The 144179-nt window shown below is 43.9% G+C and overlaps 2 protein-coding genes across 3 annotated transcripts; one reads left to right on the top strand and one right to left on the bottom strand.

The window, feature by feature from the left end:
* Positions 1 to 25725: 25725 nt before the first annotated feature.
* Positions 25726 to 95484, bottom strand: hsf1 (heat shock transcription factor 1). Of its 2 annotated transcripts, XM_062979845.1 has the most exons (14): positions 95164 to 95484; positions 76598 to 76706; positions 73924 to 74060; positions 71406 to 71530; positions 49395 to 49470; positions 46295 to 46356; positions 44310 to 44406; positions 42491 to 42636; positions 37667 to 37912; positions 35949 to 36035; positions 33412 to 33517; positions 33225 to 33290; positions 28905 to 28974; positions 25726 to 26667 (listed from the first exon to the last, which is right to left on the bottom strand). In XM_062979845.1, the coding sequence occupies exons 1-14, from the start codon at positions 95281 to 95283 to the stop codon at positions 26453 to 26455; spliced, it is 1662 nt and encodes a 553-aa protein (XP_062835915.1). In that variant the 5' UTR covers positions 95284 to 95484; the 3' UTR covers positions 25726 to 26452. The 2 variants fall into 2 exon arrangements, with proteins under 2 accessions (XP_062835915.1, XP_062835916.1); XM_062979846.1 differs by lacking the exon at positions 35949 to 36035.
* A 689-nt stretch (positions 95485 to 96173) lies between these two features.
* Positions 96174 to 132120, top strand: LOC103281364 (BOP1 ribosomal biogenesis factor). Its single transcript, XM_062979844.1, has 4 exons — positions 96174 to 96333; positions 100697 to 100885; positions 118561 to 118677; positions 131484 to 132120. Exons 1-4 carry the CDS (start codon positions 96286 to 96288, stop codon positions 131661 to 131663), a joined length of 534 nt encoding a protein of 177 aa, XP_062835914.1. The 5' UTR covers positions 96174 to 96285; the 3' UTR covers positions 131664 to 132120.
* The last annotated feature ends 12059 nt before the right edge of the window (positions 132121 to 144179 follow it).

Genomic DNA, 144179 nt, shown 5'->3' with positions numbered 1-144179 from the left:
CATCCGCAAGATCAAACATGGAGCATGTCCGTCTCTCTCAAAGTCTGTTCTCTCTACACACTGAAGCACCTTCTCTGCATTCCACAGCCTGTGATGTATCTTCCTGTCACATAGCACAAATGGAAGTCTTTGTCATTTGCCCTTCCAGTACTCAATCAGGGCTCGATGCAATCAACCTCTTGACTGCTGGAATGCTTGCCAGAACGAAACACATACAATTTCACAGCAACAATAGATTAAACATTTCACTACATATCACAAAACACTAACACACCATCCATCCACCTTGCCCTTGGTTGGCCCCTCTTCCTTTTCCCTTCCATTTTCCCCAGCATCATAATCTTTCCCAAGCTCTCCTGACTTCTCATGATGTGGTCTTTGCCTCCAATATCCTTCCCTCCAGTGAGCAGCCGGGCTTTCTTTCCTGGAGGATGGACTGGTTGGATCTTCTTGCAGTCCAAAGGACTCTCAGGATTTTCCTCCAGCACCAGAGTTCAAAAGCGCCTCTCTTCCTTCGCTCAGCCTTCCTTATGATCCAGCTCTCACATCCATAGGTGACTATGGGAAATACCATTGCTTTCACTATGCGGACCTTCGTTGCCAGTGTGAGGTCTCTGCTTTTCACTATTGTCGTCAAGGTTGGCCATTGCTCTCCTCCCAAGAAATAAACGTCTTCTGATTTCCTGGCTGTAGGAATCTTTGTGCCTAGAAATACAAAGCCTGTCCCTGCCTCCACGTTTTCTCCCTCTATTTGCCAGTCATCAGTCTGTCTGGTTGCCATACTCTTGCTTCTCTTGATGTTTAACTGCAACCCAGCTGTTTGTCGCACCTCAGGTTAACTTCACCTTGCTAAATACACCAGACTGCACACAGGCTGAAGTCTTTTGTAGTTTATTAGAAAATAGGGGATAAAAAGTTCTTTAAAAGCAAAAGTAAAGTTCCAAAAGATTGTTATAAAACAAAGCCTTAGAAAATAATCCAAGAAGTCACAAGGAATAAAACTAAGTCCCATTAGAGCATGACAAAGTCCCAAGAACATGAACACAAAGGCTGCAAGATAATCCAGGAAAACGAGAGCTTGTTTCTTGGTTAAACGAAAGTTGCTTTGACAAAGGTTTGTCTCCAAACACATTGCTTTAATACCCTTTGCAAAGCATGAAAGCATTTATTTGGCCTCTGACCTCCCTCTTGTTTGCTATTCTCATACTCCTTTGAACCCTGAATTCCAAACGGTCAGCTCGATCTAGAGATTCCGTTCCATCAAGGTCAGCCTGCTCGTTAGAGTCAATCTGCTTGCTATCAGACTGAGAACTGTCCTCCTTTTCTGAGACAATTTGCACCTGGCTAGTTTCAGTATCATCAACATCATTCCTTGCTGTGGGAAAAACTCCGTTCCTCATCTTCTACAACAGGGACACTCTGAACCTGATTTTGAACCTGAATCCCATAATCCCCATCAGAGTCACTCTGAGGTTCCAGCTGAGTCACAACACTGTTGCCCTTTCTTCTTTCTTTCACCTTGGTGAGAAGGCTCCTCAGCTCCTCCTCACTTTCAGCTTTCATCGGAGTAGGATCATCTGCATACATAAAGTTGTTAATGTTTCTTCCAACAATTTTAACTCCGGCCTTGGATTCCTCAAGCCCCGCACGTGCATCGCATGATATTATTGCACCCTGCTATAGCACATTTGGCTCTTGTTTTTCCATGAATATCTCACCATTGAATCTCAATCTAGTTTGTGACACAAAAATGAAGTTTCTGGAGTAGAACAGAATAACACTTTCAAAGCAGAAAGAGAACATTTTTCAAAATTTGTTATATCATGTAGTAACAACAAGAAGAACGTGATGCCCATGTTTAAGTATTTGAAAAGAGGTCCCATTGAGTCCCCTTTCAGGAGAAAAAGTAAAAGGTCAAGGTTTTCTCCTGACATTAATTAAGTCCAGTTGTGTCCGACTCTGGGGTTGGTGCTTGTCTCCCTTTCTAAGCCCAAGAGCCGGCGTGGTCCTTAGACACCTCCAAAATTATGTGGCCGGCATGACTGCATGGAGCGCCTATGTTACCTTCCTGCTGGAGCAGTACCTATTGATCTACTCACACGCTGGGGGTTGGTGCTCATCTCAATTTCTAAGCCAAAGAGCCAGCATGGTCCATAGACACCTCCAAAATTATGTGGCCGGCATGACTGCATGGAGCGCCTATGTTACCTTCCTGCTGGAGCAGTACCTATTGATCTACTCACACGCTGGGGGTTGGTGCTCATCTCAATTTCTAAGCCAAAGAGCCAGCATGGTCCATAGACACCTCCAAAATTATGTGGCCGGCATGACTGCATGGAGCGCCGATGTTACCTTCCTGCTGGAGCAGTACCTATTGATCTACTCACACTCTGGGGGTTGGTGCTCATCTCCATTTCTAAGCCGAAGAGCCGGCGTTGTCCATAGACACCTCCAAGGTCATGTGACCACTGGCACGACTGCATGCAGTGCCGATGTTACCTTCCCGCAGAAGCGATACCTATTGATCCTACTCACGTTTGCATGTTTTTGAACTGCTAGGTTGATAGAAGCTGGGGCTAACAGCAGGAGCTCACCCGCTCCCCAGATTCTGACAACTGACCTTTGGGTCAGCAAGCTCAGCGGTTTAACCTGATGCACCATGGGGGGGGGGGGGGGAAGCGGTGTTTAAATAAATAAATAAAGAAAGAAAGAAAGAAGTAGAAGAAGAAGAAATAGAAGAATAAGCAGCAGCACTGGAAAGCCTTAGTTTGGGCAGAGCATCAACCCATATGCTGCAGAAGGCCACGAAAGCCATTTAAAGGCACATAATGAGCGCCATGTGCCTCGATCTTCCCCTGAGACAATGCGCCTTTGCAGGTGGATCTGGGCCCCGTCCCGCCCTCCGTCCCATGACTGGCGGAGCCTTTAATCCAGGTAATCCAGGTGAGACGAAAGGAGGGAGGGAGGCCTGAACAAAAAGCCCATTGAGAGGCTCCAAGCCCACAAAGCTGCCTTTGTCTCCGGTGGGCCCAGGAACAAGGGGAGTGGGGTGCCAATGGGCATTTGCTGGGACATGACCCCAAGGCCAGAACTGCCGCATCCAGGAATCATTGACTCCTCGAGTTAGAAGAGGCCCCTAAACGCCACCCAGTCCAACCTCCTTTGGTCTGGCAGGAGGACACCATCAAAGCCCTCCCGACCGATGCCCATCCAGCCTCTGCTTGAAAATCTCCAGAGGAAACTTAAGTCAATGGATGCGTCTACATTTCAGAATTAATGCCGATTGACCCCGCTTTAACTGCCGTCACTCAATGCTATGGAGTCGTGTGAGCTGTAGTTTTACAAGGTCTTTACCCTTCTCTGCCACTGTTGCGCCACCAAACTACAACTCCCAGGATGCCATAGCATTGAAGTAGGGTCAAGCTGCATTCATTTGAGTGCCCTTTGGGGAGATAAAGCAGGGTATTTAATAGTAATAATAATAATAATAATAATAATAATAATAATAATAATAATATACAGCAGAAAAAGAGTCAGTACAAGAAAACCGCACTACAAACTAGAGCTGACAGCTGGCACAACAAAACACTGCATGGAAAGTTCCTTGACAAAATTGAAGGAAAAGCTGATAAGGAGAAGACCTGGCTGTGGCTCACGAATGGGACCCTGAAGAAGGAGACAGAAGGCCTGATCCTTGCAGCCCAGGAACAAGACATCAGGACAAAGGCAATTAATAATAATAATAATAATAATAATAATAATAATAATAATAATAATGAAGAAGGAGACAGAAGGCCTGGTCCTTGCAGCCCAGGAGCAAGACATCAGGACAAAGGCAATTAATAATAATAATAATAATAATAATAATAATAATAATAATAATAATAACAACAACAACAACAACAATAATAAGACCTGGCTCTGGCTCACGAATGGGACCCTGAAGAAGGAGACAGAAGGCCTGGTCCTTGCAGCCCAGGAGCAAGACATCAGGACAAAGGCCATTCAGGCCAAGATCGAAAAATCAGCTGATGACCCAAAATACAGACTGTGCAAGGAAACCGACGAAACCATGGATCATATCCTCAGCTGCTGTAAGAAAATTGCACAGACAGACTACAAACAGAGGCACAACTATGTGGCCCAAATGATTCATTGGAACTTATGCCTCAAGTCCCACCTCCCAGCAGCAAAGAACTGGCGGGATCACAAACCTGCAAAAGTATTGGAAAATGAGCACGCAAAGATACTGTGGGACTTCCGAATCCAGACTGACAAAGTTCTGGAACACAACACACCAGACATCACAGTTGTGGAAAAGAAAAAGGTTTGGATCATTGATGTTGCCATCCCAGGTGACAGTCACATTGACGAAAAACAACAGGAAAAACTCAGCCGCTCTCAGGACCTCAAGATGGAACTTCAAAGACTCTGGCAGAAACCAGTGCAGGTGGTCCCGGTGGTGATGGGCACACTGGGTGCCGTGCCAAAAGATCTTAGCCGGCATTTGGAAACAATAGACATTGACAAAATTACGATCTGCCAACTGCAAAAGGCCACCCGACTGGGATCTGCACGCATCATCCGAAAATACGTCACACAGTCCTAGACACTTGGGAAGTGTTTGACTTGTGATTTTGTGATACGAAATCCAGCATATCTATCTTGTTTGCTGTGTCATACAATAATAATAATAATAATAATAATAATAATAATAATAATAATAATAGGAGCAAGCCATCAGAACAAAGGCAATTAAGTCCAAGATCGAAAAATCAGCTGATGACCCAAAATGCAGACTGTGCAAGGAAACCGACGAAACCATTGATCATATCCTCAACTGCTGTAAGAAAATTGCACAGACAGACTACAAACAGAGGCACAACTATGTGGCCCAAATGATTCATTGAAACTTATGCCTCAAGTACTACCTCCCAGCAGCAAAGTGTCATACAATAAAATAATAATTTGGTGGAGTTCTTAGTCTAGGAACCCAAGAGGCCATCTAGTCCAACCCACTCCCCATGGAGGATGCCCACCCCAGGCAGATGCCTATCCAACCTCTATTTTAAAAGCTCCAGGGAATGGAAATCTCTGGATCTTGTTGCATGGAGCCAATGCATTTAAAGGAGGTTTAAACCACATTCGTTCTATAGTGCAGGTGCACGCCAAACGTGATGTTAAACTGCATTAATTGCAGAGTGTGGATGCACCCCAGAGTTGACGCAATAGCAAATGATAATGCAAATGGAGGAGTTGGTCTTCATCTTTTGGGAAAATACAAGGAAAAGGATTATCTAGTGAGTTTGGAGGGATCTGAGGGTTGCATCAAAGGCTGGATCTGCCCCATTGGCCCCACTTGAACCCCCCTCTCCCAAATGGTGCCAGGTGGAGGCCAGGAGGGGCCAGAACGCCAGGTGAGCCCTTACCTGGGAGCAAAGAGGCTTCTCAGGTGTGCCTCTCCCTGATCCCGCCTCACGAGCCCACCAATTGGTTGCTGTCCCTCCCAAACGTGTGGGTCCGGACCCCTCCCTGGACAGAGTGGCCCATATAAGGGGTCCCTTTGTCCCGTCGGTTTCTCTGCACACAGAAGCCGTCCAGTCGCTGCGTCCCGAATTCGCCTTCTGCTTTGGTCCGAACCATTATTTGCTATCATGCAGGTGCAACACAGGTGAGTGACCGGTCATCTGGGGGCAATGGGGGGCTGCAAGGAAAGAGGCCTGGGGGTCAAATTGTTCCTCTTTGGCCACTGAGGCGATAGTGTGAACTGGAGAGGTCAGCATTAGGGGTCAAGCTGTCCCTTGGCGGTCATCTCATGGCTGGAAAGGACAGTGAGACATGTCTTTGCTCCGCGATGCACCTTGACCATTGCATGCGCAGGATTTGCACCATGAACATGAGCATCTCCCTTTTGTCTTTCCTAAGGTGACCAAAAGAGAGCCAGGGGCCAAATGGACGCAAAGGCCAGAGAATTTGGAAAAGGGCAAGTCCAGTTGAAAAGCATCAACACCGAACCGCAGTCCTAAGCCTGGCGAAAGAGTTTCTCTCCAGAGAAGCTGAACTAGGCTTCCGAATATTGCCATTTCTGGCGTCTTTCCATCCACTGAGACACACCTAGCTTAATAATAATAATAATAATAATAATAATAATAATAATAATAATAATCACCATCTGCCAACTGCAAAAGGCCACCCTACTGGGATCTGCACACATCATCAGAAAATACATCACACAGTCCTAGACACTTGGGAAGTGTTCGACTTGTGGTTTTGCGAAACGAAATCCAGCATATCTATCTTGTTTGCTGTGCCATACAACGTCGTTGTGTTGATAATAATAATAATAATAATAATAATAATAAATTTATTTTTGTATGCCGCCTCCATCTCCCCAGCAGGGACACACCTGGTTTTATAATAATAATAATAATAATAATAATAATAATAATAATAATAATAATAATAATAATAATTTGGAAACAATAGACATTGACAAAATCACGATCTGCCAACTGCAAAAGGCCACCCTACTGGGATCTGTGCACATCATCTGAAAATACATCACACAGTCCTAGACACTTGGGAAGGGTTCGACTTGTGATTCTGTGATACGAAATCCAGTATATCTATCTTGTTTGCTGTGTCATAATAAAATAATAATAATACAGTAGAATCTCACTTATCCAACACTCGCTTATCCAACATTCTGGATTATCCAACACATTTTTGTAGTCAATATTTTCAATATATCATGATATTTTGGTGCTAAATTCATAAATACAGTAATTACTACATAGCATTACCGTATATTGAACTACTTTTTCTGTCAAATTTGTTGTATAACATGATGTTCTGGTGCTTAATTTGTAAAATCATAACCTAATTTGATGTTTAATAGGCTTTTCCTTAATCTCTCCTTATTATCCAACATATTCGCTTATCCAACGTTCTGTCAGCCCGTTTACGTTGGATAAGTGAGACTCTACTGTAATAATAATAATAATAATAATAATAATAATAATAATAATAATAATAAAATTATTTTTGTATGCTGCCTCCATCTCCCCAGCAGGGACACACCTGGTTTTATTATAATAATAATAATAAAAAATAATAATAAATAAATAATAATAATACTCCTCTGACTCGCTGCCAGAGACACCTGGAACTTGTTGATGTTCTAAATCCTGTGAAAGGTCGGCCTCATCATTAGTTTCTGTTTCCTCGCTAGCCTGTGGCCTCTCTGACAATTCAGAGCCAGAGCCTTCAATCTTTCCAGCATCAGAGCCTCTGAGATTTCTTCTTCAGCCTGCATAAACCCAAATCCCCTTTCATCATCAGACTGAACCACAACACGGAGGGCTTCAACTGTGCCTTCCTGCTTGGAAGAAGGGGCTTGCATTGGAGGGTCCTTAGGGTCTCTATAGAACTTGAGTTCTATAGTTTCCTCAAGTCAACCAGACTCAGAACCGACAACACTGACATCTCTTTTGTCTCGCAGGGTCCTAGCGCTCGCAGGTGCGGTGGTCCTACTCCTGGCCATTGTGGCGGCTGATCGTAAGTCACACACCTAAATAGAAGGAAGGAAGGGGAGCGGGGCCAAAATTGGGGGGTCCTGAGCTAGTGAAAGAGGGGAGCTGAGCATCACTAGTTGCAATGGAAAGAAGCCATGGGTTGTGCAATGACTTGAATGCAAAGGGATCTTGTAGACCAAGCATGGTCCAACTTAGGTCCTTCAGATGTTTTGGACTGCAACTCCCACCATTCCTCACAGCCTCAGGCCCCTGTGAGGAATGGTGGGAGTTGCAGTCCAAAACACCTGCAGGGAAGGCCCAAGTTGGACCATGCCTGGTCTAGACTGTGGAATGAATGGAGTGGAGACATGTCCAGCTACTTTGGCCTTTCACAAGGTGCAAGTACTCCTTGATGGCTGTGGGGGGTTGACCCATGGCTTGTGAGGATCCCATAATACCAATAATGATGACAATAGCCCTCTCTCTTTTCCCCACAGAACCCCTGACTTCTTCGGACCCTACCACTCCAGCAGGTAGCCAGACAACAGGTAGGGCAAGGAATTGTAGAGTTTTCTTTCTCGACTTAAGTGGGGCTGGATAGTTGTTGTTGTGTGCCTTTAAACTCCTGGGAGTTGTGGTTTTGGTGGGCAGAAAAGGCAGAAGACCTTGTGAACCTCCAGCTCTCAGGATTCCATAGCATTAAGCCACAGCAGTTGAAGCACCGCCAAAATGCATTAATGTTGCAGTGTAGATGCCCTCTGGGACAGTTGGAGGGTGATGGGACATAGTTGCTCAAGGAGAGGGAGAAAATTCCTCAAACTCAATCCCTCTGTCATTCTATCCATCCACCATCTGTCTGTCTGTCTGTCTGTCCGTCCATCCATCCATCATCTGTCTATCCATCCATCCACCCACTGCCTGTCTGTCCATCCATCTATCCATCCATCCATCCAAACATCCACCATCTGTCTATCCACTTACCCAGCCACCGTCTGTCTGTCTATCCACCCACCCACCCACCCATCCAGTCTGTCTGTCTGTCTAACCATCCATCCATCCATCCATCCATCCATCTATCCATCCACCGTCTGTCTGTCTGTCTGTCTGTCTATCCACCCATCCACCCACCCACCATCTATCTATCTATCCAACCACCCACCCATTCATCTGTCTGTCTAACCACCCACCCACCTAGTCTGTCTATTTGTCTGTCTATCCATCCACTCACCATCATCTGTCTGTCTATCCATCTACCCAGTCTGTTTGTCTATCCATCCACCTACCCACCCATCCAGTCTCTCTGTCTGTCTATCAATCCATCCACCCACCCACCCAATTGTCTATCACCCACCCAGTTATCTGTCCATCCATCCATCCATCCATCCAGTCACCTGTCTGTCTCTCTGTCTGTCTGTCTGCCTGTCCGTCCATCCACCCACCCATCCACCCATCCAGTCACCTGTCAATCTGTCTGCCCATCCATCCAGTCACCTCTGTGTGTCTGTCTGTCCGTCCGTCCATCCACTCATCCAGTCACCTGTCTGTCTATCAATCCACCCACCCACCCACCCACCCAATTGTCTATCACCCACCCACCCAGTTGTCTGTCCATCCATCCAGCCAGCCAGCCAGTCACCTGTCTGTCTCTCTGTCTGTCCATCTGTCCGTCCATCCACCCACCCATCCAGTCACCTGTCTGTCTGTCTGTCTGCCCATCCATCCATCCATCCATCCATCCATCCATCCATCCATCCATCCATCCAGTACACCTCTTTGTCTGTCTATTTATCCATCCACCCATTTGTCTATTTGTCTATCTATTCATCCACCCATTTGTCTGTCTGTTTGTCTGTCTATCATTGATCTATCTATCTATCTATCTATCTATCTATCTATCTATCTATCTATCTATCTATCTATCTATCTATCTATCTATCTATCCAGCCATCCATCTAGTTTTTCTCCTATCTATCTGTTTGTCTAATTATTCATCTATCTATCTATCTATCTATCTATCTATCTATCTATCTATCTATCTATCTATCTATCATCTATCTATCCATTCGTCTAGCTAGTTAGTAGCTAGCTAGCTATCCACCCACCCGCCCATTTGTCTGTCTGTGTCTGTCTGTCAGTTTGAAGCTGCGAGTTGGGCTGAGCTCCCAACTTTCACCGCTAGCTTCTGTCAACCCAGCAGATCTATGTGAGTAGATCAATAGGTACTGCTTCGGCAGGAAGGTAAAAAGGCGCCCCATGTAGACATGCCAGCAAAACACTATTGATGTCTACGGACATGCTCCTCGGCATGGAAAAATGAAACAAGAGCACCTCTCCGTGGCCAGAATTGAGCATCGCCTCCAGACACTGTGTATTGTATTGTATGTCATTGTGTAAAAAGGCATTGTATGTTTGCTTTATATATGTACTGTACTGTAATCCATTCTGAGTGCCTCTGGGAAGACAAAGCAGAATAAAAATGAAGTGTATTATTATTATTATTATTATTATTATTATTATTATTATTATTATTAATTCTATCATCCACCCACCCATTCATCTATTTATCTAATCTATTTATCCATCGCATTGACCTGTGATGCCTTCTCTGCCTCTCTTCCAGAGCCGATGGTCAACTCAGAGCCTGTCATCTCTGGCAAATCCGAGGCTTCGGGAGAAAGTGAGTGACATCCCAGAGATGGGAGAGGGAGGCAGAACCTGGGGTCCCACCTGTTTGTGTGCAGGCCGTTGACACCTGTCTTTCTGCCCCCAGGTGAGATCGGGAGCCCCATGGAACAGGTGACGGCAGGTAAGTGTACAAGCCTCCTTCCTCATTTTTTTTTAGTGCAGGTATGGGCCAACTTGGGCCTTTCCTCCAGGTGTTTTGGACTTCAACTCCCACCATTCCTAACAGCCGGTAGGCTGTTAGGAATGGTGGGAGTTGAAGTCCAAAACACCTGGAGGAAAGGCCCAAGTTGGCCCATGCCTGCATTACATTACTATGTCATATTATAATTATATTATTACTAGCTGTGCCCGGTCACGCGTTGCTGTGGCTTATGGGAATGCTTTGTCGGCTAGGTGGAATAGCAGTGAATAGCCTTGCAGCCTCAAAAGCCGGAACCCTGGCTGTACTCCGGTGCCATTGTCACCAAAGAATTTGCTAGGAGATGAAGTGGGCGGGGCCTAAAGGGGGCAGGGCCTACCCTTCTGACTAACAACCAGGGTTGAAAACAGCTCTTCCTCGTTCTCTAATTTTACAGATTTTTGTTAGAAAGACATAGATGGGATGACATTGTCTTTTGTGGCCAAATTTGGTGTGATTTGGTTCAGTGGTTTTGTTGTTTACTCCGTCCTACAAACGTACATTACATTTTTATATAGATAGATTATATTATTATATTATATTATATTATACTATTATTACCGGCTGTTAGGAATGGTGGGAGTTGAAGTCCAAAACACCTGGAGGATCCAAGTTGGCCCATGCCTGCATTACATTACTATGTCATATTATATTATTACTAGCTGTGCCCGGTCACGTGTTGCTGTGGCTTATGGGAACGCTTTGTCGGTCAGGTGGAATAGCAGTGAATAGCCTTGCAGCCTCAAAAGCCTGAACCCTAGCTGTACTCCGGTGCCATTGTCGCCAAAGAATTTGCTAGGAGATGAAGTGGGCGGGGCCTAAAGGGGGCAGGGCCTACCCTTCTGACCAGCATCCAGGGTTGAAAACGGCTCTTCCTCGTTCTCTAATTTTACAGATTTTTGTTAGAAAGACATAGATGGGATGACATTGTCTTTTGTGGCCAAATTTGGTGTGATTTGGTTCAGTGGTTTTGTTGTTTACTCCGTCCTACAAACGTACATTACATTTTTATATAGATAGATTATATTATTATATTATATTATATTATACTATTATTACCGGCTGTTAGGAATGGTGGGAGTTGAAGTCCAAAACACCTGGAGGATCCAAGTTGGCCCATGCCTGCATTACATTACTATGTCATATTATATTATTACTAGCTGTGCCCGGTCACGTGTTGCTGTGGCTTATGGGAACGCTTTGTCGGTCAGGTGGAATAGCAGTGAATAGCCTTGCAGCCTCAAAAGCCTGAACCCTAGCTGTACTCCGGTGCCATTGTCGCCAAAGAATTTGCTAGGAGATGAAGTGGGCGGGGCCTAAAGGGGGCAGGGCCTACCCTTCTGACCAGCATCCAGGGTTGAAAACGGCTCTTCCTCGTTCTCTAATTTGGACTTTATTTTCCAGGTATTTTGTTTGAAAGACATACCCTGTTTCCCTGAAAATAAGACATCCCCAGAAAATAAGACCTAGTAGAGGTTTTGCTGAATTGCTAAATATAAGGCCTCTTCTGAAAGTAAGACCTAGTAAAGTTTTTGTTTGGAAGCATGCAGGATCGATAAATGTACATACCATAGATTGTTGTACATGGAAATAAAGGTAGTAACAAGAAATAATAATAATAATATTATAATAACTTTATTCTTGTATCCCACCTCCATCTCCCAGAAGGGACTCAGGGCAGCTTGCACAGGGACAAGCCCAACAACGACATAAATTTACATACAGACAGAAATTTAAAACAGTAATGTAAAAACAGTATAGCAATGAAATATAATATAGAAATTCTTGAAAAGATTCACAGTTTGGTAATGCTAGTTTGTGATGACAACTACTGTACAATAGATAATAATTTTTCATTTTTTAAAAAATTCAGCGATAAATGTGAATATTCTTCTTTGTGGAAAAATAAAACATCCCCTGAAAATAAGACCTAGCGCATCTTTGGGAGCAAAAATTAATATAAGACACTGTCTTATTTTCGGGGAAACAGGGTAGATTGGATGACTATGTCTTTTGTGGCCAAATTTGGTGTGATTTGGTTCAGTGGTTTTGTTGTTTACTCAGTCCTACCCAGGGCCGGTCCAACAATGAGGCGAATTAAGCGGTTGCTTCGGGCGCAAAACATACGGGGGCGCAGTCGAGACTGCTATTTCTGTTGATTTCTTGTAAAACATGATGTTTTAGTGCTTAATTTGTAAAATCTTGATGTAATTTGATGTTTAATAGGCTTTTCCTTAATCCCTCCTTATTAGCCAACATTTTCGCTTATTCAATGCTTTTATTTTTCATTGATTGGTTTTTTTTGGGGGGTGCCAAAATTCTGTTCGCCTACACTTGAAAAATACCTAGGGCCGGCTCTGGTCCTAGCCAAGTTGGCCCATGCCTGCCTTAAGGCTCTAGGACAAGGATGATTTTCAAGGCAAGACCCCCTCCTTTGCTGAGACCCCTTCTCTGTCTGGACAGGAGCGGATCCCATCAGCATTGCGGCCGCTGACCGGTCCCAACTGGGCGAAGGGGAGCTGCTCCTCGACGGCGAGGCCTCCAACCTGGGATCCTTCCACCTGGACCCTCTGCCCGGAGACGCACAGAGCGGTAGGCCGTCCTCATTCGGGCCCCAAAGATGGGGATTATTATAGGGTCAGGCGGTGGTAGGGGTCTTCTTTCCTCTATCAAATCCAAAGCCAAGCCAGGCCGTTCCATGGAGCCCACCTCTAGCAGTTGGGGTCTCCTTTCCCATGGCCAAGTGGTCATCTGCTGGGAGGGCTTTTGTTGTGGCTTCCTGGCTAGCAAAAGATTAGTTGGACCCAATGGGTTTTGGAGAGCTCTTCTATAATAATAATAATAATAATAATAATAATAATAATAATAATAATAATACAACAACAACTTTATTTTTATATCAAGCTCTAATGGAATAAGCTAAGAGTCTGGTGGAGTCTCCTTCTCTGGAAGCAATGGCTGGATGACCATCTTTTGGGAGGGCTTGGATGGTGTCCAATAATAATAATAATAATAATAATAATAATAATAATAATAATAATAATAATAATAATAATAATAAAAATAATAATAATAACTTTTTTTTATATCAAGCTCTAATGGAATAAGCTGAGAGTCTGGTGGAGTCTCCTTCTCTGGAAGCAATGGCTGGATGGCCATCACTTGGGAGGGCTTGGATGGTGTCTAATAATAATAATAATAATAATAATAATAACTTTATTTTTATATCAAGCTCTAATGGAATTAGCTGAGAGTCTGGTGAAGTCTCCTTTGGAAGCAATGGCTGGATGGCCATCTTTTGGGAGGGCTTGGATGGTGTCCAATAATAATAATAACAACAACAACAACAACAACAACTTTATTTTTATATCAAGCTCTAATGGAATAAGCTGAGAGTCTGGTGGAGTCTCCTTCTCTGGAAGCAACGGCTGGATGACCATCTCTTGGGAGGGCTTGGATGGTGTCCAATAATAATAATAATAAATAACAACAACTTTATTTTTATATCAAGCTCTAATGGAATAAGCTGAGAGTCTGGCAGAGTTTCCTTCTTTGGAAGCAATGGCTGGATGGCCATCTCTTGGGAGGGCTTGGATGGTGTCCAATAATAATAATAATAACAACAACAACAATAATAATAATAAATAACAACAACTTTATTTTTATATCAAGCTCTAATGGAATAAGCTGAGAGTCTGGCAGTTTCCTTCTCTGGAAGCAATGGCTGGATGGTCATCTCTTGGGAGGGCTTGGATGGTGTCCTTCTGCCTTGCAGAAGAAGTCCAGTCTACATGGAAACTAGGAATCCCTTCCAAGGTTGCTGTTGTGTTTTCCAGGCTGTCTGGCCATGTTCCAGAAGCATTCTCTCCTGACGTTTCACCCACATCTATTGTAGGTTGTGAGGTATACTGGAAACTAGGCAATGGAGTTTATATATCTGTGGAAGGTCTAGGATGGGAGAAAAAACTCTTGTCTGTTGGAAGCAAGCATGAATGTTGAAATTAATCACCTTGATTAGCACTGCTTCAAGACCTGGCTGATTCCTGCCTGGGGGAATCCTTTGTTGGGAGGTGTTCGCTGGCCCCGATTGTTTCCTGTCTGGAATTTCCTTGTTTTTTGAGTGTTGTTCTTCATTTACGGTCCTGATTTTAGATTTTTTTTAAAAAAACTACTGAGCGCCAGGTTTTGTTCATTTTCATGATGAAATTATCCAAATGCTTGCGGATTTCAGTGGCTTCTGCCTAGTTTCCAACAGACCTCACAACCTCTGAGGATGCCTATCATAGATGTGGGCAAAACGGCAGGAGAGAATGCTTCCGGAACATGGCCAGGCAGCCTGGAAAACTCAGAGCAACCCAGTGATTCTGGCCATGAAAGCCTTCCAACTCTAGCGGAATATATGTTAATGTGGGATTTGTGTATTGATAGTGTTTAATAATAAATAATAATAATAATAAAACTTTATTTATATACCGCCCTATCTCCCGGATGGGACTCAGGGCGGTTTACAGTCATAAAAACAACACAAACATTACATAACAACATAATACACATTATTAAACAAAGTAAAATAATACAATTATAACAATAAATCACACTTACATGACCAGATCAAGGGGACGGGAACCATAAACCCAATATATTAAAATGTATCATTTTAGGCTAGGGAAATCTTGTGCAATATATTCAAATTTAAATGCAATTTGTGCCATGCTTGTATTGCAACTGATTGCATCATCCAGAATGTACCATAGTGTGGGAAGAGTTAATTGTCAAGAAGCCATGATGACCTTGATGTGTGGCTGGAACTAGGGAGTATCCAGACACAAGTATTTGTGCATAACGATTGCATCAGTTCAGTTCAGTTGAGTTCTGTCTGCCTAGAGTTTGAGTCAAGTTCTGTTGGAGAACAGAGCAGTCCTGTGTTTGTCTGTCGTCTGCAAGTCTGTTTGTGTTGATTATTGCTGCATACAGTAAAACTTTGTAAATAGTTTTACCAACGTCTCTGAGTGTCTCTCCGTTCTGTGTTCCACTGCTTCCATCCAACTACTGCTGCGCTGCAAATACTCTGACAATATAGACCACTTGGAAGGCTGGTCATCTGGCTATCACTTGGTGGAATAGGGTTGGATTGGATGGCCTTCAGAGGACCCTTCCGACTCTAGCCATTTAGCGATTTAGTTGGCTAAAGGCTATCCATTTCAACCCCATTCCTCCATGAAACCACACACACACACTTGTGTCTTTTGCAGGTCCGGCTGCGGATGCCACGATCCATTCTCACGAGTCCCAAGAAAGTAAGTTCTTCTCGGTGTTGCTCACGGAGACATCCTTGGCTACAATGGTCAGTGGGGATTGGTCCCGATGCCAGGGCAGGAAATTATGGGGTCTTGTATGGGGAGAGACTCCATAAAAGACCTATAACTTCCCATAAAGTTTTCCTCCCCACATCATCTGTCGGGGGTGCTTTGATGGTGCTTTTCCTATTGAAGGGACCATTAGCCAGAAAATAGAAAACTTTTGCCTATATAGCTTTGCCTCTGCATATATTGTATTAGCCTTTTATATAGACAACTAGCTGTGCCCGGCCACGCGATGCTGTGGCTTAGTCTGGTGGTGTTGGTCAGTCTACATTAGGTTGTATTTATGCTGTGACCTCCACCTTCTTTATACTCACATTAGTAGTAGTATTTGAAGTCTGTTACCTTCTTCAATTTTTGTGTTGATTGATAATTGCTTGAGATCCCTGTTGTCTTTGGTTTGTTGTTAGTTGTAATGTCTGATTCTGATGAGTGCGGTTTATATTTTTATTGTGGTACAATAGTCTTTTTTTTTGCCTGTGTAGGTGTTTATTATTATTGTTGTTATAGTGGTCATGAAGGTTGGATAAGTTAGATGCTACTGTATTGTTTTTTGGAGGCCCAGTGTAGCACTGACTGGCCTCTCAGCCTCAGTGCCTGGCTGTTTCTTGCCTGTGATGGTGTTGATTCTTATTGTTGTTGTTGTTGTTGTCATTGTTATTATTGTAATTGTTTTTCTGGGGGCCAAGTGTGAATGTAGGGATTGGGGAGGTGGATGAGTTGTGTTGTCAAATTTTGTATTTGTTATAGTCACAATGCGTTGTTGTGAGTTTTGTGGGTCCGGATTGTGGTTTTGTGGTGTGGTTGTGTTGTTACAACTGAGAGGCAAGGCTTTTGTGTTGTGTTGCCAAGTTTTGTATTTCTGGGGCGTTTAGTTGTGTGGCAAGTTTTGTATTTCTGGGGCGTTTAGTTGTGTTGTTATAGTCATGATGCGTTGTTGTGAGTTTTATGGGTCTGGATTGTGGTTTTGTGGTGTGGTTGTGTTGTTACAACTGGGAGGCAAGGCTTTTGCGTTGTGTTGCCAAGTTTTGTATTTCTGGGGCGTTTAGTTGTGTTGTTATCACATGATGCGTTGTTGTGAGTTTTGTGGGTCTGGATTGTGGCTTTGTGGTGTGGTTGTGTTATTGTAACCTGGAGGCAAGCCTTTTGCATTGTGTTGCCAAATTTCGTATTTCTGGGATGTTTAGTTTTGTTGTTATAGTCACTGCGCAAACAACTTTATCATTTTATATATATAGATGTAGTACCGTATGTGTAACACAGGAACTGTGCCCCTCCCTTCTTGAGGGCTGGTGCCTTTCTCCAGAATGTTCCGAGGAGAGAAGAAAGCTCAGAGTAAACAAGTTAGGTCACAGATAACATTTGCACCAACATAGGTGTGGAAGGTGAGGAAGACCATCAGCAATTGGTCACGTTTAGATAAGCCAAGATATATATTCTTTGTTAACTGCGACACGCTTTGTAGCGGGCATATGCATGGTATAGACCTTTGTGTATCTCGCTTATCCAACGTAAACGGGCTGGCAGAACGTTGGATAAGTGAATATGTTGGATAAGGAAAAGCCTATTAAACATCAAATTAGGTTATGATTTTACAAATTAAGCATCAAAACATCATGTTTTACAACAAATTTGACAGAAAAAGTAGTTCAATACTCAGTAATGCTATGTTGTAATTACTGTATTTACGAATTTAGCACCAAAATATCATGATGTATTGAAAACATTGACTACAAAAATGCGTTGGATAATCCAGAACGTTGGATAAGCGAGTGTTGGATAAGTGAGACTCTACTGTAGTATGTGTAACACAGGGCCTGTGCCCCTCCTTCTTGGGGGCTGGTGCCTTTCTCCAGAATGTTCCGAGGAGAGAAGAAAACTCAGAGTAAACAAGTGAGGTCACAGATACCACTTGTGCCGAAAATTGGTGTGGAAGGTGAGGAAGACCATCAGCAATTGGTCAAGTTTAGATAAGCCAAGATATATATTCATTGTTAACTGCTACACGCTTTGTAGCGGGCATTTGCATGGTACAGACCTTTGTGTGTGTATGGATGTTTTGCCTTCTCATAGCTACAGTAGAGTCTCACTTATCCAACACTCGCTTATCCAACGTTCTGGATTATCCAACACATTTTTGTAGTCAATGTTTTCAATATATCGTGATATTTTGTTGCTAAATTCGTAAATACAGTAATTACAACATAACATTACTGTGTATTGAACTACTTTTTCTGTCAAATTTGTTGTAGAACATGATGTTTTGGTGCTTAATTTGTAAAATCATAACCTAATTTGATGTTTAATAGGCTTTTCCTTAATCCCTCCTTATTATCCAAGATATTCGCTTATTCAAGGTTCTGCCGGCCCATTTAGCTTGGATAAGTGAGACTCTACTGTATAGCTTTGCCTCTGCCTATATCACATTAGCCTTTTATATAGACAATGTAAACTCTTTGTATGAACCACGTGGAAGGTGAGGAAGACCATCAGCAATTGGTCAAGTTTAGATAAGCCAAGATATATATTCTTTGTTAAACGCCTTAAATGTCTATTGAAATGTATAATTATGTAGGTTTTTAATGTATATTTTAATGTTTATTGTAACTTTTTAATTTTGAAAGACTTTTAGATCTGATGCAAACTGTTTTTCTGATGTATATGTTTATATTGTAAGCCGCCCTGAGTCCCCTGATGGGTGAGAAGGGCGGGGCAGAAGTGATGTAATAAATACATTAATTAATTAACTGTGACACGCTTTGTAGCGGGCATTTGCATGGTACAGACCTTTGTGTGTGTACGGCTGTTTCGCCTTCTCATAGCCATGATGGAAATAAACTTTGCTTTTTGTACTCTCACGAGACTGGGTTTACTGCCCGATTGAGGTTAAGGCAGAAGACGGTTGGACTAGATGGCCCATGTGGTCTCTTCTAACTCTGTTATGATCCTATCATCCTCAGGTGAGGACCACGAAGTGGAGTCAGAGGAAGCGCTCTCATCCCAAGGTAAGAATCCATCCCAGGTGAGGATGAAATAGACCAGTGATGGCAAACCTATGACACGCGTGTCAGCACTGACACGTCTAGCCAATTTTGCTGACACGCGGTGGTCACCTCTTGGGTTGTTAAGTGTTTTGTGGCCAAACTTGGTGTCATTTCATCCAGTTGTTTTTTTTTGTTTACCTTTCTTACAAATGAACAGTACATTTATATATTACATTTATATAATAATACACACATTATTATTATATCCTATTATTATATTATCCTATTAATATATTTTATATCATTACTAGTTGTGCCCGGCCAGGCGTTGCTGTGGCGTTGTCTGGTGGTGTCTGTATTTTATAGGCAGTGTGGAAGAGGCCTAAGTGAGGCCTAACTTTGCCTATCCCCTGGGCTGAGTGGGTTGCTAGGAGACCAAGTGGGTGGAGCTTAGCCTTCTAACTGGCAGCAATTGGATAAAAACTATTATTCCTCTCCCTCTAATTAGGACTTTATTTTTCTTTTCTTTTTGTTGTATCAACCTAGAGGCATGGATGAGGGGTTGTGCTGTCAATTTTTGAGGTTGTGGGGTGTTTAGTTTTGTTGTTTTGTCGGTCACCAGGATTCCATCACTCTTTTATATATAGAGATATTATATTATATTTTTATATTCTATTATTATAATATCATTCATTCTATTATTATTCTATTATTGTAGTATATCATAATACTATTACAGTAGAGTCTCACTTATCCAACACTCATTTATCCAACGTTCTGGATTATCCAACGCATTTTTGTAGCCAATGTTTTCAATATACAGTAGAGTCTCACTTATCCAACCCTCGTTTATCCAAATGTTCTGGATTATCCAACGCATTTATGTAGCCAATGTTTTCAATATACAGTAGAGTCCCACTTATCCAACACTCGCTTATCCAAACATTCTGGATTATCCAATGCATTTTTGTAGCCAATGTTTTCAATATACAGTAGTCTCACTTATCCAACACTCACTTATCCAATGTTCTGGATTATCCAACGCATTTTTGTAGCCAATGTTTTCAATATACAGTAGAGTCTCACTTATCCAACACTCGCTTATCCAAACGTTCTGGATTATCCAACGCATTTTTGTAGTCAATGTTTTCAATACATCGTGATATTTTGGTGCTAAATTTGTAAATACAGTAATTACTACATAGCATTGCTGTGTATTGAACTACTTTTTCTGTCAAATTTGTTGTATAACATGATGTTTTGGCGTTTAATTTGTATAATCATTACCTAATTTGATGTTTAATAGGCTTTTCCTTAATCTCTCCTTATTATCCAACATATTCGCTTATCCAATGTTCTGCCAGCCTGTTTATGTTGGATAAGTGAGACTCTACTGTAATAATAAATAGAGTAAAATAATAAATGTAATAATAATAAGATCAGAGTGAAATAATAAATGTATTAATAATAATCAAAAATAGAGTAAAATAAATGTAATAGTAGCAACAATAATAGAGAAAAATAATAAATGTAATAATACCAATAATAATAGAGAAAAATAATAAATGTACAGTAGAGTCTCACTTATCCAACACTCGCTTATCCAAACGTTCTGGATTATCCAACGCATTTTTGTAGTCAATGTTTTCAATACATCGTGATATTTTGGTGCTAAATTTGTAAATACAGTAATTACTACATAGCATTACTGTGTATTGAACTACTTTTTCTGTCAAATTTGTTGTCTAACATGATGTTTTGGCGTTTAATTTGTATAATCATAACCTAATTTGATGTTTCATAGGCTTTTCCTTAATCTCTCCTTATTATCCAACATATTCGCTTACCCAACGTTCTGCCGGCCCGTTTACGTTGGATTAGCGAGACTCTACTGTACTATTATATTATATTATTATTCATTATTCACGACTATATTGAAACTAGAACAGAGAGAAATCAGTGTGGAAACTTTGCGAAGCTTAAACTGCAAGAAGTGCCATAGATGGCTGTACATGGAAATAACGGTAGTAAATAGTTTTTGATTTATATATTACACTTATACATTTTTGTTATTTAAATTATACATATTGCGAAATTATGAGGTTTTTTTTTTTTTCTCTCAAAGTAACACACCACCCAAGTCATGCTAGGATTTTTGGCGAATTTTGACACACCAAGCGCAAAAGCTTGCCCATCACTGAAATAGACACTTTCAAGGCAGCGCTCTCGCACGGCGGTTCGTCCTCCCTTCTATGCGGATTGGAGGGCAACCAAGCTGCCTGGGAACCCAATGGAGGCTCCTTCTTCCTCTGGCAGAAGGGGGTTGGACTGGATGGCCTCTGGGTGCCCCTTTCAGCCTTGTCTTTCCATGCAACCCTAGGGTGACGGGGCTGACTGACGGCTGCTTTGGACCCTCCCTCTGCTCTCTAGGCATGTGAAGAGGACTCCTGCCCGGCTTGCTGATGATCTTGAGGTGCCCCAAACGGAGAACCAACCCACGCCTGCCCTTCTGCCAAGCTTCCTCCTCCAGATCCCTCCCTGCACTGGATCCCCCATCGAGATGCCTCTCTTCACGCCTTTCTTCTCTGTCCAGAGATTACTGGTCTCAGCGCATGCATGCAATGCAAATGTAGGGGTGCCGTGGGGGCCCCATTCCCTCTCTGAGCTTCTTTCGAGCCCCTACATGCTCAAAGCATGCTCAAAATAATGCACGCCCCACTAAGACGCCTTGAATTTATATGGGGATAAAGACAAGGTATAAATAAAGATAATAATAATAATAATAAGCCTGGAGTTGTCGCTCGAGATACAGGAATTCTTTGTACCAGTGTGCATCCTGAAAAGGACATCTAGTCTGACCCTCGGACCAAACCCAAAGGCCACTTTTCGCGCTTAGCTAAAGGTCATCTAGTCTGACCCTCGGACAAAACCGAAAGGTTTCTTTGCCCTAAAGGTCATCTAGTCTGAACCTCAGACAAAACCCAAAGGTTTCTTTGCCCATTTAGTTAAAGGTCATCTAGTCTGACCCTCGGACCAAACCCAAAGGTCATCTAGTCTGACCCTCGGACCAAACCCAAAGGCCTCTTTGCCCACTTAGCTAAAGGTCATCTAGTCTGACCCTCAGACCAAACCCAAAGGTTTCTTTGCCCACTTAGCTAAAGGTCATCTAGTCTGACCCTCAAACCAAACCCAAAGGCCACTTTTCCCACTTAGCTAAAGGTCATCTAGTCTGACCCTCAGACAAAACCCAAAGGTTTATTTACCCCTTTAAAGGTCATTTAGACTGACCCTCAGACAAAACCCAAAGCCTCTTTGCTCACTTAGGTGAAGGTCATTTAGACTGACCCTCAAACCAAACCCAAAGGTCGCTTTGCCCACTTAGCTAAAGGTCATCTAGTCTGACCCTCGGACAAAACCCAAAGGTTTATTTACCCCTTTAAAGGTCATTTAGACTGACTCTCAGACAAAACCCAAAGGTCATCTAGTCTGACCTTCAGATAACACCCAAAGGCCTCTTTGCCCACTTAGCGAAAGGTCATCTAGTCTGATCCTCAAAGCAAACCCAAAGGTCATCTAGTCTGACCCTCAGACCAAACCCAAAGGTCATCTAGTCTGACCCTCAAAGCAAACCCAAAGGTCATCTAGTCTGACCCTCAAACCAAACCCAAAGGTCATCTAGTCTGACCCTCGGACAAAACCCAAAGGCCTCTTTGCCCACTTTAGCTTCTCCCCACAACAGTATCCAAACTAAGGTCATCTAGTCTGACTCCCGTCAAAGGTCACTCTTGTTTGCCCAAGAAGCCTGTACCAACTAACCCAAACCAAAGCCTACTTACCTTTGTAGCAAAATACAGTGCCATGCTGAAAAACTGCCTGCAGGCCCCAATGCTCCAGCTGGCTCTGGCAAGTGAGCCAAGCTGCACACAGCAAGGAAGAAAAGACGCCCTCAGGGGAAAATAAATACCCTTCAAGGCACAACATTATCAACTCCAGTTCCTTTAAGTTTCTCCCTTTGCAGGAAGATGGCTGGAGGCAGGCAGTTCATCTCCAATAAGGCTGAGAAAGTGTGGCCCATTGGGCTTCAACTCCCATCATTCCCCAACTTGGTTGGGCCAATAGGAACTGAAATCCAGCAACATCCCCATAGCATGCTTAAGGCTCTCAGTGACCTTCAGAAAAGTAGTAGTAGTGACAATGCCATTATCCACTAAAAGGCAGGACATGTGTCAATTGCAGAAACAGGGCAGGGGTTCAGTGCGTATAATTTAGGGTTTTTCGTTTTGCTATCATTGCTTTTTCGGCAAGACAAGGCGCATGTGCGCATGCATGCACACCTCCTCCTTCAATAAAGGCAAGCAAACAGCAACTCTGTGTTCAGTGTCTCACTTCAGTGGGAGAAATGGGCAAGAGGTGGAGCATAGGAAAGGTGCAAGTCCGAAGCTTTCTGGCCAGAGTCCAGCTCTGTGGCTGACCAGGGTGGCCTGACTTCACTTTAAGGCACCACTTTGCACCAAAAACCGGCTCATTTCGCTACTGTTGGTTGTTGTATTTGCCATCACGTTGACTTTGGCTTCCTGAACATGGGCCAACAGTGTGGTGTAGCAGCTAAAAATACCAATGCGATTCTAGGATGCATCCACAGTGTCCAGGGAAAGAGAAGACATAGTCCCATGTGTTGTCGAAGGCAACACATGGAATGCCCCCCAGGCAGAAAGTAGCCAGTAGATGTAGCCATTCAATGCAAATTAGGGTGATTAACTGGAACATTTACGCTGGTCCCTCACCCTGGACTTCCCACAGATATACCGTTTCCCCTAAAATAAGACATCCCCAGAAAATAAGACCTAGTAGAAGTTTTGCTGAATTGCTAAATATAAGGCCTCCCCTGAAAGTAAGACCTAGCAAAGTTTTTGTTTGGAAGCATGCCCAACGAACAGAACACCAGAGCATGCAGGATCGGTAAATGTACGTACCATAGAGTGTTGTACATGGAAATAATGGTAGTAACAAGAAATTCTTGATAGGATTCATAGTTTGTTTGGTTATGCTGGTTTGTGATGAAAACTACTGTACAGTATATAATAAATGTTCTTTTTTTTGTTCAACAATAAATGTGAATTCTTCTTCATGGAAAAATAAGACATCCCCTGAAAATAAGACCTAGAGCCTCTTTGGGAGCAAAAATTAATATAAGACACTGTCTTATTTTCGGGGAAACACGGTATATAAACATTCCTTGCTTAGCTTTTCCATACCTCACAACCTCTGAGGATGCCTGCCATAGATGTGGGCGAAACGTCAGAAGAGAATACTTCTGGAACATGGCCAGACACCCCGGAAAACATGCAACAACCCTGACATAGTCCCATTCTTCTGATAGAGTTACAAGCTTGGTAGATGCAGGGAATGGTGTGGATGGAGCAGATCTTGATTTCAGCAAGGCTTTGACATGGTCCCCCATGACCTTCTTGCAAGCAAACTAGTCCAATGTGGGTTAGGCAAGGCTACTATTAGGTGGATATGGAATTGGTTAACCAACCGAACTCAAAGGGTGCTTTTCCCCAATGGTCCTTCTTCATCATCCTGGAACGGACTATTTATTAATTTATTTGCAGTATATATATTCCGCCCTTCTTTCTAACCCCGAAGGGGACTCAGGGCGGATCACATTACACATATAAGGCAAACATTCAATGCTTTAACATAGAACAAAGACAGAGACAAACATAGACTCCGAGCTGGCTTCAAACTCATGACCTCTTGGTCAGTGATTTGTTGCAGCTGGCTGCCCACCAGCCTGCGCCACAGCCCGGGCCCCGGTGCCATAGAGGGGTCAGTCCTGGGCTCAGTGCAGTTCAACATCTTTATTAATTAGTTGGATGAAGGTTTAAGGGCGTGTTTATCAGGTTTGCAGATGGGACCAAATGGGGAAGGAGAGCTCATACCCCAGAGGACAGGAACAGGATTCAAAATTGTTTTTGTTGTTATAGTGTGAAATGTTCAATCAATTGTTGCTGTTGGATTGTGTCTATGTGTTCCGGCAAGCATTCCAGCAGCACAGGAGTTAATTACAGCCAGCCCTGATTGATTGCCCGGAGGGCCAATGGTTCAAGACTTCTGTTTCAACTAAGTGGACGGAACATTCGTTATGAACTCTGGAATGCAAGGAGGTGCTTCCTTGCCGAGGAAACATGTGTCCAGAGAGTGATGGTATTTAGTGTTGTAAATAACTTGTAAATAAAGCCTTTAGAACCGCTGGGATCAGCAGATAATTAACGACTGAGCTGTCATTTTGTCTGTCGGTGCCACTTTTGCTGATGCCTGAGTGGTCTGACTGATGATGATTCCCTGACAAAACCTTCACAGATCAGAGAGCTGATTGGCCAAAACTAACAAAATGCATTTCAACAAGGACAAATGTAAGATAGGACACTTGGGCAGAAACAATGAAATGCAGGTCTCTAAGATTCTCTGAGAGCCATATATAAATTGTCACCCTGACCGATTGATGAGTCAGGTCTCACCTTCTGCCCCACAAAAGCCTATGCCAGGGGCCCCCACTGGCTCCTACTGTTTTCCACCAAAAAGGGATGTTTACAATATTTATATGGTGCACCTTACCCAGTCTACTTTTATAATCTCTCAGTTTTAATCCATGTTTTTATTAGTTCTTGTTTTTTATTGGCTAATGTTTAATTTTTTATTATTATTATTATTATTATTTTTTTAATTGTGCAAGTTGTTGTCTATTGCTGTGTTTTATACTGCTACTGTTTTTATTCGGGCTTGGCCCCATGTAACCCGCCCTGAGTCCCCTCCAGGGAGATAGAGGCGGGGTATAAAAATAAAGTTATTATTATTATTATTATTATTATTATTATTATTATTATTATTATTATTATGTCCATGGACAGGGATCAGCCCCCAGGATGGCCAGCAGTCCTGATTTCAAAAGAACGAACCACTAGAATAAAGATTCCAACAGAGAACGGTCTACCACTTGATGTAGATATAGATAATATATTTGGAGTATGTATATAGAGATATTTATATAGCAGAGAGAGAGAGAGAGAAGGGGGGGGAGTTCGGGGAGGGAGGGAGAAGGGGGGGGGGTCTTCTTCTCTCATGTAAAAATCCAAAATACAATTTCTTCTAATAACAATCAAAAGTGTAAATGTACAAATTCCTTACCGCTAAGCGAGGAAAGCGGACCCCCTCCCTCCCTCCGTGGGGGGAAAGGAGGAGGAAGGAGTGGGGCAGAGGGGGCAAAATGTGGGGGGGAGGAGGAGGAGGGGCTTCCGCGAGAGAGCCCCCTCCCAACCCAGAGAGCATGACTTCCGATGCAAGAAAGGGACCCAGCCCTAGAAGGGAGGGAGGGAGGGAGGGAGGGGCCTCCTTATTGACCTTTAGAAAACAACACATCTGTCAGTCCGTCCATCCAGATAGAAGCTGGTGGCTGGAGTGGCTCTTCTCCTAAAGTGACCACTGCCACACCACTGCCGGGCCAAGGTCCGGGCTTGACTCGGGTACCCGTGTCCCAAAACCACTGCCCCGTGCCTGACCTGGAGTGACCGCCTTTCATGCCCAGCTTGGTGAAAGCGCACACGCACACACACAAACAGCAACCCCGGTGAGGCCGCCCCAAGGTCCACCCCAAAGGAGGAGGAGGAGGTGTCCAGCAGGACCTCTGGCCGCCCCGTTGGGTCTCTCTTCCGCCGCTCCGGCCCTCCCCTACGAGACGGCGGGGTCCGGGGGCTTGGGGTCCTCTGTGCCCGAGAAGAGGGAGGCGGTGGGGTCCTCCAGGAACTCGTCTCCCTCCGTGAAGCTCGGCGCCTCCCCCAGCTCAAAGAAGATGGGCAGCTCCCCGCCGACGCCGCAGCCCACGTCCACCGAGCCCGAGTCCACCAGGAAGAGGGGCTGGGCCGTGTAGTGCACCAACTGCTTGCCTGCAAAAAAGGGAGAGAGACAGAGAAGGAGAGAATGTGCTTAGTTTGGAGAAGAGAAGGTCAAAGTAGGGGACTGTCGCACCTCAGGATAGCCTCAGCTTGCTGGACACACCAGGCTGCACACAGGTTGAAGTCTTTTGTAGTTTATTAGGAAACTAGCTGTGCCCGGCCATGCGCTGCTGTGGCAAAGTGGTGGTGGTATTGGTTAAAAGTTGTTGTGGAATTTTTATTTGACGTTATTTGTATTTTTTAAATTAATTTTATTGTAACTTATCTTTTTATTTACTATATTTTATTATTTTGTTGTATTATTTTTAGTTACTCTGTTATAGTATTTTATTCTATTAATTTTTTAGTGTTTTTTATTATTTTTTATTGTATTATTTGTTTTTATTTTATTTTTTATTCTTTTATTAACACTGGGCTGAGTGGGTTGCTAGGAGACCAAGTGGGCGGAGCTTAGCCTTCTAAGTGGCAGCAATTGGATAAAAACAATTATTTCTCTCCCTCTAATTAGGACTTTATTTTTCTTTGCTTTTTGTTGTATCAACCTAGAGGCGTGGATGATGGGTTGTGTTGTCAAATTTCGAGGTTGGGGGGCTTGTAGTTTTGTTGTTTTGTGGGTCGCCGTGATGCCATCACTCTTTTATATATATAGATAAGAAATAAATAGTTCTTAAAAAGCAAAAGTAAAGATCCAAAAGATTGTTGCAAAACCAATGCTATACAGATTAATCCAAGAAAACCTTAGGCATAAAACCAAGGTTCCATTAATACATGACATAGTCCCATGAACTTGATTACAGGATAATCCAAGAAAGCAAGAGCTGCTTCTAACTCAAACGAGACGTTGCTTTGACAAAGATTCCTCTCTCAGCAGACTATTTTAATAGCATAACATGAAGGCATTCCTTTGCCCTTTGACTTCTCTCTTATTTGCTATTCTAAGACTTCTGCAAACCCCCCTAAATTCCAAGCGGCTGGCCTGGTCCAGAGATGCTGTATCATCAAGGCCAAACTGCTCGTTAGTGTTATCAGGCTGGGAGCTGCTCTCCCTTCCTGCCTAGTTTTTCAGCCCTTTTTTAAAGACTGAACCCCCCCCCCCCCTTGGCTTATACTTGGGTGAGGGTCCTGGTTGGCTTATATTTGGGTCAGCTTGTACTCGAGAATATATGGTACATTTATTATTTTTCTCTATTATTACTGGTATTACTACATTTATTATTTTTCTCTATTATTGTTGCTACTATTACATTTATTTTACTCTATTTTTATTATTAATTTCACTCTGATCTTATTATTACTGCATTTATTATTTTACATTACATTACATTATACATTTACATTATTTTATTATTTTATTTTATTATTACATGTATTATTTTCCTGTATTATTTATTATTATTATTATTACATGTATTGTTTAACTCTATTATTATTAAAAGGATACATAAGCACATTTACATTGAAGAAGATGAGAATAATGATTTGATCAGAGTTGGACAGTCTTATCTTAAATTTGAGCCTTATGCAAATATTCAAAAACATTTAACCTACTGATGCCTCAATTAATGTAATTTTATTGGTACAGTAGAGTCTCACTTATCCAAGCTAAACGGGCCGACAGAAGCTTGGATAAGTGAATATCTTGGATAATAAGGAGGGATTAAGGAAAAGCCTATTAAACATCAAAATAGGTTATGATTTTACAAATTAAGCACCAAAACATCATGTTATACAACAAATTTGAAAGAAAAAGCATTTCAATACGCAGTAACATTATGTTGTAATTATTGTATTTACGAATTTAGCACCAAAATATCACGATATATTGAAAAAATTGACTACAAAAATGGCTTGGATAATCCAGAAACTTGGATAAGCGAGGCTTGGATAAGTGAGACTCTACTGTATTTATTTTTATTTCTGAAATTTACCGCTCTCGGGTTATACTGGAGTCAATGTTTTCCCAGTTTTTTTGTGGTAAAATTAGGTGCCTTGGTTTATATTCGGGTGGGCTTATACTCAAGTATATACGGTATACTTCCCTGCACAGCAGGGCGTTGGACTAAATGGCTCTTGTGGCTTCTTTAGATTCTATGATTCATTTCCCAAATACTTTTCCAGTCCTGTTAAGCGCTGGTGTGTGCCATGGGAGCAGGGGGACTGATGGATGAGGGAAGCAACTACTCCTGGCACCTGGCAGAAAAGGAAAGCCCACCTCCCCAAATGCCCACCTGCGTCGGCCGAAGGGTCCTCTGACTCTGATGGCTTCTGCTGCTCCTGGGAGGAGAGGAGGTCTTGGATCTGCAAAGCAAGAGAGGGTGGTGCGGTCAGCCAAAGCCAGAGCAAAATCTACAGTGTTTTGAGGAGGAGGCACACGTTGGAAGTGAAGACTAGGACTCAATGGAGCCATGGATTTGTTGGAAAAATGTCATCCTGTACTGCTTAAGTCTCTATGGTTACATAGGAAGCCTAGAAAACAGTTAGGGACACCTTCCCCAGTTCCATGCATGCTTTGATTAGGCTTTACTATTGTTTCCTCCCTCATGTCCGGTTTAGGTCAACCCACCCCTTTGATGCTTTAGAAATGTGATCTCTCCTAGGGCTTTGACGTAACTTCCCCAATTGGGTTTTTGGAATGTTTATGGCCCTAGAGAAGAAGCGACCCAAGAGGCTTGGTCGCCATTCCTGCTTCCTGCTTTGTTCCAGAGAGAGGACGCACTTTGTCCGCTCTACTAGTCAAGATGTAGCTATCTATACCTTTGTTATTTTGATCCGTCTATGTGTATTAGAACAGGATAGATTAGCTCCAAACCTTTTCTATCCATCAATGGATTTCTTTTTACCTCAATAAATGCTTTTAAACTTTATTTATTTATTTACAGCATTTATATTCCGCCCTTCTCACCCCGAAGGGGACTCAGGGCGGATCACATTACACATATAGGCAAACATTCAGTGCCTTTTAACATAGAACAAAGACAAACAAACATAGGCTCCGAGCGGGCCTCGAACTCATGACCTCCTGGTCAGAGTGATTCATTGCAGTTAATTGCAGCTGGCTTGCTCTCCCGCCTGTGCCACAGCCCGGGGCCCTTTAAAGCTAACTTTGCATTCCTTTGCCTCCCTGAAGACACAGAGGCCTTCCAAAACTCACACCCCGTAAGTCTCACTGTTGCATTTTTCTCTGCTATTTTAATGGGAATTTACCTCATAAAGGGGGTGATTAGAGCTTAACGGCTCGTCAGTTCCCAACAGGATTCAAATGATAGGGAAAGAGATTTCACCTAAACATTAGGAGGAACTTCCTGACCATCAGGAGAGCTGTTCAACAGTGGAAGCTCTTTCCTTGGAAGTCTTTAAACAGAGGCTGGATGGTCATCTGTCAGGGGAGCTTTGATTGTGCTTTTCCTGTATGGCTGAAAGGGTTGGCCCATGTGGTCTATTCTTCTATGATTCTAAGCATTCACACTTGCATACTGAGCAAATAAGGACCAAGGGAGCACACGATACATGGCTACTCGTCAGCTTTCAGGTAGATCTCAAGATGTTTTACCTTCCTGTCTTCGGCTCTCCTTCCAGATGTTTTGGACTTCAACTCCCACCATTCCTAACAGCCTCAGGACCTTTCCTTTTCCCCCTCAGCCGCTTAAGCGGCTGAGGGGAAAAAGGAAAGGTCCTGAGGCTGTTAGGAATGGTGGGAGTTGAAGTCCAAAACATCTGGAGGACCCAGGTTGGGCCATGCCTGAACTAGTTGAACGTGGCTCCTTGGTTTTGAGGGACTTTCTGGGATGCAAAGCCACCATTGTCTGTGCATGTTTGTGTGGAAGAGAGGGACTTTGAGGAATTCAAGCAACTCCTGGCGCATCTTCAGCCTCATCATGGCTCTCATCACCTCAGAGAAATGGCTCTGAAGTGGCCGAGCAGCTCTGAGCAGTTGGGTGAAAGGAGCACTCAGCACCTCATTAGCGGCGCTTGAGTAATGTGGCTGCCTCTGCAAAGGAAAACCCGGATGCTTTCCCAGGATGGCGGGGGAGGCTGAGCATTGCCTCCCTTGTGGGGTAGAGCCAAGGGTGTGATGAGGAACATGGCGGGGAGTGGGCTCTCTGTCCATCTGCAAGACCAAATTCCCAGTGCTACCATTCTGTGTCTTTCAGAAAGGTGCTGACAACAAGTTAAACATGAGCCAAACAATGTGATGCGGCGGATAAAAAAGACAATGGGATGTTGACCTGTATCAATAGGAGCCTAGTGCCTAGATCCAGTGCCTAGATCCAGGGAAGTCCTGCTCCCCTCTATTCTATTCTGCCTTGGTCAGACCACACCTGGTGTCCAATTCTGGGCACCACAACTGAAGGAAGATGCTGACTCTAAGCTGGATTGTGTCCAGAAGAGGGCAACTCAAAGAATAAATAATAATAATAATAATAAGATCAGGGGGCAGAGGACTCTTACTAGTAAAACAAGCAGTCAAAGAAGAACATGCCCTGGCAGAATATGTAAAGCAAAGTGAAGAACTTGCTTTGATTGAAGTCAAAAATCAGAAACTCCTCAAAGCACAGCAGACAAAATATCAGTACAAGAAAACCGCACTACAAACTAGAGCTGACAGCTGGCACAACAAAGAATTGCATGGAAAGTTCCTTGACAAAATTGAAGGAAAAGCTGAGAAGGAGAAGACCTGGCTCTGGCTCACGAATGGGACCCTGAAGAAGGAGACAGAAGGCCTGATCCTTGCAGCCCGGAGCAAGCCATCAGAACGAATAATAATAATAATAATAATAATAATAATAATAATAATAATAATAATATCCCCTGAAGAAGGAGACAGAAGGCCTGATCCTTGCAGCCCGGAGCAAGCCATCAGAACGAATAATAATAATAATAATAATAATAATAATAATAATAATAATAATATCCCCTGAAGAAGGAGACAGAAGGCCTGATCCTTGCAGCCCAGGAGCAAGCCATCAGAACGAATAATAATAATAATAATAATAATAATAATAATATCCCCTGAAGAAGGAGACAGAAGGCCTGATCCTTGCAGCCCAGGAGCAAGCCATCAGAACAAAGGCAATTAAGGCCAAGTTCAAAAAATCAGCTGATAACCCAAAATGCAGACTCTGCAAGCAAACTGACGAAACCATTGATCATACCCTCAGCTGCTGTAAGAAAATTGCACAGACAGACTACAAACAGAAGCACAACTTTTTGGCCCAAATGATCCATTGGAACTTATGCCACAAGTACCACCTCCCAGCAGCAAAGAACTGGTGGGATCACAAACCTGCAAAGGTTGTGGAAAATGAGCACGCAAAGATACTGTGGGACTTCCGAATCCAGACTGACAAAGTTCTGGAACACAACACACCAGACATCACAGTTGTGGAAAGGAAAAAGGTTTCATAGAATCATAGAATAGTAGAGTTGGAAGAGACCACATGGGCCATCTAGTCCAACCCCCTGCTAAGAAGCAGGAAATCGCATTCAAAGCACCCCCGACAGATGGCCATCCAGCCTCTGCTTAAAAGCCTCCAAGGAAGGAGCCTCCACCACGGCCCCGGGGAGAGAGTTCCACTGCCGAACAGCCCTTCTCACAGTGAGGAAGTTCTTCCTGATGTTCAGGTGGAATCTCCTTTCCTGTAGTTTGAAGCCCTTGTTCCCTTGTGTCCTAGTCTGCAGGGCAGCAGAAAACAAGCTTGCTCCCTCCTCCCTAGGACTTCCCTTCACGTATTTGTACATGGCTCTCATGTCTCCTCTCAGCCTTCTCTTCTGCAGGCTAAACATGCCCAGCTCTTTAAGCCGCTCCTCATAGGGCTTGTTCTCCAGACCCTTAATCATTTTAGTCGCCCTTGGATCATTGATGTTGCCATCCCAGGTGACAGTCGCATTGACGAAAAACAACAAGAAAAACTCAGCCGCTCTCAGGACCTCAAGATTGAACTTCAAAGACTCTGGCAGAAACCAGTGCAGGTGGTCCCGGTGGTGATGGGCACACTGGGTGCCGTGCCAAAAGATCTCAGCCGGCATTTGGAAACAATAGACATTGACAAAATTACGATCTGCCAACTGCAAAAGGCCACCTTACTGGGATCTGCAGCATCATCCGGAAATACATCACACAGTCCTAGACACTTGGGAAGTGTTCGACTTGTGGTTTTGTGAAACGAAATCCAGCATATCTATCTTGTTTGCTGTGTCATACAACGTCGTTGTGTCAATAATAATAATAATAATAATAATAATAATAATAATAATAATAATAATAATGATCTTTCCTGCATTTTTCTTCTCTCTCTCTATTTTCTTCCTTTTCTTCTAACTGTACAGGTTGAGTCTTCTTGTGGAGAGAAAAAGGTGGGGTATAAACAAATATGATGACAACCTGTTTTTCAAAGCCTTTCGTGGCTGGAATCACTGGGTTGCTGTGAGTTCTCGGGCTGCATGGCCATGTTCCAAATGCTTCCGGAACATCGCCATACAGCCCGGAAAAATCACAGCAACCCAATGGTGACAATCATTCTTTCTCCTCCTCGTAAGAGCCGACTCACGCTGGCCAAGCTGCTGTCCAGATCCGGCAGGTTCATATCGGTCACCGTCACCGAAGGACTGAAAAGCTGTTGCGAAAGAGGGAAGGAAGGGGGCAAAGGTCAGGGGAAAGGCCTGGCCACCTGGGAGTGGGTCCCACCAGGCCTGGTCAGGCTCCCGGCTTGAGGGAAGGGAGAGAAGAGGGCTTACGTCCAGCAAGGCGCTTGTGTCCACGCTGAAGCCGTGGGTGGAGAGCATGGCCTGAAGGTTGTCCAGACTGGAATCCATGGTGTCCAGGTGGTCGTTCAGCTCGTTCCTGGGGGGAAAGAGACAGACAAGGGCATGGCAGGGGGCTCCTTTTGAACCATGATGGTTCTTCAAACCCCACTGCAGGAAGCAGGCCTCCTCCCACCAAAAGCAGCACTATCTTGACCCCAAAACAATGCAGGAGACTGGTCGGGACTCTTGAGGGGAGATGCTTCAGGTCAGAATCCCAGCCTCCTTTTCTGCAGCTTCTTCCCAGCCAGGCAACTGGGATTTATCTATCTTTTGGATGCAAGGCTTTGAACCTGCTCCTTGCTCCTTGTATCAGTAAATAGAAGCAGATGGTGGTTCCCATGATGCCGAAGCAGACCCACCATCCCTCCAGCTGGGCCTCCGCTGACGGTTTTGTGATGGGAAGAGCGTCCCAGAGCCCCAAGCTGGAGACAGAACTTGGGAGGCCCTGCATGAAGTTCACTATCAATCTATGGGGCAACCCATAGAGCCTTCCAAGCCAGCCAAGTGCCTTTCTAGGTGTGCAATGCAGCAGCGTTGATGCTTAGCTAAATGGACAGGAGGAGGACCTAGACAAGCCCTTTCTGGGGGTCTTGCAACTCTTGTTGGCCTCCTCCAAGCCAGGATGATGGGCCAAGCAACCCGCATGGTCTGCCCTGAGCCCCAGGAGTGGCTTTCTGAGATCTTTCCCTTTGCAGGCAACAATTCTGTGGCTCCGTGGCCAGGGTCTTTGGGGTGAGGACGGGGCTTATCTTCATGCAAACTATCCAGTGTTGTTATGACCCTGATGTTCTTTCTGATCCAGAGTGAGAAAAGGTGGCATTCCCTTATGATATGAGCAAAGACAAACAGGGAGACCACATTTGGGTTTATCACCATGCATGTAACATTTGTCATGCCAATGGCCACATGGCCTGGAGATGTCTACAGACAACGCCCGATCTTCAGCTTAGAAATGGAGATGAGCACCAACCCCCAGAGTCGGACACAACTGGACTTAACTTCAGGGGAAACCTTTAGCTTTACTATGTAACATTTATTTGAGACAAGACATTAGACTTAATTCTATATCCAAGAGCCCTCATTCATACACACATCAATTCATCCATACTCACAACAGGTCCTCTTTCAAAAGGTGATCAGTCTTTGAAGAGGGTCGGACGTTCCATTGCCGTGGTTCAGGAGACATGACGAATGCAGGCAATCTCTGTGTTATAGCCCACTGTTATCTCTTTGCTTGATAAACACGTTGTCCCATCACCTTGGAACTTGTTTCCAGACTAGACAACCCAGGGAACATCCCGTTGTTCAAGGATGTGTTTTGCCACATCTGCATTCTTCTGATTTCCCTGTCTTGTCTGCTACATCCGCCCATAGTGAGAATTCCATCTTATTCATGGCTGATTCTTCTTTTCTTCACAAGCACTCTGGTTCATCGCATACAATGTAATGTCTTGTCTCAAATACATGTTACATGCATACAGTGTTCCCTCACTTAACGCGGGGGTTATGTTCCACGATAAGTGAAAATCCGCAAAGTAGGGATGCGATATTTATTTTAATAAATATAGCGTCTCCACTCTCTTTCTCTCTCTCTCTCCCTACCTCTTTTAATACATTGCTCAAAGCCGTGGCGGGCCATTGCGGACCCTCAGAGCCAGTCCAGGCCAGATCCAGGCTGTATGGCCATGTCCCATGTCCCAGAAGCCTCCAGAAAACCCACAAAACAGCAAGTCAGTGAAAAGCAAACTGCAAAGTAGTGGGGTAACACTGTAGTGATAAAGCCAAATGTGGACTCCCCGTTTCCCTTTGCTCATGTCATGATCTCCAATCTTTGACATCTCCGGTCAGCTGACAAGGAACAGATGCCAGCCATAAAACGGGCCAGCCATAAAACTTCAATTACCCTCTGGTATGCGAGAGCCCCTATATAAATGGGCCAAAGAGAAGGTTCTGGTATTCGGTACAATAAAATCTTTTGGAATCTACCAGCGAGTGTCTTGGTGCTTTTTCCGGTGGAAGACTGACCCACAGCACAACTGGGAGAAGAGAACCCGACAATCCCGACATCATATCATAAGGGAATTCCACCTTTTCTCACACTGGATCAAAAAGAACATCAGGTTCGTAACAGTGTGCTCCATTCGCCTGACACAAGGAGGACCACCATTGCTCATCCTACAGATATAGATTCTGCCTTGTGTTCTAAGGCACTTGGGGCCAGAAGGGTGAGGGTCTTTGGGCAGTGCAATCGCCTTCATCTTGGCCACTGCCTGCCTTCCCCCAATGCTTCCCAAGATCAATGACCCTCACTGAGAGTGGTGGTGGAGGGGCTGAGGAGAGGGTCAGTTGGCTTGGAAGAAGGACCACTTCCTTGCATCTCCCCCTCAGTGGACAACTGGGCCCGAGAAGCAGCAAGGAGGAGGAGGAGGAGGAGCAGCAATGGAGGAAGAGGAGGAGCAAATGCTAACCCTTGCTGTGGTCTGCAGTGCAGTGAGGAAGAGGAAGGGCTGGGGAAAAGGCAGCTGACCTCTGACATCTGCGGATTACGAGCCAAACTGAAAGATACAAAGACAAGAGGAAGACTCCGTTCAGAAGACCCCGAGGAAAGGCTGGTTACTTTAGCACAGCTGGATAATCACCAGCAGCAATAGACCTCCACTGACCGAAAGGTTGGCAGTTTGAAGCCCGGGTCGGGGTGAGCACCCAACCTTCAGCCCAGCTCACTGTCCACCTAAGCAGCTGCGAGTAGAGAAATTAGGCACCGCTTAGGCAGGGAGGTATTTTACGGCACCATAAAAGGAAATTCCAGAAATGCCGGCCATCTGAAGGCCAGGTGGGGGTGAGCACCCAACCTTCAGCCCAGCTCACTGTCGACCTAAGCAGCTGTGAGTAGAGAAATTAGGCACCACTTAGGCAGGGAGGTATTTTGCGGCACCATAAAAGGAAATTCCAGAAATCAAAGCATAGGTTTGTGATCAAGGGCTCGTCGTTATAGTGGTTGGAGCAACAGCAACCCCGTGGCCGGAATCAAGCACAACTTCGATAGGGCTGGGCTGTGTCACAGCTGGTTAGTGGCCAGCTGCAATAAATCACTACTGATCGAGAGGTCATGAGTTCGAAGCCAGACCTGGTCGGATTGAGCTTCTGACCATTAAATATCCTAGCTCGTTGCTGACCTAAGCAACCCAAAAGACAGTTGCATCTGTTGAGCAGATAATGTAGGTACCGCTTTATGCGGGGAGGCTAATTTAATTTATGACACCATAAAAGCTTCTAGCAGTGTGCAGAAGAATGAGGAAGTACTCCATCAAGGACTCGGTGCCACAAGTGGACGATGAAGCGGCAGCTCCTCCTGTGGTCGGAATTGAGCATACCCTCAGGAAGCCGGAAGCTGGAAAATGTCAAATTGCCTCTGTGACTATGTCTGTATGTCCTATGTCTAATGGCAGTGAATGTTTGCCATGTATATGTACATTGTGGTCTGCCCTGAGTCCCCTTCCGGGTAAATACTGTAAATAAATAAAATAAATAAACGGCGAGGACGCCAAAGTTCATAGAATCATAGAATAGTAGAGTTGGAAGAGACCTCATGGGCCATCCAGTCCAACCCCCTGCCAAGAAGCAGGAAATCGCATTCAAAAAAATGTCAGCATAATGTTTGCCCTGTATATGTTTGCGCGCTGAGCAAAGCTTGGAGGGAAAGAGGTCCCACCTAACCATTAGGAAGAACTTCCTCACAGTCAGGGAAATCTGTTTCTGCCTTCTGTGGAGTCTCCTTCTTTGGAGGATTTCAACACAGGCTAGACGGCCATCTGTCAGGAGGGCTTGGGTTGTGTCTTCCTGCCTGGCAGAAGCACGTTGCACTGGAGGATTATCCTATTTGTGCACAAAAGGAGAAAAGCTCCCAGATGTATGATTATGTGGTTTTGGTTGTACAGATAACAGGCCGCAGTTCAGGAAAAAAAGGGTAGAGTAGAAGTCAGGCATGGGCCAACTTGGGTCCTCCCTCCAGGTGTTTTGGACTTCAACTCCCACCATTCCTAACAGCCTACCGGCTGTTAGGAATGGTGGGAGTTGAAGTCCAAAACACCTGGAGGGAGGGCCCAAGTTGGCCCATGCCTGGTATAACTGAACTGATAGTGATAGGATGGGGCTGACACCGGGCTGACTGCCCCCCAGCACTCACTTGTCAAGGCAGGCGACGCTGAGGCACTTCCTGGGGTTCTGGGGCTGGACGGCGGTGGTGGTGGTGGTGGTGCCGGCGGAGAGGGCCGCGGAGGCGTTGGGGGCCTCTTCTTGCAAGATGGCGTCGATGAAGGTGGAGGGCGAGAGGGGGGTCTCCACGGCGGGGTTGCCCTCCTCTTCTGCGCCCTGGGAGGGGCTGCGGGGAGGGCTGGGGGGCTCCTCTTTGATGCGGATCAAGGGGCTGCTCCTGAGACAGACAGAATAATACAAGTAATAATAAATAGAGTGAAATAATAAATGTATTATTATTGATAATAAAATAGAGTAAAATCAATGTAATAGTAGCAACAATAATAGAGAAAAATAATAAATGTAATAATACCAATAATAATAGAGAAAAATAATAAATGTACCATATATTCTCGAGTATAAGCTGACCCAAATATATACCAACCAGGACCCTCACCCGAGTATAAGCCGAGGGGGGCTTTTCAGTCTTAAAAAAGGGCTGAAAAACAAAGCTTATACTCTAGTATATACAGCAATTAAAACACTGACTTTCTCAAATAACCCGGGCAACACTGGGGACCCAAGCTAGTTTTCAAAAATATACCATATATACTCGAGTATAAGCCGTCCCAAATATAAGCCGAGGCACCTAATTTTACCACAAAAACTGGGAAAACTTATTGACTCGGGTATAAGATGAGGGTGGGAAATGCAGCAGCTACGGGTCAATTTCAAAAATAAAATAGATATTAATAAAATTGCATTATTTGATGCATCAGTAGGTTAAATGTTTTTTGAATCTATATATATAAAATGATAAAGTTGTTTGCGCAGTGACTATAACAACAAAACTAAACATCCTAGAAATACGAAATTTGGCAACACAATGCAAAAGGCTTGCCTCCAGGTTACAACAACACAACCACACCACAAAACCACAATCCAGACCCACAAAACTCACAACAACGCATCATGCGATAACAACACAACTAAAGGCCCCAGAAATACAAAACTTGGCAACACAATGCAAAAGCCTTGCCTTCCAGTTGTAACAACACAACCACACCACAAAACCACACAGGACCCACAAAACTCACAACAACGCATCATGACTATAACAACACAACTAAACGCCCCAGAAATACGAAACTTGGCAACACAACGCAAAAGCCTTCCCTCCAGGTTGTAACAACACAACCACACCACAAAACCACAATCCAGACCCATAAAACTCACAACAACACATCGTGACAATAACAACACAACTAAACGCCCCAGAAATACGAAACTTGGCACACAACTAAACGCCCCAGAAATACAAAACTTGGCAACACAACACAAAAGCCTTGCCTCTCAGTTGTAACAACACAACCACACCACAAAACCACAATCCGGACCCACAAAACTCACAACAACGCATTGTGACTATAACAAATACAAAATTTGACAACACAACTCATCCACCTCCCCAATCCCTACATTCACACTTGGCCTCCAAAAAAACAATTACAATAATAACAATGACAACAACAACAACAATAAGAATCAACACCATCACAGGCAAGAAACAGCCAGGCACTGAGGCTGAGAGGCCAGTCAGTGCTACACTGGGCCTCCAAAAAACAATACAGTAGCATCTAACTTATCGAACCTTCATGACCACTACAACAACAATAATAATAAACACCTACACAGGCAAAACAAAAAAAAAAGACTATTGTACCACAATAAAAATATAATCCGCACTCAGTAGAATCAGACGTCACGATTAACAACAAACCAAAGACAACAGGGATCTCAAGCAATTATCGATCAACACAAAAATTGAAGAAGGTAACAGACTTCAAATACTACTACTAATGTGAGTATAAAGAAGGGTGGAGGTCACAGCATAAATACAATCTAATGTAGACTGACCAACACCACCAGACTAAGCCACAGCAACGCGTGGCCGGGCACAGCTAGTATTTATATAAAACTGTAATTTAAGATAATAAGACTTTAATAAGAGAAGACTACACTGACTACATAGCCGTCTCAAGGGACCTCCTTCCGTGTGTCAAAACTTTGGAAGTTAAGCCCAAGTTTAACAGTGATCATTTTCCTATCCTGCTGCACCTAAACTCTTTTACTCAAAACACCCACATAATGGAATGCTTCCAACCCTCCAGGCTTAACTCAGTTGCAGAAACTTGGGTTTAACGTTGTTGTTATTCAAGTTATTTCTGAATAACTGTTTATTTTAATTTCTGGTTGTATGTTGTATGTCTATGTGTTAAATGTTTTGATACGGCTGATGAGCTAATCAATAAAATATGTTGTTGTTGCATTAAAAAAAAAAGATAAGACTGTCCAACTCTGAATACCTATATACTCAAGTATAAGCCGACCTGAATAGAAGTCGGCCAGGACCCTCACTCGAGTATAAGCCGAGGGGAGCTTTTTCAGCCCTAAAAAAGGGCTGAAAAACTAGGCTTGTACTTGAGTATATACAGTAAATGAAAAAGCTTTCATGAAATGTGTCCTGACACATTTCGTTATTACAATTTATGTATGCATCTGAATCTCTTTTAAATGGTTGACTTAACCTCCGGTTTGAAGGACTGTGTGGCGATACGTGTCTAAAAAGTGTGTCACCATCAGGAAATGTCAGGGAAGCTCTGTAATCGTCTGTATCTGTACGTGTCCTTGCAAAATACAGCCTTTCCTTCTCAATCGGGCTTCTTTTAGAGGCGGCGGGGACACCCCCAAGGTCCCCGTTGTCTGATGAAAAGGGCTCCTGGCTCTCTCCCCAAAGAAGCCCCTTGGCTCCCTTTCAAGGGATGGTAAACCCATCAGCACAGAGCTCTACCCGTCCCAGCCACAGGGATTTTTAAAAAGAGGGATTTGCCTTCCTGGCACCCCAAAAGGCTCAGTTAGCCCCTCTGGAGCGTTCACCGGGGATAAAAGAACAAAGCAGCCATGGCAAGCATCTGGTTCCCATTTCCAAAGGTTCAGTTCCTGCCGAAGGAGGAGGAGGAGCAAGCGGCCCAGGAACACTGGCAACAAAGAGAGACTGGGGCCAGCAAGACTATGTTTATGTCTATGGATGGATGTGGAAATGACCCCATGCACCTGGCTCTGCCCATCCTGCCTCCAGGTGTTTGGTCCTTGAAGAAGGGTAAAGGACCAGGCTGTGCTGGCAGAGGCCTCAGGGAGGAACTTCCACTATTTTCTGTGTTTTTATCCATGTTTTATGCGCTGCGTTCCTTTTTAATAAATAATAATACTACTACTACTACTACTACTAATAATAATAATAATAATAAATTTATTCTTATATCCCGCCCCATCTCCCCGAGGGGACTCGGGGCGGCTCACAACAATAATAAAAACAGTGACAAATTACACATTGTAAAATCAAACATGAAAAGCAGTCATACAATCAATACATACATCACATGTTAAAAACAAGGAGATAAAACAGTTCTAGGCCAAAATAGAGGGCTTCTGTAGCTTCGTGGCAGAAGTACTCAGCAAGGTATCAATAATCATGGCAGAACACTCTCTAATTAAATTAAATGGGCAGACAAATCAACCCCCAAAAATTAGTCGTCGAAGGCCCTCTGGAAAAGCCAGGTTTTAAGGCTTTTTCGAAAGGCAAGGAGCCCCAACTTTGGAGAAAAGGCTGTGTTTTGGGGTCATTTCCACGTCCATGCATGCATCTCGAGTATATACGGTAATAATAATACACTATTATAATTGTATATTTATATTACATGTAGTATTACCAATAATATTGCAATATAGTGGTATATTACAATATAGTAATGTAGGTAAGGTAAAGGTTTTCCCTTGACGTTAAGTCCAGTCATGTCTGACTCTGGGGGTTGGTGCTCATCTCCATTTCTAAGCCAAAGAGCCGGCGTTGTCTATAGACACCTCCAAGGTGATGTGGCCATAGGCATGACTGCATGGAGTAATATATAATGCTTATACTGTGTTATGCTAATCATATTATATATTGTGTTGTCGAAGGCTTTCATGGCCGGGATCACACGGTTGTTGTATGTCTTTCGGACTGTGTGGCCATGTTCCAGAAGTATTCTCTCCTGACGTCAGGAGAGAATACTTCTGGAACATAGCCACACAGCCCGAAAGACATACAACAACCCAATATTATCTGGTGAGGCCCTGCTCTCGGTCCCGCCTGCCTCACAAGCGCGGCTGGTGGGGACGAGGGACAGGGCCTTCTCGGTGGTGGCTCCCCGGCTGTGGAACACCCTCCCCAGAGAAATACGGCAAGCCCCAACCCTTTTGAGTTTTAGAAAAGCCCTGAAAACATGGCTATGTGCCCAGGCTTTCGAAGATTAAATGATAAAGACGACCCGGACTGATTTACGGCTACAGCACGAGGATTTTGGACGAATGAATTTTAATCATATGTTTTATATTTTTTTATATTGTTTTAATTGGATTTTAATTGCTGTTTTAATTACGCGTAGGCATCGAATTGTTGCCAATTTTGTACGCCGCCCTGAGTCCCTTCGGGTGAGAAGGGCGGGATATAAATGTTGGAAATAAATAAATAAATAAATAAATAAAATATTATATATTGTATGTACATATAACTTGTAAGCCGCCCTGAGTCCCCTGCGGGGTGAGAAGGGCAGGATATAAATGTGGCTAATAAATAATAAATACATAAGTAAATAGGCTGCTACGTCTTCCTTCCCAAGCCCCAATACCCATTTTGGTGCCTTCCTTGCTTCCATGATCCACAAACCAAGGACCACAACCCTCCAGGTCCAATTGTGCAAACCCTATCGTGCCATACCTTCCGTTGTCGATGCTGCTGCCAGGGGAGGCGGAGGGGCTGGAGGGGCCCAGCTCAGTCACGTCTGAGATGATGGGGCCGGAGTTGGCGGAGGAGGAGTCCGGGGAGTAGAGGTTGGAGGAGCCGCTGTAGGTCGGGGAGGCGGCCTGCCAGGAGGAAGGAGAAAGTGGCCGTGAGGACCTCACACACCCGGAATGAATGAGGAATGAAACCCATCTTCCTACAGCCTGGGCCTCCTGCTTAAGGCCTCTGTGAAGGACCCATCCTCACTTTCTGAGTCCCAGGCAAGACCTACACTGGACAATGATCCTCTTGAATGGATTGCCTTTATGTGAGAGGAAGAAAGAGTGCACGAGTGTGTCTCCATGGGACTACTATTGGTCCTAAGGTAGGCATTTGCAAACTTGGGCCCTCCAGGTGTTTTGGACTTCAACTCCCACAATTCCTAACCGCCGGTAGGCGGTTAGGAATTGTGGGAGTTGAAGTCCAAAACACCTGGAGGGCCCAAGTTTGCAAATGCCTGATCTAGGACCTCTCAAGCCTCTCCTGCTGGGACTTTCTGTGGCTTTACAGCACCTATAATAATAATAATAATAATAATAATAATAATAATAATAATAATAATAATTTTGTATGCCGCCTCCATCTCCCCGGCAGAGGACTCAGGGCGGCTCACACGGGGAACAAGCCCAATATAATCGCATAAAATCATAAAATAACAATTTAGACATCAGACAACACAATTTAAAAACAATTTAAACAGGTCATAGTTAAAATCGGCATAGTTAAAATGTTAAACAATCATCCAAGCATTAAAGGTCCAATTTAAGATAAACATCTGGGCGATAATCAAAACTGATTTAGGGAATGTCTATTACAAATACGACTGTAAGAATTTTTGGTTTACAGATGTTATGTTTAATTGTGTGTTTGTGTTTTAAAAGGGTAAGTATTACAGTTGTTGCATCTCAGCACTCAGAGGCTGGTTGCCATGGAGAAGTAGGCGGAGCCAACTGCCGTTTAGTTGAAGAAGTGTAGAGTTTTAAAAAGAAAGTCAGTCTGTGCTCTGATGAGGCACAGGGAAGATTGATCCTAGGTTGAGGGGATCAGGGAGACTCAATTGTTCATTTTGAGTCGGTTTAAAATAAGTTTGGTGACTTATTTAATGTAGTCTGTGTCCTGGCAAGGAACAGAGAATCTGTGATCGTATATCACAGGGGTGACTGTGGTTTAAAAGCAGCAGAGAAAGAAGTTCTAACAACTTTAAGTAAAAGAAGTGACACTTTAGGAAGTTTAATTCATCTCATTCTAGTACTGTAACTGTTAGTAAAAATACCTCCAATGAGAAACAACATTGTAACCACTAAGCTCTGTGCCTGAATAAACTTGTTATCGTTTTTCCAACATCTAAGCCTCTGTCACATATATTATAAACCAAGTTACGCTACCATCTAAAGTGAATAAGCAGAAGAAAGAAAGAAAAAGTAAAAGATCTCCTCTCTGAGTCTTTGGTGGTTGCATCTTTACAATTGGTGGCAGTCGTTATTAGCTTCTTCACAAAGTGGTGGCAGCGGTGGGATAAAAAGATTCCCCCTGCCTGAAAGAACCTTAGTCGTTCTTAGATCTTTACAACGACATACATCAAATAGATACAAGAGGTAGGGAAGATAAATCTGAACGGGAATCAAACTAACAAGTAAACAGGGCAAGTTTCAATGTAGATATGGACCATGTTATAATGGACTTGTCTACTCAAAAGCACAACAGAACAGCCATGTTTTTAATTTCTTCCCTCTCCCCAAACCATCAAGATACTTACAGAAAAAGGGGACGGGCCGTGGACGTGCTCCAGAGAGTACTGGCGTCCGTATTTGGGCATGGAATGGGCTGAGCTGCTGTCGTTCAACATCAAGGGGCTGGAAGGGAAGGAACAGAGAGTAGTGAGAACCAGGCGGATCGGGAGTCTCCCCAAAGCACTGGGAAAGGGGAATGGATATAGCAAAGTCCAGAATGGTGTATCTACACTGTCTGTTGGTATATCTATCTACACTGTGGAACAGGAATGGGCAAAGTTTGCAGTCTGACACCACTTTAAAGGCCATACACCAATGCTATGGAGTCCAGGGAGTTGCAGTTTGGTGAAATGCCAGCCCTGTTTGGCAAAAAAGGTTAAAGGCCTTTTAAAACTACATCTCTCACGCTTCCACAGCATTGAGTCCCTTTGGGGAGAGAAGGTGGGTCAGAAATAAAGTTTTATATTATTGTTATTTTCAAAATTTAATAAAAATTTAAATTTTTTTAAAGAAATAAAGTTTTATATTATTATTATTACTATCATCATCATCATCATCATATTATTATTATTATTATTATTATTATTATTATTATTATTTTATGACACAGCAAACAAGATAGATATGTTGGATTTCGTATCACAAAATCACAAGTCGAACACTTCCCAAATGTCTAGGACTCTGTCATGTATTTTCGGATGATGCGTGCAGATCCCAGTAGGGTGGCCTTTTGGAGTTGGCAGATCGTGATTTTGTCAATGTCTATTGTTTCCAAATGCTGGCTGAGATCTTTTGGCATGGCACCCAGTGTGCCCATCACCACCGGGACCACCTGCACTGGTTTCTGCCAGAATCTTTGAAGTTCAATCTTGAGGTCCTGATCGCGGCTGACTTTTTCCTGATGTTTTTTGTATTATTATTATCATTATCATTTTGGGCTTGGCCCCATGTGAGCCGCCCCGAGTCCCTTCGGGGAGATGGTGGCGGGATAGAAAAATAAAGTATTATTAAGTATTATTAGGGAGCCTCAGGTGGCACAGTGTATTAAAGCGCTGAGCTGCTGAACTTGCAGACCAAAAGGTCCCAGGTTCAAATCCAGGGAGCGGAATGAGCGCCTGCTGTTAGCCCCAGCTTCTGCCAACCTAGCAGTTCGAAAACATACAAATGTGAGTAGATCAATAGGTACCGCTCCGGCGGGAAGGTAACTGCGCTCCATGCAGTCATGCCGGCCACATGATCTTGGAGGTGTCTATGGACAACGCTGGCTCTTCGGCTTAGAAATTGAGATGAGCACCAACCCCCAGAGTTGGACACAACTAGACTTAACGTCAGGGGAAACCTTTACCTTTACTAAGTATTATTAAGCATTATTACTATTATTATTATTATTATTATTATTATTTTAATTGTTGTATATTCTTGTTTCATAGTATTACTGTTTTATCTTTTATATTGTGAATTGTATTTATGCTATGGTTTTTGCTCTATTGTATTGTTCGGGCCTTGCCCCATGTGATCTGCTCAGAGTCCCTGTGGGGAGATGGTGGCGGGGTATAAATAAGTTATTATTATTATTATTATTGGGCCATGGCAGTTAAAATGGCATCAAACTGCATTTAATTCTACAGTGAAGATGCACCCTATGCCTCGTACGAATCCTTCTCAGCCTCAGACCGAAGGAAAGAAACCAGCCCCATAAAATCTCAGCACAAGAGACTGTATGTTCAATGAAAAAAGAAAACCCAGCTGAATCCATGCTGTGAGGGCAGGGAAGAGAGGGAGAGTCTGCTCAGGGGGATTTGTCAAGGCCGTTTGTGTTTTGGCCACTATAAAAATAAAATGGTTTTCCAGGGACGTTTACAAGTCTCCAGGGCGCACTAGTGTTGTATTTCAATTCCATGGTTTCAGACTTCTCTGGAAGCACTCCTTGCATTTTTCTTTAGAGAAACAAGGCCTTTCCAAGGCCAGGCTCCTCCTGAGATGGACCCAAAGATGCGGATTGTGGACTTACATCTTCCGCTTCACCCCGAGAATACGGTTGGACTGCACCAAGGAAATCAGGAACTGGATGAGCTGTGGATAAGAAAGAAAGAAAGAAAGAAAGAAAGAAAGAGAGAGAGAGATGTCCTGTAAATGTGAATAACAATTCAGACCCAGTGCACATACCTCAAATGTGGGAGTGCTCCACCCTCCCCGCACTTTCGCTGCGCAGTCTGAAGATTGACAAGAATATTTAAAGGCTAAAAAATTATCCCATTATTATTATTATTATTATTATTATTATTATTATTATTATAATATACCGCCCTATCTCCTCAAGGGACTCAGAGCGGTTTCCAACATTAAAACATACAGTCAGTTAAAATACAGCAATTTAAAACATTAGACACAATAACAGATGTGCATAACAAATAATCAAGAAAACACACAATCTACCATTTAAAACCTAATAACAGAACTCCATCAATGAGTCCAAATACAGTGGCTAAGATTTAGCATTGGAATGGCCAACTATAAAGTGCTAATTGTGCCAGGAATTCCAATACTGGGTGGGCAAGGGTGGATAAAAAGCTAAACAAGGGCATAGCTGAAGGGTCTAAAGGCTCTATCTGCTTAAACCACCAGGTCTTCAGCTCTTTATGAAACGAGAGTAAAGTGGAGGCTTGCCTAATAATAATAATAATAATAATAATAATAATAATAATAATAATAATAATAATAAAAAAAAACTTTATTCATACCCCGCCACCATCTCCCCAAGGAGACTTGGGCCGGCTTACATGGGGCAGAGCCCAGACAGCGCAATCAGATAAAAACAACATGCATACAATTCACAATATAACAAGATAAAAACAAAATACAATATAAAACAAAAATATTATAATAGTTGATAATATCAGTCAACCATCAAATACAATTCTGTCGTATACATACGATATTTGACAAGTCCCAACCCTTTTGGGCTTCAGAAGAGCCCTAAAAACATGGCTATGTGCCCAGGCTTTCAAGGAATAAATGACAAAGATGACATGGACTGACTTATGGATATAGCATGAGGTTTTTTTGGACGAACAGATCTGATAATATGTTTTTACATTTATATATTGTAATTTTATATTGTATTTAATAGTCTTAAGTGATTTTATGTATTGTTCGATACCAAGTTTGTGTAGGCATCGAATTGTTGCCATTGTTGTAAGCTGCCCTGAGTCCCTTTGGGTGAGAAGGGCGGGATATAAATGCTGGAAATAAATTAAAATAAATAAATACATAGGTGGGGGAACTGAACCATCTATGCAAGAATACAATGATGAGATAAAATGAATATATAATAAAATAGGGACATTTCAGAGCCGGGGAGCCACCACCGAGAAGGCCCTCTCCCTCGTCCCCACCAACCGTGCCTGAGATGGTGGCGGGAACGAGAGGAGGGCCTCTCCGGAGGATCTTAAAGCTCACGCCGGTTCATAGAGCGAGACGAGATCATGGAGATCCAACAGGTTCAACTCACAGACCGGCAGCCTCCCTCCCTCCCTCTTTTCCCACTGCCTTCAACTTCACCGAGCGTAGTAGCCACTTTGTTGGATATCATCCTGGACAACACAAGTCTCATCTATTAGCTATGTAGTGGATAGGTTAGAATGAGGGAAACCTCTCTCTATATTCCAAGCATGCCTAGATGGGCCTTTGCTGGTTTCTTTCTCCTTTCCTATTTACATCCACTCCCCACATTGTTGATATAGTAATGTGAAGCTCTTTAGGGATGAGGTAACTTCCTCTATTTAGATTGGAATGTTAATTGCCTCAAAAGGCTCGGACCATGCGGTTGGGCATATCTCTTCCTCCTTTGTCTTCTGCATGAGAAGGACACATTTTGCCCACTCTCCTGGGTTGCAGTTAAACGTCAAGAAAACAAAGATCATGGCAACCAGACCGATTGACAACTGGCAAATAGAAGGAGAAAACGTGGAAGCAGTGACAGACTTTATATTTCTAGGTGCAAAGATCATTGCAGATGCAGACTGCAGCCAGGAAGTCAGAAGACGTTTCCTTCTTGGGAGGAGAGCAATGGCCAACCTTGATAAAATAGTGAAGAGCAGAGACATCACACTGGCCACGAAGGTCCACATAGTGAAAGCCATGGTATTCCCCATAGTGACCTATGGATGCGAGGGCTGGACAATAAGGAAGGCTGAGCGAAGGAAGAGAGAGGCTTTTGAACTCTGGTGCTGGAGGAAAATCCTGAGAGTGCCTTGGACCTTGGCAAGAAAGTCCAGCCAGTCCATCCTCCAGGAAATAAGGCCCAGTGGCTGCTCACGGGAGGGAAGGATAGTAGAGGCAAAGATGGAGTATTTTGGCCACATCATGAGGAGACAGGAAAGCTTGGAGAAGATCACGATGCTGGGAAAATGGAAGGAAAAAGGAAGAGAGGCCGACCAAGGGCCAGCTGGATGGACGGTGTCCTTGAAGTGACTGGCTTGACCTTGAAGGAACTGGGGGCGGAGATGGCCGACAGGGAGCTCTGGTCTGGACTGGTCCAGGAGGTCACCAAGAGTCGGAGACGACTGAATGACTGAGCAGCAGCTCCTGGCAAAATGTAGCTATGTAGATTTTTTTTTGTTATTTTCACCTTCTTATCATCCTTAGATGCTAGTTTAGAGAGCAAGTTAGCTCCAAAACCTTTTCTATCCAGAATTGATTTCTTTTACCTCAATAAATGCTTTTGAACTTTAAGGAGACTTTGCAATCCTTTGCCATCCTAAGAAAGAAAGGCTTCTCCAACCTCACCACACGTAAGTTTCTGCTGCTTGTGAAGTGTGCTTCTGCCACTCTGCTATACTTTGAGAAATCACCCCCGAAAGAGGGTTATTTTGAGTCTAACCGCTCACAGATTCTCAACACACTTTCCTTGTTTCTTTGAGAGAACACAGCCCTCACCTCCAGAACAACTTACAGGTTTAGAAAAGAGGGTCTGTTTGCAATGCCAGGCGTATCTCTACTGCCTGCGCCTTTCTCTTGGTAGCTCAGCAGCCCCAGCTCACCCCACAGCTCCTTATGAGCAGAGGCCGCTACAAAAGGAAGACCCCCAACCAGAGGAAAGGGCTACCTACCTTGTTGACCACCTTCTGCTGCTGGGCATGCTTCTGCCGCAAACTGGCCACCTCCCGCCACAGCGCCTCGTTCTCACTGCAAGGAAAGGAAATGGACATTTACCAACTGCACATTTCCAATACTCAGTGGCATATTTTACCATTTGCCAAAGTGCAACATAAGTCAAACTTTCCACGGTCTTTTCTCTCACTGGTCATTCCTGCCAGATGTTAGGAATGGTGGGAGTTGAAATCCAAAACACCTGGAGGGCTGAAGTTTGCCCATAACTGATATAAACCAATATGTTTAAACATGATACAAAGCCCTTGATTCATTCTGACCAAGGTTCAAATTCTTGCAATTGCATCTTAGCTGTCCGACAGCCAAAGAGACGTTGTGTGCCTCTGCACAGGCCGGCTTTTGTGACTTGAAAGGGACCGCAGCGGCCACCGTTTCCAGGGATCGGAAGCCAAGAAAAAGGAGATTGGAACAGAGAGAGCAGAAGGTCACGCTTGCTTCTTGCAGCTGAAAGCGGCGGCACCGAGAAAGAAGAAAGAAGCAGCACAGGATGCCTTCCAAGGCATGGACTCAGGCCAGTGCTCCTCAGGGAACCCTCAGAAGACGGGCGCTGATATGGGACACAGGACTTCATACCTTTTTTGCTCATCCAAGAGCCACTGCGGTGGAGGCATTGCCCCTTCTCTGGGATGCAAAACCAGGGAGGCCGGCAGTGCTTTGGGTCAAGATATCCCTTGGGAGGAAAATCTCATTCCAAAGCCCCATTCCGGGACAGATCCTTGTTTGCTTAGGAAGCCAGCCTCAGCCTGTTTGTTAGAGGGGAGGGAGACTATCCTTTTCAAAACAATTTATAGATAGATGATTATCTGCATATAAAAAGGCGGAGCTGAAACTCTAATGTTGCTTATGCAGGACACAGATTTCCAAAGCCCTCCTGGATGATCATTCGTCCCTGTGTGAGAGCAAAGGTGAAAAGTATTTTTCTTATTATTATCTAGTAAAGGTAAATGTTTCCGCTGATGTTAAGTCCAGTTGTGACCAACTCTGGGGGTTGGTGCTCATCTCCACTTCTAAGCCAAAGAGCCAGCGTTGTCCATAGACACCTCCAAGGTCATGTGGCCACGGGCATGACTGCATGGAGCGCCGTAACCTTCCTGACGGAGCAGTACTTATTGATCTACTCACATTGGCATGTTTTCAAACTGCTAGGTTGGCAGGAGCTGGGGCTACCAGCGGGTGCTCATTCAGCTCCCAGGATTTGAACCTGGGACCTTTTGGTCCGCAAGTTCAGCAGCTCAGCACTTTAACTGACTGTGCCACCATACACATCTATATACAGTACATAAAAATGTAATGTGCGTTTTACTATGGAGTAAACAACAAAACCACTGAACCAAATCACACCAAATTTGGCCACAAAAGACATAGTCATCCAAAATATGTCTTTCAAACATAAAAAACCTAGAAAAATAAAGTCCAAATTAGAGGACCAGGAAAAGCTGTTTTTTCCCCTTGCTGCCAGTTAAAAGGGTAGGCCCCGCCCACTTCGTCTCCTAGCAACCCCCTCAGCCACAATGGCACCCAGGGCCTCTTCACTCAGGCCTATTCCACACTGCCTATAAAATACAGATTATTTGATTTGAACTGGATTATACGGCAGTGTAGACTCAAGGCCCTACCACACACCTATATAACCCAGAATGCCAAGGCACTTAATCCACAGTATCTGCTTTGAACTGGATTATCTTGAGTCCACACTGCCATATAATCCAGTTTAGTGTGGAATTTTTTAGGCAAGGTTTCTCCTTTCATTTCTGGCTTCTGGAGGTGCGTTTCTCCATTTTCAAGCCAAGGAGCCTGTGTTGTCACCTCATGTGTACATTGTGATCCACCCTGAATCCCCTTTGGGGTGAGAAGAAAGGACAGAATATAAATACTGTAAATAAAAATAATATAAATAAATTTGCGGATGGTGAGATTGAGAGACTCTTGCTGCACTTGTGGACTACCCCATCCATTCACCCACAAGACTCTCTTAATGGCAGATTTCACAATCTTAGTCCTATACTTTTGCCACAGTCCAATGCGTGACTTGAAGGCTTTCTGCACCGGGGTTACGGCCAATGGGCTCTGCATTGAGCACTATGGTTGAGCACAGCCGGCATCCCTTCAAGCCTATCAGTCCTTTCCCAGGATGATGATGTTGAGAGGAAGGCATGTGGGGCCTCTTGTGATCCCCAAGGAGCAGGTTTTAAGAGGAACAGGTGGGCAAAGGGCCGGCGTTTATGTCCCTCCCGCACAACATCAACGACCGGCTGGATAAAAACACCCCTCGGAGCTTTCCATAACCCCAGCCACAAAAACCTTTGAAGCCAGGCCTTGCAAACCCTCCACGGCCATTTAACTGCTCCATAAAACAGTATGCAAAACAAAGCAGCTGAGCCTGAGCAGCTTTTAACTCCTCGCAGGCCTTGAAGAATAACCGCAGCCGCCCCTCCCCACCATTCCCAAAATCTCCAGAGCCACTGGGAGAAGGCCTTTGCCTTACTGGGATGCAGAAGGAGCGCATTCCACAAAATGGGGAGGATGGGGCCCACAGACCATAACTATTGGTCTATATAGGACCCCACCAGGATCAAGGGAGCTCTGGAACCAAACAAGATGTCTTTTCATCCTTTATCGCATAGGATCCTAGAGCTGGAAGGGGCACCCAAGGGCTATTTAGTCCACCCCCTTCTGCCAGGCTGTAAGGAATTTTATGAAAGAAGTATCAATGGGGCCCTAATTGGGCAGAAGACACAATTCGAAGACCAAAGCCTGAAAAACTACAAGAAGGTGGTGATGGATTCATGCACTGTAATTAAAAGAACTCTTGATGACCACAGACAAATGATTAACAATTGAACTCTTGGTGGAAAACAACATGTTTACATTACCGAAGACAATGCCTCTTTTAAGTAAGGCAGTATTTACAAGGTTCCCTGCGTTAAAAGAAGGAAGCAAACAATGTTCCTTATTTAAGAAAGAAAACCAATTATCACTAAAGGAAGCAAAGTCAACATATGTGCAGGAACTGATGGGAGTTAGCATGTTTTGGCTGGAAAAACACCTGCCAGTTATTTATTTGTTATTTATTTACAGTATTTATATTCCACCCTTCTCACCCCAAGGGGACTCAGGGTGGATCACAGAACATATACACAGCAAACATTCTATGCCATTAGACATACAGGACAGATAACAGTGAAAGCCATGTTGGCATTTTCCAACTTTGGCATCTTTGGAGGTTGTGCTCGATTCTGGCCACATGACGATGCGCCCTTGATCACAGACTTTTTCCTCCTGTTCTTTGATCGCTGGCATTTTCTAGTATTTCCTTTTTTTAAATGGTGCCGTAAAATAACTCCCTGCTTAAGTGGTGCCTAATTTCTCTACTAACAGCTGTTCTTGAACTGCTTAGGTGAACACTGAGCTGGGCAGAAGGTCGGGTGCTCACCCCGACCTGGGCTCGAACTGCCAACCTTTTGATCTATTGCTGCTGGTGATTAGCCAGCTGTGCTAAAGCCCGGACCTAAGACAATTACAAAGACAATTGGAACATCAGTAAGAAATATTGCTAATATAAGAGACGCTTTACAATCCAAAAATTGTGGCAGGACGGGGGACTCTGGTCCACCCACTTCTCCAAGAGACGGAGGAAGACGGTGTATTTGCAGAATGGCAGATTTGCTGGTAAGGCAATCGGGCCTACATGCGGGTCTCTTTTCCAAGAAAAGGAAGAAGAGATGGTAATATATGCATGATGAATGAATGTATACATGTGTGTGAATGTTGAGAAAATGTAATTCCCCTTTGTTTGTGTTCCCAATGCAGCTATAGAGTTTGTGTGTCTACTTTCTTTCTCTGCATTGCTCAGTGGTATACTCTGTCTCATTGTGAACAAAATAAAAGAACCTTTTAAATGCTTTTTATGTTTTAAAAAGTATTTATGATACAGGAAGACAAAATCCGAGCCCTCCTGACAGATGGCCACCCAGCCTCTGCTTAAAAACCTCCAAGGAGAGAACGTACAACAGATGCCCAAGCAGAAGCTTACCCTCAGGATATTCTTTTTAGCGCAGACATGGAATCTTTTTCTGCAACTGGAACCCATTGCTCCCTTGTGTCCTGAGAAGCAGAAAGCAAGCTACTGCCCTCCACAATAATACCATTCAGGTATTTAAACATGGCTCTCATACCTGAAAGGATGTCACAAGGAAGAGGGAGGAGGCTCCCTTTCTGCTGCCCTGGAGACTGGGACTCAATGGAGCCATGGGTTCAAATTCCAGGAAAAGAGATTCCACTTGAACATTGGGAAGAATTTCCTGAGGATAAGAGCTATTTGGAAGCGAAATATGCTCTCTCAAAGTGTGGAGGATTCTCCTTCCATGTGGGTTTTTTAACCAGAGCCTGGATGGCCATCTGTTAGGGGTGCTTTGCTTATGTTTTTCCTGCATATCAGAGGGTTGGACTGGATGATGGTCAGTATGGTCTCCTCCAACTCTTTGATTCTAGGTCAGCCTTCTCTTCCCCAATATAAACATCCCCAGATTCCTCAGCTGCTCCTCAAAGGGATTCATTGCTTCCAGACCTTCTCTGGACACCTTCCAGCTTGTCAATCCCCTTCTTGGATAGTTTTACCCAGAACTGTATACAAGGTTATTCCAGGTGAGGTCTGGCCAAAGCAGAAGAGAGACTTCCCTTGATCTGGATGCTTTTTGGATCCCCAACATGCTGTTGGGCCAAGGAATCTGGGAGCTGCAGTCCTGCTAAAAGGGAATCCCACACACCTAGCAGGCACTTCGGCATCGAATCTTTGCACAAAGGCAACAGGGAGAGCAGCCCTTTCCTTGAGTGTGGGCTTCCTGGGCCTCAACAGTTCCTTGGCCCCATCCCTGAGACTCAAAAAAACACCCTTGCAAAGCAGTGTAGCCTCCAGATTCCACAATTGCCAAGTTCTGGCTCAAGGCACCGTTTTGGAGCAAGCTGGAAGGGCTTTTTGGAAAGCAAACAGATAGACAGAAGCTGGACCCACTCCTCTGAGCAATTTGCAGAGCGCTCCCAAAGCAGAAGAGAGGTCCAGACCCATCGGCCAAGTGCGTTTTTCCATTCACTTGACACAAAAGATGAATCCAGGCACAGCCTTGCTGTTGGATCTGTGCTGAGACTGGAGTTGGATGGGAACTTCCTTCTCCTGCTGCTAGGTTTAGGGGGAGAAAACAATGGTAACCGTGTGTCGCACCTCAGAATAGTTCACCTTGCTATAGACACCAATCACACACGGGCGATTGTCTTTTGTAGTTTTATTGAGCAAAAGCAAATCAAAGCAGGCAGTAAAAAAGTCAATAGAAATCCAATAGTTCGTAAGCCATAATAATCCACAAGTCTATTAGCCACAACAGTAAACGATAGATCCCAAAGAACAAGGAACAAGGTTTCAAAGATCCAGGAACAGAAATCTTCTCTAGGCATGAAGCAGAAACATCCACATAGATGAAGCGAGAATTTGCTTTGACAAAAATCTATTCCCCAACACACACTTTTAAAAGCACCCTAGAAAGGCATTTGTCTTTCCTGTGGAGGCCTCTCGCTTACTCGCCAGTCTCACAATCCTACGAGGGTGAACTCCTTTCCATAACAGCCGGCCTGCCCTAGATAATTCAAGGTCTTCATTGTCTAGCACCTGAACGGGGGCTTGAGACGTCTCCTGCTCATTAATTCCCATGGGAATGTCATGCTGGCTGTTATCTATGGTCTGTGCGGTCAACAGTTCATTCTGCTCAAGCTGCAGTTCTCGAGCCTCTGAATCAGCCTGTATGATTCCCATGCCATCCTCCTGAAATTCATCCTGCATCCCCTCATCTAGCTCTTATATCTGAAACCCAGAATCCCCTTCTTCATCCTCACTCTGGCTATGCTGTGGCTGAGTCACAACACTGTGGGTGGCTCAGTTAGAATAGTAGAATCACCCAGTCCAGGCATGGGGCAGTTTGGGCATGCCAGGTGTTTTGGACTTCAACTCCCACCATTCCTAACAGCCTACAGGCTGTTAGGAATGGTGGGAGTTGAAGTCCAAAACACCTGGAGGGCCAAAGTTTGTCCATGCCTGATTTAGGCCTTGCAGGAAAAGGACAATTAAAGAAACCCTGACAGATGGCCATCCAGATTCTGTTTAAAAGCCTTCAAGCAAGGAGCCTCCACTACACTCCGATAGTTTTGGAATAGCCTGTCCTGTTTTGTCTTTCAATAACAGCCTTAAAACACTGTGTTAAGTAAATGAAAACTGCTTTACTTCAGCAAAACATAAAGTACTGCACACTCAGTGGAATAATGCAAAAGGAAGCAAGGGAGTCTTAGGGCAAGCACAGTCTCTGATAAACTCCCAAATCAAATAGCAGTCTTACTTCAGATGAAGAAACAGCAATAAATCCAGATGCAGACTCGAAGCAGACACAAGGGGAGCGAAGGCATTAGAGTCAGTTTGTTACCAGCAAGAGCTGGCTGCACCTGCTTCTGCTTTATAGCCCCGAGTCTCCTCACAGCTGCTAGGGCAGTTCCTAATTACTCAGCTGCATTTCTGGCAGCTAATCTAGTTGAACGACATCTCTGCTTTGTTTCCTTTCGCCTCTCCTGAAATGTGGGTACTTGCAACATTTCCTCCTCAGATTCAAACTCACCCTTAGATTCATGATTTTCCTGCTCCCCTTCCTCTTCTGAAGAAGAGGAATCCCTAACATAGCCTCCCTGAGCTTTTCGGATGAACAGTCACTGCTGCCAGACCAAGCAATTCAGTACGGTATTCACCCAGGACCACTGCCAAGCCCTCGACCGCCTCCTTTGTGCCACCGAAAGATCAAAGGAAGCCAACCGAGGAGGACAGATAGGAGGGTGGACGGGGCTCAGAGAGGGGCTTGTTTCCCTGCACCTGTGCGTCGCTTTATCACGGCCTTATCAAAGGCCGCCCAGGAGCCAGGCAGCTGCTCTAATAATGCGGCCGCTGGCAGATTGCTGGGAAGGAATCCAGGATAGGGAAGGCAAGGCAAGGCAATGACAGGAGCTTGGCTGGGCAGCCTGTGCCCAAATCAAAGAGGAATCAAATTTGGTGTGATTTGGTTCAGTGGTTTTGTTGTTTACTCAGTCCTACAAATGTACATATATATATATATATATATATATATATATAAAAGCTGTGCCCGGCCACACGTTGCTGTGGCGTTGTCTGGTGGTGTTGGTGAGAAATTATTGAGGTAGTGGTGGTATTGAATGTCTGTTGTATGGTTGTCTTTATGTTTAGTATGCATTTGGTTGTTTGTGTACTGTGAAAGTGGTGAGGGTAGAGGGGGTCTATGTCTCTGTGTAGTATTGTATAGTATTTATACGTTGTCCGTGTGTTGTGAATGCTTGGATTGTGTCCTGCTGCATAGTAGAAAGGGTTGGGCTGGGTTGTCACCTTGCCGTGGTGAGGGGGCTTGCGTGTTCCGATGAACCTATGGGCACAACCACTGGAGTGATGCACTCCCAGGAGTGGCCGCAGGGGGTTGGGCTGGATGGCCCTTAGGGGTCTCTCCAAACTCTTGTGCCTGTCCCCTGGGCTGAGTAGGTTTCTAGGAAACCAAGTGGGTGGAACTTAGCCTTGTAACTGGCAGCAATTGGATAAAAACAATTATTCCTCTCCCTCTAATTAGGACTTTATTTTTCTTTTCTTTTTGTTGTATCAACCTAGAGCCGTGGATGATGGGTTGTGCTGTCAAATTTTGAGGTTAGGGGGCCTGTAGTTTTGTGGTTTTGTCCACTGCCCTGATGCCATCACTCTTTTATATATATAGATAGATGAGATGTGGCCAGAGCATGCAGATCACAAAGCCCTTGCTTTCTTGGCAGTCTCTCAGGACACCGCTACCAGCGAAGGACACATCTCCGTCCCCTCCTCTCTCAGCCATAAGCAAAGGCTCTACAAGCCCTTAACCTTGTCGCCAATAAAACCAGCTCAAGCAGTGAATCAGCTCACAGCACAGCTGCACAAGAGGCAGGCAGACAGGGAGAGGATTTACACACCAAACGCCTTGCTTGGAGCCCGTCAAAGCCACGCTGCTGAGACCAAGCTGACGGTTGACTCCAGGCCAGAAGGGTCCCCAGCGACACCAAGAGCACACGGCGGAAGGAAGGGCTGGCCAGAACAGCTGGAGCCCAGGCAGCGGCCATAACATAGCACATCACAACAGCCTCATTTTGAGGTCATAAAAGCCTAGCCCTAGGCTCTGCTTCATGCAGGAGAAGCCAGGCAGACCGAAGTCATAGGTGTCGGGGAGATCCTTGGCGCAAGGTGGAGGGAAGCTGGTCCTTTGCACAGGATGCGGGATCAGCCTGGGCTTCTCAGCCATTTTCACACTTACAAGCTTAAGGGATGTTGTCAAGAAGGGGTCTTTGCAAAGTTCCCTCCAGATGCTAGAAAAGGGAGCAAAGGAGGAGGAGAAGAGAAGGCAAGGCTAGAAAGGAGCTGTTGTGACTCAGCCTTTGTGTGACTCTGATGAGGATTCTGGGATGCAGTTTCCGGATGATGGGATTCAGGTTCAGGATGAGTTTCAAGATGACTCTGATGGGAATTATGGGATTCAGGTGCAGAGTGTTCCTGCTATGGGAGATGAGGAGCAGGGAGGCTTTCCCATGGGAAGAAATGATGTTGTCAATGATGATGGTTTTCAGGTGCAAGAAGTAGAAAAGGAGAGAGGTTCCCAGCCTCAGTTTGATGACACTAACGAGCCCTGTGGCCTTGAAAGCGAAAGCAATGAGGCTGCTTCTCTGGATCGGGCTAGTTGTCTGGAATTTCGGGGTTGCGCAGAAGTCTCAGAATAGCAAATAAGAGAGGTCAAAGGGCAAAGAAATGCCTTCATGTTATGCTATTAAAACAGATTGCCTAGAGGAAAATCTTTGTCAAAGCAATTTCCTTGTTTGAATCAAGAACCAAGTCTGCTCTCCTGTATTATCTTGTATCCTGGATGTATTCTCGTTTCTGAGACTTTGGTTTCGTTTTAAGGACCTTGTTTCATGCCTAATGTTTCCATGGATTTATTATACAGCCTTGTTTTTGTAACTATTTTTTGGAACTGAACTTTTACCTTTTATGAACTATCTTCTCCCTATTTCCTAATAAACCACAAAAGACTACGATCTGTGTGCAGCCTGGTGTCTTTAGCAAGGTGAAGCTAACCTGAGGTGCGACAGGAGCATGGAAGCAATGTGGCTTTACTCACAGGACAAGGCAGGAAGGATCCAAGAGGCTGGAAGCGTGGAAACCCTCTTGTCATCTCTCTGATTGTGTTGTCGGAGGTTTTCATGTCTGAAATCACTGGGTTGCTGTGAGTTTTCCAGGCTGTCTGGCCATGTTCCAGAAGCATTCTCTCCTGACATTTCGCCCACATCTATGGCAGGCATCCTCAGAGGTTGTGAGGTCTGCTGGAAACTAGGCAAGTGGGGTTTATATATCTGTGGAATGTTCAGGGTGGGAGAAAAAACTATCTGTTTGAGACAGGTGTGAATGTTTCAATTGACCATCTTGATTAGCACTGAACAGCCTTTAAGCTTCAAGGTCTGCCCGCTTATGGCTTAGGAGAATCCATTGTTGGGAGGTGTTAAACAGTAAATAAAGAACACCTCTCAGAAAACAGAAGAATTCCAGACATGAATCAATCAGGGCCAGCTAACACCTCCCAACAAAGGATTCCCCCAGGCAGTAAGCAACCAGATCTTGAAGCTGAAAGGCTATTCAATGCTAATCAAGGTGGGCAATTGCACCATTCACACCTTTCTCCAACAGACAAGAGTTCTTTCTCCCACCCTGTACCTTCCACAGATATATAAACCCCACTTGACTAATTTTCAACAGACCTCGCAACCTCTAAGGATGTCTGTCATAGATGTGGGTGAAATGTCAGGAGAGAATGCTTCTGGAGACATGGCCATAGAGCCCAGAAAACTCAGTTACCCATCTCTCTGATTCCTTTAATTAATTAATTAATTAATTAATTATGTCTTTCGGGCTGTGTGGCCATGTTCCAGAAGCATTCTCTCCTGACGTTTCGCCCACATCTATGGCAGGCATCCTCAGAGGTTGTGAGGTACCTCACAACCTCTGAGGATGCCTGCCATAGATGTGGGCGAAACGTCAGGAGAGAATGCTTCTGGAACATGGCCACACAGCCCGAAAGACATACAACAACCCTGTGATCCCGGCCATGAAAGCCTTCGACAACAAATTAATTACTTATTTACAGCATTTATATTCCACCCTTTCTTCTCACCCCGAAGGGGACTCAGGGCGGATCACATTCCACATATAGGCAAACATTCAATGCCTTTTAACATAGAACAAAGACAGGACAAACATAGGCTCTGAGCGGGCCTCGAACTCATGACCTCCTGGTCAGAGTGATTCATTGCAGTGATTCACTGCAGCTGCTCTCCAGCCTGTGCCACAGCCTGAGCTCTCGTTCATAAGGCACATTGGGAAGGGAAACCAAAGGCCTCACTTCCAAGGACCGAAACAAAAAACCGATATTCACCAAGGAAAAGTATGCCTTCCCTCAGGTGACTGCGCTGCTTTACGGCAGGGACTTATTACAAGACAGTTACCCCCCAAACAAAACACAGCACTAAAGCTTCTCTTTCAAAGGGATCAAGCCCTGATGAAAAGTTCTGCCTTATGCTGCATTACAAAGCACAGCTTTCATTACGTGAGATTTCCAAGCAGCTGGAAACCCAGAAGGCAATGCTGTGAAAAGAAGGCGGCACAGGTAGGCTCAACAGTATTTATATACAGTAGAGTCTCACTTATCCAAGCCTCGCTTATACAAGTTTCTGGATTATCTAAGCCATTTTTGTAGTCAATGTTTTCAATATATCGTGATATTTTGGTGCTAAATTCGTAAATACAGTAATTGCAACATAACATTACTGCATATTGAACTGCTTATTCTGTCAATTTTGTTGTAAAACATGATGTTTTGGTGCTTAATTTGTAAAATCATAACCTAATTTGATGTTTAATAAGCTTTTCCTTAATTCCTCCTTATTATCCAACATATTCGCTTATCCAAGCTTCTGCCAGCCCGTTTAGCTTGGATAAGTGAGACTCTACTATACTGCCATTCTCACATCGAAGGGGACTCAGGGTGGATCAGAATATACATATGCAGGACAAACATTCAATGCCATATGATATACAGACAGTGACAGAGACAAAGACACAGAGGCAATTTAACATTTTCCAGCTTCATGAGGGCATGCTCGATTCCAGTCACAGGGGGAGCTGCTGCTTTATCATCCACTGTGACACCGAGTCCTTGATGGATTGCTTCCTCATTCCTTTCTGCATGCTACTGGACGATTTTTATGGTGTTGTAAATTAGTTAAATTGGCCTCCCCGCATAAGCGGTACCTAAATTTTTCCTACTTGATAGATGCAACTATCTTTTGGGTTGCTTAGGTCAACAACGAGCTGGGCTATTTTTTAATGGTCGGGCACTCAATCTGATGCGGGCTGGCTTTGAATTCATGACCTCTTGGTCAGTAGTAATTTATTGCAGCTGGCTACTAATGTCTGCCATAGATGTGGGTGAATTGTCAGGAGGAAATGCTTCTGGAACATGGGCCCGGGCTGTGGCGCAGGCGGGAGAGCAAGCCAGCTGCAATTAACTGCAATGAATCACTCTGACCAGGAGGTCATGAGTTCGAGCCCCGCTCGGTGCCTATGTTTGTTTGTCTTTGTTCTATGTTAAAAAGGCATTGAATGTTTGCCTATATGTGGTAATGTGATCCGCCCTGAGTCTCCTTCGGGGTGAGAAAGAAGGGCGGAATATAAATGCTGTAAATAAATAAATAAATAAATGGCCATACAGCCTGGAAAACTCACAGCAACCCAAAGCTATTGCTGCCGCTTTGGAAGTGACAGGGTCTCCTTTCTCTGGAGGTTTTCAAGCAAAGACTCAACGATCATCTGTTGGGAGGGCTTTGCTTGTGTCTTGGGTTGAACAGGATGACTCTTAGGGTCTCTTCCGATGCTAAGATTCTGTCTTTCTCGGCAAGACCCCCTTCACATGCTGTCAGGTTTTATTCTTTGGAGGAGGCCCCATTCCACTGAATTGAAACCAATACTCAGAGTGGAAAGATGGCTCGAAAGCCCAGGCCGAAGAACAAAGCATCATCTGCATCATCTCCTGCCACTGGCTCCCCCCTTCCCCATTCCTCCACTAACTAATGAGGCATTTCCGAGGAGGGGAGGGGTCCCCGCAATCTGCCCCCCTCCCTCCCCATCATCTTGCTGGCCCTGTTATTCCGAGCTCAGCTTTTCTCGGCCCCGTTACTGACAGACGCAATCTTTCCAGCAAATGTTCCGAGGCGAAATATCCCTCTGGTGAGTGTCAAAAGGATAATATATATTGTTGCTTTTGGAACGGCGGAACCATAAAGAGAGCAACACGGGTCAGAATTATTATTTGGTATGATTTTGCAAGGGGGGGGGGGAAGAGGAGAGGCGCCGCAGAAGGTAAACCCATTCCGGGGAAGAGAAGAAGGGGAAGGGGGACAGAGTGCGGCCGCCGGCAGAAGGCCAGGGCCGGTGGGTGTCTGCGCGGATTTATTTTTACCAGGAGAAACCTAAAACCTCGGCGGCCTTCTGCGGGAAACGGGGGCCTTGTAAAAACGGCAGGGCCTTGTAAGCCCAGTCTGGCCGGGAGGAGGGGGGGTGAGCAGAGCTCAAGAGGAGCCCCAAAAGGCTGGGGAAAAGGGGGGCACGCTGATGAACACAGGTGTAGGCACCCCAAGGGCACCCCCAATCTGTCTGGAATCAAGCGAGCGGATGCTCTGCAGACCTAGGAGAGCAGAGGTGGCCCAATGCAGACTCCCCTCCTTTTGCTTGGAGGAGAAGCTCTATGAGGATCAGCTGAAGCCTAGAAGTGCAAGAGACCCCAAGGATCATCCAGTTCAACCTCCTTATTGTCAGAGTAATGCGTGCAGTGTAGCAGCAGATGTATGATGTCAGTTGAAGCACAGAACGAAAGGACATCAGAGACAAAGTAAAAAGTATGTACAAAGTTTACTGAACAAGAGAAACAGACTTGCAGACGATAGACACAGGACTTTCAATCTATACAAACAGAACAGATCTTTTCAGCAGGCAGAACAGAACTCATCTGATGCAATCAGCTATATACAAACACACTTGTAGTCTGGACACTCCTCTCTGGCTCCAGTCACATATCCAAGGTCAATACAGCTTCTTACCAAATTAACTCTTTACAAACTATAGCATTTCCTGGATGATGCAATACATGCTAGACACAAATTTCATTTAAACACTACCAATACACAAATCCCACATTAACACTTCTGTCATAAAGAAGGACACAAAAAAAGCTCTCCTGGCAGATGGCCACCCAAAGTAGCAGATGCCCGCACTGAACAGCTCTGACAGCCAGGAAGTTCTTCTTAATGTTTAGTGCAATCTCTTTCCCTACAATATGAATCCATGACACCATTGTAACTCATCTCTGGAGCAGCAGAAAACAAGCTTAGCTCCCTTCAACAACAACAACAACAACAACAACAAATAATAATAATAATAATAATAATAATAATAAACATTGGGTGCCGTGCCAAAAGATCTCAGCCAGCATTTGGAAACAATAGACATTGACAAAATTACGATCTGCCAACTGCAAAAGGCCACCCTGCTGGGATCTGCACGCATCATTTGAAAATACATCACACAGTCCTAAACGCTTGGGAAGTGTTCGACTTGTGATTTTGTGATATGAAATCCAGCATATCTATCTTGTCTGCTGTGTCATAATAAAATAATAATAATAATAATAATAATAATAATAATGATGATGATGATGATGGCAAGAGTTCTTCCCTCACCCTGGACTTCCCACAGATATATATAAACATTCCTTGCTTAGTTTTTCCATACCTCACAACCTCTGAGGATGCCTGCCATAGATGTGGGCGAAACGTCAGGAGAGAATACTTCTAGAATATGGCCATACAGCTCGGAAAACATACAACAACCCTGTGATCCCGGTCATGAAAGCCTTCGACAACACATTGTTCAACTTGTGATTTTGTAATATGAAATCCAGCATATACATCTCATTTGCTTTGTCGTACTATGTCTTTGTGTCAATAATAATAATAACAATAATAAATAAAAATAAAAAATAATAAAAATAATAATAAGCTGACAAAACCATGGATCATATCCTCAGCTGCTGTAAGAAAATCGCACAGACAGACTACAAACAGAGGCACAACTATGTGGCCCAAATGATCCATTGGAACTTATGCCTCAAGTACCACCTCCCAGCAGCAAAGAACTGGTGGGATCACAAACCTGCAAAAGTATTGGAAAATGAGCACGCAAAGATACTGTGGGACTTCCGAATCCAGACTGACAAAGTTCTGGAACACAACACACCAGACATCACAGTTGTGGAAAAGAACAAGGTTTGGATTATTGATGTTGCCATCCCAGGTGACAGTCGCATTGACGAAAAACAACAGGAAAAACACAGCCGCTATCAGGACCTCAAGATTGAACTTCAAAGACTCTGGCAGAAACCAAGTGGTCCCGGTGGTGATGGGCACACTGGGTGCCATGCCAAAAGATCTCAGCCGGCATTTGGAAACAATAGACATTGACAAAATTATGATCTGCCAACTGCAAAAGGCCACCCTGCTGGGATCTGCGCGCATCATCCGAAAATACATCACACAGTCCTAGACACTTGGGAAGTGTCCGACTTGTGATTTTGTGAAAAGAAATCCAGCATGTCTATCTTGTTTGCTGTGTCATACAATAATAATAATAATAATAATAATAATAATAATAAATACCCTGCTTTATCTCTCATGCAGGAGACTCAAAGGAACTTAACATAAAAACATCCGTAGATAATTTAAAATATACAGATACTAAAACAGCATTAAACATCATTAGTATTAAAAACAATTCAGATCAAATCCATAAAAAACATAAATGAGACATCTTTTCAAATATTTCAACCTGGCTCTCAAGCCTCCTTCTCTCAGCCTTCTTTTCTTCAACACCCCCAGCTCCCTAAGGCTTGCCTTCAAAGCTATTGATGGTTTTGATCACCCTTCTCTAGCTTCTCAATATTCGTATTGGATTGATTTGCCCAGAAATTGACACAGGTTTTTATTATTCCAGGTGAGATCTGGTAAAAGCAGAAGAGAGTGGGACGATGACTTCCCTCAATCTCAACACTAGACTTCTACTGATGCTAGGTTTCTATTGGCTTTTCCATGGAATCATAGAATCCTAGAGTTGGAAGAGACCTCATGGGCCACCAACCTCATTCTGCCAAGAAGCAGGAACATTGCATTCAAAGCACCCCTGACAGATGGCCATCCAGCCTGTTTCAAAGCCTCCAAAGAAGGAGCCTCCACCACACTCCTTCCGGGGCAGAGAGACAGAACTCTCTCACAGTGAGGAAGTTCTTCCTGATGTTCAGGTGGAATCTCCTTTCCTGCAGTTTGAAGCCATTGTTCCCTTGCGTCCTAGTCTCCAGGGCAGCAGAAAGGAAGCTTGCTCCCTCCTCCCTATGACTTCCCCTCACATATTTATGCATGGCCACCATGTCTCCTTTTGAGCTGCTGCATCACACTGTGGGCTCATGTTCAGCTCGTGGCCTTCTAAGACTCCTAAATCATAATTTGCAAGCTGTGGATAAGTCCCTTCTTCCCTTGCCTTCATCAATCGCATGGCCATTCGTCTAGGACAGGGGTCCCCAAACTAAGGCCCGGGGGCCACATGCGGCCCATTGAAGCCATTTATCCGGCCCTCATGGCGGCGGCTCCCTCCTCCTCTTTGCTTGTTTATAATGATATTTTAATTATTACTTCATTAATTATTAATTATTAAGGGATGCTTTGCTAGTGCTTTTGGTGCACAAAGGTAGAAGGGAGTTGGACTAAATGGCCCAAGCGGTCTCTTCCAACCCTCTTTATTATTATTACTATTATTATTATTGACACAACGACGTTGTATGACACAGCAAACAAGATAGACATGCTGGATTTCGTTTCACAAAATCACAAGTCGAACACTTCCCAAGTGTCTAGGACTGTGTGATGTATTTTCGGATGATGCGTGCAGATCCCAGTAAGGTGGCCTTTTGCAGTTGGCAGGTCGTAATGTTGTCAATGTCTATTGTTTCCAAATGCCGGCCGAGATCTTTTGGCACGGCACCCAGTGTGCCCATCACCACCGGGACCACCTGCACTGGTTTCTGCCAGAGTCTTTGAAGTTCAATCTTGAGGTCCTGATAGCGGCTGATTTTTTCCTGTTATTATTATTATTATTGGCAGGACACAGTATAACACAGCAAACGAGATATATATGCTGGATTTCATATCACAAAATCACAAGTTGAACACTTCCCGAGCATTTAGGGCTGTGTGATATATTATTATTATGACACAGCAAACAAGACAGACCTGCTGGATTTCGTATCACAAAATCACAAGTCGAACACTTCCCAAGTGTTGTTGTTGTTGTTGTTGTTGTTGTTATTATTATTATTATTAACAATATTGAGGCTGGATGGCCATCTGTCAGGGGTGCTTTGCTTGTGCTTTTGGTGCACAAAGGTAGAAGGGGGTTGGACTAAATGGCCCAAGGGGTCTCATATTATTTTTATTATGATTATGATTAACATTGAGGCTGTATTTGTTCCTGTTTTTTTTTTACTTCAAAAATAAGATATGTGCAGTGTGCATGGGAATTTGTTCATAGGTTTTTTTGGTTTTTTTTTTAACTATAGTCCAGCCCTCCAACTGACTGAGGGACCATGAACTGGCCCCCTGTTTTAAAAGTTTGGAGACCCCTGGTCTAAGAAATGGAAGGAGCACAGGTTGGGCTCACAGAGAGAGCCACAGACACTCTTAAGCTCTGCAATCATGCCGCTCTTCAAAAAGCTGTCTGTCCCCCGTCACAATCCAATTCCACCAATTAATATCAAATTATCTCAGCTAGATAAAGAATGAGAATTGCTCCTTGCAGTGCCAGGTCCCGCTCCCTTGTGCCAGAGCCACACAACGGAGCTTAATCTTTGCAGTGACGCAGTCGGGCCCCAGGCAGGACAGCGTTGAAAGGAACCCTACTATCTGACCCATCTGATTCTACTTTCTACAAGGAGAACGTGCTCTACAACTGAAGTGTGTTCTGGCACCGGCATTATCCTGCAGCTAGAGAACACTCACTGTTCCAGATTCCTGAAAACAGATGACAGAAAACAGAGCCTGAAGAGTTCGCATTCAAAGCAACCTGAGGAGTTCACATCGAAAGGGCTTTGTTTTAATATTCCCAAGAAAGAGCCCTGTCTCCAATTTGTGGAGTCGATGTGGCTGTAATGAAGGCTGTCTTGGCTCGGATAGAGCCCTTGGAGTGTGCAGACCTGTGCAGTCCTTGCAAGGCTTCCCTGGGGTCGACTGCAGCCTTCTTGACCCTGTCTGTCTGCAGACGCAGGAGAGCCATGGTGTGTTTCTCCTGCTTTTGACAAGGCCGTGAGTGGCTGCTCAAGTCCCCAGGAAACATTTCAGGGTCTGAGTGGGGAATACTGGCCTTCAGGACGAGGGGGTCCTGTGACGAAAGAGCTAGCGGCAGCCTTTCACAGGGAAGCTCTCAGGTTCAAAACCACGACTCTCCCAGACTCTCTTCCGAAAGGAAGCTTCTGGCTCACAGATTCCATTTTTAGGAGGAGCTTGGGATCCAAAACAAATGAAAACACAGGAAGGGGAAGCGGAGGCCACAGGAAGGTGGAGCTCTCAAAGGTGCAGAGGAAGGTTTTCCAAAGCCACGGCCTGCCAAAGCCCACCTGCTCTCGCAACAGCCGCCTCCGCTTGGCTCCGGAACAATCCGACGGCTGTTCCCACCATCAAGGAGCCTGCCATGCTCATTTCAGCAGGTTGTCAGGCTGCCCTCCATTTGGTAGACAAACCACATTCTCTTTTCTCCAGGAAGGCCTTGATTTGAACCCAGGGCTCCCATAGCCCAGCACTCTCACTCATTGGGGCCCCTTGTGCCAAGGGCACTTTGCCCTTTCCTCCTTCAGATCATTAGTAACCTGTCCTTTTCACATGCAGAAATTACCCTTTCCTCCCATACCAAGGCTTTGGAGCTTTGTCTTTCACTCTCCACTGACCAGACATTCTGGGTTGGATGCCCCACAGAGCTAAAAAACGTAAGTAAACTTCACAGCTAATTGACAGAGGAACAGAATATTAAAGCAACTTAATAGGCTGCATCAAAGCTATTATTGGAAATGCAAAGATGGTGTTTTTGCAGCGAGAAGCAATTTGTTGTCGAAGGCTTTCATGGCCGGGATCACAGGGTTGTTGTGTGTTTTCATGGCTGTATAGCCATGTTCCAGAAGTATTCTCTCCTGACGTTTCACCTGCCATAGATGTGGGCAAAACGTCAGGAGAGAATACTTCTCGAACATACCCTGTTTCCCCTAAAATAAGATATCCCCAGAAAATAAGACCTAGTAGAGGTTTTGCTGAATTGCTAAATATAAGACCTCCCCTGAAAGTAAGACCTAGCAAAGTTTTTGTTGGAAGCATGCCCATGGAACAGAACACCAGAGCATGCAGGATCGGTAAATGTATGTACCATAGAGTGTTGTAAATGGAAATATTGGTAGTAACAAGAAATTCTTGATAGGATTCACAGTTTGTCTGGTTATGCTGGTTTGTGACGACAACTACTGTACAGTATATAATAAATGTTCGTATTTTTGTTCATCAATACATTTGAATTCTTCTTCATGGAAAAATAAGACATCCCCTGAAAATAAGACTTAGTGCATCTTTGGGAGCAAAACTTAATATAAGACACTGTCTTATTTTTGGGGAAACACGGTAGCCATATAGCCCGGAAAACACACAACAACCCTGAGAAGCAATTTCATACAGAAGCAGCCGGGGCAAGGATATTTTAAGAAATGAGGGGAAACTCAGGCTATTCTACAGCTCAACACAGAACCATGCTCAACACGGGCTGAGCTAACACTGAAAAAGAGCCAGCATCACATCTAGGAAGGAAGAGAAAAGAAAAACCCAAGAAGGCTGCATCCTAAAAGGGGCAAATCATTCCATACTTAAGAAAAGAAGAGCCCAAGAAACAAAGCCTGAGGCTGTGCTTGCAATCATGTTCTGGCTCCTTCATCTCCCTTGTTTGCGGCAAACCAAAACCATGTTCTGTGCCAAGAATAGCAAGATTCGGAAAAGGAATCATGCACCTAATTTATGGAATGTGTTTTCTGCCAGCCAGTGAGGAGACACATATGGAATGCAGTGCAAAAGGCTACAGTCCCCTGCCAACCATTATAGGATATTTTGCACAGATTTAGGAAAGTAAAGGAAAGTAGAAGAGAATGCCTGGGGCAAGCTTAAGGAAATCCCTTTGTTGTCATGTCTAGAAACTCCTGTTATAAGTAAACCAGGAGGTCAAGCTTCTTGGGAGGGCAGTTTTAGGCTCATCCATCAGCTCTGCAGCACAACGGTGTGGACAGACGGAAGCTCTGCAGCCATGCGCTTGGCTCAGCAAGAAGAGCACCTCCCGAGGCTGGCCTCCTGCCCAACAATACCAGCCTCAAAGCCCAAGAAGGGTGCCATCTGGCACTTATCCTCCATACGGATAAGCAGCATCCGGTGGTTCAGCAACATCTGGCACTGGTCAGCAAAATGGCCAAGTCTGCCCCACTCCCAAGCCAAGACTTGCTCTCTTGAGTCCACAGGGTCATCATCCTCACATTCCGTGGGCTAAGAGTAACACGGTTTATGGCTACTGCTGGCATCAGAACAGCTGGGCCAGCATTGTTGGAACAGACCACCTCGGCCACAAAATGAGGAATCAGAGCCTGTCTAAAGCGACTGACTAATCTTCCAGGAAGAGTGGGTTCTGCACACTTTGGACTTCATGCTTTCCCCATGGAATGAGCCACACCTGTAGAAGGCTTACAACAACATAAATCAAGTACGGATAAACTGCAGACCTCCTCCTGGAGCTTTGGACTTCAACTCCTACAATTGTGGGAGTTGAAGTCCAAAACACCTGGAGGGCCAAAGTTGGCCCATGCCTGGCATGGATGCTTGTGTCTCTGGTCTGCAATGACATTATTTTACTCCAGTATCACTTGCTTTTACATCTGGGTAGAAGAAAATGCCTGGACCCACATGAGGATGAAGAGACTCAAACGAAATAAAGAGGTGGCGGTTCACCCATCTGGGCCAGACTGGTGACCCTGGGTGGTTCTCATAATCCAGCCCTATTCTCTGAGGCTCAAAAGGCATCTTTATTTATTTAAAGTATTTATATTCCGCCCTTCTCACCCCGAAGGGGACTCAGGGCGGATCATATTGCACACATATAAGGCAAACATTCAATGCCACAACATAGAACAGAGACAGACGCAGGCACGGGCTGGCCTCGAACTCATGACCTCTTGGTCAGAGTGATTTGTTGCAGCTGGCTGCTAACCAGTCTGCACCACAGCCCGGTCTTTCATCTCCTTCGGCTGGCATCACTGGAGACATGTGTTGTCGAAGGCTTTTGTGGCCGGAATCACTGGGTTGCTGCAGGAGTCTACTGTACACCATGCAGCTGTGGACAAATCTACACAGAGAACACCAAAAGGAGCAGCACTGCCCAGACACGAATCAAATAACATGAAAGGCACTGCAGAGAAGTCAGCCATAGCAGAGCACTTGATGAACCAATCTGGATGCAGAATATTATTTGAAACGCAGAAATGCTGGTCCATTCTAACAAACATCATGTCAGACTACATAGAGAAGCCACTGAAATCCACAAGAAGCAGGTGGACAATTTCAAAAGAAAGGAGAAAACCATGAAAAGGAACACAATCTGGCCACCAGTATTAAAAAACACACCAGAATCAAGATAGTAAATAAAGGACAACAGCCAGAAACAGGAGAATTCCAAACAGCCAACAACAAAACAGAGGATGCCTCCATGCAACAGAGGCCAGGCTACCTCTATGCAGATACCCTCACTGATTGACTTTGCAAACTTCATAATAACAACAATAAAAACTTCATTTATAGGCCACCCTATTTCTCCGGGGGACTCAGGGTGGCTTTCAAGCAAAAAGGCAAACATTTTCAATGCCTTAGTGATAGACAAACACGTAAGTCAAAAACAGTGCAAGAAAACATCATTGTAAAACTCATGGCAACGCAATGCTATTCAAGCATGGTAATTGCAACATCCACACTTGATTTAAAAAATGATGTCACACCCTAGACATCATTTCACAGGCTTGTGTGTGTGTGTATATGTATTTACATACACTCCATTTGCCTCACTTCCAACAGACTTCCGAAAATGCAAGCCACAGATATAAGTGAAATGTCAAGAGAGGATGCTACTTTAACATGGTCATACAGACCAAAAAACTCATTGCAACCCATCAATGGAGACAGCTGAAATGTATTTTCAGTTATGCTAACTTATTGTTTACATACTATATTCTGGGCTGCTCAGAAAACTCCTGCTTTGGAGAGAGTTATAAAAGACAGCCTAATAAATAAAAACAGGTATTTTGCCCACATTTAAGTGCTTCTTACCATCCTGCCTCCTGCAAATCCTCTTGTAAAGTTGCTTACTAACAAATGGGATGAAAGACCACAGAATATTTGAACTGCTTTATCTAGAAATGTATGGTGCAGTTATTCTCAGATCTAACACCACCTGCTGTATAGTGATTAACTCTTTTGTCTCAAATCAAGCTTCTGGCCTTTGAGAGTATTATTTCCTGAGCTGGAATGTGCCTGCATTTGGGTAGCCAGCAGGGGGTGCTGGAACACAATGCGAGGCAGACCGGCCCCCCTTTAGACACAGGGTCTCCCCCCTTTATGGGCCGCATACTCACTGCTTCATAGCAATCAGCTTGGAGTCCATGCTCTCCTGCTTGCCCTTCATCACCTGGACATCCGTCAAGAGCTTGCTCACGTTGTCCTGGCGAACCTTGATGTCCTCACTCTTGATGCTGGACACCTAGAGAAAGGCGGAGAGGGTCACTCACCCTGATCCACTTGAAAAGAGAGCGAGCCAGGCCTCACCGGCAAAGGGCAAAGTGGCTCTTCTCAGCCAGAAAGGGAGCCAAGAGGGCTGAAGATGCAGGCAGATGCACACCTTGGGCAACACAACTCCAAAGAGAAAGGGATCCAGCCCGACTGACAGCACAGCACACAAGCAGGGCATCCCTACCCATTTTAAGTCTGCTTCTCTTTTGTTTCCTATTATTCCTGCCTTCTCAGGGCCTGCACTCCTGGATTCTCTAGCAACTTTCTCCACAAGGCTGCCTATTGCATGCATCTGCCTTATACATGTGCAGAGACCAATATAGAATCACAGTGGTGGAAGAGACCACCTGGGTCATCTATTTATTTATTATTTATTTACAGCATTTATATTCTGCCCTTCTCACCCTGAAGGGGACTCAGGGCGGATCACATTACACATATAGGCAAACATTCAATGCCTTTTAACATAGAACAAAGACAAGACAAACATGGCTCCGAGCGGGCCTCGAACTCATGACCTCCTGGTCAGAGTGATTCACTGCAGTGATTCATTGCAGCTGCTCTCCAGCCTGCGCCACTGCCCGAGCCAAGTCCAATTCCCTGCCATGCAGGAAAAGCGCAATTGAAGTACCCCTGACAGATGGCCATCCAGACTCTGTTTAAAAGCCTCTAAAGAAGGAGCTTCCACCACAGATGTGTTGTGGAGGGAGGCAGAGAAAAAGAGAGAAAAGGCTGATCACACAATGGCTGCACGTAGACCCTTATTGGATTTTTAACTTATTCAGAAAGGACTTGGAATAAGGGCTGGGCACGGATTAGTGGATCACACTTAAAACCAAAGTTTTAAGGAGATAAATACAGTGAAGAGCTTGAAAAAGATCTCCCCAGTTTGTGAAAATGGGTCCCAAAACAGCAAATGTATTGTATATACTTGAGTATAAGCCGACCCAAATTTAAGCCGAGGCTTACCACAAAAAACCCCCAAAAAACTGGGAAAACATTGACTCCAGTATAAGCCGAGGGTGGTAAATTTCAAAAATAAAAATAGATACCAATAAAATTACATTAATTGAGGCATCAGTAGGTTAAATGTTTTTGAATATTTACATAAAGCTCAAATTTAAGATAAGACTGTACAACTCTGATCAAATCATGATTCTCATCTTCTTCAATGTAAATGTGCTTATGTATCCTTTTAATAATAATAGAGTAAAATAATACATGTAATAATAATAATAATAATAACAATAATAAATACAGAAAAATAATACAAGTAATAATAAATAGAGTAAAATAATAAATGCAATAATACTAATAATAATAATAATAATATCAGAGTGAAATAATAAATGTATTATTAATAATAATAAAATAGAGTAAAATAAATGTAATAGTAGCAACAATAAGAGAGAAAAATAATAAATGTAATAATACCAATAATAATAATAGAGAAAAATAATAAATGTACCATATATTCTTGAGTATAAGCTGACCCAAATATAAGCCAACCAGGACCCTCACCCGAGCATAAGCCAAGGGGGGCTTTTTCAGTCTTAAAAAGAGGGCTGAAAAACTAGGCTTATACTTGAGTATATACATTAGTTCACTGCACAAGGAAAGTAATGAGCCATGTGGAAGTTATAATTTTATGTATATGCTGAATTATTTATCTTACTTAATTTGTATTCCACTAAAAACAGAGTGTGTATGTTGGGATAGGAATAGGAAAAGCTCCGTGTGGTTTCCACTTTCCCTGCAGTTATAAGAAATGGTTCCTCTCCTTTGCAAATGGTGAACCACTTGGGAAAAATGGCTTAGAGCATTTATTATTATAAATAATATATTTATATTAGAGCAAATTATTCAAACACATGTGGGATGACCAGTCAGCCTGAAACAGCAGAACCAGTGGGAAAGCTGTCTGATTACAGAAGCCGCAAGGGCTGGAAACGCACAGGCTTTGTTCTCAGGGCGTTTGGAGTCCTATGATGGACACTCAGCAAAACATAGGATGAGATGCAACAGGCTCCAAATGTCAGTTTCAGCTCAGCCGGAGACTAAACTAAATCCAAGAGGTCTCTGTACCAAAAGAGAAATAGTCTCTTCTCAACCATAAACAGTACAAGTTCACCATTCTGGCCTCAGACATACAGACGTCTGGTTGCTTGTCACAGACAAGAACAGTTGCGCAACCTGAGCCAGGTGCTCGCCAAGCCTGGAGCCAAAGGAACACCAAGAAACACCCAGTTCCCTGCAGGTGCCAACAAACACTAGCTGGCGGAATGAGCACCTCTGCACCCTCCCACAATGAGCTGTCGGAAGGGTCTCTGACTCTTGAGCCAGACACTGTCCAGGCAGACTCACGTTGGTGACCTTCCTCTTGATGTTCTCCAGGAGCTGCTCCTGGCCACGCAGGAAGTAGGGGTGCTGGAATTCCGTGTCGTCTTTCTCCGGCTTCACCAGACCTCCCTGCTCGATGTGGATCACCTTCCGGAAGCCATCTGAAAGATAAGGGAAGGGAGACAGGTTGGTGAGGGGCTCTAAAGAGAATGTCTGGGACTCTATGCAGTCAGAAAACTCCTTGTGGAAGTGACTCTTATTCCTGTTGGGAATGGAAGAGCCGTTAAGCTCTAATCACCCTCCTTTATGAGGTAAATTCCCATTAAAATAGCAGAGTAAAGAATTGCAGCAGCGTGAGACTTACCCGGTGTGAGTTTTGGAAGGCCTATGTGTATTCAGGAAGGCAAAAGGGATTCGAAGTTAGCTTTAAAGTTTAAAAGCATTTATTGAGGGAAAAAGAAATCTATTGGTGGATAGAAAAGGTTAGTACCTATCTAGCTAATCTATCCTGTTCTAATACACATAGATGGATTAAAATAACAAAGCTCTATAGATAGCTACATCTTGGCTAGTAGAGGACAGAGGTGTATCCTCTCTGGAACAAAGCAGGAAGCTGGAATGGTGGTCAGCCTCCTGGGTCGCTTCTTCTCTAGGGCCATAAACATTCCAAAGGACCAAATTGGGGAAGTTACGTCAAAGCCCTAGGAGAGATCACATTTCTGGGAACATCAAAGGGTAGGCTGACCTAAATAGGATGAGAAGCAGGAAACAATGGTGAATCCTATCTAGGCATGCTTTGGAAACGGGGAAAGGATTCCTTCAATCTAACTCTATCATCTATCTGACTACATTTAGACTTGAGTAGTCCAGGATGAATCCCAACAATTCCTGGTTAAGGAACTAAGTCTTTAAAAGCACGGTTGTTGTCATGGTCTTCTACTTGAACGACAAAACACAGAGAGACTTTTCTTTCCCGAATAAGCAAGAAGGCTTTTCTTTCTCCTTTCTTACAGCAGTGTACAAAGTATAGACAAAATATACAAACTTGACAGCTTCTTCTTCCTCACTACTCACAGCAGCAATCCTCCAACACACCATCCGTTTCTCAACAAGTTTCATCACCCCTCATCAAACTGGCTCAGTATATCTACAACCTATATACTACTCCCATTGCATTAACCACCACACCCTAATTACAGTGGCTTAACTCTTTTTACCAGTGGATGGGCCAGAAATATTAACTTTGCTATCACATAGAAAATGGCAGGTAATTTTCCAATCCTGATATGGAATGCCTGAGGAACAAGGCCAGCATTTCACACACAGAAAGAAAGCTTGTGGGGCTCGGATGGACCCCCCCAGGCCTCTTCTGGCTCCAGCTTCAGACCCAGAAACTCATATTTGCTGTCCTTGAGCATGATTTAATGTGGTATTTGTGGACAGTGTTCCAAAATTAGCCCAATAAGCAGATAACTCTGTTTTACAAGTACATTTTCTCAGTTCCCAGAAGTCAACACTAGTCTTCAAGAGGAAAGCATTGGAACTGCCTCATTCAAGATCAAGGCTCACCTGGTCCAGATCTCTGTGCCTTAAAAGGACCAGGTGGTGCTCCTAAACTTTGGGAAGAGATAGGGCACATTGCAGGACTCCAATGTGCATCATCCCAGACCAAGCATACTCTGGTCAATGGAAAATGAAAGCTGCAGGGAAACAGAGCCTGGAAGGCAGAACAGTCCCACTCCCAAGGTATTATTATTATTATTATTATTATTATCATTAATAATAATAATAATAATAATACCCCGCTTTATTTCTCCCAAAGGGGACTCAAAACAATGACATAAAAGCATTAGTATACAATTTAAAATATACAAATATGCAAACACTGAAGCAGAATTAAACACAGATAGCACTAAAAATTCACAAGTAAAATCCGTCAAAATAGATTCAGAATTAAAAACCGCAAGACAAGGGCACCTCATGCCTCCTGAGGATTAAGGCAATGCACTCTCTGAACTGGAACTTTAGTTTTAACACCAATAGAAGGCAAGTATTGATAGAAGTATTGTCCATGAATATGTCTAATCTTTTAGGATGGAATAACTTTCCCTGATAGACCTTCTGTAGTCCTGTTTGATGTATTTACTGGACTGTTTTTTTTTTCTTTCACCTTCAACAATTTCCCCTGTAAAGGGAGGAATGAATCAAAACAGTATGTAAAATGCTATTATGCTGCAACATTTAGTCTCATTATTAAGCCAAATAACAACTCAGTAACAATACTGGGGTTATTAAGCTGCAGGGGATCTATATAAGGCGTTATGCCAAGGTATCTGTCAAGAGGAATGCGATCTGGTAGGGTTGTGTGCCTTCACATTGTTTCCAAATTAAGATGAGCCCAAGGAGAACCAATTACAGGGATTCCTTGGCAGCTTAAAGCTCCCCAGGACGAAAGGATTTAGTCCAAGAATTCTATAAGTGGCAACCAATAATATATCATCATCATCATCATCATCATCTTGATTTCTATACCACCCTCTCTCCCCAGAGGGACTCAGGGCAGTTAACATACATATAAACAGCAAACATTCAATGCCACAATTTCTTCATTCCACTTCCCATCAACTCATTCCAGTTCCAAAGAGGTACCTGAAGGGAAGAGGTACAGATTAGGGTCCTGGGGGAAAAGTATACTCACACATGTTAAGCTGCCGTACGAAACTGGCCATGTTGTTGTGTTTGAAGTATTTCGGAAGGACGTCCTTTGCAAACTGGCCTTGGTCAAAAACATGGAAGCTGTTTCCACTCTGCAAGAAGAACAGAAGATATTGTCAGATCGATGGACCTGAAGTGACCACTGCTGACCTCAAGTGATTCAGTTGGCCTAATCTCCCACAGACCACCACCAGCGAGGTCTGAGAGTAGCCCATAAAGACTCTGAGAATCCTGGGAACATCTTCCCCTTTATAGGAGGGTCCATGAGATCACCTGGACTATGGGCTACTCAGTCCCACTTGGTAGGCCTTAAGAACACTACACTCCTTTGTAAAGAAACAGAGGAAAATGATCACAGCAGGATTTGTTGACTAAAACTGACTAAACTACCGGCTGGAATTCTAGGAGCTGAAGTCCAAAACACCTGGAGGGCCAAAGTTTGCCTATGCCTGTTATATAGATATATTTTGTATTTATATACTCTACATTTAAGAGACTTTGGATAATCCATGTGTTAGTATCCTATAATTAGAATAGAAATGTTTGCAAGCTTTATTGTTGAGATCATTTTTTTTGAAAAAGGTCATAAAGCCTGTGTAGTGTTCAAAAAAGAAGAAAAGACGACAGCATAACCAAGTAAATTCCTACCTATACAATACTAACTAACGAATGAAATTAAATGTTTGGATTTATATGGCAATAATTACAATTAGATAAAAGGTATTAAATAAATAAACTTGATAAGGATAATTAAGACAAATGTTTAATGTAAAATCTGGAAGAGAAGACAAGAACATGGGACAACATAAAAAGACATGATTACCAGTCTCAACATTGTGCGACAAAAATACGCTCCTTTTTGTTAAAGATATATGGAATTTTAAATACTTTCAAGTTTCAAGGCCTAGCTGATCCTTTCCTGGAGGAATCCTTTGCTGGGAGGTTTTATCTGGCCCTGACTGCATCATATCTGAAATTCCCGTTTTCAGAGGCAAGAATCAGCTGGGCTTTGAAACTGCAAGGCTTTTCAATGCTAATCAAGGTGATTAAATGCAACTTTCATGCATACCTCCAACAGACAAGAGTTATTTCTCCCACCCTGGACCTTCCACAGATATATAAACCTTCCTTGCTTCGTTTTTCCAAAAGACCCCCCAACCTCTGAGGATGCCTGCCATAGATGTGGGTGAAATGTCAAGAGAGAATGCTTCTGGAACATGGCCAGACAGCCCAGAAAACTCACAGCAAACCAGTGATTCCAGCCATGAAAGCCTTCAACAACAAATACAAGGCTTCTCTTCCACACCAACCCAATTCCTTTCTTGGAGAAATAATAGACATTGGTAAAGATCTAATTTGCTAACAAAAACTCCACTATCCCATCCTCTTTTGTTTATTTTTCTATTTCTGTGAAAAGAAACTTTGAAAATGCCCAATAGAAATTTATATATATATGTATAAAAAGAACAGAACACTTCCATAAGCAAGACAAACTATGTAGGAGGAGAAGGAGGATGAAGAGCTTTGAAGGAAGATAGGGAGAGCCCTTCAAGGCAGCAAGCAAGCAAGTGGAGCTGAAATGTCCTAAAACCCCTTAAGTGCTCTCCACGGATGCACCCGTAAGACGGCAGCCTCTGAACTTCAGCTGTACAAACAAGATCTGTGATTCTCAATTTCATGGCAGATTAAAAAGGCCACTGAATGCTGGCTCCAAGGCCAGGGCCTGACAGTTCCCAGAGCTGCCTGTCATCTCCTCAAAGCTCCAGGCGCCCCAACGACGAAAAGAGAACAAAAGCCCAGGTGGAAGGCTCATGGAGCCCAGCCTTTTGCTCAGCTGCCAGAACAGAAAGCCCACAAACAGGAGAGGAGTGCAAGGGCCTCCAGCAACTGATGTCAATAGCTATGCTGCTTCTGGAAAAGAGGATGATGTCTATGTAGGAATATTTCGTATCTACAGCAGAGTCGTACAGTGTACTATATAAGTTTATGGGAAGAAACTAGAGGGAAAATACACTGGGTAATGTTCCGGTAAGGTCCAAAAATAGGAGGTAAAACCTTACTTTTATTCTTGCTGGTAATACGTTTCCGATAAAAAGAATAATAATAATAATGATTGAAAAATCAGTTGATGACCCAAAATGCAGACTGTGCAAGGAAACCGACAAAACCATTGATCATATCCTCAGCTGCTGTAAGAAAATCGCACAGACAGACTACAAACAGAGGCACAACTATGTGGCCCAAATGATTCATTGGAACTTATGCCTCAAGTACCACCTCCCAGCAGTAAAGAACTGGTGGGATCACAAACCTGCAAAAGTATTAGAAAATGAGCACGCAAAGATACTGTGGGACTTCCGAATCCAGACTGACAAAGTTCTGGAACACAACACACCAGACATCACAGCTGTGGAAAAGAAAAAGGTTTGGACCATTGATGTCGCCATCCCAGGTGACAGTCGCATTGACGAAAAACAACAGGAAAAACTTAGCTGCTATCAGGACCTCAAGATTGAACTTCAAAGACTCGGCAGAAACAAGTGCAGGTGGTCTCGGTGGTGATGGGCACATTGGGTGCCGTGCCAAAAGATCTCAGCCGGCATTTGGAAACAATAGACATTGACAAAATTACGATCTGCCAACTGCAAAAGGCCACCCGACTGGGATCTGCACGCATCATCCGAAAATACATCATACAGTTCTAGACACTTGGGAAGTGTTTGACTTATGATTTTGTGAAATGAAATCCAGCATATCTATCTTGTTTGCTGTGTCATACTTATAATAATAATAATAACTTATAATAGAATTATATAATAATAATAATAATAATAATAATAATAATAATAATAATAATAAAATCCAGCATATCTATCTTATTTGCTGTGTCATACAACGTCATTGTGCCAATAATAATAACTTTATTCTTGTATCCCACCCCATCTCCCCAGGTGGTCTTGGGGGCGGCTCACATGGGGACCAGGCCCAACAATATACACTAAAATACAACAATCACAGTGTCAGGACCCAGGCTGCAGAGCACCAATAACCATGCGCAGAGACCAGATTCTATCTAATATCTTTATTAAGGGAATATATAAAGTCAATAAAAACAAGTGAAGAATAAAGTTCAGAAGTAGACCTTTCAGGAAAGGTCAAATATAGTCCAGGAAATCAATGTCCAATATGAGATATTAGAGTCCAAAGTTGTAATCCAATAACCGAAACACACACTTGCCGAGCAAGTGTGGGGAAATGACAGGGTCCTTTAGTCCAATAGAGCTTGACAACAAGGCTGGAAAACAAACTAGATTCTTGGCAAACAAGACTTGATACGTGGCAACAAGAAGCAAGAACAAGGTCCGAGGCGAGGTCCGGGGAACAAGGCAGGCTTGGAACTAGAACAAGGTCCGTGGCAAGGTCCTGGAAACAAGGAACTGGAGTAACGTAGTCCACACACGATCTCACTCCTGAAGCTGACGAATTGACTCCGCAAGGATCTCCTTGCGGGTAAACACCTATATAGGATCTTGTTTTCCCGCCAAGGAACACTTTCCCTGGGGAACAAGAAGTGAAACCCATACTATGTCCAGATGCATGACTCCTTAAGATTTCCCAAGGGAAACAGGCTTAATCAGCTAATTGTCTGGCAGCGATTCTGGCGCTTCGGCGATTCGCCTCCCTAGCGCCTCTATCTCGATTATAATTATCCTTACGAGAGAACGGGGGAGAATTCTGCCCAAGGCTTGTTTGGCTGGCTTCTGGAGGGCAAACATCCTGCAGGTGCAAGGGCTCCAATTCTGGCTGAAACGGTGGGAAACCCAAGTTTTCCTCTTCGTCTGCCACAATAGTACTGGGAACGGGACTACATGGCCCATGAGACATCACACACAGCAAGTTAATACATCAAAAATTATAAAATACAACATCATAAAACAAAAGTGTAGTCAGTTTCCACAGGCGACCTAATGGCACTTCAATCTTCAAACTTGGAGGAGATAAGTCTTAGATCAGACAAAAGAAAGTCACCTAACTTGAGTAGAAGGATCCCTAATGTGGATACTCGTCTGTATGTCAGCTAACTCGAGGCGGAGAGAGGCCCGATGGTGCTCCCTTCTCAAACCTTATGGTAATAAAGCACTAAAGACAGACTTTTAGGAAGCAACCACTTCATGAAGACAGAAAGCAAACCACTTTGAGCTACATAGATCTAGGAAACAGCTGAAAAACCAGATCTGGAGACACGCACCACAGCCCCCCCCCCCCGGTCCCTGATTGATCTGCATGCAAGTGTTGCTGATTCTTCAACTCCAAGAGTATAGACATCCTGACTCATTGCCAGAGATGGTTTGAGCCCCCAAGAATTGATCTACTCACTAGCTATCTTGTGCCATTAAAACCTAAAGTTAAGGCGCAGTGGAAGGAAAAGGTCATCAATCCTTTCAACATCAGCGCATGATTCCTTGCGCTCTCCCAACCTACCTTCTGGCATAATGCTATATGTCTCTATATTGTCTTTCTTCACTCGCCTGTTTTCCTTAGAGCAGACCTTTGTAATCTTTCCTTGTAGGGAGTTGCTCCAGCCCCTTGATCCATTTGGATGCCTGTCTCAGCACCCTTTCCCAGCAATACGACATCTTTTCCTAGATGTGGTGACATAAAAAGGACACACAGTGCATTCCGAGCTGGGCTGTGGCACAGCTGGCTAGCAGCCAGCTGCAATAAATCACTACTGACTGAGAGGTCATGAGTTCAAACCAGCCTCGGTCGGATTGAGTGCCCGACCATTAAAATAGCCAAGCGCGTTGTTGACCTAAGCAACCGGAAAGATAGTTGCATCTATCAAGCATGAAAACTTATTTGCACCAAGGAAGGTGCCATGGATTGGCCCCAAAATGCATTTCTTAGTTTACATCGCAGGTGGCCAAATGCAAGTAAACAACCTACCGTGTTTCCCCAAAAATAAGACAGTGTCTTATATTAATTTTTGCTCCCAAAGATGCTCTAGGTCTTATTTTCAGGGGATGTCTTATTTTTCCATGAAGAAGAATTCACATTTATTGTTGAACAAAAAAAAAAAAGAACATTTATTATATACTGTACAGTACATCACAAACCAGCATAACCAGACAAACTGTGAATCCTATCAAGAATTTCTTGTTACTACCATTATTTCCATGTACAACACTTTATGGTATGTACATTTACTAATCCTGCATGCTCTGGTGTTCTGTTCGTTGGGCATGCTTCCAAACAAAAACTTTGCTAGGTCTTTCTTTCAGGGGAGGCCTTATATTTAACAATTCAGCAAAACCTCTACTAGGTCTTATTTTCTGGGGATGTCTTATTTTAGAGGAAACAGATCTATCTGCCCATTTTATAATAGCCCCATTCTCGAGGTGTTGCCAATGTTATATTGCACTTTGTCCATTTCTACCGTGAAATTACCTTCCCCATTTCGGCCCATTTCGGCCCATTCTGCACTTTACCTGGGTTCTATGAATTAGTCTCCTGTGTTAATATTGTATGTTATATGTCGATTTTAACGATTGTTTTTACTGTAATTGATGTTTTTATTGGATAATTGTTTTATTGCTGTGTTTTGATATTTGATTGTTTTATCGGGCAAGGCCCCATGTAAGCCGCCCCGAGTCCCTTCGGAGAGATGGGGCGGGGTATAAAAATAAAGTTGTTATTATTATTATTATTATTATTACTTTTGGAGTCCCCCTTTCCCTTTGACGGAATCACTGGGTCTCTTTCTGTTTAGGAAAGTCCACAGGGTCCTGTCTGAGTCCTAAGGACTAAGAGGTTTTCCTGCCTTGGAGACTCCTCCTAGATGCTCACAGGTGCCTCAAATATGCCAAGAGCCCAGCACTTGGGTGCATTGCTGCCACAGGCCCTTCTGAGCCCTTGCCTCCAGGCCGCCTGCCTCAAGACCAGTAGCCGTCCAGTGGGAAGGAGGAGCAAGAGTTCAGCCGTTTCGGGATGGAAAACAGCCCTGCAACCGTTTTACTAAGCAAGATGTCATTACTTTTTTGGCTCGCGTAGCAGGAGTTTTATTGTCAAAAATATAATGGTGTCTACAGAAGTGGGGGAGAGAGGGAGAAAATATTTTCAATCTGGCAAAATCATATAAGAGAAGTAGTGAGGGACTGTTTTACAACTGGATTTTCTTTCATGGCAGGAGGAAAAATAAACCTCTGCCATTGAGTCATCTTCCTGTAAAGACAATTCCATCTGGTGGGAGAAACAAACACAGCTGATACCAATCCTAGGTGGGAACCTAACCAGACGGGTGGCTGGCAAATCAAAGCATGGTGCTGCAACCAAATGAAGTTTGCCAGTGCCAGAGCAACAAGAAGGCAGCCTGGACCACCCAGGAGTGGGGAAGGGGTCCACTGCTCACTGAAGACCCTCTTTCGCTCATCAAATAATAATAATAATAATAATAATAATAATAATAATAAAAAACTTTATTTATTCCCCGTCACCATCTCCCCACGGGGACTCGGGGCGGCTCACATGGGGCAAGGCCCAACTAGCACAATTTACAAAAACAACAGCATAAATACATTAAACAATATACAAAAAATAGTAAAACACAGTAAGACAATAAAACAAGAGTTAATACAGCAATAAATCAATCAACCACCAAGTACAATTCAGTCAACTTCATTGGTGGGGAGGACTGCAGCAGCAATGTAAAATAACATTATCACTTAAAATACCAGAATAAAAGGGACCTAATAAAATTCAGGATAGAGTTATAGTGCCAACTGAGGCTGGTCATCCAGTGACTGTCAAAGGAATGGAAAAAGTGTGTGGAAGCTGCCCCTGAATGAGGGATAAATACAACAAGGGGAACCTGGATCAAATGCTGGCAAACATTCACACTATCCACACATTAGACACACAGCAACATGTAGGCATGTTCCCTGGCACCTCTATCAGCCTGACCCACTTATACATAAAGATGACATCCTTTATATCAGGCATGGGCAAACTTGGGCCCTCCAGGTGTTTTGGACTTCAACTCCCACAATTCCTAACAGCCTACCGGCTGTTAGGAATTGTGGGAGTTGAAGTCCAAAACACCTGGAGGGCCCAAGTTTGCTCATGCCTGCTTTAATCAAAATTCCAGAAGACTCTACCTGGATGGCTGAGAGAACAACACCATTGCTTTCTGATGCTTCAATGTGCACAAACTTTGCTTCCTGCGTACAGCCATTAAAAATGTGATTAAAACCACCTTCTGGTGTATGTGAAGTGCAAATGGATTTTGGGTTTGAATTTGAGTCTATCTCCAAGATGTCTCATTATGTAGATGTACAATACGAAATTAAAAATCCAAAACACTTCTGGTCTGACGCATTTCAGACAAGGAATGCTCAACTTGTGATGATAAGCACTCTCGCAATGTAATGTGAAAACGCTGCACTAACATTTTTTGTTCCTGCTGGGCCTTCTATTAGAAAATACCGAAAAGCCAACAGCAAGAGCAAGAAAGGTCTCTGTAGTCTGTTTATTTCGCAAAATAGCAAGAAATAGGACTATTTGGAGAGCAACATCCAGGATGAAGAGCATTGGCATTTGAACTTCAATGTTTCGAGGGCAATGCAGCTGAGCTTCTGTGGAAGGAGGGGAAGGCAACAAGGCAGAGGTCTGGTGGAAATGCAACATGGCATCAGGGCACCTTCTCCAAAATAACTCATGACAAGTCCTTTGCACAACCCCATCTGACCTTGCACATTCACTTTTAAAAGTGAATGATATTTCTGATTGGATGTTATGGTGAGCAACTGTGCAGGGAACAAAGGCCCTTCTTCCATGTCAAGTGCTGGGCAACACTTGATTGATGTGAGGCGGATATATTGAGACACTTACGGCAGTCCGTCTCAATTCTCCCCTCCGTTGGGCAACTCAGCATCTGCTTAGTAGCACAAACAAATAAGACCACATAGCTGTCTGTCTATCCCAGCGGTAATTAGTCTTTATTTACAGGTATATACACACACACTGCTTGACACATGCTGCTCACACAGAAAGATTAATTACGACTACAAGAACTCTTATCAGTAAAGAATAGCGCCTCCAAAATTCCACTGTCTGTGACACATTTCCTTCTATGTAGGCAAAAGCGGAAGTCACATTCCTTTATCCTCTAGGCAGTAAATCATTGCTCTATGCGATTAACTACCGTATATACTCGAGTATAAGCCAACCCGAATATAAACCGAGGCACCTAATTTTACCACAAAAACTGGGAAAACTTAGTGACTCGAGTATAAGACGAGGGTGGGAAAAGCAGCAGCTACCGGTCAATTTCAAAAATAAAAATAGATACAGTAGAGTCTCACTTATCCAAGCTAAACGGGCCGGCAGAAGCTTGGATAAGCGAATATCTTGGATAATAAGGAGGGATTAAGGAAAAGCCTATTAAACATCAAATTAGGTTATGATTCTACAAATTAAGCACCAAAACTTCATGTTATACAACAAATTTGACAGAAAAAGTAGTTCAATACGCAGTAATGTTATGTTGTAATTACTGTATTTACGAATTTAGCACCAAAATATCATGATATATTGAAAACATTGACTACAAAAACGGCTTGGATTATCCAGAGATTTGGATAAGCAAGGCTTGGATAAGTGAGATTCTACTGTATTAATAAAATTGCATTATTTGAGGCATCAGTAGGTTAAATGTTTTTGAATATTTATATAAAACTGTAATTTAAGATAATAATAAGACTTTAATAAGATAAGACAACTCTGAATACCTATATACTCAAGTATAAGCGGACCTGAATAGAAGCTGGCCAGGACCTTCACTTGAGTATGAGCCGAGGGGAGCTTTTTCAGCCCTAAAAAAGGGCTGAAAAACTAGGCTTATACTCGAGTATATACAGTACTTCTGTACTGGATAGCTTCTCGAAGCAAACACACACACTTAGAATGAAACAATGAGTTAAACATTTCACTATATCAACCATTCCCTTGACATTCTACCCACATTGGCAGATTTCAGCATGCCCGAAGGGACTTCTAGAACAACAATGTATGTGCATATACACTCTTGCATTACTCACAAGAAATGCAACACGGATCTACTTTCTACAACTTTGCCTAAGAGTAAGTTATTACAAACTATATTATATATGAAGAAATTACTTCCAGAGTATCAAAAGTAAAAGTACAAATTTCATATCATAATCCAACAAAGGATATAATGTTCAAGGAGTAAGTAACAGACATAAAGTAAAGCATATGGAAATAACCAAGTCCATATTATTCCTGGAGTTGCGTGAAATCTTGAGCCAATGTCAATCGTAGTAAAGAAATTTAACCTCCAAGACAACAACTTCTATATTCAAAGGAATACTTCGTTTGATTCGCAAAGCCAAGAACTTGCACATAACAAGGTCTCCCGGGTTGTTTCCCTTGTTTCGTTATCACTTCTTCGGGTGTTATGCCTGTCTTTATTTTATTATGCTTGAGTACAATTGAGAGCTTTCGCTCTGTTTTGAATGGAGATCTATAAAGAGCCAGAAAGTGACTTCTAACCAGCATTCTGGGCATTGTTTTCATCTTCTGGAGAGATTTGGGGAGGGGGTTAAGGAAAGCAAACTGCTGTATCTTCAGGCAATTCTGGACAATTTTGAGCAGTCTTGCAGTGGAAAATGTTTAAAGGCCTTTTGGGAACTCTGGGAGCTTTGGGGTTTCTTGGGTGATTCCAAGGGCCCGTGTGCTGCATTATGACCAACTCTGGATTGGAGGGTACAGCTTCTTCTTCAGAAGTCTAACACATCTCCCAGAAATCCAGCCATTTTAAAGCAACAGTTCAGCCGTTGCATTGCGTGGGTTTCTGTTCTCAGATAGGCTCAGCTGAGGTTCATTAACTGATTTGACACACCTGACCCAATCTCCTTTGGTTTATTTGTGAACAGCTATGCACTGACATTGAGATGCCGATCTGCAGAGTGATGCACCTGCTCAAGTCCCTCAGAGACCTGGATGTAGGGGGGACTTTGGCCTAACTAACCACAGGCACGTTTTGTGTTGTTACAGTCCAGTTGTGTTCAGCTGCGTCTCTTCTTGTGGGTTGTGGGCTTTAACCTAGAATCAGCACACTCTTCTCGCAACAGGAGGCTCTCAAGACAGGAGTCGGCAACAAGAGAGGCAGCTCGGTTTCCACATAATCAGATCTGACATGTATTACTTAAACAAAAGGATTGATTCATTCCGCAGACGGCATTCAGGCGCTTTGCAAATTCCCAGCGGTGGCTGGGAGGAGATGAGGCAACTGTTCTGGGGAGGAAGGGCCAATATCTAGGAGGGAGACCCTTCTTTGGCCTGAGGATGGCTGGGCAGGAAGAGGGGGGCTTTGCAACTGGAAGGAAACTTGAGCCAAGCACAAGCATTACCCTTTTCAAGGCACAACGGGACAGAGAGGAGAACCTTCACCTGCAGATCACACAGAGGTTACAGGGAGCTGGTGAAAATATTACAAGGAGCAGAAAGCAAGCAGGCTCCTTTTTAATTGTTGACACTTACTGGGTTTTCAGTGGTATGGAGCCATGGGATGTGAAGCTATGCTGTCAAACAGAGTAAACAGCATAAAGGTGAAATAGAGGAGGAATACTTTGGGAAGAAGAAGGACAAGCAACAGTGACTGAAGCAGGGCCTATGCCACAAAGATGAGCGGGTAAACACAAACTCCTGATCTCAACATGACAAAACAGACTCTGCAACTTGCTTTAACATTTTAGTTTTAAAAAAGAACTTTCCTCAATGTCAAAACAGAGAGGGGGAAAATGTGTAGGACATTGCTTGGGTTTCTCTATGCATCATTCAAAGGTATATGAGTGGAAAATCTGACCAACGCACACCTTCTTAACTGGATATTCCAAAGCTCGATCTTAGGAAGCAATATGCTGCCAGTGGTGGCTGCCAACCATGAGACATGGCATGCTCTTTTGCAAAGCCACAAATAAACCAACCGACATAATTCTACCTTGGATCTGGTCTCACAGTACAGTAGAGTCTCACTTATCCAACACTCGCTTATCCAACCTTCTGGATTATCCAACACATTTTGTAGTCAATGTTTTCAATACATCGTGATATTTTGGTGCTAAATTCGTAAATACAGTAATTACTACATAGCATTACTGTATATTGAGCTACCTTTTCTGTCAAATTTGTTGTATAACATGATGTTTTGGTGCTTAATTTGTAAAATCATAACCTAATTTGATGTTTAATAGGCTTTTCCTTAATGCCTCCTTATTATCCAACATATTCATTTATCCAATGTTCTGCCGGCCCGTTTATATTGGATAAGTAAGACTCTACTGTATCTAAAATCTGCAAGAGGCTGGCATTCTAGTAATCCGACATTGGCATATTTCCCAATTCAAATGGGACTGTGCTAAATTAGGAAAGCCATAGCTGATACCATTTTGCTTTTTTCTCCTGGATGCCACAACTTGTGCTCAGCATATTTTCCCCAAAAAAGAGGGAGTTTAGACACCTAAATACTCTGAAGGCAACAGATTCTGTCTGGTCTTGGGCTGTGGCACAGGCAGGAGAGCAAGCCAGCTGCAATTAACTGCAATGAATCACTCTGACCAGGAGGTCATGAGTTCGAGGCCCGCTCGGAGCCTATGTTTGTTTGTCTTGTTCTATGTTAAAAGGCATTGAATGTTTGCCTATATGTGTAATGTGATCCGTCCTGAGAAGGGCGGAATATAAATGCTGTAAATAAGTAAATAAATAATAAATAAATAAGCAACGGAATTCGATAGGAGACCACCAGGAAATCCCAGATGCTGTCAGCTCTATTTCAGAGTAAGGAACTGGCAAAGCCACCTCTGAGGATTCCTTGCCAAAGAAAACTGTGTGAGATACATGGGGTTTCCATAAGTTGGCAAGAGACTTGAAAGCAGACACACAGACATACTTTAAGGACATTGAGTAGAAGGCTCTGCTCTCTGGTGGCCACAAGCAGAGACAGCCCATCAAAGTAGCTTTTGCCTTAATTAACTGACATTCCAATCTCTCTTCACCATAATTCAGAGGTGAGGGTTTGTTTCTGCCCCATTTCCTGCACTGCTATTCCCAACACAGACTATGGTTACTTTTACAACAGTACAATGCTGAATCAGCACCAAAGATTTTACAGGAGAGTTTGAAACAATGCTTAGGAATAAGTTTTAAAGGAAATAGGAATCCACACTTTGAAAGAAGGGGGAATCTGAACAAGATGGCATCTTAGAAATAATGTCTGCAATCACTGTAAAAGACATGGAAGAGCACCTGCCTTTTTACAGGTCCAGACTCAAGACCAAGAGAATCTCTCTTTCTTAAGGTCCTGCTGAGATGATGGACAGAGATGGGATTTGAACCCAATCCCCTTTGGTCACAGTATAGGTAAACAACCCTACACTTGTTGTATTATAAATTGAGGGTAAACACCCAACTGAACAATATGCAAACATGCTGGTTTAAACTGCCACCACTTGTGGCTGATTCTACCTTCTAAAGGGTACTGCCCTAGTCGACATGGAAGTGAACACGGAAAAGAAAGACTGGCAGAATGTGACCACCACAAGCCACTGCTCTTGGACTGGAAACGCACTGCCATCCTTTGGAAATAGGCTCCATTGTTCAAGAACAACAGAGAGGACAAGAAACCTGAGGTCCACCTGAAAATGAAATGCAGCTTTAAACTTCCCATTTCCTGAACATCAACATTATGTTCCTGGAAGATGTGTGATCAAAGAACAGTTTCATCACAACAAAATAATGGAAATAAGGTGGGGTGCAGTGACTATGTAAGATGATGTCACTGTTTATTATTATTATTGTTATTATTATTTATATTTATTTATACGCTGTTTTGTCTCTCCCGATGGGGGCACAAATAATTCAATAAAACCATACTGAGGAATCAAAAAGTGGACATGTTTAATCTACAGATTTTATTTTATTTTCATTCTTCTAATGTTGTGGGGTGGGTGGTATGTGGAGCCAATTTTAAAAACACTGAGATACCAGCTGGAGGACCACAAGGAAAAGTCCTGCTCGGTCACAGAAGACAGCTCTCATCAATATTCAGGAAGATGTGTAATCCAGAATTCCTTCCTAGTACATACAAGCTGTTCACAACTGAATCCTGCATATGGGAGAACGGATGCTAAGACTCCTTGCTCAGAGACATTGATTCCACAACAACCTAAAAGCAGGGTGATATTGTCCATCCTCAGCGTAGCCAACTGTGAGCTCACTAGATCTCAAGTTCCACAAAACCAAAGCGTAAACACCGCAGATAAGCACATTCAGGTGCCCTCCTTGCACACTATTCCATAGGCTTATAAATGCAACTAACAAGTGAGGTCTTCTTCCTAGAAACAAAGAGCTGGAAGAGACCACAAGGGCCATCCCTTCTGCCAAGTAGGAAGACACAATATTCCTAATGCGCCAAGGACTGGTTCACAGACTGGCACTGGTTCACAGATTCAGGATTATGGTTCTATATGAACACTACTTAACTATAGATGGAGCCAGAATAACAAATTAATCTGTTCTGCAGAAGACCTGTGTCTGGCTGGGATGGCCTAACAACATCATCCATAGAACCACCAACAGGTAGAGATCCCTTATCTGAAATTATTGGGACCAGAAGAGTTTGGAATGTCAGATTTTATTTTTTTAATACTTACATATATATAATGAGATATATTGGAGATACGATCCACATCTCCAAGATATCTTATTATGTATATGCAAGCACATGTACTTGCAACACAAAATTCATTTGTTTCATATTTAGCCTGAGAGTAATTTTATACTCAATATTTTTAATTATTTTGTGCATGAAACAAAGTTTGTGTGCACTGAACCATCAGGAAGCAAAAATGCCTCTACATCTCAGCCACCCAAGTAGACAATTTTTGGATTTTAGAATTCTGGACAAGCAATGCTCTGCCTGTAACTTGTATTTTAAGCAGCAGCAGGAAAGCTACCACAGAGGCAGAGAAAGAAACGACCCCAAGAGCCATCTAAATCTATGCCCTACTATTGCTAAAGCACTCCTGCCCATAAACAAGATAGTCCTGGTGAAGGGGAACTAAATACTAGCACACAGGTCAACAGGATCAACAAACTGATATTTGGTATCACTTATTATAATCACAATTGAGAGTACTGGTAGTGTCACTTCCTGCTCCTCTCTTTCTGGAATTTCTCTATTGGCCTCATCAATCAAACCAAAAATTATCTTCTGCTTATCCAGCTGTTTTGCCAAGCCTAGTGTCTCCACTATGACCGGTCTTTAGTACTTTCCTACAAGGAACTGAGACTGTGAAGTCCAGATTTCTGTGGTATTTCTCTCAGGCACCTTGACACTCTTATAAATGTACATCAAAGATTCAATGGATGGCACCATACTTCTGACATGTCATGAGAAAACATGACGCGGTAGAAAAGATGATAATGTAGGAGACAGCTGAACGCAGTAGGAAACAAGGGACCACATTACAGGTGCATTTTCGCAATCAGGTTTGCTGTGAGTTTACAAGGCCTCCGCAGAGCTATTATTAACAACAGGATCTCTTGCCAGATTTTTATTAGCAGTTTAGCATAACTCAAAACTGACTTGACTACATAACAACACATACACATATACAGTGCTGTAAGGGATATCATCGCATTTACCTACTACAATCCAGATTGTTCAAGTCCTGAGTAAGGTAGTTAGCTGACTGGTCCTTCTGGAGGTCTGTTACCTAAGTCATTGTATGTCAAAGACAATTTGATGGGATAGGGGAGGGTCAGGGAAGAGAGGGATGATGAAGTGATAGGTGGGGCGTTGTCTCCATGTTATGGCCAATATTAGTGCTGTCTAGCCAACCTGGGCACCACATGTCTGTGCTCTGGCATGGGGCTCCTCCACAAAGGATAGGATTGCTTTCAGATTGTATAAAGGGAAAAGCAAGGTGCTGGTAACCAGGCTTAGCTCTGAGATGGGTAGGTGGGTGACATATGAAGGCATTTCAAAATGCCCAGCCCACCTATCTCCCTGCCTCACCTGCAGTTTTAGTGACAACATGCCAGGCATTGTACAGTATTGTAGGTTGGAATCCATGCCAGTAACTTACAGTTTAAGACACAAGATGAAAATGAGGCAACAGTGGATGAAGCATTTAAAAATCCAATGCAATCCTAAACATCGACAATAATTTAATATCTAGCATTAAGGAAGTGATAGTCCCACTGTATTCTGCTTTGCTCAGACCTCACTTGGAATAAGACTGTGTCCAGTTCTGAGCAACATAATACAAGAAAGAGATGGGCAACATGGAAGGTGTCCAGAGAAGGGAGGCCAAAGTGGTCAGAGGTCTGGAAGCCATGAATCCGTCTGAATAGCAGCTGGGGATGTACAGCTTGGGGAAAAAAAGAAGGCTGAGAGAAGGGGACACGAGAGCCATGTTTAAATATCAGAGAAGGGATGTCAATAGAGGAAGGGGCAAGCTTGTTTTCTGCTGCTCTAGAGAACAGAAAACAATGGAGTCATGGCTGCAGGAAGAGAGATCCCACCTAAACATTAAAAAAGAACGTAAGAGCTGTTCAATAGTGGAATCTACTGCTGCCTATCAGTCTGATAGTCTCTTTCTCTGGAGGTTTTGAAGCAGAGGCTGGATGGTCATCTGTTGGGAGTGCTTAGAGTGTGCTTTTCCCCCCTGTCAAAAGGGGCTTGAACTGGAGGACTCTTATGGTCTCTTCCAATTCTGTGATTCTACAATTCGTATTTCCCGATTACATTTATGCATATCTTCAGAAAAAAGAGACTTATCTGCATCCAAAGGGTGTTTTGTCTGCTACTGCTGGCGATACACTTTGGTAGTGTTTTCCAGGAGGAAGGGAGGCGGAGGACCAACTCGTCCCCATGACAGGCACCCCTTCCTCCCTGACCTAGAACCGTAGAATCCTAGAGTTGGAAAAGACCCCAATCCAACCCTTTACTGATAGGCAGGAAGGCACCATCCAGACCTTTCTGAAAGATGGCCATCCAGCCTCTGCTTACAAACCTCCAGAGAAGGGAATTCCATGGAACACACAGACAGCATTCCACCACCCTGCAGCATCTTGTTGGAGGTGCTTTGATTGTGCCTTTCCTGCATGGCAGAAGGGGGTTGGATTGGATGAAGGCTCCTGGAGTTGCTCCTATTATTATTATTATTATTATTATTAGAATCATAGAATAACAGAGTTGGAAGGGAACTGGTAGGCCATCCAGTCCAACCCCACTCTGCCAAGAAGCAGGAAAATCGCATTCAAAGCACCCCTGACAGATGGCCATCCAGTCTCTGCTTTAAGTCTCTTTAAGTATGTCTAACCTTGGACATACTTAAAATTTTATATACTGTTATTTTATTTTGCAATGGTATCTGTTTTATATGAATTGTAGTTTTGTAGATTTTTTTTATATGAATTGTTGTTTTTACATTGTTTTTAGGCATTGAATTTTTGCCTATTTATTGTAAGCCGCTTTGAGTCCCCTCGGGGAGAAAGGCGGGGTAAAAGTGATGTAAATAAATAAATAACTAAATAAAAGCTTCCAAAGAAGGAGCCTCCACCACACTCCAGGGCAGAGAGAGAGTTCTACTGCCAAACATCTCTCCCTCACAGTGAGGAGGAAGTTCTTCCTCATGTTCAGGTGGAATCTCCTTTCTTTCCTGAAGTTTGAAGCCATTGCTCTGCATCCTAGTCTCCAGGGTAACAGAAAACAAGCTTGCCCTCTCCTCCCTAGGACTTCCCCTCACATATTTATACATGACTATTATGTCTCCTCTTAGCCTTCTCTTCTGCAGGCTAAACATGCCCAGCTCTTCAAATCGCTCCTCCTAGGGCTTGTTCTCCAGGCCCTTGATCCTGTGAGTCACCCTCCTCTGGACACAGCTTAGAGTCAGTATCTCCAATTGCGGTGCCCAGAATGGGACACAGTGTGATTCCAGGTGTGGTCTGACCAGGGCAGAATAGAGAGGTAGCATAACTTTCCTGGATCTAGGCACTAGGCTCCTATTGATACAGGTCAAGATCCCATTACTTCTAAGGCCGGGTGGCCATTATTTTTGTTGTTGTTATTACTTCAAAGGCTGGGTGGCCATCTGTTGGGGGTGCTTTGATTGTGCCTTTCCTGCATGGCAGAAGGGGGTTGGACTGGATGATGGCCCCTGGAGTTGCTCCTATTATTTTTGATGTTACAGTAGAGTCTCACTTATCCAAGCTAAACGGGCCGGCAGAAGCTTGGATAAGCGAATATCTTGGATAATAAGGAGGGATTAAGGAAAAGCGTATTAAACATCAAATTAGGTTATGATTTTACAAATTAAGCACCAAAAACATCATGTTATACAACTAATTTGACAGAAAACGTAGTTCAATAGACAGTAATGTTATGTTGTAATTACTGTATTTATGAATTTAGCACCAAAATATCATGATATATTGAAAACATTGACTACAAAAATGGCTTGGATAATCCAGGGGCTTGGATAAGTGAGGCTTGGATAAGTGAGACTCTACTGTATTATTACTTCAAAGGCCGGGTGGCCATCTGTTGGGAATGCTTTGATTGTGCCTTTTCTGCATGGCAGAAGGAGGTTGGACTGTATGATGGCTCCTGGAGTTGCTCCTATTATTTTTGTTATTATTATTACTTCAAAGGCCGGGCAGCCATCTGATGGGGGTTGGACTGGATGATGGCTCCTGGAGTTGCTCCTATTATTATTGATATTATTATTACTTCAAAGGCCGGGCAGCCATCTGATGGGGGTTGGACTGGATGATGGCTCCTGGAGTTGCTCCTATTATTATTGATATTATTATTACTTCAAAGGCCGGGCAGCCATCTGATGGGGGTTGGACTGGATGATGGCTCCTGGAGTTGCTCCTATTATTATTGATATTATTATTACTTCAAAGGCCGGGCAGCCATCTGATGGGGGTTGGACTGGATGATGGCTCCTGGAGTTGCTCCTATTATTATTGATATTATTATTACTTCAAAGGCCGGGCAGCCATCTGATGGGGGTTGGACTGGATGATGGCTCCTGGAGTTGCTCCTATTATTATTGATATTATTATTACTTCAAAGGCCGGGCAGCCATCTGATGGGGGTTGGACTGGATGATGGCTCCTGGAGTTGCTCCTATTATTATTGATATTATTATTACTTCAAAGGCCGGGCAGCCATCTGTTGGGGGTTGGACTGGTTGATGGCCCCTGGAGTTGCTCCTATTATTTTTGTTATTATTATTATTATTACTTCAAGGCCTGGGTGGCCATCTGCTGGGAGTGCTTTGATTGTGCCTTTCCTGCATGGCAGAAGGGGGCTGGATTGGATGATGGCCCCTGGAGTTGCTCCTATTATTTTTGTTATTATTATTTACTTGAAAGGCCGGGCGGCCATCTGCTGGGAGTGCTTTGATTGTGCCTCGGCCTCTCCCCTTCCTTCCCCGCTCCACCCTCCCTCCTCACCGGGCTCCAGCAGATGAGCGGGTCCGTCTCGGGGTCCTCGACGAGGGTCCAGAGCTTGGTGAGGAAGGCCGGCACGTTGCTGCCCGCCGCTCCGGCCCCGCCCACGCCCGGGGCCTCCATGCCAGGCCCTTCTCCGCCTCAGGAGGCCCTCGCCCCCGACTGGCAGCCGGCGAGGAAGGCTAAGCGAGGCTAGCGGCCCTTCAACACTTCGGTCGCCCTTCTCTGCGCACTCAGCGCCTCAGAAAGCCCAGGCATGGCCGCCGCCATCTTGGGGGATCCTGCGCACGCGCAATTCGCGGCACCTCCCGCCTCTCACGCCCCTCTCGGCGCAGTGGCTCGGCTCAAACTACTGCGCACGCGCCGGACAGCCCGACTAAAACTCGCAGTAGCCCACTTCGCCCTCTCTTGCCGCTTGTCTAGCCTTATGCGCATGCGTATTTTAAGCGGACTACATTTCCCAGAAGCGACTTCCAAAGGCAGCGTGCCTAATGCCTGCCGGGAGTTGTAGTCTAAATGCTTAGTATGCCCCAGGCTCTGATTTTTTTTTACATCTGATTTCGTCGTGTTGATTTATTTATTAGCGACATTTATATCCCGCCCTTCTCACCCCGAAGGGGACTCAGGACGGTTTACAAATATATATACATACAATGTATTACATTATACGACTATATTACAGTATTATTAGTAATATTGCATGTAATATAAATATACAATTATAATAGTGAATTATAATAATTATTACATTGTATTACACCATATTGTTATTATTAATATTACATGTATATACAATATATTATAATATATTCCCAACATTTATCATCATGTGTTTTATTACTATGTGTGTGTTTGGAAGCGGAGGGGAATATTGTGCGCATGCGTAGTTGCAAGGAGCGCACCTAAGGGGGAGTGACGAGCCCGGGATTCCTTTGTGCGCATGCGCAGCTTGGAGCGCCCTGAGAAGGGGGCGTGGCGAGGTCTGTGTTCGTTTATGCACATGCGCGGCCTCAAGTGGAGCCCACGGAAAGGGGGCGTGGCGAGGCTGCGCATGCGCGCCCGCAAGCTAGCGAGGAAGGCGCACGCGGCTGAGGGAGAGATTCTCTGAGGCGAAAAAAAGGAAAGATGGAGCGGGGCAAAGGAGAAGAAGAAGAGGACGCTGGCCAAAGCTCGGTGAGAACCGCGGTCCTGTCTCCTCTTTCTTTACCTCTTCCTGAAGTTGTGTCCCATGGTGGCGAATTCACACGTGTCTCCTTCGACACGTGTCTTGAGGGGAGGGGGGATCCTGGGAGCGACTCTTTCGTGCGGCACATAGCCTTGGCTACTTACTGGACGGGGGATTCTGGGAGATAGGGTCCCTCACGTCACCTTTCCTGGGAGCTGTAGTTTCTCAAGGCCTTTAGCCTTTTCTGTCAAAGTTTGCTGATGCCTCGTCAAACTACAATTCCCAGGAGGCCAGAGCACTGAGTTCATATGGGGTGGGACTGCATTCGTCCCCATATATTGTATATTTATATATATGTGTGTGTGTATCTATACATACACACACACATACATACACATATGTGTGTATATATGTAGATACACACACACATACATACACATATGTGTGTATATATGTAGATACACACACATATGTCAACATATATATATACAGTAGAGCTTCACTTATCCAACACTCACTTATCCAACATTCTGGATTATCCAAGCCATTTTTGTAGTCAGTGTTTTCAAAACATCATGATATTTTGGTGCTAAATTAGTAAATACAGTAATTACTACGTAGCATTTCTACATATTGAACTATTTTTTTCTGTCAACTATGGTATCTAACATGATGTTTTGGTGCTTAATTTGTAAAATCATAACCTATTTTGATGTTTAATAGGCTTCTCTTTAATCTCTCCTTATTATCCAACATATTCGCTTATCCAACGTTCTGCCGGCCCGTTTATGTTGGATAAGTGAGACTCTACGTAGATACTCTATGTAGGTAGAATCTCACTTATCCAACATAAACGGGCCGGCAGAATGTTGGATAAGTGAATATGTTGGATAATAAGGAGGGATTAAGGAATAGCCTATTAAACATCAAATTAGTTTATGATTTTACAAATTAAGCACCAAAACATCATGTTATACAATAAATCTGACAGAAAAAGTAGTTCAATACATAATAATGCTATGTAGTAATTACTGTATTTATGAATTTAGTTCCACAATATCATGATGTATTGAAAACATTGTCTACAAAAATGCGTTGGATAATCCAGAACGTTGGATAAGCGAATGTTGGATAAGTGAGACTCTACTGTATATATATATATGTGTGTGTGTGTGTGTGTGTGTATCTATATCTATACATTACACGCACACATACATACACATATGTGTGTATATATGTAGATACACACACACACACATATGTCAACTTATATATATATATATATATACAGTAGAGCTTCACTTATCTTTTGGCACGGCACCCAGTGTGCCCATCACCACCGGGACCAAATAATAAATAATAATACAATAGAGTCTCACTTATCCAACACTCGCTTATCCAACATTCTGGATTATCCAAGCCATTTTTGTAGTCAGTGTTTTCAAAACATCATGATATTTTGGTGCTAAATTAGTAAATACAGTAATTACTACGTAGCATTTCTACATATTGAACTATTTTTTCTGTCAACTATGGTATCTAACATGATGTTTTGGTGCTTAATTTGTAAAATCATAACCTATTTTGATGTTTAATAGGCTTCTCTTTAATCTCTCCTTATTATCCAACATATTCGCTTATCCAACGTTCTGCCGGCCCGTTTATGTTGGATAAGTGAGACTCTACGTAGATACTCTATGTAGATACAGTAGAATCTCACTTATCCAACATAAACGGGCCGGCAGAATGTTGGATAAGTGAATATGTTGGATAATAAGGAGGGATTAAGGAATAGCCTATTAAACATCAAATTAGTTTATGATTTTACAAATTAAGCACCAAAACATCATGTTATACAATAAATCTGACAGAAAAAGTAGTTCAATACATAATAATGCTATGTAGTAATTACTGTATTTATGAATTTAGTTCCACAATATCATGATGTATTGAAAACATTGTCTACAAAAATGCGTTGGATAATCCAGAACGTTGGATAAGCGAGGCTTGGATGAGACTCTACTGTACATATATATGGTGCCCCCAGTGGCGCAGCAGGCTGAGCTGCTGAACTTACTGACCAAAAGGTTGGCGGTTCGAATCTGTGGAGCGGAGTGAGCTCCCACTGTTAAACCCAGCTTCTGCCAACCTAGCAGTTAAAACATGCAAATGTGAGTAGATCAATAGGTACCGCTTCTGCAGGAAGGAAATGGCCCTCAATGCAGTCATCATGCCGGCCACATGACCTTGGAGGTGTCTACGGACAATGCCGGTTCTTCCGCTTAGAAATGGAGATGAGCACCAACTTCCAGAAGTCGGACACGACTGGACTTAATGTCAGGGGAAAACCATTATCTTTACCTATACATATATATAAACACGCATACACACAGCCTTAATATCTCATGAAACTACAGCCCCAGGAGTCCATAGCACTGTGCACTGGCAGTTCAAATAGGGTTCAACTTCATTAATCCTACAGCAGTTTAAGTGGGGTCGAACTGTGTTCATCCAATAATATGTATATAAATATATGAATCAGTTCACATGGGGTCAAACTGCATTCGTCCTATCTATCTATCTATATATATATATATATATATATATATATATATATTATTGATAATAATATTATAATGTAATACAATATTATACTAATAATACAATATAATAACATTAATTATATATTATATATTAAATGTAATATTACTAATAGTATTACCATATAATGATATAGAATCATAGAATCATAGAATAGTAGAGTTGGAAGAGACCACATGGGCCATCTAGTCCAACCCCCTGCTAAGAAGCAGGAAATCGCATTCAAAGCACCCCCGACAGATGGCCATCCAGCCTCTGCTTAAAAGCCTCCAAGGAAGGAGCCTCCACCACGGCCCCGGGGAGAGAGTTCCACTGTCGAACAGCTCTCACAGTGAGGAAGTTCTTCCTGATGTTCAGGTGGAATCTCCTTCCTTTCCTGTAGTTTGAAGCCATTGTTCCGTGTCCTAGTCTGCAGGGCAGCAGAAAACAAGCTTGCTCCCTCTTCCCTATGACTTCCCTTAACATATTTGTACATGGCTATCATGTCTCCTCTCAGCCTTCTCTTCTGCAGGCTAAACATGCCCAGCTCTTTTAGCCGCTCCTCATAGGGCTTGTTCTCCAGACCCTTAATCATTTTAGTCGCCCTCCTCTGGACGCTTTCCAGCTTGTCAACATCTCCCTTCAACTGTGGTGCCCAAAATTGGACACAGTATTCCAGGTGTGGTCTGACCAAGGCAGAATAGAGGGGGAGCATAACTTCCCTGGATCTAGACGCTATTCCCCTATTGATGAGGCCAGAATCCCATTGGCTTTTTTAGCAGCCGCATCACATTGTTGGCTCATGTTTAACTTGTTGTCCACGAGGACTCCAAGGTCTTTTTCGCACATACTGCTGTCAAGCCAGGCGTCCCCCATTCTGTATCTTTGATTTCCATTTTTTCTCCCGAAGTGAAGTATCTTGCATTTGTCCCTGTTGAACTTCATTTTGTTAGTTTTGGCCCATCTCTCTAGTCTGTCAAGATCGTTTTGAATTCTGCTCCTGTCTTCTGGAGCTTAGAAATGGAGATGAGCACCATTATGTATTGAACTACTTCCATAGTACAGTATAGTAAATTAATACTTATATTGTGTTATTCTAATCATATATTGTATGTTCATTTGATTTGTAAGCCGTTCTGAGTCCCCTTTGGGGCGAGAAGAGCAGGATATAAATGTAGTAAATAAATAAATAATAAATAAATATATGCACATGCTCATATACATGGATACATTCATACAACCTTAATATCTCATGAAACTACAACTCCCAGGAGTCCATAGCACTAGGCCCCAGCAGTTCAAATGGGGTCAAACTGCATTTGTTCTATAATGTTTGTATGTATTGTGTATGTGTATATGTGTATGTGTGTGTGTATATGTATATGTGTGTGTGTATATATATATATATATACACACACACATACACACACATACATACAGCCTTAATATCTCATGTATGTATGTGTGTGTATGTGTGTGTGTATATATATATATATATATACACACACATACACACACATACATACAGCCTTAATATCTCATGAATCTTCAGCTCCCCAGAGTCTCTAGTACTGAGCCTTGGCAGTTCAAGTGAGGTTGAACTGCATTCATTCATGTGTGTGTGTGTGTGTCCTATATACTTCATGAAACTACAACTCCCAGGAGTCTATGCTTCTGGGAGCATGGAGCCCTGTCGGTTCAAATAGGTTCAGACTGCAGGGCTTCCTTCTAAGTTGACCTATGCTTGCAAATCCTTCCTTCCTTTTAATGCCTTCTGTCTCCTATAACCAGCCTTTCCTCCAGGAGCAGGAAGCAGAGAGTGATGATCTGACGGACAGCGAAGAAAGCGTCTTCTCTGGACTTGAGGATTCTGGGAGTGACAGCCCCACAGAGGAAGAAGAGGAGGAGGAGGAGGAGGAAGACCATGGCAGCGGAATAGAGGAGAATTCAGACACCCTGTCGTCTTCTGAGAAGACTAAAGTAAGTGTATTATTAATTATTATTATTATTATTATTATTATTATTGTATTGATTTATTTCCTTCTTTTTTCTCTGAGGCCCCTTCCACACAGCTGAATAAAATCCCACCATATCTGCTTTTGACTGGGATATATGGCAGTGTGGACTCAGATATTCATTCCAGTTCAAAGCAGATGTTGTGGGTTATTCTGCCTTGATATTCTAGGTGATATGCCTGTGTGGAAGGGCCCTTAGAAGAGACTCAATGACTCAAAAGTTGTAGAATGTTACAGTACAGGAACCCCTCCATATTCACTGTGGTTATGGATTCAGTACTAGCTTTAAGCCCATCTTTCAATCTCTTCCTGTCCACTAACATTTTGTGTTCCATTCTTGAGTTGGGAGTAGAGTCACTGCTTTGGGAGACTGATCTTTGGGCATTTGGACAACATAGCCAATCCAGCACAGTTGATTGCATGGGAGCATTGCTTCAATGCTAGTGGTCTTTGCTTCTTCCAGCATGCTGACATTTGTCCGCCTGTCTTCCCTACGGATGTCCTGATCCTCAAACACTCTCTGCTTCATTTGGAAAAAATGCTGCTCTTGTAGAGCTCAGACAGTGTTGTCTTTTAGTGTCAATGTTGACTTTTGTGGAGAGGTGGCTGCCAAGAGAGCAGAATTGTTCAACATTTTCGAACGTTACACCATTGAGCTGTATTTCTGGCATTGCAGAGGGATTGGCTGGTGACTGCTGGAAGAGCAATTTGGTTTTCCATATGTTCAATGAGAGGCCGAGCTTCTCCTATGCTTCTGCAAAGGTGTTTAGAGTGGCTTGCAGGTCTTCTTCTGAATGTGCACAGGGTACGTTATCATCAACATATTGGAGTTCTCTAACAGATGTTGTTGTGACCTTGGTTTTGGCTTTCAGTCTGCTGAGGTTAAATAGCCTGCCATCTGTGCTTGTCTGTCTCAATATTATGGGTTATATGGTTGTGTGGAAGGGCCCTGAGAAGCTAAGACACATATTTATGCTGACCACACAGTCAGGGATTGGCAATTCCTGTTCATTTGAACCCTTCCCATAAAGGTAGATTATGCAGATGTTAGAGGACAACCCTACCATCATAGAATCGTAGTCATGCTCTGCATTGGCAGGCAAAAAGGGAGCTAGCTCAATTTTTAGGTCTTAATATTCATTTATGAATGTGGCATATGGCAGGCATGTTTTTCCTTTCACAACGTCAATACTTTGAGTTGACACCCGTGCCTTGTGTGGTTCAATACTTTTTGATTACAGGCGGTCCCCAGGTTAAAAACAATATAGGGTTTGTTCTAAAATTGAATTTGTATGTAAAAGAATTTTAAAATTTGGAATACCCTCACCAGGAATGTTAGGATTTGGATTGCAAAGGGAAGCGTTAACACCCCTGTGGTGTCTGTTTTGTTGTCTGTGCACCTCCTCAGAAGATTCCACATCCCCTTCTGTCCTTGTGGTCTTTGAATTTTGAAAAATTAGACTTGTGGAAAGAAGGATTGCAGAAAAAGCTTCAGTGGAGACACTTTTTCCTCATGATAATAGCTCTTCCAGGAGTGAATTTCCCTTCTGATGGTTATCTTTCCTCTCACTTCCTATTGTCTCACCCTGGTTCTTAATTATGAGCTGAATGTAAGTCAGATGTTTGTAACTCGGGGGCTGCCTATATTAGGAGATAGTGCAAATCGATGTGTTTGTGACATACAGAGAACTAGTGGAAAAAGTTGTGCTTCAGAGTCTGCAGGATACAGGCTTTGCGGAGGGACACTTTCCTTTGACTTCCTTCCACCTCATTAAGATTTATTGACCCAACCATGTGATGGAGTCAGGCATCTGTGCCTGGCTCCATCACATAATCATTTTTAATCTGATTTATAGTGTATTGCATAATTTTTTATATGTCTGTTTATTGTAAGCCGCACTGAGTCCCCTCTCGGGTGAGAAGGGCGGGATATAAATGCTGCAATAAATAAATAAATAAATAAATAGACATTGTATTTGGCAGAGTCATTGATTTAGTCTGTCTGAAAGTGATTTACAGAGGCATATAGAAATCTATACAGTGAAGGGCTTTCCTCATATTTCCACATTACATAGAGTTTGAAGAGACCGTAAGGGCCAACAAGGGGCTGGGTTTAGCGCATCAGGCTAAACCTCTATGCTGCAGAAAAATCCTGCTGAGCCTGAGTCGGGGTTGAGCAGCTGCCGTCAGCCCCAGCTCACCTGCCCACTTAGCAGGTCGAAAGTAGAAATGCGGGTAGATAAATAGGTACCACTTTTAGTGAGGAGGTAATAAAGGCGCCCTTAAGGACATCAATTGGGAGGAATTTGAGATGGAGTGACAGTTCCCCTGTGGCCAGTGTTGAGCACAACCTCCAAAATGCCAAAACAAGACGGGGAAAACTGCCTTTACATCTGTTCTTGTTGTCTGTCCTTGTTAATTGTATAATCGGCATTGAATGTTTGCCATATGTGTGTTCTGTAAGCTCCTCTGGGTCTCCTTCAGGGTGAGAAGGACGGGGTATAAATACTGTAAGTAAATACATAAACTAGTCCAATCCCTCTGCCACTCGGGAATACACAATCAAAGCACCCCTGACAGATGGCTGTCAAGTCTCTGGTTAACAGAAACTCTTCCCTTTCTAACCATCAAGTAGAGAGTGTTCCTGAGTTCCTTAACCCCTCGATGGAGAAAGATCTAGGACAGTGGTTCTCAACCTGTGGTCCCCAGGTGTGTTTGGCCTGCAAACTCCCAGAAATCCCAGCCAGTTTACTAGCTCTTAGGATTTCTGGGAGTTGAAGGCCAAAAACATCATGGGATCCCAGGCTGAGAACCACTGATCTAGGATCTCTCAAGGTCTGCACAGTCTTCATCTTCCTTGGTTTCTTCCAGGGGTGTTTATCCTATGGGCTTCTCAAGAGCCCTGCTAAAGCTTCCTACCATTACCATCTCTTGTGCCTACAAGGATTCTAAAAAGTTCTGATAATATTGTGTTGTCGAAGGCTTTCATGGCCAAAATCACAGGGTTGTTATGTGTTTTCTGTCAGGGGGTTATTGGCTCCGAACCACCCTGATTTATCGCTGAGTCAGGCCTCTCACCAGTCTATCTTCCGTCAGACTGCTTAAGCAACTGGCTACAAACAGCACTGACAAACGACACCACAGTCATAATTCAGCTGATCACAGCGGTTCCAAGGCTTTATTATATACAAACTATAGTAAAGGTAAAGGTTTCCCCTGACGTTAAGTCCAATCATATCTGACTCTGGGGGTTGGTGCTCATCTCCATTTCTAAGCCAAAGAGCCGGCGTTGTCCGTAGACACCTCCAAGGTCATGTGGCCGGCATGACTGCATGCAGCGCCGTTACCTTCCTGCCCGAGACCTATTGATCTACTCACATTTGCATGTTTTCGAACTGCTAGATTGGCAGAAGCTGGAGCTAACAGCAGGCACTCACTCCGCTCCCAGGATTTGAACCTGAGACCTTTCGCTCTGCAAGTTCAGCAGCTCAGTGCTTTAACACACTTCGCCACCGGGGCTCCTATATACAAACTATATACAACTACAAAGTCCATCGCTCATAGGACCCATGCTTTCCCAAGCAAGGCAAAGCATGTCCTCTTTCTTTGCCAATTGTCTGCAAAGCTCTTCTGTTGCCAGCAACTCCCACATTCCATAGCAGAATGACGAATGTCCTGTCTGCACTTCTGAGACCGGAAGGCTCGACCTATTGGCTAGGCAGGCTATCATTCAAGCTGGCCTGCCATTAACTCGTGTGCTGCTGGAAAGCACACAGTTGCAAAACTCCAACAAAACACTTGATTTAACATTTTACCCATACACCAAAATACACCAACATTTTCTGGGCTGTGTGGCCTTGTCCATAAGTATTATCTCCTGAAGTTTCGCCCACATCTATGGCACACATATATACCTCACAACCTCTGAGGATGCCTGCCATAGATGTGGGCGAAACGTCAGGTGAGAATACTTCTGGAACATAGCCATACAGCCCGGAAAACACACAACAACCCTTTGGTAATATTGCTGGAAAAATCCTGAAACAAGTATTTTTCTCTTTGACTGTAAAGAGTAATTATGCTTAATTGGTGGGAATGTTTTACTCCAGGCTAGTTTGTACTAGGAGGAATGTCCTATCTGGAATAATTTCCCACCTTGAGCCTGTCTTATCCCGGTCTTTGATACTTCCATGGTCACCGCGCAGCAGCATCTGCTCCTGATCTCCCTGCTTCGTTGGTGTTGTTCCTTCACAACCTCTGTCTGGGCAAGGATTTTATTTCCCTTCTGTTCGGTTTTATTAGCCTTTTTATGTTTCTCATATCCTTTGCCTGCTTTTAGTGCTTTTATGATTTTGGAATGCTTTCTTGTACTGTTTTTAATCCTGAGCTTCCTTGAGTGTTTTGTATAAGTTGAATAGGCCCCATATCCTGGAGGGTGGGGATGTTCTCTTCGTGCCACAGCTCCCAAGTTCAGTCCCTAGATAGAATCTCCTTTAGAGAGGATCTCAAGTGCCAAAACTGGGAAAGAGCCTACTGTTTTAGTGGCTTTGGAGACCCAGAGGTGGTCTGATGGGACAGGATTGAGGAAGAGGTACAAAAAGATATACCGCATATACTCGAATATAAGCCGAGGTACCTAATTTTACCTAAAACAAACTGGGATAACATTGACTCAAGTATAAGCCGAGAGCGGTAACTTTCAAAAATAAAAATAGATACCAATAAAATTACATTAATTGAGGCATCAGTAGGTTACATGTTTTTGAATATTTACATAAATCTGTAATTTAAGATAAGACTGTCCAACTCTGATTAAATCATTATTCTCATCTTCTTCATTGTAAATGTGCTTATGTATCCTTTTAATAATAGAGTAAAATAATAAATGTAATAATAAATTGAGTACAAACACTCTGTGCTACACTGTGTTGAATCTTTTATATATTGTATATTACTATGTTATTTAACTATTTTTAACTGTTTTAATTCTTATTTTATTGTATTATGATGTAGTGGTAGTGATCCTGCCAGTTGTGTAAGCAGCCTTGAGTCACCTCGGGGAGAAGGGCAGGGTAGAAATAGCAGAAATAAATAAATAAATAAATAAATACAATAATAAATGTAATAATAATATCAGAGTGAAATAATAAATGTATTAATCATAATAAAAATAGAGTAAGATAAATGTAACAATAACAATAATAGAGTAAAATAATAAACGTAATTATAAAAAGTAATATAGTAAGATAATAAATGTAATAATACCCATAATAATAGAGAAAATTAATAACGGTACCATATATACTTGAGTATAAGCTGACCTGACTGGTCCATGAGGTCACGAAGAGTCGGAAACAACTATGCGATTGAGCAGCAGCAAGCTGACCTGAATATAAGCCAACCAGGACCCTCACCTGAGTATAAGCCGAGAAGGGCTTTTTCAGTCCTAAAAAAAGGGCTGAAAAACCAGGCTTATACTTGAGTATATACAGTAATTCAATTTATAAAAATTAAAAAGAGGTACAAATAGGCTGGTTTGGATGTCCCAGCTCTTGCACACCTGGGTACTTGGACAATTTCTGGCTCCTTGTTCATGTATTGTTAGGGTTGGATCCATTTCTCATCTCCATTTTATCTGAGACACTTGAGTAAATGAAATTACAGAGCCAGCAGGCTGCGCTTTCTTCATACCCAGGCACTTTGCACAGAGCAATGAAGGGGCCTCCTGGATCGAGTCAGGAGTCGGAATGCCATTAGGAAACGCCAGAGAGTAAATCCCAGGGATTAGATGCACACTTCTCTCCTCCTCAAGGAGGCAGCAGAATTTACACGGCAAAGCAAAAGCGGCTTTCCCTGCCGGGAGGAAATCTCCGCAAGCAACTTCCTGGACTTCATTTATTCTTTGCCGTTACAATGCCTTCAGTCATTCTTCAGCGTTGTTCCGCTGGTTTTCTGTGCCGCTCGGGAAGTGCCAGACTTGGCTGGGAGGCAGAGCTGAACCTGTAGAGCAGCAGCTGTTCTGGTTTCCTGGAGCTTCGTGGATTTCAAATACCCAAGAGCATTCAAACTTGGTTTTAAGAGCCTTCTCTCAGACTAGGAATGGTCTGTGGACTGTCCTAACTGGGTCTTAGACTAATAAAATCCTAGAGTTGCAAAAGACTTCCAGGGCAATCCAGTCAAACCTCCTTATGCCAAACCCTCCAGACAGATGGCCTTCCAGCCTCTGCTTAGAAACCTCAAACAAGGACACTCCACTGGACTCGAGTCTTTGTTTAATCAGTTTTTTTCACACACAAAAAAGGAGGAGAGTAGTGGAGTGCTTGAGAGTGAATTTGGTCTTTACAAATCTATATATCTATCTATATAAATGTAATGTGCATAATTAGGTCCAAATTAACAACAAAACCACTAGGCCAAATCACACCAAATTTAGCCATAATACTCATCATTTTCCAAAGAGTGACCTTGCAGCTTCTAAGCCTAGCTGCTTCATACCTAGGGCACTCCATTGTTGGCCAACTTGATTACCATTGAATAGCCTTGCAGCTTCAAAACCTGGCTGCCTCATACCTAGGGGAATCCTTTCTAGGCCACCTTGAAGAAAACCCAACTTAGGACTATACCACAGCAACACGTGGCCGGGCACAGCTAGTATCTATTAAGGGGCCAGGCTTAGCACAGGAGGCTAAACCGCTGAGCTGCAGAAAAATCCTGCTGATCAAAAGGTCGGCAGTTTGAGCCCAGGTCGGGGTGAGCACCCACCATCAACCCCATCTCACCTGCCCACCCAGCAGGTCAAAAACAACTATGAGTAGATAAATAGGTACCACTTTTAGCGGGGAGGTAATAAAAGTGCCCTTAAGGACAGTGGTCGGAGGAAAGTTCCTCGGCATGGAAGGTGGAGCAACAGCACCCTCCTGTGTCCAGAGTCGAGCCTCCAAGATGCCTGAAATAAGAAGGGAAAAACTGCCTTTACCTCTGTTCGTGTTGTCTGTCCTTGTTAATTGTATAATCAGCATTGAATGTTTGCCGTATGTGTGTTCTGTAAGTCGCTCTGAATCCCCCTTGGGGTGAGGAGGGAGGGGTATAAATATTGCAAATAATAAATGTAAGCAAATATGTCAAGGATGGGAGAGAGAAGTTTTGTATTATAATTATTGCATTTCTTCATCTCAATTACTGTTATATACAGCCTCAGAGGTATTGCAATTCTGTATATCCTCAATAACAAAAAAGAGCATACACTTGTCACCCAGCATTAAAACGACTCGGAGGCCTGACCGATGGAGGTTGCATGATGACCCATTGCGTAACAGCCGTAGATATAATGATGCGGCAAACCATCTTCCAGCTATGTGCCTTTAACTTCCATGCTGGCATCGAACCCTCCTCTGTCTACATGAACCTTTGTTTCACCTAAATGGGCTTTATTTGTTGTTCACTAGCTTGGGGACCCGGCGATGCCTGGGTCATTTGAGAATGGTATTATTCGTCTTTTAATGTTATGTTTTCTGTTTGGAGTGGGTGAACTGCAATTCCCAGAATTGTGGCTGAATCCGCCCCCCACACCCTGCCAGTATTATAAGTTGGCCATTTTGGGCCTGTGTACCAGGTGTGTTGCAGTACTCTGTGGATGCGGGTGAACTACTGCAATTTCCAGATTCCCGGGGCAATTGCCCCGAAATATCTATCAGTATCCCCAGCAGGTAATATTCAGTCTGTGTGCCAAGTTTGGTCTAGATTTGCCATTGGCTGGGTTCAGTGGTATTTGGATGGAGGTGAACTACAACTCCCAAAATCAAGGCCCCTTCCCAGAAATACCCGCAGTATGTTCAGTAGGTCATGAGGCTTCTCTGTGTGAAGTGTGGTCCTAGTGCATTGTCGGTGGGGGTCAGTGTTTATCTGGATGCAGGTGAACTATAACTCCTTTTTTCCCAAACTTGTCCAATATGTTGTATTGGTTATGGGACCTCTGTGTGCCAAGTGTGATGCTCATTCATTGCAGGTGAACTATAAATCCCAGTACCCACTACTCAACTTCCAGTCCAGTTTCCCTCCAAACCCACCAGTAGTCAAATCTGTGCATATCGGGTCTGCATGGTAAGTTTGGCCCAGATCCATCATTATTTGGGTTCATAGCGTTCTGGGTGTAGGTGAACTACAACTCCTCTATATTCCTTAGTAGGAGTGACAGTGCTCTGACTTGATGCAGGGTGAACTACAACTTCCACCATGTGGAGTCAATCCCTAAACTCCTCCAGTAAGTTTAGTTGGAGCTCAGTTCTGCTCTGTTTGTTATGCAGAGAGATTGGAAAGGAACGGGCAGTGGGCGGGGCCATGCAAATGCCACAGCAATGGAGAACCCTGGGATGCCTGCCTGTGGTGGAAGAAAAAGGAAAATCTAGGATGAAATGGTCCCCAAATGAAAGCATTACTTGGGTGGTGGGCCGTAGTGTTGGGGAGGACATTGGCAGGAGCTGGGCTGCATGTTCATGGCGCTCGCTGTGACCACAATGTCAGTGGAAAAGAGTGACTTGCTAGATTGACCCTGGGAACTATATCCTGTTTGTGGAGGCCAGAGGCTGTCTGTGTGAGCAGACATCTGTGCCACATACACACATCCAGGTTTTCGCTTTTATTATGGATTTAGATTTAGATTAGATTAGATTACATAGATAAAGCTGTTTATGCTTAATGTGTTGTTGAAGGCTTTCAATGGCCGGGATCACAGGGTTGTTGTATGTTTTCTGGGCTGTATGACCATGTTCCAGAAGTATTCTCTCCTGACGTTTCGCCCACATCTATGGCAGGCATCCTCAGAGGTTGTGAGATATATGGAGAAACTAAGCAAGAAAAGTTTATATATATATATCTGTGGAAAGTCCAGGGTGAGAAGAAGAACTCTTGTCAGTTGGAGGCCAGTGTGAATGTTGTAGTTAATCACCTTAATTAGCATTGAATAGTTTCATCTCCCGGCTTCTTCCAGCCTGGGGGGCATCCTTTGTTCAGAGTCATTAGCTGTCCCTGCTTGATTCGTGTCTGGAACTCCTGTTAGATGGCTATCCAGCCTTTTTTACCAACCTTCAGGGAAGGAGACTCCACTGGATTCCTCTGTTGAAGAGAAACAAGCCCTCATCTACTAGATATTGAGGAATTTGGAAACCAAAAGTGTAGTAAGAAAACCAATTGTTTAGGAAGAAGAAGTCCTCTCAAAGTGCTGATCTTGCAGAACTCTTTGCCTCATTCACTCACTCACAAAAAAAGAAAAGAAAGAGTCAAGTGTCTATATTTCAGTAAAAAAATATTACTGTCAACATTTAAAGATAAAGGTGTTTGAGATCTAATCAAGGGTTACAGTGGTTTTTAACTTTTAATCTTTTTGATGGATTTAAACTTTTAAATTTTAAGAGCTGTTTGTGTTTGATTCTGTTTTAATGTTTGCATATTTGTATATTTTAAATTGTATACTAATAGTTTTATGTCAAGTCACTTTGAGTCCCCTTTGGGGAGATAAAATAGGGTATAAATATAGTAGTAGTGGTGGTAATAATAATAATAATAATAATAATACATCACACAGTTCTAAACACTTGGGAAGTGTTCTATGATATGATATGAAATCCAGGATATATATCTCGTTTTCTGTGTCATACTATGTCTTTGTGTCAATAATAATAATAATAATTATTATTATTATTATTGACACAAAGACACAGTATGACACAAAAATGATATATATATATATATATATATATATATATATATATATATATATATACATACATACATATACATATACATATATATACATACACACACATACATACATACATACACACACACACACACACACACACACATACACACACACATACATGCTGGATATCATATCATAGAACACTTCCCAAGTGTTTGCCATCAGGACAAATGCAATTAAGGCCAAGATCGAAAAATCAGCTGTTGACCCAAAATGCAGACTGTGCAAGGAAACCGATGAAACCATGGATCATATCCTCAGCTGCTGTAAGACAATCGCACAGACAGACTACAAACAGAGGCACAACTATGTGGCCCAAATGATTCATTGGAACTTATGCCTCAAGTACCACCTCCCAGCAGCAAAGAACTGGTGGGATCACAAACCTGCAAAAGTATTGGAAAATGAGCACGCAAAGATACTGTGGGACTTCCGAATCTAGACTGACAAAGTTCTGGAACACAACACACCAGACATCACAGTTGTGGAAAGGAAAAAGTTTTGGTGTTGCCATCCCAGGTGACAGTTGCATTGAGGAAAAACAACAGGAAAAACTCAGCCGCTCTCAGGACCTCAAGATTGAACTTCAAAGGCTCTGGCAGAAACCAGTGCAGGTGGTCCCGGTGGTGATGGGCACACTGGGTGACATGCCAAAAGATCTCAGCCGGCATTTGGAAACAATAGACATTGACAAAATTACGATCTGCCAACTGCAAAAGGCCACCCTACTGGAATCTGCGCGCATCATCCGAAAATACATCGCACAGTCCTAGACACTTGGGAAGTGTTCGACTTGTGATTTCGACTTGTGATTTTGTGATACGAAATCCAGCATATCTATCTTGTTTGCTGTGTCATAATAATAATAATAATAATACAAGGTTGCTCCATTTCTTGTTTCTGCCTCAGTTCTCGGCAAGAGGTTTTGCATGATGCCCGAATGCCTTGCTAATAATAATAACAGTAACAACAACGTGTTCTCAAAGGCTTTTATGGCTTAACTACAACAGGGCTTGACTGTCAATCAGCTTGGCTGGGATCCTGGGGAAAGGGATTGTGCAAAGTGGAACTGGACTCTGCCAGACAAGGCAATAGGAGACCCTTGGGTGTGCTAGAGCGCCTCTGCATGTTCTGAGCTTTGTTCTTGACTGGCACCCTGGTGTTTGAGGCTTCCCTCTTGAGCATAATTCTGCCATTGGACTCTCATTGAGTCCAGTTTTGGCTGCCAGAGCATCAGTTCCAGCAAGAGTGGCCCCAATAGTTCTTCGGAACAGGAGGGAAGCAGGGAAAGAGGATTAACCTGGTCTCGCCATTATAGTTCCCTTTGAAAACTTTATAAGAGGCCTAGTCCCTATGAAAATTAGAGCACACTTTTGTGCTGCATCAGCGGCATAGCATCCAAGTCAAGGAAAGGCATCGTAAACTCTCTCTTTTTGCTTTGGTCAGCTCTGGGCAACTCTATATAGATTCCACTTAAACATTATGAAGAACTTTTTGTTACTGTCATAGAATCTGACATCAAAAAGGATTGCCTTAAAGTTTCCATCTTTGGAGGTGTTTAAGCAAAGGCTGGATGGGCGTCTTCTAGGAGTGCTTTAGTTGGGTATTCTTGAATGGCCGAAAGGAGTTTGCACTAGATGGCCCTTGGAGTCTCTTCCCAGTCTATAATTTTAACTGATTTTTGTAATACCAAGGATATTTAATTCTGTTTTAATGTTTGTATATCTGTAGATTTTAAATTGCATCGAATTGCTATTAATGTAAGCTGCTTTCAGTCTTCTGGTGGAGGGAAAAAACAGGGTATAAATAAACATTATTATTATTGACACAACGATATTGTATGTCACAGCAAACAAGATAGATATGCTGGATTTCGTATCACAAAATCACAAGGCGGATACTTTCCAAGTGTCTAGGACTGTGTGATGCATTTTCGGATGATGCGTGCAGATCCCAGTAAGGTGGCCTTTTGCAATTGGCAGATCGCAATTTTGTCAATGTCTATTGTTTCCAAATGCCGGCTGAGATCTTTTGGCACGGCACCCAGTGTGCCCATCACCACCGGGACCGCCTGTACTGGTTTCTGCCAGAGTCTCTGAAGTTCAATCTTGAGGTCCTGAGAGCGGCTGAGTTTTTTCTGTTGTTTTTCGTCAATGCGACTGTCCATGATCCAAACCTTTTTCTTTTCCACAACTGTGATGTCTGGTGTGTTGTGTTCCAGAACTTTGTCAGTCTGGATTCGGAAGTCCCACAGTATCTTTGCGTGCTCATTTTCCAATACTTTTGCAGGTTTGTGATCCCACCAGTTCTTTACTGCTGGGAGAATCAGGGAGAAACAACCTGTCCATGGCTTCACTTTCTGAGGGACTCCAGAGAGCATCCAAAAGTACTTGAGACATAAGTTCCAATGAATTATTTGGGCCACATATTTGTGCCTCTGTTTGTAGTCTGTCTGTGCGATTTTCTTACAGCAGCTGAGGATGTGTTCAATGGTTTCATCGGTTTCTTTGCACAGTCTGCATTTTGGGTCATCAGCTGATTTTTCGATCTTGGCCTTAATTGCATTTGTAATTTGCACAACAAAACATTGCAATGGAAAGTTCCTTGACAAAATTGAAGGAGAAGGTGACAAGGAGAAAACCTGGCTATGGCTCACGAATGGAACATTGAAGAAGGAGACAGAAGGCCTGGTCCTTGCAGCCCAGGGCTGTTAGGAATTGTGGGAGTTGAACTCCAAAACAACTGGAGGGCCCAAGCTGGCCTACGCCTGTTCTAGGGAGTCCAAATGTTTGTAGCCCTGCATATTCAGCAAATGCAGCCCCAGTGACCTGACCTCCTCACCTCCATGCCCCAGATGTGGCAGCTGCTGCAATTACTCCTTCCCATTGCTTTTCCTGCCTGCGTCCTCCCTCTCTCCCCATAAGTTTTCCTTTTTTGGGTTTAGTGCTGCCCTCTGGCGGCCCATTGGTTCACCTTCTGCAGAAGAGACTGCTCCAGAGAGAGGGACGCGTGGTAGAAAAGCCCAAGTGCAAATGCCCAAGGAAAGAGGGACCCTCCAGAAAAGAAATGACTCTTTACGCTTTGCCTGTGGAAATAATCTTGGTGTTCTTTGATTAGCAGCAGCTTGGGACAAATTCCCCCTTTCCACAGGCCTCTAGCTCCATCTTGCAAGCAAATATTGGTTCTTAAAAATGGCATCACTGTAGAATCCTGGGAACTGTTGTTGTACAAAGTCTTTAGTCTTCAGTCACAGAGAGCACAGATCCATCGCATTGAACCAGGGCAGTTGAAGTGCCGTCAAACTGCTTTCATTCTACAGTTCAGATGCGCCCCTAGTCTAACATTCAAACCTAGAAGCCATGCTGGCTCTCTTAACTTAGATACACAATGCAAAAACTATAATGATGATGATGATGATGATGATGATGATGTGCAAAAAAGAAAGAGCGAATAACGTAAAAACACAATCCAGAGCAGAAGAGAAAACTGGCGAAAGAAGGCCAGTTCCTGGGAAAAATCGAGAACCAAATTAACAAAGAAAAAACATGGCTGTGGCTCACAAATGGAATTTTGGAGATGGAGGGCCTGATTCTGGCAGCCCAAGAACAAGCCAATAGAACCAATGCCATCAAAGCCAAAATTGAAAAGTCGACAATAGATCCCAAATGTAGACTCTGCAAGAAAACAGGCGGAATGATGGGTCAAATCCTCAGCTGCTGCAAGAAGATCGTACAGACAGACTACAAGCAGAGACAGAACACCGTGGCTCAAGTGATTTATTGGAACTTGTGCCACAAATACCATCTGCCCGCGACAAAGAACTGGTGGGATCACAAGCCAGAAAAAGTGACAGAGAATGAGCATGTCAAGGTACTCTGGGACTTCCAAATTCAGACAGACAGAGTTTGGAGCACAAGATACCGGACCTCACCATCGTGGGGGAAACAAAGTATGGATCATGGATGTTGCAATCCCAGGTGACAGCAGGATTGATGAGAAGCAACTGGAAAAGCTGACACGATATGAGGATTTAGAGATCGAATTGCAAAGACTCTGGCACAAGGCAGTAAAGGTGGTCACAGTGGCGATGGGCACACTGGGTGCAGTGCCTAAAGGCCTTGGCCAGCACTTGAAAACAATCAGCGTTGACAAAATCACCACCTGTCAGCTTCAAAAGGCCTCAGATCTGGACGCATTATTTGCCGAGACATCACTCAGTCCTAAACACTTGGAAAGTGTCTGACGTGTGATCCAATACAACAGCCAGCATAGGGATCTTGTTTGCTGTGTACTCATCTTCTTGTGTATTTATTATTATTATTATTATTATTATTATTATTATTATTATTATTATTATTATTATTATTTGCAAAAGGCCACCCTACTGGGATCTGCGCGCATCATCCGAAAATAGTGCTAAACGCTTGGGAAGTGTTCGACTTGTGATTTTGTGAAACGAAATCCAGCATATCTATCTTGTTTGCTGTGTCATACTATGTCGTTGTGTCAATAATAATAATAATAAGAATAGGTGGGCAAAAGCTGGTGCTTCCTTTTTCTAGGTGACAGTGGGAGAGTTTGATTGGACAGCTGCATTTCTGGACATGTACCTGTCTTTGCAGCATTATGGGTCGGGTGCTCACAGTCCAGGTGCCTTTTGGGAATGAGGGCTTTGCCAGTGATTGCAAGGACAGCAGGTATCCATGGGCCACCCTTCATGGCTCCGATGGCTGGCTGCTCCAGAGACCCCTTTCTATGGCAGGGGTCTCTGTTGTGAGCCCATGTAGTGGTGGGAGGAAAGGAAGTGTGGGGAAGGCCAAGAGATGGGGGAGAGAGACACAGACAAAACCTCTCCGGTGCCAAAAACCTGGGATAGAACTTACCTCCGATCTGCGTCCATTCCCCCCCCCCCCCTTCCCCAGTCTTTAATAAAGCCTTTGTTTGTGCTGTAATCCCATCTTCTCCTTGGCCCTGTGCTTCCTAGGCCCCACTTTCTCTCTCCCTTTGGCCGGGAAGGTGGAAGTTGAGGCCTGGATGCGCGATGGGGATGGATACAGCGTTTGGGCTTTACTGCTCCCCGGAGGAGCCCGTTTTGTGGGGCTGCTTTTCTGATTATTCCGTCAAATCCTCATCCTCCTCTGGTAAAACCCACTCCAAGCTGGGGGAGGAGGGGGAAGAGGGCCAATGTGTTTTCCAGGGAAGGATGTGCAGCTTTGCCCAAGGCGTAGGTGCGTCTGGAACGCCAGGCCGTGGGCCGGGAGCTGGCTGGCCGGGCCTGGATCCCGTCCCTAAAGCCCAGCGTTGAGTATTTATCCATAGCGAGCCCAGGGTGAGCGAAAGGACGTCAGAGCAGCCTCCCGGTTCAACCGAGAAGGGAGCAGAATCAGAAAAGCAGCTCAGCAGGCCTCCCCTTGCCCCAAAGTGCCAGGCAGGTGTCATAGAATCATAGAATAATAGAGTTGGAAGAGACCTCATGGGCCATCCAGTCCAACCCCATTCTGCCAAGAAGCAGGAAATTGCATTCAAAGCACCCCCGACAGATGGCCATCCAGCCTCTGTTAAAAAGCTTCCAAAGAAGGAGCCTCCACCACAGCCCGGGGGAGAGAGTTCCACTGTCGAACAGCCCTTCTCACAGTGAGGAAATTCTTCCTGATGTTCAGGTGGAATCTCCTTTCCTGTAGTTTGAAGCCATTGTTCCGTGTCCTAGTCTGCAGGGCAGCAGAAAACAAGCTTGCTCTTGTCCTAGTCTTTGGGAAGCCCACAAGGAGGGCATCAGGACAGGTGCCCCTCACCTCTTATGCCGTACAAACTATTGGGGTAGGCCTGCCGGAAGAGATAGGTCTTCAGATGCGTTTTAGATGTTGACCATCACCAATCGGGTTCTGGCTGCTTGAAGTATCTGCCCAAAAGGACCCAAGTGTGTGGGGTGGATTGTATGGGATAAGGCCATCAAGTAATTGACCTGGATGCAAACCAGGTGGGGCTTTAAAGGTTTAAACAAACACTTTGTACTTTGCCCAGAAACACATTGGCAGCCAATGGGGTGACTTTAAGATAGGTGTAATATGCTCACTCTTAGATGTTCCTGTCTCAATAGCATATTTATTTATTTATTTACAGTATTTAAATTCCGCCCTTCTCACCCCGAAGGGGACTCGGGGCAGATCACATTATACACATATAGGGCAAACATTCAATGCCCATATACACATAGAACCGAGACAGAGACAGACAGACGCAGAGGCAATTTAACCTTCTCCTGAGGGGATGTTCGATTCTGGCCACAGGGGGGAGCAGCTGCTTCATCATCCATTCTGATGGCACTTCTTCATTCCAACGTCGTAAATTAGTTAAATTTGCCTCCCCACTTTATAAGTGGTACCTTATTTCCTACTTGATAGATGCAACTATCTTTTGGGTTGTTAGGTCAGCAACAAGCAGGGGCTATTGTTTATTTTTTAATTGATGGGTGCTCACCCCACCACGGGCTGGCCTCGAACTCATGACCTCATGGTCAGAGTGATTTCTTGCAGCAGGCTGCTCACCAGCCTGCGCCACAGCCCGGCCCCTATATTGAAGAATAGAGACATCACACTGGCAACGAAGATCCTCATAGTTAAAGCAATGTTATTTCCCATAATAACCTGTGGATGTGAGAGAGAGCTGGACCACAAGGAAGAGAAGGAAGATAGATGCTTTTGGACTGTGGTGTTGGAGGAGAATTCTGAGACCTTGGACCACAAGAAGAACCAACCAGTCCATACTCCAGGAAATGTCCAGCTGCTCACTGGAGGGAAAGATATTGGAGGCAAAGATGAAGGACTTTGGCTACATCATGGGAAGACAGGAAAGCTTGGAGAAGATCATGATGCTGGGGAAAATGGAAGGAAAAAGGAAGAGGGGCCAACCAAGGTCAAGCTGGATGGATAGTATCCTTAAAGTGACTGGCTTGACCTTGAAGGAGCTGTGGGTGGCGACAGCCGACAAGGATCTCTGGCCTGGGATGGTCCATGAGGTCATGAAGAGTTGAAAGCGGCTGAACAAATAAACAACAACAAAAGATGTTCCTGTAACCAGTCTGGCTTCTGTATTTTGAACCAACTGGAATTTCCAAATTTGGTACAAAGGTAGCCCAATGTAAAGCACATTGCAGAAGTCTATCCTTGAGGTGACCAGTGTGTGTTCCACCATCTTTAGGTCCTCCAAATATAGGACCCAAAACTAATAGTAAGCCCTCTTGAATGTTGCATCTACCTTAGCTGACATTTGGAGACGGTTCCAGGAGCTCTTGTCCCAAACAAAGTCTTTCAGGGAATTGAACCCCATGCAGAACTGGTTGACACACCTCCATCCCCAGATGAGGACCCTTGGTGGCGACCACCTCTGGTTTGTCTGCATTCAGTCTCCATTTGTTTTTTCTCGTCCAGCCCATGACCACCTCCAGGCAGTCATTCAGAGGAGATACACTAGAATTGGATTCCATAAATAAATGATGTGTCTGAGAGTAACCATTGTAGTAGATACACACACCTGTGTGCATGCACATCTCTGTCCTCACATGACTATCACACCTGGAATTCCAAATGCCCAGCCAGTGTCCTTATTGTCAGGAAGAGATCCATGAGATTGGATTTCTAGCCCTGAGGTGGAGCATGGAGTCCAGATAAAGTTGTCCCTCCACATTGGTGGTTTTGATCTTGTTTAGTCATGAATTTGAGTTAAAATGTTCTCTCTAGAAATCGCTTGATCTGCCAACTTCCAGTAGAAATTGTGCTGAAGGACCTACACATTCTAGAGAAGTGTTCTCTCGGGTAAAAAAAAACTGCACCTGATTCATCCTCTTCATGTCTTTGCATAACTGTTTGTACTGTTCTCTTTTACAGGCTGGAGAAGCTCCTAAGAAGAAAGGAGGCCTGGGCCTTAAGGTCAGGGACAGAGGGACCGGTCAGCAGGAAGAGCTTCTGGAGAATGAGTATGTGGAAGACAGCTCCGACGAGGAGGTAAGCCTGCCCTTCCATTTTGTTTCTGCGATATTGAGAAAATTACAGTCTTTGCAGCCTCATTCACCAACTAGGGCCTATTCCATGGGATAGATAAGGAATTAATCCATTGCTGAAGGTGTCTCTGGTGGAGACTTTACACAAGTCCTTATGTGCAGAAAGCATAAACTGTGGCAGTTGCAGCATCAGCAACACCTCTGTTTTGTGTATTATAATATGTATTTTATAGAAATAAATTTTAATAAGTGCAATTACGGTATTTTTACAATGTTTTATGTCTTTTAATTATTCTGTAACCTGCCCCGAGCCACAAGGAGAGGCGGGTAAGAAATAAAATCATTATTACTGTTGTTCAACAAAACTGCTGTTGCTCGGAAAACAGATAAGGTGGCATTAGTAAGCCAACTAACACAATATAATTCAGTTAAAAGCCACCTTAAACTTTATCCCTGTTGAAACCAGAGGTGATACAACTGAATTTCTTGGTGTGGTTCCTTTTACATTTCCTTCATTGAAGAACAACTGATCAATTACAGAGATTCCTGGGTTTTGTTTGTTTGCTCAGATATTGCTCTCTATGTGTCAGATTGTGTTTGCATGTTGTTTTGCACAGAAACATGTCTGTACACTTTCTGTAGAATACATTGGCATTGTTGGCAATTGGAAGCAAATACTACTCTTAGAGATAAACATGTGAATGTAACAGTGACAAGGTCCTGATATACTTTACCTTTGGACAGAGTTGACCTCTGCGATGACTCCCGATCCCTGGGTTTGCATCTCTCTGCGCTGTGAGAGGCTGAATGTGTTTTGTAGAGAGAAAGCCAATCTATAATCCAGTATAGCTACCCCGCTAAGAGTTGTGCAAGGAAGTGCAATTGTATGTGCTACTGATGATGCACAGAGAGTGAGGTATTGGTGGCTTTTACTCCCAGAGGCTTGTGTGACCTCCATGGTCAGGGACAGTGATGTTAGCCCCTTGTTTCTTCTTGGAAGAAAGGATTTTCTAATTCTATCTCTGTGCGTTTTTGCCTGCCGTCAAATTCTCCTCCCCGAGCCCTTGACCATGTGGATCCCATGGGTGTTTCCTCTTCTCTGGTGCTTGGATCAATGGAAATGGAAACTGAACTGAGGAGCGTCACAGTTTGATTTGAGCAAGATGTGTGTGCCTTGCATTTGTGGTGACAACTGGGCTCCTTGTTTCATCAGGGCCGAGGGAAGCTGGAACGAGTCTGAGTGATGCCAGAATCCAGAGGGAAGGGACCCCAAGGGTCATCCAATCCCAGTCCCCTGGCATCCACAATGAAAGCACTCCCAAGAGATGCCCACCCAACCTCTGTTTAAAGCCCTCCAGAAGTGATTCCCCTGCCCTACAAGGCAATGTTGGGAAACTAACACTCACCCTAAATAATTTGTCTGTATGTTCTGTTTTTGCTGTCTTCCTTGTCAGTTTTATGATACCTGCCATTAACATTTGCATGGATCTTCACATATTTAACAGCCACAGAACTTTCACATTTTAGCGTAAACATCCAATAGACAATGCATTTCCCTATCAGATTGCACTTGGCGGTCAAGAAATTCTTCCTCCTGTTTAGGTGCCATCTGTTTTCTTGCAGTGAGCACAGATTGGGTTGTATTCTGTTCAGCCTTCTCAGTGCTGAAGAGGATCTAACTCTTGTCGGACGGTATAGTTCATAGGAACACCTGGCCCTGACCGTGGGCGACACACGGAAAGGGGGCTCTGGCCATGCTCTTCGCTTGCAAGGCTGCCAGAGCCTCTTAACCGCGGCTGTAGAAGTCATTACATAGGGAAAAGATGGAGTCACACCAGGTTTTGCACAGAGCAAAACAACAAGAGGCAGCTAAGCAAGGAGTGGATGCACCAGGCGGTGTGTTGACTCTGGAGAAATGAAGGCAACGGGAGGGTGAAATGCTTAGGGAGGGGGCTGCTATGAGCAGAATGGGAAAAGGCCACGGATAGGTCAAGGCAAGGTGAGCGTCCTCTGAGTTGGGCAACAGAGAAGCACAACATCTCCAGGTCTGCTGTTGTCCTGTGGAAAGGGGTCAGCACAGTGCTTTGGCAAAGGAGGCTCCGTGGGCCCTGTTGACAATCAATAGAGTTGGCGCAAGGAAGCTTTCTTTTAAAGCTCCCCTTAAAGGACGATCAGAGCTACGATTACGGCTTTTAACTTCTCATCCAGAGACAGCAACGAGAATCTTCAAGTGTCTGTTGACTGATCCCATGAATTTTAGAGAGTTTTCAGTTTGTTGTCAAAGGCTTTCATGGCCGGGATCACAGGGTTGTTGTATGTTTTCCGGGCTGTAATGGCCATGTTCCAGAAGTATTTTCTCCTGACGTTTCACCCACATCTATGGCAGGGATCCTCAGAGGTTGTGGGGTATAGAGAAACTGTAGTTTTCAGTTCCTTCTTCTAAAACACAACCTGAAGCACCTTGGATTCCTTGGTGGTCTCTCTAGGGACTCGCCAGGGCTGGCCTTGCTTAGCTTCCAAGTTTAGATCTGGTTCTTATCCACCTTTTGTTTGGTTGGTCTGCCAGACATTCTGCTTTATCTAACACAAAACCCGATTTCTTCCATACAGTGAGCTCCTATGGCACTTGAGTAACTTTTCAAACCAGACTCCACTTCGCAGAGGATTCTGGCTAGATCAGTAGAAGTATCTTGGAGACCTGTCTTAGATGGCTTTATCTTAAAGATACGGAGAATGTGAGGAACCGGGTTTCTGCATAGTTTTTGTACTGGAGAGAGAAACATTTCACATCACTCCAAAGAAATAAAGGTCAGGGAGTTCTGGGCTACCATACTGACCCTTTGGGGTGCGGGGTTTCTGAGTTGGCAGTGAGAAAGGAAGAAAGAGCACCAGTGCTGTTGATGCACAGTGCCCCTAAGATCTCTAGCCTTTTTACTTCCTAATTCAAAGACTAGAAATCAATGAGATTCAATAGTTTAATTCTTCAGGATAACTAGGGGGTAGCATCAAGAAAAGCAACACATTTTACTATCTCTTGATCATGGGTTTTATAGTCTCAAATTGAAGTAAACATGCACATGCGTACACATGAGATCAAACATCCTCGTTCCCCTGTGTGTGTGTAATTTTCCCTTTGTTCCAGCGCCTCTGTGTCTTTCTGTACCTGTAAACATCCTTTTGTTTTCCTTTTTTTCTGTAAGCAATTCCTCCTCCTCCTCTCATTTTTTCCCCCTCTCCCATCTTCCGTTGTGTCAGTCCGATTTCTTTCCACCTCTCTCTCAAATCTACACATTAGTAACACCTTATCCACATTCCTTGCTCCTTCTTGCCCCTTTTCACTCACTGCTCCTATCTCTTAACCCATTCTAACTTTGTGAAATTCACTTTACATTTTCCTAGTCCCACCAGTACGTTTATTTTCCCACCTTGGAAGTGGCTAAAGAGGTCCCTCTTGTCTTTCCATTGGCTTGATTTTGCAGCCTGATGGAGAAAAGGAGGAGAGAGGCCCCAAAGCGCAATGGCTGCGCATAGGTGTTGCTCCCCAAGGCAGCGTGAGCACTGGAAACCAGACAGAGACCAATAATCATATAATATCTTTATTAAAACAATTATAAATTCAGGAATGAATAGCTGGAAAGGTTGAGCATATAATAGTCCCTTATGAAAAGGTATGAAATAGTCCAAAGAATTGAAGGGAAATGTCCAATATTATTGTCCAAAGTCTAGAAACCGAAACACGCTCAAAACTGTTGGAAAGTTCTTGAGCGGGGAACAACAAGGAAGCAAGACTGAATAACAAAGTCCAAAGTCACTAGGAAGTTCTTGATATCAAATCAGGAACGTGATGAAGCTGAGGCAAAACTTGGTTTAGGAACAAGGCAAGGAAGTAGACTTACTCCGGGTCTACTCAGGAGTCGCGGTTCGGCTTGGCCGCCAGGATCTGGAAACTTGGCTTGGAAGAGGCAGGAGCTAGAGTCAGTGAACCTTTCTCAGGAAATAGCAACGTTGACACCGCAAAGTGTCCATGGTGCAAAACACTTTTATGGAACCCAAATTGATCCCAAACAAGGGAAACCAAACTCCCTAAAGGTTCTCAAGGGAAAACCTTCTATTCATTATCCCCTTGAGATGCCTCCTGCGGCGTCCTTGTTTTTCAGACCTCTGGCGATGCAGAAACTCCCTTATGTTGAAGGACACATTCTCTGGAGAACTAAGAACATCTGGTTCAGCCATGGGAGTAATATTTTCACTTTCTCTCCCAATTAGGGAATCACCCGAGCTATCAACAGCCGGCAGCTGTAATTGGAAAGAGCTCTGTGGACTAGGTAAAAAGTCAGTAGAGGTTTTATCCTGGTCATAGTTCATTTCTGGATCAGGTTCAGAAGCCAAAGGTGGCTGGGGTATGACAATAGGATTCCCAGAAGGAGAAATGTGCTCTCTGGCCTCCCTTTGCAGCCAGTGTGTTTGTTAGAGGCGTTTTAGCAGGCGAGCAACGCTCTGAAAAGTGGCCTTTGGGGAGCTGGCCCTGGGGGTCAGACGGTTGCATGCTTTGAGTGACCTCTCAGGCCGACGGGGAAATGGGAGTCCTTACCTGCCCCCTTCCAGGCCCCAAAATGTCATTCGACCTGGCATTGCTCCAGGCGCCGAGCCCACCTGGTCCGGAGGGGGAGCGGCGGAAGCACTGGGCCTGGAATAGAGATTGAGAGTGTCGTGAAATATATCTCTGCGCAACAACGTACGCTTGTGTAATGTCTGGAGCACAACCCGGGGAGCGCGCGGGGCTTTCATGTGGGGATCCAAGGTCTCTCTCTGCGCAGCTGGCCCTCTTTCAGGGGCCCCAGGAGGAAGGCAGATCCAGGGCCTGTTGACATCGGAGCCACTTCCAGGGGCTTTGTTCAGCTCCCTCCCCTCCCTCCTCCCCTGGAATTGCATTTATCCTCCTCCAGTGAATTCCCCAGGTTGACGCTGCTGCGTTCTTCTTGCCGTGTGGAGACCCTCGAGCTCCCAAACTTCAGCCCTCCAGGTGTTTTGGATTTCAACTCCCCACAATTCCAAAACACCGGGAGGGCCAAAGTTTGCCCATGCCTGGCTTAGACCAATGTCCTTTTGTTTACGTTTTCCTCCTTGCAATATCCTTTTTGGGCTGTGAGCATTTATGACATTGTTGGTTTTTATAAGGTCAGTGTGACATTGACACTTCTGCTTTCAGTTCCCTTCCCTTATGGCACCCAATACAGAATTTACAAGGTCTACCCTTTGTCAACATTTTCACAATGCTAAGCTTCCTTTCTTGGCCATAGGCTGCTAACTCTGATCCAGGCAGTGTATTTTCAACCTTGGGATGGGGGTCCCCATCTGGCATCGCTTGACCCTTAGACTGAATCTCGACTCTCTTGCTGCCTCTTCTTGCTTGGCTTGGGGACTCCTTTGCCATCTTATTTTGTTTTGGGCCTGGTCCCATATTACCCGCCCTGAGTTCCTTCGGGGAGATGGTGGCGGGATAGAAAAATAACGTATTATTATTGTTATTTTATTGTATGACACAGCAAACAAGGTAGATATGCTGGATTTCATATCACAAAATCACAAGTCGAACACTTCCCAAGTGTCTAGGACTGTGTGATGTATTTTCGGATGATGTGTGCAGATCCCAGTAGGGTGGCCTTTTGCAGTTGGCAGATCGTAATTTTGTCAATGCCTATTGTTTCCAAATGCCGGCTGTGATCTTTTGGCACGGCACCCAGTGTGCCCATCACCACCGGGACCACCTGCACTGGTTTCTGCCAGAGTCTTTGAAGTTCAATCTTGAGGTCCTGATAGTGGCTGAGTTTTTCCTGTTATTATTATTATTATTATCTGTTTTCATTCTTGCCACTTTGAGTTATTATTATTATTATCTGTTTTCATTTTTGCCACCTTGAGTAATTATTATTATCATTATCTGTTTTTGTTCTTGCCACCTTGAGTAATTATTATTATTATTATTATTATTATTACCTGTTTTAAAAAACACATAGATAAAAATTATACAGTGCAATTATCTGTTTTCATTCTTGCCACCTTGAGTTACTATTATTATTATTATTATCATCATTTGTTTTTGTTCTTGCCACCTTGAGTAATGTTATGAATGAGAACCTCCTGACTGTAAGAGCTGTTCCATAATGGAATATGCCTAGGACTCTCCCTTTTTGAACAGCGGTTGGATGGGCTTTTGATGGCAGAGGCTGGACCCGACGGCCCTTGGATCCTTCCCACCCTGTATTCTTGTCATTCCAAGAGAGCTGGGCTGGTGCAGTCATGGCACAGGTCAGACGTGCCTGAGTTGTATTAGGAAAGATTTTATAGAGGAAGAGAGGGGAGACTCGGCGGAGAGAGAGGAGGCAGAGCTTGACACCCGGCCCGTGTATTTTGGCTGCGGAGGGAGGCAAGGAAAGGGGGGAGGACGAGGGTTTGAGGACTGGAAACTTGAGCGGGTGACGCAGCCCGTGTAAAAAGCTGATGATGGTAGCAATGGAGGGAGCGAAGGGATGGACCGAACCCACTTCCTGTTCTGGCCTCCCCTCGGCTTCCTGTGGAAAATCTGGGCCTGGAGACTGGAGCCAGCCTTAGTGAATGGATGGACGGATAGATGGACGAAGGAACGTGGCGTGACTCAGCCTGGCGAGCTCTGTGTGGCTCCGGCGTGGCTCAGCATCCTCTGGAGTCTGGGTAGAAGGAGTGGGACTCTCCTCCAGCTCCTTCCTTCCTTCCTGCCTGCCTCATTCACTCCTCCTCCTCCTCCACTGTCTGCTTCTGGATCTGCTCCTTCTTCCTCCTCCTCCTCCTGTCAGATTTGCCGTGCCTGGGCTTCTCCGTCTGGGCACATTCCTCTCGCCTTCCCCAAACGAAATGGCAAGTGGAGATGTTTTGCTATGAGGTCATGGGTTTAAAAAAAGCGCCTGCCCTCCTAGCGTTGCAGTTTGGTCTCCCTCCCAAAGCCATTTGCTCCAGCTGGATGATCGCTCCTGCAGCTGCCTCCCTAAGTGGGACCAGCCGGAAAAGCAGACTCGCGGAGAAGGAGGAGGGCTGGCTCTTTGGGTAGCTTTAGATCAGGCATGGGCCAACTTCGGCCCTCCCTCCGGGTGTTTTGGACTTCAACTTCCACAATTCCTAACAGCCGGTAGGCTGTTAGGAATTGTGGGAGTTGAAGTCCAAAACACCCGGAGGGAGGGCCGAAGTTGGCCCATGCCTGCTTTAGATTGAGAGTCAGCCTTTTGGATACTTCCGACAATAGCGATCTCTTAATGCAGACCCACATTTGTGGTTTTATATATGTACAATTGCACCTTCAGGTCTCTGCTTTGTAGAATGTGCAAAAAACGACAAGAAAATATATTATCTCTAGCAGAGTGGCGCAGTGGAATTGTGCTGGGCCCATAACCTGTAGGCATGTTTGGTATCTCTAGCATCAGGTGTTTTATATATCCGTGAGCTTAGGGTAGGAAAAAGGAGAAGAAAATACACGGGAGGCTCTGGTAAGATTCAAGAATGAGATGCAAACATATTGTTGCAGGTAATGCATCTCAAATAAAGACTAGGTAAAGACTGGCTGGTGCTGGCAGGAAGAGCTTTGGTTTTCTCTAAGTTTATTGAGAAGAAAGCTTTTTGTATGCTTCTGCAAAGGTGTTTAGAGTTGCTTGTAGGTGTTCTTCACATCGTCATTCATATACACAAATGTGGAAGCTTCATCGCTTCCGGCAATATAATTCCTGGAGGCCTCTGGACTTTGGGAACCGGGCCAGGTGGGCATATTACATTACATAGGGGTCCTTCTCCTACAGTTGAACCTTCGTTGTGTGCTGTCTTGTCACAGACTAAGCATGGGCAGAGTTGGACCCTCGGTGTTTTGGACTCCAACTCCCACCATTCCTAACAGCCTCAGGCCCCTTCTTTTCCCCCCTCAGCCGCTTAAGCAGCTGAGGGGGGAAAGGAAAGGGCCTGAGGCTGTTAGGAATGATGGGAGTTGGAGTCCAAAACACCTGGAGGGCCCAACTTTGCTGATGCCTGCCACAGACACACTCCAGCAGAAGCAGCAGTGGCGCAGACTACACTTCCTCCCCCTCAGCGCACACTGCTCCATGCGCTCCTGCTCAGTTGGCAGCCTCCGGCGTTCGGCCTGGCAGCCGGCCCAGCTCCTCTGTCTCTCTGCCTCGCGTTCTGGGAAGAGACACAACAATATAAATTGGTTTCCTGGCTGGAAGGAGAAGGCGAAGGAAGCAGTAGCCATAGCAAAACGCGCCGGGGTCCTTCCTGCTTTGCACCCCTGTGCAAGGCCAGAGCCGGGGGCCAAAGGCCGCTTCTGGATGGGAAATCCTTAGAATCCTGTTGCTGGAAGAGACCCCCTAATCTCTGGAGCAGGCATGGGCAAACTTCGGCCCTCCAGGTGTTTTGGACTTCCACTATTCCTAACAGTCTAGCTGTTAATGGGACCCCCTTTCAGATATTCAACCATAGCTCTCGGGTCTCTCTCTCTTAGCCTTCTTTTCTCTCAACTCAGCTCACTCCTCTAAGATTTGGTTTCCAGACCTTTGACCATTTTCTTGGCCCATCTCTGGACACCTTCTTGCTCCTCCATCTCCTTATCGAATTGTGGGACCCTGAACTGGACACAGCCTTTGTGTTTTTTAAGAACTTTGTAGATTCCTGGCTAGCGGGATGGGGTCGGACTGGATGATCCTTATGATCTCTTCCCACTCCATGCATTGTACTTTCGAAGGACTTTGAGATGACCCTCCCATGTTTACATAAGAGAGGGACGGGGTCTCCCTCTTAATCTTGCAAATTGCTTTAATGGTATTTCCCTGCCTAGCAGGATGGGTTTGGACTTGCATGGTACTATAAGAAAAAATGGGTTGCCGAGTTCTTGAACTAACAAGTGTCCACTTTTGGAATACTAAGGTAAAGGTAAAGGTTTTCCCCTGATATTAAGTCCAGTCGTGACCGACTCTGGGAGTTGGTGCTTATCTCCATTTCTAAGCCCAAGAGCTGGCGTTGTCCATATTTATTTACAGTATTTATATTCCGCCCTTCTCACCCCGAAGGGGACTCAGGGCGGATTACAATGAACACATATATGGCAAACATTCAATGCCAACAGACAAACAACATTCAGTTTTAGACAGACACAGAGGCATTTTTTAACATCTTTCCAGCTTCACGATTCCGGCCACAGGGGGAGCTGTTGCTTCACCGTCCATTGGTGGCTGTTCTTCCTCTTCTTTTCCTCATGAGCAGTTTTATGGTGTTGTAGATTAGTTAAATTAGCCTCCCGCATAAAGCGTCCCTAAATTTTCCCTACTTGACAGATGCAACTGTCTTTCAGGGCTGCTAGGTCAACAGCAAGCCGGGGCTATTTTTTTTTTTTTTTAATGGTCGGAGGCTTAACCCGACCCGGGCTTCGAACTCATGACCTCTCAGTCAGTAGTGATTTATACCAGCTGGTTACTAGCCAGCTGCGCCACAGCCCGGCCCCATAGACACCTCCAAGATCATATGGCCATAGGCATGACTGCATGGTGCACCCTTACCTTTCCACCGGAGTGGTGGTAATAATAATAATAATAATAACAACTTTATTTTTATACCCCGCCCCATCTCCCCGAAGGGACTTGGGGCGGCTTACATGGGGCCTAGCCCAATAAAACAATCAAATATCGATAACACAGCAATAAAACAATTATACCAATAAAAACATCAATATCAGTAAAAACAATAGTTAAAATCGACATGAAACATACAATATTAAAACAGGAGACTAATTCATAGAACCCAGTGCAGAATGTGCCAAATGGGGAAGGTAATTTCACAGTGGTACCTATTGATGTACTCACATTTGAATGTTTTCGAACTTCTAGGTTGGCAGAAGCTGGAGCTAGCAGCAGGTGCTCACCCCGCTCCCCGGATTCGAACCTTTTGGTCTGCAAGTTCAGCAGCTCAGTGCTTTAACACACTGAGCCACTGGAGGCTCAGTGTGTTAAACAGTTATACAGTATTTTAAGTCTTTATCAACCAATCATGTGTTGATAAATCGCCTTCTTCTCCTCCCGTTGCTGCTTGGGCTCCTTTTTTCTCCCTTTGGCTTCTCCTTCCTCCATTCCTTAGGCTGTAAATTGTAATTTTTTATGATTTATAATAGTCTTTTAGTGTTTACTGAAAAACCTCAAAACAGCGAATCCGCGAAAAGTGAACCGCGAAGTAGTTACAAACATCACCACTGATGGATGGAATGGGGCGGTCATATAAAGTGCATAATTTCAAGACATTTAATAAAGTGCATGGACAAATGTCATAGAAATTCCTGAGAATAATATAATAATAATAATAATAATAACTTTATTTTTATACCCCGCCCCATCTCCCCGAAGGGACTCGGGGCAGCTTACATGGGGCCTTGCCCGATACAACAATATAATAACAATAACAAAACAATAACACAATTATCCCAACAACAAAAAAACCATCAGCATCAATAAAACAGTCATTAAAATCAACATGCAGCATAAAATGTTAAAAACAGGAGACTAATTCATAGATCTAGGCCAGGGGTCCCCAAACTAAGGCCCGGGGGCCGGATGCGGCCCATCGAAGCCATTTATCCGGCCCCCATGGCACAAGGGCAAAAGGGGGTTAGACTAAATGACCCAAGGGGTCTCTTCTTCTCTTACAACCATTATTATTATTATTATTATTATTATTATTATTATTATTATATTTTATGACACAGCAAACAAGATAGATATGCTGGATTTTGTATCACAAAATCACATTATTATTATTATTATTATTATTATTATTATTATTATTATTATTAACATTGAGGCTGGGTGGCCATCTGTCAAAGGTGCTTTGCTAGTGCTTTTGATGCACAAAGGCAGAAGGGGATTGGACTCAATGGCCCAAAGGGTCTCTTCCAACCCTCTTTTTATTATTATTATTATTATTATTATTATTATTATTATTATTATTAACATTGAGGCTGGGTGGCCATCTGTCAGGGGTGCTTTGCTTGTGCTTTTGGTGCACAAAGGCAAAAGGGGGTTGGACACAATGGCCCAAGGGGTCTCTTCCAACCCTCTTTATTATTATTATTATTATTATTATTAATAAAAATTGAGGCTGAGTGGCCATCTGTCAGGGGTGCTTTGCTTGTGCTTTTGGTGCACAAAGGCAAAAGGGGGTTGGACACAATGGCCCAAGGGGTCTCTTCCAACCCTCTTTATTATTATTATTATAAATAAAAATTGAGGCTGGGTGGCCATCTGTCAGGGGTGCTTTGCTTGTGCTTTTGGTGCACAAAGGCAGAAGGGGATTGGACACAATGGCCCAAGGGGTCTCTTCCAACCCTCTTTATTATTATTATTATAAATAAAAATTGAGGCTGGGTGGCCATCTGTCAGGGGTGCTTTGCTTGTGCTTTTGGTGCACAAAGGCAGAAGGGGATTGGACACAATGGCCCAAAGGGTCTCTTCCAACCCTTTTGTTGTTGTTGTTGTTATTTTATTGTATGACACAGCAAACAAGATAGATATGCTGGAATAATAATAATAATAATAATAATAATAATTATTATTATTATTGCTCGGTGGCCAACTATAGTCCGGCCCTCCAACGGTCCGAAGGATCGTGAACTGGCCCCCTGTTTAAAAAGTTTGGGGACCCCTGATCTAGGCCAAAGTGCAGAATATGTGCAGAGAAGATTTGGGTTAGGATGGATAGGGAGGAAATGAAAGTGCAAGGAAGTAGTATGTCAGTGATAGGGGTCTGTCATGTTGTTGGTTGTTGCACACCGGAAAAAGCCATGTTTTTAGCTGTTTAAGAAAGGCAGGCAGGGGTTACTGCATTGTGGATGTAACTACTGTGAATGCAACAGTTTGATTGTCATTTTGGACTTGGATGGCCCTTCCAGTTCTTCTGTGATGCTGTTCCAGGGGAGGTCTGGCCACAGCGGAACGGAGGGGCACTATGACTTCCTTCCCGTGTCTTTTCTTGCAAGGGCTCCCTTCCTCCGTCTGTCTGTCTGTCTGTCTGTCTGTCCGGCAGACCCAGACGCATCCCTCCTCCTCCTCCTCCTCCTCCTCCTCCTCCGGCTCCTTTTCCTGCTCCAGAGATGGATGGCCGGGAGCTGGAGAGGCTGTCAAGGCCTCGCTGGGAGGAAGCAGTTTGGGGCTCTTGTTTGGTCCTGCTTCCTCCCGCAATGACTATTCCATATGTCGGCGGATAATGAATGACGGCGCGTTGAGTGCTCCTCTGCGCTCGGGCGGGCGGGCGGGCGGGCGGGTGGGCGGCCGTTCCAAGCCCGCTTCCCTGCTTCCTTCTCGGTGCAGCTGAGCAAAGAGGAGGGAGGAGAAGGGGGGCTGCAGGCAGCTCTTCTTTCAGTAGCTGATTAGCCCGAGGAGGGGAGGAGGGGGGGGAGCAAAGACCCCTCAAGCAGCGGCTCCTGCTTGAACTCCTCCCGCTGCAAAAGCCAGGCGCACGGCCTCACAGCTGCCTCCGCAGCCCTCCCTCCTGCGGAACACCTTGGCTCCGTTTATTTTGAGAAATAGCAAAGCTGCTCTTTCATTCACAAACACTCCAGGAGGAGCCGGGTGTGTAGCTCTCTTGCTGTGTGTAGACACAAGGTGTGTATCTCCCCGTTACTTACTTACTTACTTACTACTTAGGCGATCCCTCGTAGTTCGAGGATGATGGTCCTCCGTCTTCGCTATCTTGAGGATGGATCCGTAGATGGCTGAAGAGACCTATTCTTGATCTGCATGTTCTCCCTTCCAGGTGGAAGACGGTCCCGGTCAGGATTGGCTTGACGGGCCTTCCTCTTGGCACGTTTCTCCCTTAAGCCCTCCGTTCGTGCCTCTTCGAACTCCACAGCACTGCTGGTCACAGCTGACCTCCAATTGGAGCGCTCAAGAGCCAGGGCTTCCCAGTTCTCAGTGTCTATGCCACAGTTTTTAAGGTTGGCTTTGAGCCCATCTTTCAATCTCTTTTCCTGCCCACCAACATTACATTTTCCGTTCTTGAGTTCGGAGTAGAGTAGCTGCTTTGGGAGACCCTATAGTAAAAGTAATGCTAAGGCGGGCCAACTGTTTTTAAAAGGCCATGTTATGGCTCAAACATGAAAGCAAAAAGAAGAAGAAGAAGAAGAAGAAAGAAAGAAAGAAAGAAGTTTTTGGGGAAATAATAATAATAATAACTTTATTTTTATACCCCGCCTCCATCTCCCCAAAGGGACTTGGGGTGGCTTACATGGGGCCAGGCCCAGGTGAATACAGACTATATAAAATAATAATAATAATAATAATAATAATAATAATAATTTCCTTGACAAAATTGAAGGAAAAGCTGACAAGGAGAAGACCTGGCTCTGGCTCACGAATGGGACCCTGAAGAAGGAGACAGAAGGCCTGATCCTTGCAGCCCACGAGTAAGCCAAATGCAATTAAGGCCAAGATCGAAAAATCAGCTATTGACCCAAAATGCAGACTCTGCAAGGAAACCGATGAAACCATGGATCATATCCTCAGCTGCTGTAAGAAAATTGCACAGACAGACTACAAACAGAGGCACAACTATGTGGCCCAAATGATTCATTGGAACTTATGCCTCAAGTACCACCTGCCAGCAGGATAGAACTGGTGGGATCACAAACCTGCAAAGGTTGTGGAAAACGAACACGCAAAGATACTGTGGGACTTCCGAATCCATACTGACAAAGTTCTGGAACACAACACACCAGACATCACAGTTGTGGAAAAGAACAAGGTTTGGATCATTGATGTCGCCATCCCAGGTGACAGTCGCATAGATGAAAAACAACAGGAAAAAATCAGCCGCTCTCAGGACCTCAAGATTGAACTTCAAAGACTCTGGCAGAAACCAGTGCAGGTGGTCCCGGTGGTGATGGGCACACTGGGTGCCGTGCCAAAAGATCTCAGCCGGCATTTGGAAACAATAGACATTGACAAAATTACGATCTGCCAACTGCAAAAGGCCACCTTACTGGGATCTGCGCGCATCATCCGAAAATACATCACACAGTCCTAGACACTTGGGAAGTGTTCGATTTGTGATTTTGTGAAACGAAATCCAGCATACCTATCTTGTTTGCTGTGTCATACAACGTCGTTGTGTCAATAATAATAATAATAATAATAATTTCATTTTTATATCCCGCTCCCATCTCCCCAGAGGGGATTCGGGGCGGCTCACATGGGGACAAGCCCAGTTCCAAAATACAATAAAATACAGCATAATTAAACCAATGTAAAACAGGTAAAATAGTATAAACATACAAACCAGCATAAAACATCAACATCAGAACATTAGAGTCTGAACATAATATACAAACTGTAAGATAAAATTCAGCAGACTCTACAAGAGGGAATTAAGGATCTCATTACAGAGTTCAGTCAATAAGAGTGGAGTGTGATAAAGTGCAGTAGTTGTGGCAACTAATAAATAAACACAACAATATGAAAACAAATCAATAAAACATATTAAAGTCACATTTACATTAAAACATACTTGGTCAAAAACCTGGGTAGGCTCCTAAAAATGAACTGGGCCAGAGAAAGTGCATATAATGTAGAATGTAAACTGGGGGAGAAGTAGATACAATTATTATATATAAGAAGAGGAGTCAATTTGTGTATTTGGAGTCTACTATTTCCCACCAAATAACAATTATTGTTTATGAGAAGAAGAGTCGATTCATCTTTCAAGAGAAAAATATTTTTACTGTGATTTTAACAGCCCTGGTGGCAAAGTGTGTTAAACCATTGAGCTGCTGAACTTGCAGACCAAAAGGTCACAGGTTGAAATCCCGGGAGCGGAATGAGCGCCCGCTGTTAGCTCCAGCTTCTGCCAACCTAGCAGTTCGAAAACATGCAAATGTGAGTAGATCAATAGGTACCGCTCCGGCGGGAAGGTAACGGCGCTCCATGCAGTCATGTCGGCCACATGATCAAGCAGGTGTCTATGGAAATGTGAGTAGATTAATAGGTACTGCTCCGGTGGGAAGGTAACGGCGCTCCAGGCAGTCATGCCGATCACATGATCTAGCAGGTGTCTATGGAAATGTGAGTAGATTAATAAGTACTGCTCCGGTGGGAAGGTAACCGCGCTCCAGGCAGTCATGCCAACCACATGATCTAGCAGGTGTCTATGAAAATGTGAGTAGATCAATAGGTACTGCTCCAGCTGGAAGGTAATGGTGCTCCATGCAGTCATGCTGGCCACATGACCTTGGAGGTGTCTATGGACAATGCTGGCTCTTCGGCTTAGAAATGGAGATGAACCCCAACCCCCAGAGTCAGACATGACTGGACTTAACGTCAGGGGAAAGCTTTACCTTTACCTAACAGTCCTTGGTTTGATTCTATAGCAATGCTTAGTTGGAGAATAGCCAGGTCCCAAATCAAGTAGGTTCTTATGCTTTACGTTGTGCCCAGGAACATCTGCTGGTGGTGCCATCCGAAGGGAATGCTGGATGAGGATAAGCAGATGGCAGAATGGGTTCCGTGTGCCTTGTACCTGGGTGCCAATATCTACACCTGGGCCGATGTTGCCAAGAAGGCAGGCGGAAGCCCTGAGTTCGAAGCTGATGACAAGAAGTGACAAATGGGCCACTTAGAGCACACAGACCCCTGGGATCAGATGATTCACGCTGGCCATTCTTCTTAATGCTTTCCACATGGCAACCCTTTCTGTCCTTAAAAGGGGCTGCGCCCCATTCCTGCTTTGTCTTGTGGTCTCCAGACCAAACGGATTGAAACTCCCTCATCAGATCTTTGGTCATTTTGTTTGGCCTTCCTTCGGTATTTTTTTCATAGCTTGTAAATATCTTTGCCTGTAGTTGCTTGCTTCTGAGGGTGGTGATGTCACTTTGATTCATACCACCATCTTTTTTTCCTGAAGTGACTCAAATTAAAACAGAAGATAGTTTTTCAACCTTTTTAGTGGGAAACTCAGCCTGCAGGCACTAACTGTGAAACAGGGAAAAGGCTGGGCAGTAGATGGAAGAAGCAGGAAAGATTCCTGCCGAACGAAAGGGCTCCTGTGACGCCAGAGCAGTTAAAGCAGCCCTGGAAGAGCACAATCCTGGAAGATTCGATATTCAGCCGAGGCCCCTTTGCACACCCCTCATAGAGATAGAGGCAAAGTGAGCCCTTGCAAATGCCTATGGATGGGGGAAACATATGGGGCTGGGAGGATCGGGTTGGGATCCATCCATCCCTGCATGGAATCAGGGAGACCAGCGCACTCACGCAGTAAAGTTTTATGTGCACAGGGGAAACATCTGGAGAGAAGAGCAGGTTGAAACATCTGGATTAGGTCTGAAACAGCCACTGACTTGCCTAACGTAGTAGTGTTGAGCATTTGTGGGGTCAGTTGATTCCTGCATGCCATGGGATACATGGGAGCCTTCCTCAGCCCCACTCATGAGCCAGTAATTGAAGGCTGTTGTGGTAATCTCTGAGCGGTTAGACTCAATTTAACCCTCTCTGGGGGAGATTCCACCAAAATCAGCAGAGTAGCAAAAGACAAGCTTTCAAATGCAACAGTTACTTACACTGGGTGAGCAAGAGAAGCCTTTAGGATTGCAATGGACTGCAGCAGGGGTCCCCAAACTAAGGCCCGGGGGCCGAATGCGGCCCTCCAAGGTCATTTACCTGGCCCCCACCCTCAGTTTTATAATACATTTTTATATCAGTTTTAATAATATTATATATTGTATATACATATAATATTGATAAAAATATTATAATGTTATACAATATAATACTAATAATAATACCATATAATAATATTAATTATATGTTATATATTACATATAGTATTACAATATAGTGGTATAGTTCAATATAGTAATGTATAATGCTAATATTGTGCTATGCTAATAATATTTTGGATGTACATACAGCTGCTCTGAGTCCCCTTCGAGGTAAGAAGGGTGGGATATAAATGTAGTAAATAAATGTAGTAAGTAAATAAATAATTAATTTTAGACTTAGGCTCACCCAAATTCTGAAATGACTTGAAGGCACACAACAACAACAAACAACAATCCTAATTAACTTGACTATCTTATTGGCCAGTAGCAGGCCCATACTTTCCATTGAAATCCTGCTAGGTTTATGTTGGTTAAGATTGTTTTCATTTTTAAATATTGTATTGTTCTTTCATTGTTGTTGTTGTTTTGCACTACAAATAAGACATGTGTAGTGTGCATAGGAATTTGTTCGTATTTTTTTTCAAATGATAATTCGGCTCCTCAACAGTCTGAAGGATTGTAGACTGGCCCTTTGCTTTAAAAGTTTGAGGACCCCTGGACTGCAGAGTCTCAATAAAAGTTCAAAAAGTATTTATTCAGGTAAAAAGAACTCCATTGTAGATAGAAAGGCTTGGGAGCAGTCTAGACTACTCTAGACTGGTTTCTAAGGAAAAATAAGAAAGGAAAAATAACAACCACCTACATAGTTACATCTTGCCAGGAGAGATGGCAGGATGCTGCTTGTTAGCTTGAAGAACAAAGGGAGAAGAAAAAACCAAAATGGTTCCGACCTCATGGTCCAGTTTATTGGGGCCATAAAAGACACTCTGACCAATGGGAAGTTAGTGTCCCTAAAGATTCACATTTCTACTAACTTCAAAGTAAGGGATGTGATGTAAACAGGATAGAGTGAAACACAGTAAAGCCTGTCTAGGCATGCTTTGGAAACAGGGAAAGGATTCCCTCAATCTAACTCTATCATCTATCTAACTACATTTGGACTTGAGTCATCTAGGATGATTTCCCAACAAAGGCAGCTGTTCCAAAGCCAATGTGCTTCTCAGCTGCATCCATGGGAGTCATGTCCAGATTGAGAGAAGTCATTGTCCCACTCTATTCTTCATTGGTCAGGCATCACCTGGAATAATATCCCCGTGTCCCATTCTGGGAAGAACAATTCAAGAAGGAGATGGACCCGATGGAAGATGTCCAGAGAAGGGCCACCAAAATGGTCAAAGGTCTGGAATCCATGAATCCCTCTGAGGAATGCTTTAGGAAGCTGGGAATGTTTAGACTGGAGAAAAGAATGCTGGGAGAAGGTGACATGAGAGCCATGTCTCAGTATTGAAAAGGAGGTCCCGTTGAGGAGGAGGAGGAATCTAGTTGTCTGTTGCTCTACAGCAGTGGTTCCCAACCTGGGGTCCCCAGGTATTTTGGCTTACAACTCCCAGAAATCCCAGCCAGTTTACGAGCTGTTAGGATTTCTGGGAGTTGAAGGCCAAAACATCTGGGGAGGGACCCACAGATTGAGAACCACTGATCTAAGTCATTAATAAAGATCCTGAACAGAACTGGGCCCAAGACGGACCCTGCTGATGGCACTCCACTCATCACTTCTTTCCAGGATGAAGAAGAGGAAGCATTGGGAAGAATCACCCTTTGGTTTTGTTCGCTTAACCCAGTGGTTCTCAACCTGTGGGTCTCCAGATGTTTTGACCTACAACTCCCAGAAATCCCAGTCAATTTACCAGCTGTTTCTGGGAGTTGAAGGCCAAAACACCTGGGAACCCACAAGTTGAGAACCATTCCTCTCAAGACTAGGAGCAACAAACTATAGGAAAAGAGATTCCACCTAAACATTAGGAAGAAAGTCCTGAGGGTCAGAGTTGTTTGGCAGTGGAATATGCTGCCGTGGACTCCGTGGAATATACATGCCGTGGATGTCTGACTGTCTTGTCTGTTGGGAATAATAATAATAATAACAACAACAACAACAACAACTTTATTTTTATACCCTGCCTCTATCTCCCCAAAGGGGACTCAGGTTGGCTTATTTATTTATTTGCAGTTTTTATATTCCGCCCTTCTCACCCCGAAGGGGACTCAGGGCGGATTACAATGAACACATATATGGCAAACATTCAATGCCAACAGACAAACAACATATATAGACAGACACAGAGGCATTTAACATTTTTTTTCCAGCTTCACAATTCCGGCCACAGGGGGAGCTGTTGCTTCACTGTCCACTAGTGGCTGTACTTCCTCATTCCTTTCCCTGTGTTTTGCTGGCAGTTTTATGATGTTGTAAATTATTTAAATTAGCCTCCTGCATAAAGCTTACCTAAATTTCCCTACTTGACAGATGCAACTGTCTTTCGGGGCTGCATAGGTCAACAGCAAGCCGGGCTATTTAATGGTCGGGGGCTTAACCCGACCCGGGCTTCGAACTCATGACCTCTTGGTCAGTAGTGATTTATTGCAGCTGGTTACTAGCCAGCTGCGCCACAGCCCGGCCCTTACATGGGGCCAAGCTCGAATAAAAACAGTAGCAATATAAAACACAACAGTAGACATGAGACATGCACAATTATAAAAATTTAAACATTACCCAATAAAAACAAATGGCAAAAACTAATAAAAACATGGATTAAAACGGAGAGGTTGTAAAAGTAGACTGGGTAAGGTGGGCAGTAGACTGGGAAGGCTTGGATTGCATGGCAGAAGGGAGTTGGACTGGGTGACCTTTGTTTTCCTTCCAATTGTAATGGTATCTATACTGCCTGGAACCCCAGAGGAGTCTCCCTCTCTGAAGGTTTTGAAGCAGAGGATGGATGGCCACCTGCCGGGGGTGCTTTGATTGTGTCCTCCTTGGCATGAAAGGATGGCCCTTGGGGTATCTTCCAGTTCTATAATTCTGTGCCTTTCCAGGATCACCCCAGCTCGCTCTAGCCAGGAAAAAAGGGCAGAAACTATATTGGGACCCGGGCAGAAGCTGCCCTAAGAGCGGCCAGTCCTCTGGTCATCTTGCTGGGCTCCAGTTGAGCCAATTGGCTGACCCCACTTCCTTTTCTGACTTCCTCCCTTCCCCAAAGGCTGGGCTTCTGCACGGAGAGTCTGGCCGGGCAAGCACATGTGGCCGCAAGTCTATTTCGGGCTCTTTTTGTGGAGGGAGAGCTGCCCTCCTGGCTTGGGTGCCGATGCCCTCATTCAAAGGGGGAGAAAAGAGGGGGAGGCTTTGGCTGCCTTTGGCCACCCCGGGACCGGGATCCTGGAGTGTTTTCATGAATGCGGAGGAGAGAGCAAGAAGGGGGAGGCTGGCAAAGGAGAGTGTTCTTTACCCTGGAAAAAATGACATCAGTGAATACTTGAAATGATCCCCTTTCCTTCTCTCTCTCTCTTTCTGACCCAGAAAAGAAAGAAACCCACAGCAGCTTTGAGGTGAGGAGTGGAAACTTTTCCCCTCCACTTCTTTCTCCCTCCTCCTCCTTCCCCTCAATGCGCTGGGCGCATCTCAACTTGTGGCTGCCCTTTTGGAGAGCATTTTTACCTCCTCCTCCTCCTCCTCCTCCGTTGTGTTGTGTTGCGTAGGGCTCTGCTGGGATCTCTCCATCCCTCCTTCCTTCGCTGCCAGGACCAAAAGGGAAGGAAAGCCGGCTTAGTCAACCCAGCCGTGTCTGGCGCTCCCGGCACAGCTGCTGATGCTGCTGATGGCGATGATTTTGCTCCCGCGGCTGGTTCTTGCACGCAGTCCGCACCCAGACAGCATCTCAGCTGCATTTTTTTTTACAAATTTTTATTTTTTAAAACACAAAAAATACATACCGTAGACCAGGGGTCCTCAAACTAAGGCCCGGGGGCCGGATGCAGCCCTTCAAGGTCATTTACCTGGCCCCCAACCTCAGTTTTATAATGTGTTTTTATATCAGTTTTAATAAGATAATATATTGTATATACATATAATATTGATAAAAATATTATGTTATATAATATAATACTAATAATAATACCATATAATAATATTAATTACAGTAGAGTCTCACTTATCCAAGCCTCGCTTATCCAAGCCTCTGGATAATCCAAGCCATTTTTGTAGTCAATGTTTTCAATATATCGTGATATTTTGGTGCTAAATTTGTAAATACAGTAATTACAACATAACATTACTGTGTATTGAACTACTTTTTCTGTCAAATTTGTTGTATAACATGATGTTTTGGTGCTTAATTTGTAAACTCATAACCTAATTTGATGTTTAATAGGCTTTTCCTTAATCCCTCCTTATTATCCAAGATATTCGCTTATCCAAGCTTCTGCCGGCCCGTTTAGCTTGGATAAGTGAGACTCTGCTGTATAGGTTATATATTACATATAGTATTACAGTATAGTGGTATAGTTCAATATAGTAATGTATAATGCTAATATTGTGCTATGCTAATAATATAATGTATTGTATGTACATACAGCTGCGTTGAGTCCCCTTCGGGGTGAGAAGGGTGGGATATAAATGTAATAAATACATGTAGCAAATAAATAAATAAATAATTTTGGATTTAGGCACACAACAACAACAACAATCCTAATTACCTTGACTATCTCATTGGCCAGTAGCAGGCCCACACTTTACATTGAAATCCTGATAGGTTTATGTTGGTTAAGATTGTTTTCATTTTAAAATTTTGTATTGTTCTTTCATTGTTGTTGTTGTTTTGCACTACAAATAAGACATGTGCAGTGTGCATAGGAATTTGTTTGTATTTTTTTTCAGATGATAATTCGGCCCCTCCACAGTCTGAAGGATCGTGGACCGGCCCTCTGCTTTAAAAGTTTGAGGACCCCTGCCGTAGACATACAAAACATTTACAATTCCCACCACCAACACGAGGATTGTTTTCTTTTTACATATTCGTTTCTTTGTGAGACAATCTTTATATCTTTATCTTTACCCATTTTACGATGTATTGAAAGCATTGACTACAAAAATACGTTGCATAATCCAGAACGTTGGATAAGCGAGTGTTGGATAAGTGAGACTCTACTGTAATATGAAATAGACTATTTAAAACCTTTGACTGATTGAAAGATTTAAATAATCTGGACTAGTTTGAAGGGAATTGAAACCATGTTCAAGGGAGAGTTCTGGATGGTGCAATATCGCTGCCTTGCAGCGTTTTAATTTTTGTATACTTTTTATCATGTTTTAATTGTTTTGTTTTATAGTATATTTGTTGCTGGCCCTCGTGGCAGAATGTAAGCCGCTCTGAGTCCCCTCGGGGAGAAGGGCGGGGTATAAATGCATGTAATAATAATAATAATAATAATAATAATAATAATAATAAATATTTTGGGGTCTGCAAGGCCCGAGCCAGGCCTGGGCAAACTTCGGCCCTCCGGGTGTTTTGGACTTCAACTCCCACCATTCCTAACAGCCGGTAGGCTGTTAGGAATGGTGGGAGTTGAAGTCCAAAACACCCGGAGGGCCGAAGTTTGCCCAGGCCTGGTTTAGTGGATTCTAGAATCACATTGGCCTTTTCATCTACCACAAGATGCATGGCTCAGAAAAGCCATCCTTTTGGATGGCAGCTCCCAGAATCCTCTCTCCGACATTGTCCATGCGGTTTTGGGGTTTCATAGGATTGCAATCTGAGTTGCAGCCTGGCATGAAGTCTCCCCTCTCCTCTTCACCCACAGGCCAGTAAGTGAATGAATACAAACAATAGGGACTGTCCAAAATGGGTATTCTTCTTACGTATCCTATTTTAGCGTCTCCAGCAGGATTCTGTGCCCTTCGAAAGTTTGCATACTGCCTTGTACAATTTGAAAACTAGTGATTAGAGTTGTGCAATCCGGGCAAACCTTGTCCCATTTCGTATCCCGGCTTTTAGTGGGGGCCCTGGTCCGTAATCCCGAAATCGGGAGGGCAGATACCTGTTTTTGCTCTGTAGTGCCAAAAAGTTTCCCAAGCCCCCCTTCCCATTATAGGCAATCATTTAAGCTGTTTCTATTCGAGAGGAGAGGCGCTCAGCTGCAGGCAGATGTGTGCTTTAAAGAGGCTTCTTACCTCTTTCTCTACTCTAGAGGAGAGGCACTCGGCTACAGGCAGGCGCGCTTTTAAGGAGGCTTCTTACCTGTTTCTCTAGAGGAGAGGTGCTCAGCTGCAGGCAGGCTCACTTTTAAGGAGGCTTCTTACCTCTTTCTCTATTCTAGAAGAGAGGTGCTCGGCTGCAGGCAGGCACACTCTTTAAGGAGGCTTCTTACCTGTTTCTCTATTCTAGAGGAGAGGCACTCAGCTGCAGGCAGATGTGTGCTTTAAGGAGGCTTCTTTCCTGTTTCTCTACTCGAGAGGAGAGGTGCTCAGCTGCAGGCAGATGTGTGCTTTAAGGAGGCTTCTTACCTGTTTCTCTACTCGAGAGGAGAGGTGCTCAGCTGCAGGCAGATGTGTGCTTTAAGGAGGCTTCTTTCCTGTTTCTCTACTCAAGAGGAGAGGCGCTCAGCTGCAGGCAGGTGCATTTTCTGGGCCTGCATGCTACACACGCACTCTCCAAGGCAAGGAGGCACGTTTGTTTCTTACTCTAGAGGAGGCGCTCGGCTGCAGGCACACCACATGTATACACACTTTCCAAAGCTAGGAGGCTGTTTGCGAAAAGTAGGTGAGGAAAGGGATGGGCTCCCACTTGCTTTCACACCGAGCTGGTTTTTGTACAGGGAGGGGGGTTCCCGTTACGTACTCCCGAAGTATCGAAGGTACCGAATTAAACGGAGGAAACAGATTCCGCACACAACCCTACTAGTGATATAATAATATATTGTATTAATCCTGCTAATTTGTGCTCTGGTTCGGATGATTTCAGTTTACACTGAACTTAATGGGGTTTGGATAAGTTATGTGTTCCTGTGTGGCAGGAGGTTGGGGTCCGATGGCCCTTGTGTTCTCTTCCAAGTCTGTAATTCTATGAATCCAGCATCGAGCATCTGTCCATCTATTACAAATTAACTTTACAAAGCGAGGTGTTGTACCAGCTAGAATTCCATCCTAAAGTTGGTCTTGCGCAGGGATCGAATACTGGGTTTGCCAGCAAAAACCAGCACAGAAATCTATTCCGTGGAGCTGCTTTTTGCATTGTGAAGCACAAAATCCACCCCCACCCGCTTTGCTGGGGAAGGCCTCTCTGCTTTCCAAAGGCTCATGTCATCATCATCATCCTGCTGCGTTCTGTGGCTGCCACTTTGGTTTTGATTTACACACACCATGAATTTTTTTCTTCTTCTGCTGGAAAGCATTTATATGAGATCCACAAAGATTGCCGGGGGAAAAGCAGTTAGGTCTTCTGTGTGGAATTTGCTACTCACCAGATAGTCTCCCTTTGAGTGAAGGAAGCCGATTGACATGCATTTTGGGCTCTCTTTTTTTTGTTCCCCTTTTGCTTAAGAAGCAACGTAGAATCAGATGTGAGCTCAGTCACGTTGGGGGGCTGCCGGCCAAGGGATGATGGAATTAGGAGGGGTCAGATCTAGTTTTATCAGGCTGAAATTGCTGTGGGGAGTGGGAATCCAAATGAAGTCTAGACACGGATTGGGAGAGGAGAAGGGATTGGTGGGTTTCGTGGGTGAAAAGCCAGGCTTAACAAAGGGAACGAATGCTGATACACCTCTAATGTGCGGAGATGCTAAGCTAGAGGCACCGTAATAATAGAGGAACATTTCTGAAGGCACCAAGATCGGCATCTCATTTTAGAAGATGAAGAAGGATGTTCTCTATAAGCCCAAGCATAAGATTCAGTTGTTGTTGTTTTTCCTTGCTTTCTTTAAAAAAAAAATTATTAGTGCTTTCCTGAAATTGTGATACACAGATATAGTGATATAGAAACAGACAAGACTACACATAGACCAGCAACATACCTCACAACCTCTGAGGATGCCTCCCATAGATGTGGGTGAAACGTCAGGAGAGAATACTTCTGGAACATGGCCACACAGCCCGAAAGACATACAACAACCCCGTGATTCCTGCCATGAAAGCCTTCGACAACAGACCAGCAACACATAACAAACCACGTGGCAACCCCAGTGAGAGAAGAAGAGATTAAAAGAGTAAAAAAAAATTAAATGAAATAAAATAAGATGACATAAAATAACATATGAAAGTATACACATAGGCAACTATACATGTGTGTGTGTATTACACCATAAATAGAGACTAAATCCCAACCCCTACCCACTTGTGTGAACATAAAAACTGACTTCCATCTGATGCCCGATATCTTTACAATTTGTGACTTCATTAATTAATCATCTTGTACTGATAGCCCAGTCTCTTCATCTCCCTCTCTTTGGGATATGTATATGTATGTATGTATGTATGTATGTATGTATGTATGTATGTGTGTATATAGAGGGTATTTTTGGATCAGTATCTTAAAATTCACACTATTTAGATAATTCTTAATTTGCTCCCAATTGTTTGGGTTTTTTTTGGTCTGCCATGATTATTTGCTAATAAGTATATCAATCTGTCTATATTCATGATCTCAAGTATTTTATTGTACCAGCTATTTATCTCCGGGGTTTCTTTGTCGTTCCAAAGACAAAGATCGTATAAATCTTTCAATTTTGCTTGCTTTCATGCCAACTTTTGATCATCTCTTTATAAGGATTTGGGCTGGCAGTATTTCTTCAGAAGAGGTTTGCATTTGCTTCTC

The sequence above is a fragment of the Anolis carolinensis genome, chromosome 4, assembly GCF_035594765.1.
Source record: "Anolis carolinensis isolate JA03-04 chromosome 4, rAnoCar3.1.pri, whole genome shotgun sequence".
Classification (NCBI taxonomy): Eukaryota; Metazoa; Chordata; class Lepidosauria; order Squamata; family Dactyloidae; genus Anolis; species Anolis carolinensis.
Note: the sequence above shows the minus strand (reverse complement) of the source record. Positions and strands in the feature narration are given on the sequence as shown.

Excerpts from the sequence above, each read along its gene's own strand:
- hsf1 (XM_062979845.1), bottom strand. The coding sequence starts at position 95,283 with ATGGAGGCCCCGGGCGTGGGCGGGGCCGGAGCGGCGGGCAGCAACGTG. Across the intron at positions 33,291-33,411 it reads ACACAAGCGCCTTGCTGGAC|CTTTTCAGTCCTTCGGTGAC; the intron begins GTAAGCCCTCTT and ends CTTTCGCAACAG. Across the intron at positions 26,668-28,904 it reads GGACCCTTCGGCCGACGCAG|GCAAGCAGTTGGTGCACTAC; the intron begins GTGGGCATTTGG and ends CCTTTTTTGCAG.
- LOC103281364 (XM_062979844.1), top strand. The coding sequence starts at position 96,286 with ATGGAGCGGGGCAAAGGAGAAGAAGAAGAGGACGCTGGCCAAAGCTCG. Across the intron at positions 100,886-118,560 it reads CGTCTTCTGAGAAGACTAAA|GCTGGAGAAGCTCCTAAGAA; the intron begins GTAAGTGTATTA and ends TCTCTTTTACAG. Across the intron at positions 118,678-131,483 it reads AAGACAGCTCCGACGAGGAG|GTGGAAGACGGTCCCGGTCA; the intron begins GTAAGCCTGCCC and ends TCTCCCTTCCAG.